This window comes from Ahaetulla prasina, chromosome 6 (genome assembly GCF_028640845.1).
Source record: "Ahaetulla prasina isolate Xishuangbanna chromosome 6, ASM2864084v1, whole genome shotgun sequence".
Classification (NCBI taxonomy): Eukaryota; Metazoa; Chordata; class Lepidosauria; order Squamata; family Colubridae; genus Ahaetulla; species Ahaetulla prasina.
The window spans coordinates 103,225,147-103,344,724 of NC_080544.1; the positions used below are offsets into that span (position 1 = coordinate 103,225,147).

General features: G+C 40.0%; 1 protein-coding gene and 1 long non-coding RNA gene across 6 annotated transcripts; one reads left to right on the forward strand and one right to left on the reverse strand.

The window, feature by feature from the left end:
• Nucleotides 1-8,349: 8,349 nt before the first annotated feature.
• ATP11B (ATPase phospholipid transporting 11B (putative)) lies at nucleotides 8,350-110,518 on the forward strand. 5 transcript variants are annotated; one of them, XM_058187408.1, is made up of 31 exons: nucleotides 8,350-8,761; nucleotides 33,847-33,963; nucleotides 36,127-36,216; nucleotides 44,163-44,243; nucleotides 47,611-47,718; nucleotides 51,205-51,333; nucleotides 52,746-52,849; nucleotides 53,926-53,973; nucleotides 55,920-55,984; nucleotides 56,929-57,010; nucleotides 58,067-58,217; nucleotides 60,513-60,710; nucleotides 61,691-61,849; nucleotides 63,653-63,828; nucleotides 65,157-65,225; nucleotides 66,510-66,583; nucleotides 66,738-66,841; nucleotides 68,367-68,548; nucleotides 72,030-72,233; nucleotides 73,106-73,259; nucleotides 75,113-75,215; nucleotides 76,756-76,901; nucleotides 78,445-78,504; nucleotides 80,623-80,750; nucleotides 83,031-83,169; nucleotides 85,199-85,264; nucleotides 86,677-86,780; nucleotides 89,673-89,838; nucleotides 95,446-95,531; nucleotides 102,610-102,743; nucleotides 110,266-110,518. In XM_058187408.1, exons 1-30 carry the CDS (start codon nucleotides 8,735-8,737, stop codon nucleotides 102,710-102,712), a joined length of 3,423 nt encoding a protein of 1,140 aa, XP_058043391.1. In that variant the 5' UTR covers nucleotides 8,350-8,734; the 3' UTR covers nucleotides 102,713-102,743; nucleotides 110,266-110,518. The 5 variants fall into 5 exon arrangements, with proteins under 5 accessions (XP_058043391.1, XP_058043390.1, XP_058043392.1 ...); XM_058187407.1 differs by lacking the exon at nucleotides 110,266-110,518 and adding an exon at nucleotides 108,181-109,122; XM_058187409.1 differs by lacking the exon at nucleotides 95,446-95,531 and having other exon boundaries at nucleotides 110,266-110,513.
• LOC131200533 (uncharacterized) lies at nucleotides 24,921-32,191 on the reverse strand. The gene is made up of 2 exons (XR_009155647.1): nucleotides 28,993-32,191; nucleotides 24,921-28,344 (listed from the first exon to the last, which is right to left on the reverse strand). It is a non-coding gene; the product is annotated as an uncharacterized LOC131200533 (long non-coding RNA).
• Nucleotides 110,519-119,578: the final 9,060 nt, after the last annotated feature.

The following is a 119,578-nucleotide window of genomic DNA, read 5'->3' on the forward strand; positions in this document are numbered from 1 at the left end:
AAGGACTGACCTTTCTTTATTCCAGCCTTAACCCTTTGACAAACATAATGGCAGCAGTGGTGGGATTGAAAAATTTTAGCAACCAGTTCACTGCCGGGTTGCTGGGTGGGCGTGGCCATGGGGCCGTGGCCTATTCGGCCTTCTGCATCACAGCAAAGGGGCATTTTCACTCTCCCCAGGCTCCAGAGGCGTTTCTTGAGCCTCCAGGTGAGTGAAAATAGCCTCCCCAGAGCTCCAGAGACCCTCCAGAAGCTGGAAACAAGCCCGTTTCCAGACTTCCGATACTTCTGGTAGGCCTGTTTTCATACTCCCCAGGCTCCAGATGCTTTCCTTGAGCCTCTGGGAGAGTGAAAACAGCCTCCCCCGGGCTCCTGATGCTGGAAATGAGTCTCTCTCTGGACTTCCGGTACGTCTGTTAGGCCCATTTTTTCGCCCTCCCAGAGCCTCCGTGCAGGCCCTGCACTTACCTGGCATCCAAAATGGGCCACATGGAGACTCCTGGGAGGGGAGGTGCAGGGTCAGACAGTCCTTGCAACTACCGGTTCGGCGAACCAGATTAAAATTAATATCCGATTCGCCCGAATCGGTCCGAATCGGCTGAATCCCCCTCTGGATGGCAGCAGAACAGAGATAGGAAGTAGGACACCAGGTCAACTCTCCTATATTCTGCACAAGGAGGGAAACAGTTCAGTGGATTAAATGGAGATGATGTATCCACCAACTAGGACCCCTGGCTAACCAACTTCACATGGCTGCTTTTGCCAAGATAAAATGAAGGAAGACCCCCCTGTATACACTGTCACTTTGAAGCTCTTCATAGTATCGCCTAGCCATTGTTCAAGTATTAAAAGGCTGTCGTTCTTATTGTTCTTTTGGCTCCAAAATGGCTGGACGATGCTATTATGTCTGTTTCGGGAAAGTGGCCATAAAGAGAAAATGGGATAGAAATATAATAATCAAAATATAGATCTCTTGGGTGGAGGGCTAACAACTAGGCTAAAGGCTAAGCCATATAGAGTGTCATTACCATCTATTTTGTTTGCTAATGTGCTCCTTGAAGCCTAAAATGGATTATTTGAAGCTAGAGTTAATAACAAACTGGAGGTGAGAAACTGCTGTGCTATCATTGCAACAGAAACTTGGTTTAAAGCATTCTATTCCGGATAGTGCTATTGGCTTGGGTGGACTCTCAACATTTTGGCTTGTTTTCTTTTGAGAGCAGGCATCAGAATGTCATTTTTTAATGTATGCCATGTGTTCACAGAAGAAAATGACAATAAAGGTTATCTTTATTTTATTTATTTTTATTTATTTTATTTGTCAAGCCTGCATTTTATGACAGTTACAAGTATAAAAATAATTATAAATACGTGAAAAGGATACAAATAAAAGAAAACATTAGGACAGGGACGGTAGGCACGCTGGTGCACTTATGCACGCCCTTACAGACCTCTTAGGAATGGGGTGAGGTCTACAGTAGACAGTCTAAGGTTAAAGTTTTGAGGATTTGGGGAAGAAACCACAGTCAGGTAGTACATTCCGGGCATTGACAACTCAGTTACTGAAGACGTATTTTCTGCAGTCTAGTTTGGATTGGTTTACCATGAGTTTGTATCTATTGTGTGCTCTTGTATTGTTTTGGTTGAAGCTGAAGTATTCATTGGCTGGCAGGACATTGTAGCAGATGATTTTATGTACTATGCTTAGGTCAGACCAAAGACGGCGAAGTTCTAAATTGTCTAAGCCCAAAATTACGAGTCTGGTGGCATAAGGTATTTTGTTGCGAGCAGAGTAGTGGAGGACTCTTCTTGTGAAATATCTCTGGACTCGTTCGATTGTATTAACGTCCGATATGCAGTGCGGGTTCCAGATAGATGAGCTGTATTCAAGAATTGGTCTGGCAAAAGTTTTGTCTGCCCTAGTTTGCAGTTCAATATTACCGGAGAAGAAGCTACGCAAGATTAGGTTAACAACTCTTAATGCCTTTTTAGCAATGCTGTTCCAGTGAGCTCTGGCACTTAGATCATTTGAGATGACTACTCCAAGGTCTTTGACAGAGTGAGGGTCGTCTTTTAGGTCATATCCGTCCAGCTTGTATTTTGTGTTCTGATTATTATTTTTTTGCCAATTTATTTTATTTTATTTTATTAATTAGATTTTTATACCACCCTTCTCCCGAAGACCAGTGTGTAAGACAGAGCATTTGTTGGTTGAGATTTGGAGTTGCCAACTGTTTGACCATTCTGACACATAGTCGAGGTCTCTTTGCAGAGTAGCAGCATTGTCAGTGGTGTTGAATAGTTTTACATCATCCGCAAAGAGAATGCAGTTGCTTATAATATGATCGCAAAGGTCATTTCTATAAAGTATAAAAAGTGTGGGTCCTAATATAATATATTAATCTTGAACTTCTATTAACCTTGAACATCTTATTAATTTGTTTGTTCATTATGCCAGTCATCTCACTGATCGAGCGATTCTTGGCAGCTTGCACTATGATAAAAAGTAAAAAAGTCAAACAAGACAGTTGAAATTAAGAGAAATTAAATAAAGATTAAAAACCAAGACAATGGGAGGTCTGAGGTGGAGAGCTTCTCTTCTCGGTCAACCAGCCCCAACATAGAAGGCCCCTATTGGAGCCTAAGGCCAAGCGGTAAAATTTTCAGATCCTTCCAGAAGGCCAGGCATAGAGTGACAGATCTCACGGGAGAATATTCCAGAATAGTGATTCCAATATCCAATATAATATTGGAATGTTCTGCAACCCGGGATAGCTCAGGCAGTAGAGAAGCCTGTTATTAGAACACAGAGCCTGCAATTACTGCAGGTTCGAGCCCGGCCCAAGGTTGACTCAGCCTTCCATCCTTTATAAGGTAGGTAAAATGAGGACCCAGATTGTTGGGGGGGGCAATAAGTTGACTTTGTAAAAAAAATATACAAATAGAATGAGACTATTGCCTTATACATTGTAAGCCGCCCTGAGTCTTCGGAGAAGGGCGGGGTATAAATGTAAACAAAAAAACAAAAACAAAAAAAACCCCAACAAGAAAAACACAGACTTCAGAGGATAATTAGAACTGCAGAAAAAATAATTGCTACCAACCTGCCTTCCATTGAGGACTTGTATACTGCACGAATCAAGAAGAGGGCCGTGAAAATATTTAGACTCCTCGCATCCAGGACATAAACTGTTTCAACTCCTACCCTCAAAACGACGCTATAGAGCATTGCACACCAGAACAACTAGACACAAGAATTGTTTTTTCCCAAAGGCCATCACTCTGCTAAACAAATAATTCCATCAACACTGTCAAACTATTTACTGAATCTGCACTACTATTAATCTTCTCATAGTTCCCATCACCAATCTCTTTCCACTTATGACTGTATGACTGTAACTTGTTGCTGGCAATCCTTATGATTTATATTGATATATTGACCATCAATTGTGTTGTAAATGTTGTACCTTGATGAACGTATCTTTTCTTTTATGTACACTGAGAGCATATGCACCAAGACAAATTCCTTGTGTGTCCAATCACACTTGGCCAATAAAAATTCTATTCTATTCTATTCTATAACAATTGAAAACAATATAGAACAAATCCATAGATTTAATACATGTAGTCCTCAAGTTACAGCCACAATGGAGCCTGAAATTTATGTTGCTAAGTGAGAAATTTGTTAAGTGAGTTTTGTCCCATTTTACGACATTTCTTGCCACATTTGTTAAGTGGCAAATTGTTAAGTTAGAAACACGGTTGTTAAGTGAATCTTGCTTCCTTACTGACATTGCTTGTCAAGAAAGTTGCAAAAGCGGATCGCATGACTCCAGAACACTGCATCCGTCATAAATGTGGGTTGGTTACCAAGATTCTAAATTTTGATCACGTGACCATGGGAATCACACAATGGTCGTTAAATGTGAAAAATGATCATGTCACTTTTTCAGTGCTGTTGTAACTTTGAACGATCACTAGATGAACTGTTGTAAGTTGAGGACTACCTGCATAACAAAATTGAGAGGCAAAAAAACCACCTTCGGGAAAAAAATATAGCCAAAACTTGGCTGGCAAAAAAAAATACAGATAGTCCTTGACTTATGACCACAATTGAGCCCAAAATTTCTGTTGCTGAATGAGAAAATTGTTCAGTTGAGTTTTGCTCCTTTTTAATGACCTTTTTTGGCCACCATTACGTGAATCACTATAGTTTGTTCAGTTAGTAATATTGAACAACTTTTTCACCCTTTCCCATTGACTTTGTTTGTTAGAAGGTTGCATGACCCTTATGCCAGTTACCAATTGTCCAAATTTTGATCATGTGACCATGGAGATGCTGCAACGGTCGTAAGTGTGAAAAACAGTCATGTCACTTTTTTCAGTGACAATGTCATTTCTGTCACTAAACGAACGGTTGTTAAATAGAGGACTACCTGTATATATTTACAGAATGCTATAGAGCAGACAATGGTTGATATTTATTTTTTTCTCCTCAGGCAGTTTTCTTTATAGCTGTTGTGACCCAGGCCCCAGTAGGTAGTAGGAAACTCAAGTCAGTGAAAAAACAAACTTCATTTGAACAGCTGAGAATTACTTCATTCTCAGCGTAGTCCAACTAAATTAAAGCAAATTCCTCCCAATCGCAAATTCCTCAGTCCTATCACCAACCTTGTTCTAATTAGGCAAACTTCCAAAGGCCTTTCTTGGCAAACGTTCAGAAGACACCAATACAAAAATAAATGCAAGAAGACAAAACTACCAATGTTGTTTTCCGGCAAAGCCCAAACGCCGTTGCTGGTCTGTTTTAAGCCTTATGGGAGGGGCCAATCATCTCTTGGCCCTACTCCTGAGTCGTCCCCTTTGCTTGAGCTGCTCTGGCCTTCTGGCAGCTCTTCTCATGCGTGCATTAGGAACAGGCTCCTCCTGTTCCTCTGCCTCACTACGATCAGTCTCTGGAGGCTCTGGAGTCTGCACCTCACTCCCCAATGGCCGTGGCCCCACCTCTACCTCCGATGCAGAGCCTTCATCCAGGCCTTCCCCAGCTTCCAGGACTGGCCCATGCTCTTCCTCCACCTCATCACTGTCCGACTCAGTTGCCAGTTCCGCAGGCTGCTGGTGGACCATAACAATAGCTAAGAATAAAACTGCTAGTTATGTCATTATCTGTTTCTTATATCCATTTGGATACTGACGGCAATTACTTGGGCTACAGTACAGCTTATGTTATGTCTAGAAAGGTCTTTAACTGCATATTATGCCGCCAAGACCATTTTCACTGGAAAAATAAGATGTAATATTGCTGGCTGATATACGGAAAGTTGGTCAGCCGATTATGTTACCTATCTTGAGTTTGTAACTTGCAAGTAAGTAAATCTATAGCTAATTTAACAAATATTTGCACTTTGCTTTGGAAGGTAGATAGTTTAACTATTTGAAATATGCAGACATACATGTATTTTCTCTCTGGTGTCAGGGATATCGCACTTCAGATTGTTGTTAAAGACAATAGTTGGGTGTTTTGTTTTTTTAAATCACACGAATGTTTTCCAAATCTAACAATTTTAAGATGTTTTCCAGTGTTGGAACATTTACAACTTCTGCAGGCAAGCCATTCCACTTATTAATTGTTCTAACTGTCAGGAAATTTCTCCTTAGTTTTAAGTTGCTTCTTTCCTTGATCAGTTTCCACCCATTGCTTCTTGTTCTACCCTCAGGTGCTTTGAAGAACAGCCCGACTCTCCCTCTTTGTGGCAACCCCTGAGATATTGGAACACTGCTTCAACTCCCAGAATCCTCCAGCCAGTGCAACAATCTGGAATATGAAGTTTCTGACCTCAGAAATTAAAACAGAAATTAATTAAAAATTAAAATGATCCCATGGAAAGTTACTAAGGGCTTCTCCTTCCTTCCACAAATGCAGGAAACTGAGTTTAGAGCAAGAGCCAAGCAAGTTGCATGGATGCAGCCAATAAAGACTTCAACTCCCCAGATTTCTTCAGCCGTCCACCCACCATTGTGAGCACTGCAGGTCTGCAGTCCTGGAGGGCGCCAGGTTGGGGAAAGGAGGAGGTAGTCCCAAAGGTGCTTTTTCAGGAGGCAGCTGGACTTCCTTGTTCATTTCCCATCTCATCCAAGAAGCTTCTTCAGCTTTTGAGAGGACAGTGGGAATGGAAGGATTTATACTCCTTGCAGACAGCTGGTCATTTGCATCCTTTTAGAGGGTCCTTGAAGCACTTGGAGGTTTATCTGTGTCCTCGGGGTCACCTGGTTCCTGTAGTCTGCAATTTTTCCTCTGGAAATCCATTCCTACCCCCACACCATTCAAAGGGTGTTCATCCCAAATTGTATAGCTAGAAGTCTGTAGAGATTCTCAATTATCCAGGTCATGGTTGTCCCAAAGGTGATTTTTCAGGAGATAACTGGACTTCTTTTTTTTTTTCAAAGACATTTCACTTCTCATCCAAGAAGCTTCTCATCCAAGAAGGGGCCTCTGGTGGCTCAGCAGACTAAGTCTGTCTGTTATTAACACAGCTGCTTGCAATTACTGCAAGTTCAAGTCCCACCAGGCCCAAGGTTGACTCAGCCTTCCATCCTTTATAAGGTAGGTAAAATGAGGATCCAGATTGTTGGGGGCAATAAAGTTGACTTTGTATATAATATACAAATGGATGAAGACTATTGCTTAACACAGTGTAAGCCGCCCTGAGTCTTCGGAGAAGGGCGGGATATAAATTCAAATTTTTTTTAAAAAAGGCTTCTTCAGCTCTGACAGGATAGTGGGGAATAGGAGGATTTATATTCCTGACAGACATTTGCATCCTTTTAGAGGGTTGTTGAAGCACTTGGAGGTTTATCTGTATCCTCAGGGTCACCTGAGTAAGTGCTCCTGGTTCCTGTAGTCTGCAGTTTTTCCTCTGGAAATCCATTCCTACTCCCACACCATTCAAAGGGTGCTCATTCAAAATTGCATAGCTAAAAGGATGCCCTCTAAAAGAATGCAAATAACCAGCTGTCTGCAAGGAGTATAAATCCTTCCATTCCCCACTGTCCTGTCAAAGCTTATGAAGCTTCTTGAATGAGAAGTGAAACGTCTTCCAAAGGAAAAAAAAAACATAAAGTCCAGTTGCCTTTTGAAGAAAAAGCACCTTTGGGACAACCGTGACCTAGATGACTGAGAATCTCTACAGACTTAAAGGAGGAGGTAAGCAGGAGTGAAATCCAAGCTGGTTCTGGAGAACAGGTAGCGGAAATTTTGAGCAGTTCGGAGAACTGGCAAATACAAATACCACATCTGACCGGCCCCCGAGTGGGGTGGGAATAGAGATTTTGCAATATCCTTCCCCCAGGAGTGGGGAGGGAATGGGGATTTTGCAGTATCCTTCCCCTGGAGTGGTGAGGGAATGGGGATTTTGCAATATCCTTCCCCCAGGAATGGGGATTTTGCAGTATCCTTCCCCCAGAAGTGGGGAGGGAATGGGGATTTTGCAGTATCCTTCCCCTGGAGTGGTGAGGGAATGGAGATTTTGCAATATCCTTCCCCCAGGAATGGGGGGGGGAATGGGGATTTTGCAGTATCCTTCCCCCAGAAGTGGGGAGGGAATGGGGATTTTGCAGTATCCTTCCCCACTCCTGGGGATTTTGCAGTATCCTTCCCCCAGGAGTGGAGGAGGAATGGAGATTTTGCAGTATCCTTCCGCCAGGAGTGAGGAAGGAACAGGGATTTTGCAGTATCCTTCCCCCAGGAGTGGGGAGGGAATGGAGATTTTGCAGTATCCAAGCCACTTCAAGCCACGCCCACAGAACCCGTAGCAAACAAAATTGGATTTCACCACTGGGGGTAAGAATTTCCCTAGCAGACCCACCCCCTTTTTTCCTCCCCATTACTTCAATCACCAGCGGGAAAGAGAAGCGCTGAAAGCGAGCAATCCTCCCCTTCCCCCCTCAGAAGGGCCGCCTAAAGTGGTACGTTCCACCACCCCCACCCCCGAAAGATTCTCCCACTTCCGCTCCCCCACCTCAAACTCCCCCCCCCCGCGCTTCTCGAAGGAAGGGGGAAAAAAAGAAAAACAACCCGAAGTTGTACAGCCTCCTTCCGCTCCTCAAAAAAAAACCACTCTCCCGCTCTGCCACGTGCCACTCCTCCCCCTCCCTCTTTTCTCACATCTCGCCCCACCCCTCGCCGGCTCCTCCCACTCATTTCCCGGGACATTTCTCATTGGTGGGTTGGAACGTTCCCTCTTCTTTTCCCCCCCCCTCCCCGTTATCTTCCCCGCCCTTCCGTCACTTCCTTCACGAGCCCGCGGGAGGAGGGGGGGAGGAAAGGGGCGGGGGGATGGATGGGGGGGGGAAAGGGGGCCGGCCCTCGGTGACAGGCCGGGTTGAGGCGAGGCGAGGCGGGCGCGAGGGCGGCAGGCTAGCTCGCATGATGGCGGGCGTCTGTCGGCCGCTCCGAGGTCTCTTGTGGTGGCGGCGGCCGTTGCAGTCGCCGCTAGCGGACGGGCTTCCGCGTCGCCGCTGAAGGGGAAAGAAGGAGCTCGGCCTCCGCGCGGATGGGGAGCGGCGGTTGCGAAAGAGGGCGGCGGCCTCCTCCTCTTCCTCCTCAGCAACAGCAGCAGCAGCGCCGGTCTTTCTGACGGGGCGTCTTTTCTTCTCGGGTCGGGCAGGAAAAAGAAGCTCGCCGCCGCCGCCGTCTCAGGCTTGGGAGCCGGCCGTCCCGCCCGCCGGACGAGGGGATGTTGCGCTGGATCCGGCAGCAGCTGGTAGGTGGAGACGGCCTTCCAGGAGCCGAGAAGGGAGGGAGGGTGGGGGAAAAAAAAAAGGTCCCTTCGCTCTTCCTCAACTTTCTTTCCTCCCCCCACCGCCTCCTCCCCCCGCCTGTCTTCGGCCCTCTGAGGGAGCCTCTCTGCCCCCCCCCCCACGAGGGTTTCTGACGGGGCAGTTTTGGACTCCCGCGCTTTTCTTCTCGGCAGCTGCTCTTTCCCCGCGAGTGTCAAAAAAACACGCCCCGAAGAAGAGTTTGAGAGGCTCTCTCTTTTTAATAATAATAATAATATAGTTAATTTATTTCGTCCCGACCCACGTGGCCCCGGTCTATAAGGAAAAGAAGAAGCTGCCTTTGGTCCCCTCCCCCCCCAAAAAAGGTCCCTGCTGGCAGGAGGATTTGGTGCTCCTGGCTGGGATATTTTTTATTATTATTATTATTATTATTATTATTATTATTATTATTATTATTATTATTATTATTATTATTATTATTATTATTATTATTATTATTATTATTAATAATAATAATAATACCATCATCTAGGATGCTGGCAGCAACCCGTATCAACCATTAGCACCAGTCAATGGTATTTGTGATGTGTTCTTTGAATGTTCAGTTGACTTGAGTTTTATGTTCAATGAATAAAGTAAATAATAATAATCAAATCTTTATTGTCAGTGCACAACATATGTACAACAAAATTGGTTGAGCTCCTTCAAGACATCCCTCCCCCAATGTAATACAACTTCACAGTGAAGGCAGAAAATCCCTAACCCAATAAATCATATTAACAAAACACCCAGTCTTTCAGTTGTAGCTGCCATGTACAAGGTAGTCCTCGATTTACAAGCGTTCGTTCAGTGACCATTTGAAGTTGCAACGGCACTGGGGTGGGGGGAAGTGACTTTATGACCGTTTTTTCAACCCTGATGATCGTGGCAACATGGCCAGGAGGTCACATGAGAGCAACGTTCATATGCTGGGCAACCGATTCGTATTTATGACGGTTGCAGCAGTGTCCAGGGGTTGTGTGTGATTCCCCTCCTGATCAGAAAAGTCAATGGGGAAATCCAGAGTCACTTAACAACTCTGTAACTAATTAACCCGTTGCTGTGATTCACATGACAGCTGTGGCAAGAAAGGTTGTAAAATGAGACAAAACTCACTTAAAACTGTCTCGGCAACAGAAATGTTGGGCTCTGTTGTGGTCGTAAGGCAAGGACTACCTGTAATCTTGGTACTGTTTAGAGGTGGCAGGTGAGTGAAAGAGGTTTGTGCTGATAATTACCAGAAAGTTAAGTTGGGAACAGCTGGGTTTCTGGGAGGAGAAGGAAGTTGCCAAGCTGTGGCCAACTGAGACCTTTGCTTGTTCAAGGTGTTTTTCCAAAGTGCAGTGGATTTGCAGTGCCATAATCTCAGAATGGGTGCTCTTCATTTTTCCACTCCTTTCATTGAGGTTAGCACTACATCTATGATTTCTGGGCTTTGTTGTGGTTTCTTTCCCCCCACAAAAATGTTAGAATTAAAATTAAGATCTGTTCTAGCCCCCTGCCTGTGATAATGAATGCTGGTGATTTACTTTAAAATCCTGAATGGTGTCTTTTCAAGGCATAGCAGAGCTACGGTCTGTTATGATAAAGCAGCACATCTTTTTTGGAATAAAAGTGGGTGGAACTGCTGGGAAAAATATAATCATTTCCTCTTGGCTGTATCTTTCTAAAGAGGCAGAATGTTATTTGCTTTATCTTTGGCTTTGACTCCCAGCTCCATCTCACTTCCTAACGCTTAGAAAACATTTAAACAAATAAGACGTGATTCAAAATTCAACCACATCCTTCCTGCGTTTTAGAACAATTTGGGGCAAGTTTTTTTAGATATTTGCACATCCAGGTAACAGTATTAAAAAAACCAAATACAGTAAATGAGAGCATAAATATGGACCTCACTTAAGTAAAAGTAAATATTCCTTGATGTTAATTGTCTTTTCCCCCCAAGACCATCTTGTGTCTGAAAATCAAAATTATTTGCCAGCTAATGGGGAAAAATATTAAAATCCCCTCAAGCATTCATAAGAAGCGGCAGTGATAGCAAATACATCAATTTAAATTGTTAGTATAGTAAATATCAAATATAACCAATATAAAACAAAGCTCTTGGGGAAGGGGTGGGCATGCTCTGTATTTTTTAAAAAGTGGGAAGAGGTCCTGAAAGAAAAAAGTTTTAAGAAACATTGTTTTAGATCATCCATAAAATGACAAATACAATTTAATAATGCATCAGAAAGGTATAAACCACTACAACAAAATGAAGAAAAATGCTTCAAATAACTCGAGATCCATCTAATCAGTTTTAATAGCTTGTTCATTGTCACCTGATTATACATTTACAACAGTATAGTATGTGGTTTGGCTTTCATAGCAGGATTAAACCTTATATAATCTGCTCAGAGAAGGTTCATTAGAGATAAATGAAAAATATAATAAACCTCTAAATGGCATTTAGTGATTCAACATCTCCTGGAATATTATTAGCAATAATTGAAGAGTCCTTTTTACAAATTGACTCTAGAGTATTTTGTTTGAAATGCCGCTAGCATTAATTTTTCTTGACAGCATATATTACTTTGATATTGAAGCAAACTGGTTTTGGTATAATACAGTTTATCATACCTAGGGGGCAAAGGCTTTCTTTCCCCATGGGGCTTGGTAATTCACTTCATACATTGTAGGAGACAGCCTTAGATTAAATTGTTTTCGCTGTTTGATTAGAATTGAGTAATGGTTGTGATTATTTGTATTTTGTCTTCCATATATGCTAATTACATTTGCTGATAGGATTTAACACTTGATAGCTCCCTAATACGATAATCCGAAAGTTTCCCAGAAGGGTCAGACAAAAATGACAAAATAGGAAATGTGCTGGGTGAACAGCTTCCTCAGTTAGCTGAGTGATCTGAACATTTGTAGCCCCATCATTTTTAAAAAGCCTGAGGAAGGCTGCTTGATCTAATCTTAGGTGTTTGTTATATCGCTACATTATTCACTGGGTTTTTGTTTTGTTTTTCTCATTAGTTGTGATCAGAACAATGATTCATGAAATGTAATTTTTATAAACTGCACTTTTCACTTTTTATAATGTATTCTAGGAAAGAAAATACTCTATTTTGATTACCAAAAAATAGACATTTGCATTCTTGCTGCATTTGTATGCTGTTAGATATGTTTAGCACTCTTTGTAGAAAGACTGTTTGTGTCTCATTAATGAGAAACTTTGTTCTAGAAGGGGCTATTAACCTACATAATTAACTTTTTTTGAAAAAAATGTAACATTACATTAGCCTAAGTATTAATTGTATATGCTCATTTATCAGTCATCTGTACAAAATTTTCAGTGTGTATGAAGGTAATGGACTTATGGTAAGGATTCATTGTGAACTAGATATCTCTGAGGAAGCAGAGATGGCATTGCAATGAGATCAGCTAGACAGCATTTTCTGGACAGCAAAACCTCTCCAGATAAAGGAGAGATCATGAGATCATCCATTTGTACTCCAGATAGCTGCTGCTTGTGAGTCAACTGTAGGAACTGAGGTTTCTGCAGTTGGCTCATGAAAGAAAAGGTTGAGAGAGTTTAGGGACTCCACAAGCACAAAGTAGCCTTATGGACATAAAGTTCTATCAAACCTAATTCTTAAATCACTTCTGGAAATTGCTTTTTAGCTGCTTTTCAACTATTAATCTTTGGATTGACAAGTCTGATAACATGAGTGAGTTCTCTTTAATCCTTAGTAAAAATATATTCTTAAAAAGTATAACTTTAGAAAATGTTTTTTGGAATAAGCTTGCAAAAGGGATTGGAATGTTGATTTTTGAAAGTTTTAAATAGACTAGGGTCCATATATATTTGAAATAAAGATTTTGAAATTGATTGTGGGAATCCTTTTCTTTGGGGAAAATGCCATGTTACATTCTTTAAAGAAAACATGATAGAATGAGAATTTGGATATTGGACACTAGAGGGAGTTAGAGGCAACTAAAGACTATAATTAAAGGAAAACGTTTAAATTTGACTTATTTACACAGAATGGAGCAAAATAACACTGAACATATGTGAGATTATTTGCAAACAATGGTTTCAGAAGTTAATCTTAGAAGTATCTACAATTATAGATAGATGGCTTTTGAGAGATGTTGTGGAAGAGGAACAAGTTTTGCCGGACAGGGCTGGGACTGATCTGAAAGTGGATTTGAACATACCAGCCTGCAAGACTGACATGGAAAAAGATGTTACCCTGGATATACAAATGAAACCAGCTGATGTCTTAATACCTGAAAGGAATGTACAAATTGCAAACCATAAGACTCTTCATAGTAGATCTATAAAAGAGATCTGTTAAAGGTCTGAAAGGTTAGTGAGAGGGGACAAAGAAAAAAAAATGAAAACAAGCTCCAATATATTTGAAGGGATTAAGGTTCAAATTTGTAAAAAGTAAAAGGAAGGAATATAAAGTGGATTTATTTGATCAAGGTTATATTGTTATTTCTGCCTTCCTTTGTGGACTTTTGCTGATTAGGACTGAATGATGAGATTATAAGAATCGGTTTTATAGATAAAAATGAAATATAGGATGAAGAGATTTTTGGTTGTGTTTTAAGATAAGATCATAAGTTAAAAAAATATATAACTGTGACAGAAGAGTAATTATATATTTTCTTTTATATATATTTTCTTTTATATATCTTCTATTTTTTTGTAGTTTCTACTAGTTTTTATATACCTATCATCAATAAAATTATTTTTTTAAAGAAGGTATGGTATTAAGATAGGTGTATTTAGAATGGTTAAATGCTATCCAGGGTGTTCTTTCTTTATAGCAACGTCACCATTGTATTGAAATTTTTTTCAAGGACTGGTTCATCTTTAATCTCTTTGTTTAATAGTAGGCAGGCTATCAAGCTGTAGTTCTAGTGTAATCACTATGAATCTAGATCAGCGGTTCTCAACTTGTGGGTCGCGACCCCGTTGGGGGTCGAATGACGATTTGCCAGGGGTCGCCTAAGACCATCGGAAATATGGGAAGTATACTTGCGAGTCGAAGAATTGCACTCCAATGGTTGACTCCACAAGCCAGCTGCAGGCTCTTCAAATCTCTAGCCAAATTCGGCTTCAGGCGCAATGAATTAAAAAAGAGAAATCTTTGCTCTGATGTCTCCCTCTCAAGCCAGCTGCAATCACTCCCAATCGCTAGCCTAATCTGGCTTCAGGCGCAATAAACTTAATAGGGGAGGAGTCTCCGCTTTAATGCCTCCGTCCTCAAGGCAATCGCAAGCAGTTCAGATCGCTAGCCAATACGGCTTCAGGCGCGATAAATTCAAAAAAACAGTTTGCCGCTTTTTCCCCCCTTCTGCGGCTGCTGAGGCGCGCTGAGATCGCTGCCTATCACCACGATGAAATAATTTTACGGTTGGGGTTGCCACATCGTGGGGAATTGTATTAAAGGGGTCGCAGCACTATAAAGGTTGAGAACCACTGATCTAGATTAAATTTACAACAATCAGTGTAACAGTTGAATTGATAGCTAATGGGACTTTACTCCCATCTAAGTATTAACCTAGATCAATCCTACTTAAGTTTTTTTTTTTCAAGATTAGCTAAGGTCAGCCAGATGTTAGCTGCTACTTAAAGCAAGTAAACCTTTTAGTTCTAGCAAATCCTAGCCATGTTTGGATACCAAATACTAAATGCCAAATAGTTTGTTATAACTGAATGGAAAGATAGCAAGTATTCTAGAAGTAACAGGCTATGATAACTCACTGCAGCCAAGATCTGTTCCATTGTCCCACCCCAGCCTACAGTTCTGGCACTAGTACTATTTCAATGACTTGGGTTTAATCTCAGGCCCTGTGAGTCTGCCAGAGAGAGGCTGTCTCAAAGGAAAGTATCAGCACTGTACATCCTCAAGCTGTGCCTTGTTTTATACTTTGCTGCTGGGTCACTGATTTATTTTATATTTCTATATTTCATTAGGAGAGGATATTTTTGTTTTTCATACTGTACACCCACTCTTTTTGAGTTGGGTGGCCTTATAAATCTTGTTAATAAATCCTACAATATTTTTTGTCAGCGCAATATAGTTCTATTTGGATTTTGCACACAGAGGATTAAATCCAAGATTTAACAAATGACAAGACTTGCTAAGAATATGGAAGTTTTGCATTTTCTATAATAAGTTGAATGAATAGCAAATGAGCAGGAAAGAACAAATGGTTTTATTATTAAATTTTATGCTGCCCATTTCACTGGCAAGTGACTTTATTCTCTAAACTAATCTTTGTTTCCTCCAAATTGTGTTATCCAGTACCTTTTTCAGTAGCAAAATCAGGTGGACCAAATGAACCCAAAGCTTGTTTATTCCTTTTTGCCTGTGTCCAAACCTGTTTTATTTTGTTTAGAATTGTTCCTTGACTGTATTACTGATATCATTTTCTCTATATACAAATCATTTGTCTGTCATCCATACTTTTGCAGCAGTCACCCTTACATATATTACATTTTTTTTTCTCCTTGTCACTCTAGTAAGTATCCTTTTCCATATTTCCCATTAGCGTAACTATGAACACTTGTGTGGTAACATAATTCTTTTCAATTTCTTCTAGATAGCTTTTACTTCCTGTTTCCGTATGTCCATTCATGCTGTTCTCAGATTAATCTATTAATACTTCCTCAAATGGGAATACTATTTACTTTTCCTCCAGTCTGTCTGCTTTTTCTCTCATTTCTTTTAATTTAATTTTTTTCTCTCATATCCACATTTATTGAAGAGTCACTCCTGACTGTACTAAATAATTATTTGTCAGGACTCTTCATCATTTTTATATCCTCTAATCCTAACAATCTGTCCTTACAAATAGTGAAAAAAATCATGGTTTCCTTGTTTAAATACAAATAAACCATATTTGAAACAGATTTTTCTTTAAACAGATGGTCACCACTTTCATTCATGCTTATTCCTGTAAATGGCCAAATAACTTAGTTTTGTTTTCAGTAATTCATACATATCACCTAATTTTTCCACAAATCTATCTAGTTCTTCCATTTTCACCATTCATTGGTGTGTAACATTTTCACCATTCATTGGATTGTAACAACAAATTGCAAATGCTTACTTTTATATATAACTGCAAAAATCTAGGTGTTGCCAAATGATATTTGTGTGATAAGCATTTTAATCTTTTCTTATTAACTGTTCACTTTGAACCCAACTCACCTCACAGGGTTATTGTGGTGGGAAAAACAGGGGAGGAAGGAGTATTATCTATATTCACTGCTTTGGGTTACTTATAAAAATAATGAAGGCAGAGCAAAAATAGATAAAATATGTTCAACTCCACATGATCAACTCACCTTCCTAGAGATATATTGCATTTTTTCTCTTATTATAATATATATGCAACATATCTGCTTGTGTTTCATTTTATTGGTTAATGTATGTGCTTTACTATTTACTCCTTCCACTCCATGGTTGTCATAAATAGACCCAGAGTTATTGATCTTTGTTGCCTGTCATGAATTTGATCAATAGATGTTTTCATCTACTCTTTATTAAGATTGAGAAGATGTAAGTCACAGTCATGCCACATTCAGCATTCCCTGCTGGAACAAAGATAAGCTTTGATTTAATCTTTCAGAGCACAGTGCGACTAGTTTCTTTTCAAATAAGAATATTCTGTTACAATATCCAAATACAATAACAAAGGCACTCTATTGAAATGACAAGATCTGCTAGCTATAATTCAGGTAGAAGGCAGCATTTTTTGTGTAGTAAGATTAATAAGACGATATTTAATTATTGTAAATATGTTTATTATGAATTAGATGGAACTGTTCTTTCTCCTTGTTACTGTTAATCTCTAGTAGATGCTTATGTTTGTGTACATGTGTATGTCAATAACATCCTTGGCGCTGGCAGAATTCCTTAGTATGTTTTCATTCTAAACTCCCGTAGTTATTTAATTGTTAACATGTACAATAAATAACTTTTTTCATTATTCTAGGATATTCATTCTGACAGAAGTAGTCTAACTTCCAATGTTGTAGAAAAGAACAGTGTAATAGTAGCAAGGGAATCCTCCCATTTTTCCCTCTGGAGTACAGCAGCAGCCCTGAGTGGCAGGAAGGATGGCATTCATTTCTGAATGAGAGCTCATTTTGTCTATTGATTAAGGCACCAGGCTAGAAACTGGGAGACTGTGAGTTCTAGTCTTACCTTAGGCATGAAAGCTAATCACACAAATACTCTCAGCCCAACCCACCTTTTACAGAATCATTGATTGTGGGGAAGACAGGAGGAAAGAGAGTATTAGATATATATATCACCTTGAGTTGCTTGTAAAGTAATAAAAGCAATATAAAAATTAATAAATAGATGAAAAGTGTGGTGATAACATTAAGGCTGATTCAACTATTCCCCAGTGTGGGAATTTGCAATATAGTAGGATTATGGGGGAAGGTTTAATGATCCCTTTTTGAGAATGCCAGGAAGCTACCCAATGACATCCCTGTATGCATATGTGCAGGCCTCTGCTTTATTACAGTATAATATCACTGCCATATGATCCTACAAGTCTCCCACAAAAATTTTTTTGATTAAAGGATTTTTCCTATCTGTATTGGGCCAAAATTGCAATCTGTGTAGTAATCTGAAGTAAAATAACAAAAAGCAAATGCACCCTCCAATCTATTCTTCCTTTCTCAATTTGAAATGCCAACTGTTACCTTAAATAATCCCAATATTCCCCAGAGCAAAATACATACATATGCCTTTAATGAAATTAAAAGTTATTCTTTTTAATGCAGTGCATAAGGCCAGCCAGAGGGGATTTACGAGTTAATATCGTAATGGAGTCATAAAATAAACATGAAGAATAAATTGGAAAAGAGATCTGATATGATTTTGAGCACTTCTGCTCCTAAAACATTAATAGGCTGGGAAGGAGGAAGTTAGATTGTTTCAAAATCCAGTGGAAGAAAGTTTGCATTTCTTCATGTTTTGTTCTTAGTAGATTGAGTTATGATATCTGGATGAGCATAAGTTTTATATATAACATTTTATAATCTATATAATAAGATTATATATCATCCCTTTTTATAACAATAGGGTTCACACAACAGACTAAGCCAGAATCTATATATGCAAACCAGCCTCTACATTGCCATTGAGTTCCTCTGGAATGCTAATAGGCATATACTGTTCAGATTCTTAGTCCCAAATGCAGTCTTATCTGTAAGCATAAATAAGAAACATTAAGTCATACAGTACTTCACCTTTCCTCCCTTGGAAGGGAGAATGCTACCTTGTACCATTGAGTGGTTACCACTGAGAGAGATAAGGGAGTGCTGTGTAATTGAAATCACGTGTTGCTTATCAGTAGTGAAGGAGCCAATTTATTCCTCTCTCCAATGTGGGAGTTTCATAATGTGCCATAGGAGCAGAAAAAACTTACAGGTTATATTGAAGCTGTTTGTAAGTCAACTTCCTGATGTAATATTATTAAGACTAGTAAAACAGGTTTGAAATGTATAGTATTATCATTATCCTCCCTTCCTCTACAAAAGTTCAGCTAACAGAGTTTGGATTATCCTGTTTTTCTTCAATACAGAAAAACAACATGGATATGATCAGGTTATGGTCAGAGTTGAGCTCAACTGGAGGGAAACTTTATTTACAGTAATCCCTGTGGAATAGTTTGAGAGCGACTGCCCAAGGCAATTTTGTTAGCTTTATAGTCTAAGATTTGAAATATTGGAAATTCAGACACTTATAGAATTAGCTTGTATGTTTGCCTTCGGAACCCCTCCCCCCACAAATTTACTTTACTATAAAGTACTTGAGATATACATAGTAGATAGCCAATGATTCAGATAAAATTCCACAGTAGTCCAGATTCCTGGAATTTTCGGGTTATCACCTTTTATATCAGCATGCTACAGCTTGTCTCTTTTCTGGGTGGGAGTACTTAAATTATTAGTGGCTTGTGACTGTATGTAAATAGATTTTGATTTGTTGCTTTGCAAACAATCAGATTGGGTTCACAGAATAATTTCAATTGTAATTGCCTTGTTTATTGATAAACTGATTTCAATTTTATTGTAGTGTAGCATAAAGCCATCTATTTGTGACTTCACTGTTTATAGTTCAAATTTATTTATTTATTTATTTATTTATTTTGTCACAACAATATATGTAGGAATCATAGAAATCATAGGAACTCAGCCATTTTTTTAAATCAGTAAGAAAATATGGCTATATGGCTAATGATTCTGGTCAGCTTGAATTGTAACACCCAAAAAGAGTCTGTTTTATCTTCATCAAAAGACCAGAGGGGCTTCTGGAGACAAGAGCATTCTCATATCAGAATCTAAAATTAATTTCCATAGCTATTAGCAGTTAAAGAGCAGACATACTAAAATATATCAGATTGAGTCAGAGACAGATTATTTATTGCCAGTATTCCTATTTTCAATAGTTACACCTTAGATGTTTGCTTCTGAAAAAATTATGAATGGGAAGGCTTAGTATTTCATCTCTTGCACAGACTGGAGACTGTTATTTTTTCTTGAAGCTGAACAATAAAGTGAAGCCTGTCACCAAAGCAATAGATCTCTTTGTCATACACAGAAGATTAGTGCTGATGGTGGTAGGGGGGGTCATAAGCAAGATAAGCTTAAGATAAACAAGCAAAATAAGACATATATTCAAGCCACCTGAGAACTGTAAAAGTGATAGCAAAGAAGCAAAACTGGTTTTCTGTCTTGCTGCATTCCTTTAATAAGTTAATAGACATTTGCATGTTCAGTAAACAAATGGCTAGTTTGGACTCTTAGTCAAAGTCACTAATGGATAATGAAGTGAAACTACCCACATCCATATTTATTAGCAAACGTGTCATACAGCAACTGTCATTTCTTAAAAATAATACAAAGTGTTTATTGAGTAATAATGCATTATGACTACTTATTATAAAATGCACTCTTGAGAAGCAATTTGTAGAATCTAGGAACATAATTCAAATATTTGTTCAAATAATTCAATATAAATATATATATTTGTTCAAATATAAATTCAATAATTCAAATAAAGTCCATAAACTATTTCTTGGATAACAAAAGAGAGATTCACTGACTTATTTGCACCTCACGGCAAGCCAACATACCATTAGAGAGCATTTCACCGAGGCAGCCTTCGTCGGCGCATCAAACAATGCCCACTAGTTTATCATATGACTGGCTGTAGATAACAGATCTTGGATTGCTTGGTCCATAATGTGTGCATGTTTTCATCTGAAGACCACGATTTTGTGTTCAGTGGCACTATTTAATACAGTTAATTTAATAGACAGAAGTGGGCTGCAGGGGCAAGGAAAAATATTTTTTTAATGTAATTAAATTAATGAATTAAATATGTAAATGCCTAATGTATTTGCAGATTTCAAATTCACAGGGACATATAGTTTGGGGGGCAAGTAACTTGTGCAACTTCTCTAAAGCATCCATCCTGAGAGGAATAAGCCAGCGTCTGTCAGCTAAAGAAATTTAAGATTAAACTTAAGATCAACAGTTAGATATTCATCTCTTTGTGAAAACTGACCCAGTTAGTCAGGAGTATTTATATAATTGGAAGCTAAGTCTTATATGTGAGTCATTTAGAAGGGAGTCATAGCAAACAAGATAAGACATATATTCAAGCATCTAAAATCTTACAGAATTTAGATGTGGTTATTACTGGATTTTCTAGGTAATCCTAGAATATGTAGGATGGTGTATCTTGGTTTCTCCAGCTATTATTTGGTGATTCCTCAATCTATTGCGAAGGGCATGTAATAACACACAGCCTACTGTGCTATTTAAAGAATGTTTGTTTTAAATGATAAGGTGTGATCATTTGTCTAGAAAAGTAGTTGCTCTTTCTATGAGGATAACATATTTAAATGTGACTTGTTCACTCTGGACCTGCATCCCAATTTCAATATTGATGAGTGTCTGTTTGAGCAGATTTTTTTCCTCCATTTTTTCAAACTGTAAGCAGAACTAGAAGAGGACAACTTAATGTTGCCTAAAGAAAGAGAAAGTTTGAAGGAAAACAGATTGTTGGATCAAAAGCATTCTCATTTGATCTTGTTTGCAAAAGAGATCTATCACATATGTTCAGTTGTCTTGGTTGGTAGAACTCTCCGTGTTCCATAAGGGAGCAATTAGTAACTTTGTTGGATAGCTGGAAAAATCAAAGATCTTTCATCACCTCCACCTTTTGGGAACAGTTTCTGCCTCTACTTTAGTTTAAAATTCACACATGGTATTGGCTGCATTTCTGACTTACTTTCTAGAATATTCTGTTCTGTGATGTAGCTATTGTGTTATGGTTTTCCTGTTTTCTCCTCCAGAATGTCATGTGACATTCAAACCTTCATATAGTGGTTTTTCTAAAGACATATTTTCTGTGGTATTCTTACATCAGTCTTAGTTTTCTTTCACGGGTATTTAAACGTAAAACTGTCCTGGAGTTTAGTTTTGAAATTTCTAGTGACTTCCTAAGATTTTCCTGTTAATGTCTGGCAGTCTACAGATGGCAGTGTTTTTCTCAGTTGGAGTTTCTAGCATTGTTGCATCATTTATGTGGAACAGATGGCTAGTTTCTGAGTATGGATGATGAACAGCTAGGCCTGGCTTGGCTCCATCAATTGCAATGGCCTCTGATCCTTGGAGCTGCAGAGTAACATGTAATTGGAACATTACAGCTACCAGAATCTTTCGAGAATCAAGCAGTTTATATCAGCTACTTGAAACGCACATTTCAAATTGTCATGTGTTTGAACCAATGTGTGATGTGGGCCTAAAGGGAAATTATTTTTGTATCCAACTACACAACCTTATGACCCATTGGGACCTTCTTTGAGAGAATGAAGTAATGCCGTTCAATGTGAACAGAATGAACATTACATTTTAAGCCGAACATATATTTTTTTTATCCTGGTACTGGATGGTTGTGTGGTCATCGTAAGAAGAGCATGTATCAAATAGAAAAATAATTGCAGTTGCAAAGGAACTTTAATAAGTCAGTATTTACTTAAGTAACAAACAGAATGATCAAGGGTGAGCAAAAAAGCAGCTGAGAGCAAGAAGTGACTTCCAACTTCCTGCCGGCTTCCCCATTGACTTTGCTTGTGGGAAACTGCTTGGCAGGGAAGATCGTAATCACAATCACACGTCCATGAGGACGCTCAATGGCTGCAATCTTGTGAATGAAACTGCTCTGGATATTGTGGACATAGGACTAATGGACCCCAGATTCTTTTTATGTGTTCTTTAACTTAGTGGATTTCAGGGACCTTGATTCAAAAATAGTTGTGATACAATGCACTGTTTGGGTACCAATAGACAGATAAGGTTTTAGTATCATATTGTTATTGATATAATAAGATTTCTTTTTATCTGGTGGTCAACATTATCCTTTCTCCCATGAGATAGGATAATAAAGAATGATATAAGTCACCCAGTGAGCTGCTGTGGCTGAGAGTATTCCCGAGTCTGGGAATCCCTTGTCTTTTTCAAATACCATCACCATTATGCCACACTGACACAAAAGTGGAGCCTTTGTTCCAGACATTCAGTCTCGAATCTATTTTCATGTTATTTGCCACCTTCTTACGCCTACCAGCTGCTGTAGTGGACATTATTTTGGAAAATTTTGCCTATTGCCACCGTTCTAGATAGTCCAGAACTAGATTCTTTAATACAGCAGAGATAGCAATATTAGATATTAGATATATTTTGGTTCACACAACAAGGCAAAGATGTATATTTTAAAAAATGAAAATATCTTGAAAACAATGACCTTACAACAATGTCCAGCTACCCCTTCAGCTCTGCAGTCCCAGGATAGTTAAAACTAAGTGCCAGTTTTACAATGAAAAAAAAAAGTTCATAATGGACCTGTGAAACCAAATCATTAATTAGGAATTTGCAGCCTAGATAAAATCAATTATTTACAGGATTTATTTGATGAGTTTCAGTATAAAAATGCACACCTAGTAATTTATCCAGAAGCATTCTCAGTGGATTTGGCTCCATCTGGGCTTTGGGAATGTGTCCAGGAGGATGTCCTCTGTTATATTACTTATACTCTGTAATGTGAAGCTGAAACTAAAGCTGCTATTCCACCTGGTGCTAACTTTTGGACTGTAAGTAAATTTATCAAGATCATCAATTTTCTAGACATCCCAAAATTTAGCACCTAAATACTGCAACTGAAGATGTACACTTTCAGCTATAATATTTTCTAGATTTTGGGTGACTTCCAGTTGTTGATCCTGTGCGCCTTCAAAATATCATTTAGAGCTATCCCGATACCTGGGTGTGGTACAGTTTATTATCTTACCAAAAGCATGCTTTGCATTTTATTTCAGTCAAGTTTAAAGGCAAAGTGTTTGTTTAGAGCTTTGCAGAGTACTATCATCTTGTGAGTCAGAAAGTTTGCATCTTAAATTTTCTCATATGCAAACTTTCCGATGTGATCCAGCTCAAGTTTCAGAATAAGCTCTTTGGAAGTTTAGAATTTTTTTTATATCAGAATAAATATAACTTTTAAAAATTAAGCACTAACATATTATGTTTCCATTAATATTTCTATCATCTCTCAGTGTTATTTACAGCTTCTAACAATAACATCTCAATTGAAATAACATTAGAATTTCAAACAGTACATTAACGTTAAAGATTAAAATAATGTGTTTTATTTATTCTTAATAATGCCAATAGAATCGTAGGCTGCATTCACAGAGAAATAGAATCAAGATCATGTGAAGTGTTAATACCACTTTGTAATGGCTTGGTAATATTGCATCCAGTTTTGGTTGCTACAATATTAAAAAGATGTTGAGAGTCTCTAGAAAGAGTGCAGAGAAGAACAAAAACTGTGATTAGGGGATTGGAGGCTAAAACATATAAAGAACAGTTGCTGCAATTGGGTACGTCTAGTTTTATGAAAAGAACATGATAGCAGTCTTCCAATATCTCAGGGGCTGCCACAAAGAAGAGGGAGTCAGGCTGTTCTCCAAAGCACCTGAAGGCAGAACAAGAAGCAATAGGTGGAAATTAATCAAGGAGAAATTTCCTCACAATTTACAATTTAGAACAATTAATCGTTGTTTGCCTCCAGAAGTTGTAGATGCTCCAACACTGGAGGTTTTAAAGAAGAGATTGGACATCATTTGTCTGAAATTGTAGAGTTTCCTGCTTGAGCAGGGCGTTGGACTAGAAAGACTTCCAAGGTCCCCCAACTCTGTTATTCTGTTACTCTTTAAAAAATTGTAAAAATCTTTAAAGTAAAATTTAATACGGCATTCCTGTTTCAGGAAATGCCGAAGTAAATAAACATGTCTTTAGTTTGTTTTCTAAAAGCCTGCAATGCAAACTCATTGCATCACTTCTCCAAACTGGGGTCCAACTGAACTGTCACACCTACACTAGCTAGATTCTTACAGTAAGTACTCAAAGGAGCTCTGGTTCATTGAGGACATGAGTGGAGGCAAAAAAAAAAAAGCCCTTTTCTTTTGAAATTGCCACATCTTGGCACCCAGCATTTTATTTTCCTGTGCTGCTTGGTAAATCAATGCAAGTGGAGAGAGCTCAGGTATAAACCTGTTCCATGGCAAGGCTAGAGTTTCAATAGGAGCAATCAAGAAAATCCTCAAAGCATTCAGTGACTGGTCTAGTTCCATAAATTTCAGGAAACAACCTTTCTTTAGTCTCCTACTCCTCTAAAAGGGAGGGGCAGTCAAGCCAAAATGTTGAAGGACATGATCCAGCCATTACCTCCCTACTCTGGATATCATTTCATTGTCCTGCCTTTAGGAAAAACAACCCCTAGCTCTTTATCTGGCCTGAGCTTTGAGATTCTTAGGAACTGTTAACAATCCCATGGCTAACGTAATCATGAAATCTTGAAATAATCGATTTCCGTGGTCTCCCAGAAACAAACTCCAAAGCTGCTTAATACTGAGGGAACTTTGGTGCTCTCTGAGCTTGGTTTTCTTAAAGACATTTCATTCCCAAAGTAAGTAAGATCAACAGTGCTGATGTATGTGGTTTTATTAGAATAGAATAGAATAGAATAGAATAGAATAGAATAGAATAGAATAGAATAGAATAGAATAGAATTTTTATTGGCCAAGTGTGATTGGACACACAAGGAATTTGTTTTGGTGCATATGTTCTCAGTGTACATAAAAGAAAAGATACGTTCATCAAGGTACAACATTTACAACACAATTGATGGTCAATATATCAATATAAATCATAAGGATTGCCAGCAACAAAGTTACAGTAGATGACTATATGACAGTTAGAACAATTAATCAGTGGAACAACTTGCCTGCAGAAGTTGTAAATGCTCCAACACTGGAAATTTTTAAGAAAATGTTGGATAACCATTTGTCTGAAATAGTGTAGGGTTTCCTGCCTGGGCAGGGGGTTAGACTAGAAGACCTCCAAGGTCCTCCAACTCTGTTATTATTATTATTATATTCCCTCTCCCACTTTCATCAGGGCTCTGCAATCTACCTTAATCCTATCAAAGCAAGGGTCTCCAAATTTGGCAACTTTAAAACTTGTGGACTTCCAACTACCAGAATTGCTCAGCCAGCCATTCTGGGGAATTCTGGGAGTTGAAGTCCACAAGTCTTAAAGTTGCCAATCTTGGAGACTCCTGCTATAAAGCATACCTAATGGGCAATAATCAGGTTAAATCTGGGACTGTCCATTTCTTCTGCTCACAATTCAGTGTTATAAGCCAACCCATGTTCTCAATGAGGTGATCGATGTAAGGCATTCAGCAACAGCATCGAGTGGACAAACTGGTAAAACTACCTGGGTCTGTGCCAGAATCATGAGGTAACCCAGTTTTTAGGAGCTGCCCCAGATCCTGTATCTCCTGTTTCTGGAACATGTATACAAACCTCTTCTCTCATTTATCCTGGCACACTTTCATGCTTTCTTAAGAATCTTGAATCCTTTTCCTCAGGGTCAAGAGAGATGGCCCTGCCCTCTCATTAGGGCACCCCTTCATTGGCAACCCCATTGCCACCCATCTATCTTTGCAGATGGAATAGAGAAGGGCTACTTGATTGATTCCTCCAAGCAAAGCAAGTGAAAGGTCGTTCTGGCTGGTTTGTCAGGGCTGCAATTTGACAAATCCAGAAGAAAACACAAATGAGGTTATGTGTAAAGCATGTCACAACATTTCAGTTGTTGTAACAAAGCAACGTTTCACTTTTTTTGTCCAAATGCACACCAATAATAATAATAATAATAATAATAATAATAATAATAATAATAATAATAATAATAATAATAATAATAATAATAATAATAATAATAATAATATCAGAGGTGGAAGGGACCTTGGAGGTCTTCTAGTCCAACCCCCTGCCCAGGCAGGAAACCCTACACCATGAGAAAGATGGATTGTTGTTGTTTTTTCTGTAACATGAAGAAGCAAGCTTTTATTTTCAGGAGTTCCTTTTTTACAGTTTTCATTGTATTTACAAATACATTTCTTTATAAATGTTAATAGCCTCTCTAAAACAAAATAGGGGATTAGTGAATTCGAAAGTGCTGAGGAGAGTTTCTCATTTAACATTGTCCTTTGTTCTTTTCATTAGCTATGCCTACGGGTAGAAATCAGTTTTGCTCAATAACATTCTACTTGGTTTTTATGGCAGGATGGTAATAGTGAGACTGCAAGTATGGATACTTGGTGAGACTAACAGATTAGTAAGGATAACAAGTCTTGAGTTCTAGTAAAAAGGGCTTTTGGAACATTTGAAAAGGACTGAGCATCTCATCAATATCTTCAGTTAATAAATAACCTGTTATCTACTTTTGGCCCTTATATCTGATTTTGAATTTGTACCTCTGATTAACTTTCTTTAACTGTGCCTTTTTAACTGCATGTATAGAAGGCCTTTGAGGGCCTGCAAATAACACTGACTTGAATTGATTTGACAAAGCATTTGGGGGAATATAAGGTCAATTTAAGGGGCGTGCATAAGAGCACCATAAGAGCACCAACGTGCCTACCGTTTCTGTCCTAATGTTCCCTTTGATTGTATTCAAATTTGATATAGTTATTACATACTTATGCTTATATATATGCCTATATATCTTATAGTTATTTCATGCTTATGCTTATATATACTGTTGTGACAAAATAAAAAAAATAAATAAAAATTTTGTCTTTTTTCCACTAAAATTGTTTTTGAGAGCTGCCATTTTAAAAAAATAAAGAGCATTTATGATTGAAAGGGGGGTTGATTGATATATGACCGTAGCCTAATTATAATTAAATTCTCTTCCCTCCACCCAGTGATTTCTTTCACTTTGCTTAATTTCTGGTTTATTTGACAGAAGGATCTCTTTGAGTAAAACAAAAGAATGAGATCATGTTTTTCTGCTGAAAGTGAGGAAGACAAATAAAGATCCCTTTCCTTATGTCCTTGAGGCTGAAATATGAAGCCCAGCAGATTTTAGGCAGAACTGTACTTGTAGAGTAAGCATCTTACTGCTTGCTGTCTGCAGTCTGTTGTCTCTCACTTACTTAGAAGCTTTAAAAACTTTTTAAAAGAAAGCTGTCTCTCAGAAAAGACACAAAATTCCTGTTTTAATGACTAGATTATATGAAAACTAATTGTGGCATCTGATTATAGCAGTCATTTCTGCTACCACCAGATTTCCCCAAATCCCTATCACGTTATGAACTTATAAAGATCAGAAGAGAAAAAGATGTTAATTATGCTCTACTTATGTATGAACATATGCCAATTAGACTAATAGTTGCTTTCTTTATTAGAGTAATCCAGGTTATGCCAGTCAACATCCGCATAGCTTATTTGTATTACATCTGTAGGTAGACTCGATCCTGTTTACTAGATGTTCTCTTGTTGACCAGGCAAAACCAATTCCCAGACTGTGCTGTTCTTTAGATTAATGGTTTCCAGAACTAATGCCTCTGAAGCAGAGCTGGAATCAGTACAGATTTTGTTACATTCAGTATGTGAGGTCAGCTCATGAAATATTACCACCTGCGTAACATTGTCATTGACTATTTTCATACATAGCAAACTATCATTAGCTAAGCTTATTTAAGATTTTTTTAAGAACAATGAAACAAAAAAAAAGAACAACCAATGAATTAGTGCACTATGAGAATTCAGCCAATAAAGATTAGATTAGATTTAGATTTAGATTTAGATTTATTAGATTTTTATACCGCCCTTCTCCCGAAGGACTCAGGGCGGTTCACAGCCAAAATAAAACAATAATTATGTGCACAATAAAAACAATAATTAAAAAACTTATTAAATATAAGGCCAAAATTAAAAACATTTAAAACCATAAAAACCCCATAAAATTTGCATCCAAATATTAAAAGCTACTAAAATTTCTATGCCAGTCCTGCGCGAATAAATAGGTATGTCTTCAACTCGCGGCGGAAGGTCCGAAGGTCAGGCAGTTGATGGAGTCCTGGGGGAAGATAATAATGGCATACATTTTCCAGTTAATGCTAGTTTTATTATCAGTTCTATTTGTCTGATGGGCCAAGAATGTTTGAATCTCTGGTAGTCTAGATTGGAAAAATAAATTCAGTTTTCTTCAATTCTTTTCCCTGCAGTTTTCTTTGCACTGATTGTGTTGTTGATCATTTTATACTCCTAGCAATCATATAGACAGATTATCTCTGAAATAATCTACAAGTAGTCCTTGATTTATAGCCATTTGTTTAGCAACTGTTAGAATTTACAACACTTTTGCTGAAAAAAGTGACTTGTGAACTGTCCTCACACTTATCAACTATCACAGCATCCCCATGCTCACGCCATCAAAATTCAGACACTTTACAACAGTTGCATGTCATGTGATCATTATTTGCGATCTTCCCAATCAGCTTCAGACACGCCAAGACAAAATCAGATTCCTTTAATTTGCTTAATAATTGCAGACTGTGGCAAATGGTCATAAAATTAGGTGTGGTTCAATTAACCACCTTGCATAGCCCCAAAATTCTGTTCTTCATTGTGGCTGTAAATTGAGGACTATCTGTATCCCTAACTTGGGGTGGTTGTTTCTTTACAATCTCCCAATAATGCACAGATTGTAATTGAATCCATCCACCTTGCTCCTGGTTGTAGTCTTCTCTTTTCATCCGCCTTTCCCAGCATCAGAACCTTTTCCAAAGAGCTGGGTCTTTGCATAATGTGTCTAAAATAGGATAATAGAAGTAATTTGTGCCTCATTATGTGTTCAATTTATTCATTACTCAGTTACAGAAAGTTTAGAGAAGTTATTACAGTCTGTGCTGTTCAGCACTTGGATCCCAAATACTCTGTACCTGACTATAAATCTAAGGAAACTTTAACTTGTTTCAGTTCACCATGTAACAATTACATTACCATTAATTACAAATGAATTAAAAGCTCATTTGTAATTAATGTGTTAATTTGGATTGCAGCACTTAGGGGGAAGGTTGGACTCGATGGCGTCAGTGCAGACTTCTGATTTTATCAATGTCTGTGTATTCTTGGCTTTTACCCCACTGAAGAAGTCTTCTCCAATTGTAATTTAGATGTCATTGGGTCAGATTATACAGAAGACAGTGAGTGCTTAATTCTGCAAAAAGTATCATCGCATTGGGGAAATATGCAGGGTTTGGAAAGAGGAAAATTTGATCCTTTTCTGGCACTTCTTCCTACTTTCACTTCAGCTAGATTTTCATTGCTACTTTCCACTTTGGAGTGGGAGGGGGGAGGCAGCTTCCTTAGTATTACTGCCTATAAATCCCTACCTTACATATTCCGTTTAGCATTGTGCAAAGGTAGGGACAGTAGACTTTTGGGGGTTGGTGGCAGTATCTACTGATCCTGTTGCTAAGCATGTAATTTGCTGGAGAGGGACAAATTTGCTTCAAGCCTGCATTAATGTTCTTTAGGACTAGCACTATTGCTGGTGAAACAATCAAGAGTTGTCCATTGCAAAAGTTCTGTAAAATAATATGGGCAGAATTCTGTATGAGAATTATGTTGCACAAGGCTGTACAAGCAGTGAGCTCTTGGTCAGATGAGTGAAGTTATTTTGATATTTGGCTCTATGTTGTAAGAAAGTTGGAAATCATGAGATCTTGAAGCATAGTGAAAATATGACTTTCTTTATTTTTTGGCTGTTTGGGAGGTGTTTCTCTGCCAAATCCAATTCTTCCTTGGAGAACTTGAGGAAAAGAAGAACTTGGATTGCAGTCAGCATCTTTTAAGTGTTGGTTGTTAACCCAGTATGAAGCCTAAGTGCTGGGCTAGAGTGAATCTGGGGCTTATAAAGTGGAATGCTAGTTTTGTGGTAGCCTATTACCTTTAGGGCACTGGAAGTTGTTTTGGTTTTATGTTTTTTCATTATTTTGGGAGCAACTCAGGTTATGGTAGGAAGAGGGAGCCATAGAAGTTTACTTATAAAAGGAAAGAGTATAAAAGCTGTTTGATGTGAAGAACCGTTCTTGGACTTCACTTTGGTCTTTAAATTGTCACTAGATGACAATTCCCCATTTCATTTATTTTTGTACATTCAGCTTGGGAAACACCAAGGGGGAGATATTTACAGTCACATTGGTAACCTTATCCATATAGTTTGGGGTCCTAGCAATAGAAGATCCCGAGCCAGTTGGTCACAGTTTCTTCTTTTCTGTGCATTGCAAGGAGAAAGAATAGTTTGGTACTTACGTACAATATATTGACAAAAAGAAGCACGAGGAAGAGAGATTGCCTTTTTTGGACGGTTTTCTCCTACCTCCTTCCTTATACTATCAGATACCAAAAGTTGTTTTGAAAAACACAGAACCGGAAAATTCTATGGTGTGAGCAGCTTGGTGGTATTTTCTCATAAGTGTCAGGTTTGAGCAAGAGATCTGAAAGTCCTGTTTTTAGTTCCTTTTATGTACTCTGCATTAGACAAACTATCACTCCACCTGTTAATTTCAATCTTACACAAGTATTTTCCTTCTTCCATTTAGCTTCCCTTTTATCACCACCACCACCTGCACCATTTCCCATAGTTCCTACCTTTCATGAGCTTTGAGGGGAAACCAGCAGTTTTGTTTCAAGATGAGCTGTTTGCAAGGGACTAATTTCACCTTACCTTATCTTACCTTACCTTATCTTCCACCAAGTATCCCCGGCTATTAAACGCCAAGAGGTCTCAGAGTAAGGCTCCTCTCATCCGAGATCTGGATGACCTCAGATGTGAGTGTTCCTCTCTCTGAGATATGCTATGAGGAAAAAAGGAGTGTAGCTGCACCTTGGAAAATACTGATGGGAGTAATCCTGGCAGGTAGAAACACATTCCAAGGCTAGATTCAACTCATCCCTCCTGCCCATATCAAAAGAGTTATGAGGGTCTGGCTCTACCAGGAAACCCGGGGGAGAAGCACTTAATCCAAACCTCCCCACCAGCCTGCTTAGTGAGGCAGACTGACCAGCAGAGATTTTCCCCTACGAACTCCCACAGTGGTATTTCAGCTAGTCCGTTGGCCACACCAAGCTGTTTGACTGGCACAACAGCCTCCATAGCTGGCTGATTGAGTGACACTCTGACCTTTTCAAAGACCTGCTGATGTCCATAGGTAGCCAAGTTAGCCTACCTTACTCCACTCGGGCCCTCAGCCCAGAAAAGGGGAATCTACCCAGAGAGTATGTGACGAGCGGAAGAAGAGGAAGATGCATCACATAGATGAGGAAATGGGAAGTGACATCTGGGCAACAGCTACAGGTTATAAACAGGGCTGCTATCCAACTGCCAGGAAGACCAGGGCCATGGAAAGCAGTCAACCCTGCTTGATCTCTGCCTGGAGCTCAACTTGGATGCTCAACAACAACATTTCTTAGAACAGAGCTTGAAACCTAGCCAGGAACTTGGCAGCGACTTTGCTATGCGACTGTATTTACAAAAGGTGTAGCCACGCTGAGGCAGCATATCCAATGAATGCAAGAATTTTTGGATGGAGAGACGAGGACTATCTGACACTTCAGGAACAGTAAGGATTGATCTCCAAAGGCTTGCTTATGTGGCTAAGCCAAGTCCTAAGGACCAGGAGGAAAAATGCACGGTCACTCACGGTCAAAAATGACCCTATGCACGGTCACTCATGCTCTCGTGACATCTCGTCTGGATTACTGCAATGCTCTCTACATGGGGCTCCCCTTGAGGAGCACCCAGAGACTCCAGGTAGTTCAAAATGCGGCTGCGCGGGTGATAGAGGGAGCCCCTCGTGGCTCCCACGTAACACCTCTCCTGCGCAGACTGCACTGGCTGCCTGTGGCCTTCCGGGTGCGCTTCAGGATTTTGGTAATGATCTTCAAAGCACTCCATGGCATAGGGCCGGGCTACTTACGGGACCGTCTGCTGCCACCGAATGCCTCTCACCGACCCGTGCGCTTTCACAGAGAGGGACTCCTCAGGGTGTCGTCGGCCAGGCAGGCGACACCCAGGGAAGGGCCTTTTCTGTGGAGGCCCCCACTCTCTGGAACGAGCTTCCCCCAGGTCTTCGCCAACTTCCTGACCTTCGAACCTTCCACCGCGAGCTTAAGACACATCTATTTATCTGCGCAGGACTGGACTAGAATTTTAAATTTTAAATGTTTAAATTTTAAATTTGGTTTTAAATGGGTTTTATTATTTATATCTCTATTTTAAATATTCGGCCTATGTAATAAGTTTTTTAAATTAATGTTTTACCCTGTATATATATATGTTTTTTTTTATATGGCTGTAGGCCACCCTGAGTCCCTAGGGAGATAGGGCGGTATAAAAGTACGAATAATAAATAAATAAATAAATAAATAAATAAATAAATAAATAAATAAATAAATAAATAAATAAAAAGTTAACCCTGTTCAGCCAAGGCAATAACTTCACTGGGGCGGGTGTGTGTGTGTGTGTTTGAGGATATAATAAAGTGCTGTGTAAAGTTTTCATCCAAGCTCCAACTTGACGTATGTTTACTGGGTATTTAGTTTGTCACCAATTATCACAGTTTTAGGGCAGATGTAAGACTGAGGATCTGCATTGCAGATGTTGGACCGTCTACCGTGAAGTTGGGTTCTAGAGGCCATTTGGATTTTTAGCTGTTATACCAAATTTCCTGCTGTACAGCGATATCCCTAACGGGGTTACTCGTCTCAATTGCAGTGGGGTCTTAAGATACAGCAGCTCTGGGAGACTTCAATTTGTCCTTCATGTGGCATAGACTCTGGGGTGGCTCAGGAGGTTATGACATACTGGTTTTTCTCTCAGGGCATTTGTAACATAATAGGAGGTTGAGGACATTAACCTCAGTCCAAGTCAGAACATTTTATGGTTGATTTTCAATATGCTGGTGCTGCCTCTGCTTTACCTCGCACGGATGTCGTACCGATTTGATCAGTCCACCCCAGGTGACCAATGCTCCCAGTGGGTTTCAGAGGGAGCCTTTATTTTCCGAGAATCTAGTAGGCAGTTTGAGTGAAGGGCATAATTTCCAGCTGCAATGGATGGCCCTGCTGGGTGAGATGGATGGATGCATGGATGGCTGGATGGGTAGGTGGATGGATAATCAGTTTGGTCTAGTGGTTAAAAGCACCAGACTAGAAAGCAAGAGTCCATGAGGTCAAGCCCTGCTTTAGCCGTGAAAACCAGCTAGGAGACTTTGGGCCACTTATTCTCTCAGTCAACCCACCTCACAGGATTGGTGTTACGGGGAAAATAGGAGGAGGAAAGTGTGTTGGATATGATAATCACCTTAAGTTATTTCTAAAAATAATAAAGGCAGGATAAAAAATAAAAAACTAATTTTTTTTTTTTAGGTATTTGTTTTTCATCTGTTTCCCCAAGAACATAATGAGACATTATTTTTCAGAATTATTGTGAGAATATCAAGATTTAAAATGTATTATAAATATTGAGATCCAACTATCAATAATGTAATGTTCTTGGGGTTTTTTTTTCCAGGGTTTTGACCCACCACATCAGAGTGATAATCGAACTATTTATATTGCAAATCGTTTTCCCCAGCATGGCCATTATGTTCCTCAGAAGTTTGCAGAAAACAGAATAATCTCTTCTAAGGTATGGGGAATTTTAACATCTATACACATGCTTTATAAAGTGTAATATTTCAAGATAAATTTTAGTGTGATATATCAGCATTTTAAAAAAGTAACTCTCAGATGTGTATCTGAATAGGATTAGGGCATTTTATAAACCATACTGTTAAACAAATTCATTTATATATCATTATAGATTTTGTTTTTGTGATGCATAATATTTCAAAAGCTTAACGAAAAAAAGTTCTAAAAACTGTATCAGGTGAGTATATTTTTAATCTTTATAAGCAACTTGCACAAAAACAATGTGATGATTCCCATTTTCAGTTCTAAGTATGGTTTGAATCAATGTTACACTCCAAAAATTTTATGTGATCCAAAGTGATCATCACTTATCAAGAATTCATAGGTCTGTGTGGTGATTTTTATTTTGATTAGAAACAAAGTCAAATTAAGCAAATGGCTTAATTATATACAGGGAGTCCTCAGCTTTATTACTAGAATTGGGACTGGAATTTTGGTCACTATGTGATGTGGTTATTAAGTGAGTCATCACCTGAAGAACTCAATTTTACAACCATTTTTACCAAAATTGTTAAGCAAATCACATGGTACCTACTAGGTGAATCTCACAGATATTAAGTGAATCTGTCTTCCCCAATTGACTTTGCTTGTCAGCAGAAAGACTGGGAAGGTCGCAAATTGCCATCACATTGACCGCAAGATGCTGCAGCTGTCAAAGACAGCCCAGTTAGACAGCCCAGTTGCTAAGCACTCAGATTGTGATCATGTGACCGCAGGATGATGCAGCGGTTATAATTTTGATGGCTAGTCCTGAGTCACTTTTTCTAAGGCTGTCATAACTTTAAATCGTCAATGAATGGTCTCTTGTTTATTGAGGATTACCTAGAGGTGTTTGCGTTAACCTCCCCATTCATATAAACAAAGTTTATTTATTTATTTATTTGCATTGTTAAATGCCACCAATTCCACAAAGACACTTAGCTGTTTATAAAAATTGAACATGACAATGTTAAAGCAATTAAAATTAGTAATGCAAGTTCACAAATTAATCTCAGTAAAGCTCAACATTAGTGTTCACCAGCATTTTCCTCTCTGGCTCTAGCAAACACCAGTATTTTGAAAGGCTCAGAACACTGGCATTTGCTGACATTTTTGCCAGATTGAAGTCTATTTCACTGAAGGATTTCCAGTAGCCAGAGTTCTTACAGTTGTTCTCCATGGTGGGGGCAAGGAGAAGGCTCGGGACTCTTAGGTATAGTGAGAGGCCCAGGCATTCTTTCCACCCCACCACATCTGGAAAGCCAGGGCTCTCCCTCTCCAGTGCTCCGCTTAATGACCATAAATGGGAGAGTTGGGATTGCAGTCATTGATTGAAATGGTTGCGCGGCACCTCACATAAAGACCACTTGGTTCAAACAATATTTCATACTCTGCTTGTAGCGGAGGAATACTCTTGAAGGCAGTTGCAGTGTATTTAAGGCAAGCAATTTCATAGACGTTTCACTTTACGGGTAGTCCGTTGGCTTAATGACTGCTCAACGTTATTAAAAAACTTGAAAAAAAGTGACTTATAACCACTTACGATTGTTACGGCATCCCCACAGTCATGCAATCAAACTTTGGGTGCTTTGCAACCAGCGTGTTTTTACAGTGGATGCAGCATTTTGGGGGGTTCTGGTATTGTCATTTGCAACCTTCCTAAGGAGTGTCTGACCAGCAAAGTCAATGGGGGAAGCCAGGTTCGCCTAATGACTGCACGATTCACTTAACTTCAGTGATTATTTAACAACCATGGCAAAAATGGTCAAAGTGTATGACTTTCTTAACAACTGCCTTGCTTAGCAATTTTGGACTCAATTGTGGTTGTAAGCTGAGGATAACCTATATTAAAATCAAAATGAATATAACTTCTCCTACACTGTAGGAAACCCATGATCAGATTTCAGTTAATTCATTTTTTAAATGAATTTCAATATTGTATTGCAAATTTAACACGTAAAGGTAAAAGTGGAACTTAATTGGCTGATATGAATGTTCAAAAAGGGGCTTTGCTAACATTTGTAGAAACTTAAATGCAGAATATATAGTTCTAAAAAGATGATTGAAGTTGAAATGAATTACTTCAGCAGTTTTTAAATGTAACTTTTTTTTTCTCTTGCAGTACACTGTGTGGAATTTTGTGCCCAAAAATCTATTTGAACAGTTCAGAAGAGTAGCCAATTTTTATTTTCTTATAATATTTTTGGTTCAGGTAAGTTGGATAATTTAACAGCCCTTAAACATGTGCAATTGAAATGAGGGATTTGAAAAAGAAATCATGTTGAATATAACCGAGCATAAAGCTTGGTTTTTCTGACTTTTGAAACAAATAGTGGCTTACTCTCAAGAGATAGAATTCATTTATATCCAGTGACATGCCACACTGCCGTTATCTAGACATGTTCAACCATGTTTTTCTGTGATTTCATAAGACATCAGCTGATCTGCTTCATGAGGTTTATTCCTAGTGACTAACATGTTTTCTTCACTCTAAAAGAGAGATGTTAAAAATGTTGATGCAGTTTAGCTATTATACATAATATATTTTGAAAACTGGTTTCCCATAAATTGGCATTTCATCTGATTTAATACCTCTCTTAATCCTTCCCATGTATGATTACAAATTAAGTAAAGATAGGGATAAAATCAGGGGTGCTATTCAGCAGGTTCTGACAGGTCCTTGAGAACTGCTAGCGGAAATTTTAAGTAGTTCAGAGAACCAGCAAATATCACCTCTGGCTGGCCCCAGAGTGGAGTGGGAATGGAGATTTTGCAATATCCTTCCCCTGGAATGGGGAGGGAATGGGGATTTTGCAATATTCTTCCCCTGCCACGCCCACAAGCCACCCCCATATATATATATATATATATATATATATATATATATATATATATATATATATATATATATATATATATATATATAGGTCTTTGGTTATTCGGTTTTCTCCCGTAAAATTGGAAGTGTCTTGACGCTTCGACAAGTCTCATTCGTCATCTTCAGGCTTCAGCTTCGTGCTTCTGGGAGCAATGTGTGACTGCAGCTGTTTCTTCCTTTTAACTGCTAGTGGGGTTTGAACTGATTGGGTGGGAGCTTGGCTGTGCTCTGATTGGATGGGGTTTTTGTGCTCTGATTGGCTGGGGTGTGTCCTGTTTGGGTGGGGGCTTGGTTGTGCTCAGATTAGTCTGAGCTGCAGGGGATTTGAGCTGGTGAGCTGCACAGCTGTTGTCCAGCTCGTGTTGTGGTCGTGCTACATCTTCATAGTGGGTGTCAGTCTGCTGCATGTATGGATTGGAGGGTTTGAAATGGCCAATGTTGCAGCTGCGGTCTGGCTTCTGGTCCTTAATCATGCTTCATGATCAGTGTGGGTTTGGGTCTGCTTTCTGGGTGGATGTGGTGGTGACATCCTGTGTGGACCTCGTGAGTGTGGGTCTGGTGTCATTCCTCGTGTTAGGGACACGTTTGTCAATAAGGGCAGGTTTCCAAATGGCTGGTAGGCGGGAGGTATCATCTCGTTTGTTCATGCTGTGTGGGCGTGTTTCTATCTCGATGGCTTCTCTGATTATTCTGTTGTTAAAGTGTTCAGTTTTGGCGATAGTTCTGGTCTTTTTAAAGTCAATATCGTGTCCTGTGGCTTTAAGGTGTTGGACCAGGGAAGAAGTTGGTTCCTCTTTTTTGACTGAGTTCTTGTGTTCTTCAATGCGTGCACTTATTCTTCTGTTGGTTTGTCCAATGTATGTGGTGGGGCAGGCGGTGCATGGGATTTCATATACCCCTTGTTTTCTAACTCAACTTTGTCTTTGGGGTTTCTTAAGATGGTGGATATTTTTTGGTTTGTGCAGAATGTTGTCTTGATGTTGTGTTTGTGGAGGATCTTGCTGATTCTGTCTGTGGTGCCTTTTATATATGGGAGGAGGGCTGAAGAGGGCTGAAGAGCTGAAGCCTGAAGATGACGAATGAGACTTGTCAACGTAAGACACTTCAATTTCGGGAGAAAACCCGAATAACAGATCTACATACAAACACCGAAAACCTCAGAAAACAAATATATATATTTGTTCTGAGGTTTTCACAGTGATCTTCAATTATTGAGTTTTCTCAATAATATATATGTGATCATATATATATATATATAGAGAGAGAGAGTCCATAATGTCTTAATGACACATAATCAATCAATAGCATTGTAATAGCAGGTGGGACGCATAGGGTTGACCCATGGACTTGATTGTCATCCAAAGCTAACAAGATGGAAGAGAGATTTATTTATATACCCTGTCGAAAGAACAGGCTCTCAAAAAAATCCCTCTAGAAATATGAAATTATGATATTCATGGGGAAATCTGTCTTAAATCTCTGCATGTGGCAAGATTGCAGTTCTCAAATCCTTCTAAATGTGATACAAATGTCATACAAAACTTTGTTCTGAGGAATGGACTGAACAATGTATTCTTCAGGTGTGTTTGTGGAGGATCTTGCTGATTCTGTCTGTGGTGCCTTTTATATATGGGAGGAGAGCTGAAGAGGGCTGAAGAGCTGAAGCCTGAAGATGACGAATGAGACTTAAATCGAAGCGTCGTAAGACACTTCAATTTCGGGAGAAAACCCGAATAACCAAGATCTACATACAAACACCATGAAAACCTCAGAAAACAAATATATATATTTGTTCTGAGGTTTTTCAGCAGTGTTATGATCTTTTCTCCCAATATATATATATATAGGTCTTTGGTTATTCGGTTTTCTCCCGTAAAATTGGAAGTGTCTTGGCGACGTTTACGAAGTCTCATTCGTCATCTTCAGGCTTCAGCTTCGTGCTTCTGGGAGCAATGTGTGACTGCAGCTGTTTCTTCCTTTTTAACTGCTAGTGGGGGTTTGAACTGATTGGGTGGGAGCTTGGCTGTGCTCTGATTGGCTGGGGTTTTTTGTGCTCTGATTGGCTGGGGGTGTGTCCGGTTTGGGTGGGGGCTTGGTTGTGCTCAGATTAGTCTGAGTTGCAGGGGGATTTGAGCTGGTGAGCTACATTGCTATTGTTTGGCTTCGTGTTCGTGGTTGTGCTACGTCTTCATAGTGGGTGTCAGTCTGCTGCATGTATGGATTGGAGGGGTTTGAAATGACTAATGTTGCAGCTGGGGTCTGGCTTCTGGTCCTTGCTTGTGCTTCATCATCAGTGTGGGTTTGGGTTTGTTTTCTGGGTGGATGTGTGGCGGTGACATCTTGTGTGGACCTTGTGAGTGTGGGACTGGTGTCATTCCTCGTGTTAGGGACTCGTTTGTCAATAAGGGCGGGTTTCCAAATGGCTGGTAGGCGGGAGGTATCATCTCGTTTGTTCATGCTGTGTGGGCGTTTTTCTATCTCGATGGCTTCTCTGATTATTCTGTTGTTAAAGTGTTCAGTTTTGGCGATAGTTCTGGTCTTTTTAAAGTCAATATCGTGTCCTGTGGCTTTAAGGTGTTGGACCAGGGAAGAAGTTGGTTCCTCTTTTTTGACTGAGTTCTTGTGTTCTTCAATGCGTGCACTTATTCTTCTGTTGGTTTGTCCAATGTATGTGGTGGGGCAGGCGGTGCAAGGGATTTCATATACCCCTTGATTTTCTAACTCAATTTTGTCTTTGGGGTTTCTTAAGATGGTGGATATTTTTTGGTTTGTGCAGAATGTTGTCTTGATGTTGTGTTTGTGGAGGATCTTGCTGATTCTGTCTGTGGTGCCTTTTATATATGGGAGGAGAGCTGAAGAGGGCTGAAGAGCTGAAGCCTGAAGATGACGAATGAGACTTCGTCGAAACGTCGCCAAGACACTTCCAATTTTACGCGGGAGAAAACCCGAATAACCAAAGATCTACATACAAACACCCGCGAAAACCTCAGAAAACAAATATATATATTTGTTTTCTGAGGTTTTCACAGTGATCTTCAATTATTGAGTTTTCTCAATAATATATATGTATGATCATATATATATATATATGATCACTGAGAGTCCATAATGCCTTAATGACACATAATCAATCAATAGCATTGTAATAGCAGGTGGGACACATAGGGTTGACCCATGGACTTGATTGTCATCCAAAGCTAACAAGATGGAAGAGAGATTTATTTATATACCCTGTCGAAAGAACAGGCTCTCAAAAAAATCCCTCTAGAAATATGAAATTATGATATTCATGGGGAAATCTGTCTTAAATCTCTGCATGTGGATAGATTGCAGTTCTCAAATCCTTCTAAATGTGATACAAATGTCATACAAAACTTTGTTCTGAGGAATGGACTGAACAATGTATTCTTCAGGTGTGTTTTGTGTATCCTGTATATGCTATGCACAAACCATTGCACAAACCATTGTAGTATTTGATTCCATTTATGTATTACATTTTATATCTTTTGCAAATGCTGCCTCAGGCCTAAGTTGCAATGAAATCCATGTTGTAGCTGTTGCAATAAAACTGTTTAAAATCACCTGACTCTCACCTATTGCATGTAAAGCACGCTTTTTTCCCCTTTCATTATTTAGTGTTCCCGTACATACAATGATGTAATCAGAAAATAGTTGTTACTCATTTTTGCTTAGTATTTTTTCTCTATTTTCACTTACGTATTTCACAAGCCGTGCTAAAGTTTCTTTTGTCTAAAAGCTTTAATGGAAAGAATTCTAAATTTAGCAAAAAAAAGTTCTATGGTTTAAGCAGTGTTTAAATGTTAACTGTTAAGCACCAAGCTCAATTACTCAGTAAGGCTTGTATGTGTTTTAGCTTGGTTTTTTCCTTAACATCCAGCTTCATCACTATTTTGGCTGACCTATATTTGAACTCTATACATTTCTGCTATGAAATAAATTCAGAAAAGCAGCTTAATTTGCAAGGTGAATAAGAGAGCCATAAATAGTGATAGAATGGTCATAGGAGACATTTCCTCATGAAATGGTTTAGAATTTCTGCATTTCACTATACCTCTTTTTTTCCTTCAGTGAAATTAGAGTGGAATTATTTGTATCGTTTTTACAACAGAAGCATTTCTCAAATGTTTAAGAAACAAAGAACAACTTACTAATGACTGTGCAGCCTTCATAGTCAATATTTCATAAATAACCGAACTTTCAAAGGATAATGAATAGATTAAAAAATGAAGACACAGATACAGATTAACAGAGTTGGAAGGGACCTTATAGGTCATCTAGTCCAAGCCCCCACTCAAGCAGGAGACCCTACATCATTTCTGAAAAATGGCAGTCCAATCTCTTCTTAAAAGTCTCAAGTGATGAAGCTCTCACAACCTCCGAAGGCAAGCTGTTCCACTGGTTGATTGTTCTCACTGTCAGAAAATTTCTCCTTATTTCTAGGTTAAATCTCCCTTTGTTCAGTTTCCATCCATTATTCCTTGTCTGGCCTTCAGTTGCTTTAGAAAATAGCTTGACCCCTTTCTCTCTGTGGTAGCCTCTCAAGATATTGGAAGGCTGCTATCATATCTCCCCTGGTCCTTCTCTTCACTAGACCAACCATTCTAGTTCCTGTAAGCGTTCTTCATATGTTTTAGTCTCCAGTCCCCTAATCATCTTGGTTGTTCTTTTCTGCACTTTTTCTAGAGTCTCAACATCTTTTTTATAGTGTGGTGACCAAAACCAAGATATGTTGCCCTTTAACAACTTAAAATACTCCTCTTGCTTCCAACACCATTTGCTATGCTTTCTGTCTTTTCCTCTTTCTGTTGACAAATAGTGTTTCTTTACTGTGTCACCAGTGCACATACCCTGTGGGTTAGTTTATACAGTTCACAGCATTGATTGATTATGTGCCATTAGGTCAATGCCATTTCTTAGCAACAACATGGACAAACCACCTCCGTGACACACTACCCCTAATCTGGTCTTTTAGGTCTTCCAATGCGCGCCTATTGCCACTGTAACTGAATCCATCCATTTCAGTATTCCTCTTTCTCTCTTTCCTTTTACCTTTTGCAGCATTATAGTCTTCTTTAGTGAGCTAGGTCTTTCACAAAATGTGCTCAGAGTCTAATCATTTGAGCCTGATCAGTTGCGTCTTGAGTGAGAACTCTGGGTTGATTTATTTGATGATCTATTTTGTTTCCTTGGTTATACGTGGTACTCTCAAAAGATTTTTCCAACACCGGTGTTCAAACTTTTGCTTCCATAGAATGTCACAGGAAATGACATTGCCTACACAATTCTGATTTTTTTTTTCTGATTACAATTCTGCCACATCTCAGCATCTTAAGATTGCTTGCGCTTGAAATACAATGCATGCATCCCCTTCAAAATCCTTATCCTGTTTATACTGAGAAGGAAAACCTCATCACTTCTGAGCTTTCAAAGGTCCCTCAAGACCTGATTATGTCAGCAGCCCTTGGGACCCCAAGGAACGGGTGAACTCATCAGCTGGCTCCATTATTATTGACATCCCTCTATTATTTTCTTCTTCTGTTTTAGTTTTCGCTTTATGGTTTTTTAAAAAATAATTTTTAAATTATTATAATGATTTGAGGTAATGATTGTTTTATACATCTACTCTCTTATTGACTATTGTATACCACCCAGAATCATTTTCTGTAAGATAGATTGCCATATAAATTTGATTGATTGACTGATTGATTGGCGAGACTGGGCTTTAGAGCTGCTGCCTAATAGAATACCTTCCCCCTCCCCCACTTTAGGATTGGTCCAGGTGCAAGAGGTCTGTTTTTTGTCACAGTTCACCCAGTCTTCTTCCATTTCTACTTTGAGTGGAATGCTGTGTTCACACACTGCGTGTTTAACCAAGATCTTGCAGCTGAACTTCCACCTCATGCTATCCTGCAACAACTCTTAGCACAGTCTGTATTTTAAATTATTGACAACACATTGATGCGATTGCCCAAAAGCATCTTTTAATCTGGCAAGTATAGAAGGGAAATTTTTGCCAAGTTCATTTTCAGTTTTGGGCCATTTTAAAATCGGTGAGAATCTGGCTGCTTTCCAAATGCCATTAAAGTCCTTTATGGGTAGTCCTTGACTTATGACTCTTAGCAACCATTGAAGTTATAACAGGGCCCCCAAAAAGGTACTTACGATCAGTTTCAAAGTTCCATTGCCCCCCACCACCACACACACAGACACACACACACACTGAAGTCAGTTAATGCATTTTGGGTGCTTGGCAACCAGCCCCCAATTAGGACACTTTGCAGTGTCATATGATTGTGATTTATATTTATTGCCAGATAATCCAATTTCCAGCTCAAATGGGTTCACTTAACAACTGTTTAAAAAATGGTAACATTGGGCACAGTCATGTGGTGATGACCCACTTAATGAACGGCATGACTTACAGCAGTGATGGCAAACCATTTATACACCAAGTGCCCAAACTGCACACACTTTTCCACTGAAAGGTGAGCGTGAGGGAATGCAGACATGTATGGACATGCACAGATGTGCAAACATGCACAGATGTGTGGACATGCAAGCACAGAGATGCGTGCAGAGATGCGCATGCGCGTGGACATGTGTGCATGCGCAGCAGAGACCCAAAGACCAGTTGTCCGGCAGGAGGTGGGGCATCCCAACACCAGCAGCGTGGCAAGAGCTAAGATCTGTTTCTTTTGTGAGCTTCTGTTTCGTTGTTTGCAGGGAAACAGAAGCTCATGAAAGAAACGCCATGGAGATCTGACCTGGGGCGACAGCACGCGTGCCAGCAGACAGGGCTCTGCATGCCACCTCTGGCACGCATGCCATAGGTTCGCCATCACAGATTTACAGTCATAGTTCTGGGCTCAGGTTTGGTCATAAGTTGAGGACTCCCTCTGTGCAATCAGCAACAGGCCTCGTCACATCACAAGGCAGCCAGTATACATTCTAGCTGCTGAACCTCACATCGCCCAGCAAGAAGAAGCAGCCTGAGTACCGAAAATAAATAGCTAAGGCTGTATTCTGTTACACCATAGAATATAAATAAACAACATCAAAAGTCTATCCACTAATATTTGATTGGCTTTGGTAATTTTTGGAAGCAGCAAAACACTTCCAAAGAGTAATAAAATATTGTAGTATATACCGTGTGCAGTGTTACAATAGCAACCACAAACCAATATAACGTTCAAATGCAAACATAGATTTTCCAAAATTTGACTCATATGCATATTCTTTCTGTCTGCTTTCTCTTCCAGCTTATGATAGATACTCCTACTAGTCCAATTACTAGTGGATTGCCATTGTTTTTTGTTATAACTGTGACAGCCATAAAGCAGGTAAGAAAATGTGCCCCCCTTTTTTTCCCCTGTAAGTTGCTTAGCACAGACATACACATTATGTTCCATACAGAACTGCAATTAAAAGTGGGCCATCAATGTCAACTCACAATGTGCTAATGTGTTTAGCGATATCAGCACAGTGTGTTTCTTCAGAAGCCAAGCCAGCGAAGGCAAGGCATGGTTCCAAAACACTAAATATGCAGTCTGAAATATTGTACAGAAAAAGGGACCTTGATGGGAGAATGTGTTTTTAGTGGGATCATCTTGTACAAAACAATGTCTGATGCTACCGTTCTGCATTTTAAACATGAATATTTATATATTAATGGGTTAAGAATCATATGGACACTGGGTGGAACTTTTCACCTTTTTGGTCCAACTGTGATATGAAGGAGGTAACTTAAATTATTTTGTCCCTAAAGATACCTTGTACCTTAAATCATTATTATTCCATTTTCCTTGCATTGAAATGTAACAGTATTCTGTAAGGTTTGAGCATCAATTGAAATAAGAAAATGCATTTTGGTGTTAGGAGTCAAAACACAAAACGTGTTTTTGCCTGGGATTGCTTTTATATGTTTTCGTGATCCACAATCAAAGCCTTCAGAGGTTAGTAATGACACATAATAGTTGTGGAGGTTGGTATCTCAGTTTGTATTATGAATACCATTTTTCCTGCTGTCTTAAAGGAATGAGGTTTTGCAAAGGAGTCTTCTAAAAATTGATTTACATAATGAGAGATGTTGCATTATTCAATTGTTTCTAGAGATTCCTCACAGTATTCTGGCTCCTGGACGTTGATGGGTCCTGATTTTCCCCCTGTGGATAAAACAGATTTATTCACTTATTTATTTAAAGAACATTTCAGCAATTCAAAACTAGTCTGCATAATACATTGAAGTAGCACAGGCTGGCTCTTATTTACTACAGAACCTCCACTGTCTGCTTTAAATGAAATTACCTTCATCCAGCATTCAGTTTTACCTCATTTTTTATAGCTGATGAAATTCTGTTTTGTTACTTTTGTCAAGACTGTGTCCTATATAAATGTAACATTCTACAAACATGACCTTGGGAAGGACCAATAAGTAGACAAAAATGCTAAATCCAGTCTAAACATCTGGCTGACTACCTGACCAACCATAATTTATATGTTGAGTAGCAGACATTTATCTGTTTGCATTCTAAAGGCTCAAAGCTCTTTAGTTCTTCATTTTCTATTACTTAGCCCACTAGCAAGAATGGGTGGGACCACAAAATAGACAAAGTGATCAAAAATGAAGAAGCTAAAGTGCTCTGGGACTTAAGAATTCAAGCATCTGCCATACAATGCCCCAGACTTAACAATTGTTGATGAGAAAGATAATAAAGTCTGGCAAGTAAACGTTACAAGGCCTGAAGGTAGCAGAAGAGAAGAGAAAGAACTGGAGAAAAATCATAAAATATAAAGATCTGCATATAAAGAAACTGTGGCAAAAGAAAGCAAAGGTAGTACCAGTAGTAATATGTGCCCTGGGTACAATTCCAAAATATCTGGAGCATCGCTTGGACACCATCAACATTGACAAAAATCACTCAGTCAATTGCAAAAGACGACTTTACTTGGAACAGCTTATATCCTATAACAATACCTTTAATGTTATCAAACAACATCTACCTGTCTCAGGTCATTGGGAAAGACTTAATAGGTGAACAAAAATGCCATATCCAGTCTTAAACATCTGGCTGACTGTGCAACCAATCATACTTTATTAAATGTATATGCCTCCCAACTCGCATCTGAGTAGGAATAACCACGCAGTTGCATTTTTCCCCTCATTTCTCATGACTTCTTGAGATATGCGTGCAAGACTTCTCAGGCAACCTTTATCTATTTTGGAAACCTTTCTGTGATATAAACCCCAATCACACAGCATAATTGCCTTTAGCAGGCTTGCTTGAATTTATCACTCTTACTATATATGCTTTCAAAATAGACATACAGTGTCGTGTCCCACTCCTCTGCTGACGGCCGGGTCAGGGAAATCCGAATCAGGCTTGCCTCTGCAGCTCTGCCCAAAGTCCTAGCAAAGTCCTCAGAGCAGGCAGGAGACCAGTAAGTGACTTCAGCAAGATAAGTTCGACTTTGCCTGACTCAGAGACTGCCAGAAAGCAGATCCTTTATATAGGCCATGGGGTGTGGCTCCATGACTCAGCACTCATTAAGGCCTGCCCCTCCCTTCCTTCTGTTGCCTCCGCCTATCCAATCTTCTGATGCGAGGGTCACTCCAATCAGCTGTTGGTAATAAACCCTCCTCAGGCTCACATGCTGTGGAGGAGGGGGGGGGGTCTAGCTGCTCCATTTGCCTGGGCATGGAGTCAGGGCTGGGGCCGAGAGGTGCTCCTTCTTCTGCAGTTTGTCTGGGCATGGAGCCAGGACTGGGGCCGGGAGGCATACATTCCTCCGTGTTCGGGAGCAGATAAGAAGGCCCCGGCTGCTCTGAGGGCGGGCAAGACACAACATACAGGTTGTCATCTCCTTCACCTAAAGTGGCACAAATACCATCTTAGAAGCCGATTGTCTGCTTCGGCTTGGCTCCATCTCCCCCCACCTGATCCCTTCCAAGTTTTCGGAGCTGATAAGAGTTGTTGTTTCAATCAGTATGGGCCATTAGGGAATACTGAGACTGTAGTCCAAAGCTTTTCTGTTCTGACTTAGGCTTCCCGATAAACCCCTTTTATTTAATTTACAGTGAATTCCTCTCCAGCAAAGTCTTTCCTCTCCCACAGTCTTTCAAAATAGTTCACAATTACCAACCTTTATCAGGCTTGGAGAGTGGCTAGGCTGATATCTTTCAGACAGGGCAATGCTTGGCAAGACTGCAGTAATGAACTAATTGTCTCCTACAAAGTCCACTTCCTTTTCTCTCCTCTTTTATTCCCTCTGGGAAGGGCCATTCATCATCCACCTGTAGCCTTACTCCCAAGTCGACCCTTGTTCTTTAGCTGTTCCCTTCGTATGGCAACTCTGCACATGCACACACTGGGAACAGGCTCCAGTTGTTTGTCTGCCTCACTGATATCTGACTCCGAAGGCAGCTGATAACTGGCATGAAGCCCTGGCCCCCTCTCTGCCTCCGATGCAGAGCCCTCATCGGAGCCTTTCCCAGACTCCAGGACTGGCCCATGTTCCTCCCCAATCTCCTCACTGTCCGAATCTGCTGCCAGCTCTGCTGGCCCACAACATTTTCAAGGGCAAGGAGTTAGGAAATATGAACCATATGGATTCCATTTTTTTAGGCCCTTGTTTGATCCTCTGATAAAATTTGAGATGGCAGCCATGTAGCAGGCAAGATATATTAGTGACTTCCTTTGATCTTTTCAGGGTTATGAAGATTGGCTACGGCACAAAGCAGACAATGAAGTGAATGGAGCTCCAGTGTATGTTGTTCGTAGTGGTGGCCTTGTAAAAACAAGATCAAAGAACATCCGGGTATGTGTCTTACTCATGGTAAAATGAAGGTCTGTCTTCTGTAATTGTGGGGTTGAAACAAAACAGTTACGGCTATGTATTCAGTTTATGCGAGGAAGAAGAATTTGTGGGGTTTTTTAAACCGTTTTTTAAATAAGGGTTTTTTAAGGGGGGGGAGGGATTCGACGGGTGGGGGTGAAAACCCGTCGGGGAGGGATCCAGCCCCTGTGCTAGTTCGCGACACTATTCCATCTTGTCTGAAGGCAGGGGGGGAGGACGTTCCAGGTTTAGAGGGATGTTCGATCTGTACGGTAAGTGGGAGAGGCAGATATGGCGGGGGGAGGGGCCGTACCGAGTTGTGGGAGCACGCGTTCGATGTCTGAAAGCGATCGCGTGCTCCGGCCCCTCAGTCCCTACCCGTTCCTCGGGTGGTCGTGATCCTCAGAGCTTGGATCTTCGGCTGATGTTATGTAATGCCCGGTCCGTGGTTAATAAGGCTCCTCTGATTTGCGACCTTATTCAGGGGGAGTCCGCGGACCTCATGGGTATTACGGAAACCTGGTTGGGCCCAGAGGGGGGGGTCCCCCTGGTTGAGATGTGCCCTCCAGGTTTCCGAGCATTTCATCAGCCGAGGGTCCAAGGTAGGGGTGGGGGGGTGGCGGTTGTTATCAAGGAGGATCTAGAGCCGAGGCCACTATTCCTCAGATTGCTGGTTGTGAATCCCTTTATGTGCGGTGGGGCTATAGGAATCAGTTGGGCTTGGTGATCGCGTACCTGGCTCCTTGCTGCGTGACCACAGCCCTGCCTGAGCTGTTGGAGGTACTTGCTGCTGTGGCGGTTGAGACCCCCAGACTTATTGTCATGGGGGATTTCAACCTGCCATCAGCTGGCTCGTCATCGACGGCAGCTCGGGAGTTCTTGGCTTCCATGACGGCCTTGGACCTGATTCGAGTAAATGATGGCCCTACGCACACGGGGGGAGGCACACTGGATCTGCTTTATATCTCTGGACAGTGGTTAAATGATCTGGTATTAGATGATTTAGTAACGGAACCAATGTCATGGTCGGATCATTTCTCCTTCGCCTAGACTTCGAACCGCCATTCACCACCGCGGGAGGCGGAACCTATCGGTGGTTCCGTCCCAGGCGCCTGATGGACCCGAGAGGTCCCGGACGGAGCTTGGGCCTTTCCCTGAGGAACTGGCCCACGGCACGACTGAGGAACTGGTCGTGGCCTGGGAACAGGCCGGGGCCTTGGACCGTGTCGCGCCTTTGCGGCCTCTGACCCGGCGAGATCTCGACCGGCCCTTGGTTCTCCGAGGGGCTGAGGGAGATGAAACGCCGGAGAAGACGCCTGGAGAGCACCTGGAGGTCCAGTCGCTCCGAAGCTGATCGGACACTAGTTGGGTCCTATTCTAGGACCTACCTGGTGGCAATGAGAAGCGAGGCGTTCCTCGCCTCCACCCTCATTGCGTCGGCAGATAACCGCCCGGCCGCCCTGTTTCGGGTCACCCGCTCTCTCCTACATCAGGAGGTGCGGGATGACCCTTTGCAGGGACGTGCCGAGGAGTTTAGCGGTTATCTATACGATAAAATCGCTCAGCTGAGGGACGGTCTGGGTCGCATTTGGGATGATCAAGCGAGGAGAGGAGGCACGTCTTGTTGAGTCCATTTGGGATGAGTTCGACCCTGTGGCTCCCGAGGACGTGGACAGGTTGTTGGGGAGGCTTCACGGCACGACATGTTTACTGGACCCGTGCCCTTCCTGGCTGGTACTGGCCACTCAGGAGGTGACACGAGGCTGGCTTCAGAGGATTATCAACGCTTCTTTGTTGGAAGGGGTTTTCCCTGCCGCCTTGAAAGAGGCGGTGGTGAGACCCCTCCTTAAGAAGCCTTCCCTGGACCCAGCTGTTTTGGGTAATTATCGTCCAGTCTCCAACCTTCGCTTTGTTGCGAAGGTTGTAGAGAGTGCCGTGGCGCGACAGCTACCTCAATACCTGGATGAAGATGTCTATCTAGACCCGTTCCAGTCCGGCTTCCGACCCGGATACAGCACGGAGACAGCTTTGGTCGCATTGGTGGATGATCTCTGGAGGGCTCGGGACAGGGGTTATTCCTCTGCCCTGGTCCTATGAGACCTCTCAGCGGCGTTCGATACCATCGACCATGGTATCTTGCTGCGCCGGTTGGGGGGATTGGGAGGCACCGTTTATCGGTGGTTCTCCTCCTATCTCTCTGACCGGTCGCAGACGGTGTTGACAGGGGGGCAGAGGTCGACCGCGAGGGGCCTCACTTGTGGGGTCCCTCAGGGGTCGATTCTCTCGCCCCTTCTGTTCAACATCTACATGAAGCCGTTGGGTGAGATCATCAGTGGTTTCGGGGTGAGATACCAGCAGTACGCGGATGACACCCAGCTGTACTTTCACCCGGACCACCCCAATGAAGTTGTTGAAGTGCTGTCCCGGTGTTTGGAAGCCGACGGTCTGGATGGGGAGAAACAGGCTCAAGCTTAATCCCTCCAAGGCGGAGTGGCTGTGGATGCCGGCACCCGATTCAGTCAGCTGCAGCCGCGGCTGGCTGTTGGTGGCAGTTATTGGCCCCAAAGGATAGGGTGCGCAACTTGGGTGTCCTCCTGGATGATCGGCTGTCGTTTGAAGATCATTTGACGGCCGTCTCCAGGGGGCCTTCCACCAGGTTCGCCTGGTCCGCAGTTGCGCCTTCCTTGATCGGGATGCCTTATGCACGGTCACTCATCGCTCGTTACCTCTCGCTTGGATTACTGTAATGCTCTCTACATGGGGCTCCCTTGAAGTGCGCTCGGAGGCTTCAGTTAGTCAGAATGCAGCTGCGCGGGTTATAGAGGAGCTACACGTAGCTCCCATGTAACACCGATCCTGCGCAGGCTGCACTGGCTGCCTGTGGCTTTCCGAGTGCACTTTAAGGTGTTGGTTATGACCTTTAAAGCGCTCCATGGCTTAGGACCTGGGTACTTACGGGACCGCCTGCTGCTACCACCTGCCTCCCACCGACCAGACGCCCCATAGAGAGGGACTTCTCAGGGTGCCGTCCGCCAAACAATGCCGGCTGGCGGCCCCAGGAAGGGCCTTCTCTGTGGGGCGCCCACACTCTGGAATGAGCTTCCCCGGGTTTCGTCAAATACCTGACCTCCGGACATTTCGCCGCGAACTAAAACACATCTTTTATCCGCTGGGCTGGCTTAAATTAGTTTTAAGGGGAAATTTTATTAATTTTAAATGGGGTTTTTAGTATGGATAATTTTTTAATCTCAGGCTAATTTAATAAGTTTTTAAATGGTATTTTAATCTGTATATTGTGTTGTTTTACTTTTGCCTGTACACCGCCCTGAGTCCTTCGGGAGAAGGGCGGTATAAAAATTAAATAAAATAAATTAAATAAAATAATTAGACCGAACAACCTTTCGTTGGACTGTTTTAATCGAATAATTTTGCAAACCAGTTTTTCCGTGTCTCCTTCTGTCTCCCCAGGTAGGAGATATTGTGAGAGTAGCCAAAGATGAAACTTTCCCTGCTGATCTCGTACTTCTGTCCTCTGATAGAGAACATGGCTGTTGCTATGTTACGACTGCAAGTTTGGATGGAGAAACTAATCTTAAGGTCTGCGTTCATACTGTTAAAATGGATTAATATTTTTTTGTTTTTGGAAATTGTGGATAGGGTATTTTATTACATTTATGTAGAAAAGAGTGTTACGTTTCTTTTGAATTGTGTTGGGTTCATGTCAAAGCTTTAGGAGGTTGTTTTTTTTTTATAGCCAAAGGCCGTATTATTATGGCTGTATTCATTGTTATGAATTTAAGGAAAAATATTAGAGCAAATTTCTTAGGCATAGTTAATATCATTCATTGGAATTCTGTAGACATTCTGTCATCCAGGTCATGGTTGTCCCAAAGGTGCTTTTTCAGGAGGCAACTGGACTTTCTTGTTTTTTCTTTTGAAGATGTTCAGGAGGCAACCGGACTTTCTTTTGAAAGAAAGTCCAGTTGCCTCCTGAAAAAACACCTTTGGGATTCATTGGAATGTAATGTAGTTACTTCTGATTATAAGGAAGTGACTAGCAAATGTAAACAAAAAGGATACGGATATGCTAGAAAGCACTTTAAGGACAAATACTTTCTGTTTTATATGTTATTTTCTTCTTTTTTGTCCAATTTTTGTCTTATTTTGTCAACTGGTATAACAAGGGAGTCAGGTATGCAAAATGTTTCAAATTTAAGATATTTGAGCTTGAAACACCTATTTAAGTAAGCAAATGTTTCTATTTAAATGTTTCATTTAAGTAAACAAATGTTGAGTCCAAAATGGGACATTATAGTTCAAGATATTTTGAATCTGAAAGGTTTATATACCAGTCCAAAATAGCCAGCAGTAGGAGCTTTCTTTTTTCCTTTCCTGTTAAAGCCATTCATGTTTCCTTTCTTTATTTGTCTTGGCATTTAATGCTCATTAATTCTTTCTAGGTGACCAAATCCCCACCTCAATATATTTCTTTCTCATTGGTTATTTACTTTCAACTATTTGTTTCTTGTTTCAGACCACATACTTCCCACAATCTTTTTTTTAGTCACTTTTGTATATCTTAATATTTCTCCAACTATTTCCCCCTTTTTAGTAAATATTCTACAAGAATATAGAGCTCCATCCAATTTATGATCTGGGTTTTCTCCCCCTACTATTTGTCAAGTGATAATCATCATGTGAGGGAATCTTGCACTCATTAGGATGAACAAAGACCCATCACACATCATTTTGTCAGGAGTGAAATTTATGAATACAACACCAAATGGAAGAAATGTATCATTTTCCTTATTGACAGATGACCAGTTTACCAAATTGTGGCTTGTTTTTACTCAGCATTTGACACTGACAATTTACTGGCAAATTAGGAATACAGTTTTAAGAGCTCACAAGGTTGTTGTTTTTTTAAAAAAAACTGGGATTTGTGCCTTTAGTGAAATACATTAACCAAGACTTGTCAAATCATTGCTTTTTTCTCCTTTTTCTTTTAGACACACATTGCAGTCCCAGAAACTGCTGTGTTGCAGTCAGTTGCCAATCTGGACAAACTTGTAGCTGTTATTGAATGCCAGCAACCAGAAGCAGATCTTTACAGGTTTCTATTTTTTATTACTGTCCTTTTTTTTTTAAAGAACTTGGGAAAAGCAAGTTATGCCTATTAAAAATTAGGTCGAAACTGCTCTAGAAATTCTTGTGATGGAGTCTGAATTTAAATGCATATGTGCCTTAGAGAAAACAAGGGCATGACTTACTGGGAATGCTCTGTTAATTTCATTTGGGAGCTTCCCTGAGTTTGGAAAATTCTCCCAATGTTCAAACTCCCCACTTCTTAGTTAAAAAAACAGGATGAAGCATTTGATTCTCCTGTCATCCTAACACTGAGAGTTCTGCCAACAGCTTTCCAAGACAATGCAGATTTGCTATAGAAAAATTGTTACAGGTAGTCTTCGACTTGCAGCCTTTCACTTAGTGACTGTTTGAAGTTACAATGACACTGAAAAAAGTGACTTAGGACCATTTTTCAAACTTACAACCACTGCAGCATCCCCATGATCACGTGATCAAAATTTGGATGCTGAGATTTATGACAGTTGCAGTGTCTCTTGGTCACATTGATCCTCTTTTGCGACCTTTTGGCAAGCCAAGTCAATGGGGAAGCCAGATTCATTTCACAGCTGTGTTACTAATTTAACAACTGCAGTGATTCGCTTAGCAACTGTGGCAAGAAAGGTCGTTAAAAATGGGCAAAACTCATTTAGCAACTGTCTTGCTTAGCAGCAGAAATTTTGGGCACAATCGAGAGACTGCCTGTATTATTTTATAGCTAAACATAAGGAAAAGTCCTGTGTTAAACTGTTGTATTTAAGTGGAAGAAAGTTAAAGAATGTGGCTTTGAATTAAGCTAACCAGGAAGCCTCCACCTGTGGTTTGTTTAGCACTATGTCTGAACTGGGATTTCTGATTGTTGCTTCCTGGTTTGTTCTTGGCTTCAGATTCCTGGCTTTGTTGATCATGGCATGCCAGGAATTGGGCTTACCATTACATGCAAACCAGGTCAGTTTCTTTAACTCATTTCCTACGCTGTTATGGTCAGGGTTTAATGGCATATTGAAAAATTAACGGTTCCATTTATTTATTTTTGAATCATAACACATTCGTATTGTTTTGCAGATTTGTTGGGCGAATAACCATAAGTCATCAAATTGAGGAAATAGTACGGTAAGCCTTCACTCTCAGTGAATGTGATTTGTGACCAATTCTATATCCAGGCAATCTTAACTGCTGTAAATAAAATGAAATAAAATGCATTTGTATGCATCAGGCACAGGGAAGATTAAGCACACTGACCAGATGTTCCTACGCTCCTTTTGTGATCCTTCTGCTTCCTTGTATTTTTTGTTGACCTGTTCTAGGTTTTGTTTTGTTATTTGCTAAAATGAAGAATTACTACTGCATCAGTAACATGTTGTAGTGGAAATATCTTAAAATGTGACTATTGCAGGCTATTCTAATTTATGGTTACAAGCTATTATTCCTTCCTGGTTTGGGTGATGCTGTGAACTGCCGGTTACTAGTTTGACCAGTTTGGACTAATTAATACAGCTAGTTGTTGTTATATCAAAATAACAGTAAAAACTAGTTTTCTTTCTAACAGTACGTTCTGGATTGGTATAGACCAGTTCAGCCCCTATGTACCTGTTAAGCTTGCTAGTCCTTCTAATAATTATATAGACATTTCAAGCCAGAATAGATAAATAGTGCCCAAAAGGTTTGTCTTAAAATTGAACATTCGGTCAGCATGGTGGACAATTTTATTTGATTCAGCATCTTTTCTCACTGACCCTCATGACACTTTGTAAACATCTGTATAAATATTGTCAGAATTGTTGCTGGTCAGAGATTCTAGTCATGGCAGAAAACCTTAAGAGAAACAGGTGGAGTTGAAATTATCACCAAGAACAACAAAGCATTTCATAAATCAAGTATCTTCTTGGTAAGGGGGAATTGAAATATTGTTTGCTTTGGGATGAGGGAGTTGTTCTTAAGTGGCACATTCAGATGAATCCAGAACTCCTTGAAGAAGGAGTTGTGGAGAAAAACAGCCAAGTAAACAGTAGCTGAGCAGCATGAATAACAAACAATATCAAATGTCCTGAAATACTAAAATAATTTTTGAATTGCGTGTAAAATATTTAACTTTGGTTGTGGTTGTTTAGTTTCATTGTATACTTCTTAGGTAGCACAACAGAATTAAAAAACAACAACCTTGAGAGCCTTACTGAACTGAAGAGAAAGGACTTGTATAGCATCTGTTGTGTCTTATGACCAGGTGATTCTCCCATGAAGTTCACAAATAGAATGAGATGGTCATTACATGATATGCTGTTTGTGGTGTCTCTGGACTATACGTGTAGATTAATTAGGTGTCAGTGACACCATTCTATGAATTTATCTTTTCCTTTTTAGGGAGTTGCTTACTGATAGGCCCAATAAAATTGCTACATTCTAGGGAATTGAGGTGTAGTTAGATCAAAACTATTTTGATTCCCAAATACAAAATTATTCACTCTTTATTTTAGAGCAGAGCTGGGGTACTATGGCCCCTCTATGATTTGTGGACTTCAACTCCCAGAATTCCTAGGCCACCATGGCTATTTCAAACTGCCCTGCTCAGGGGTTTTTTTTTTTTTGTTTTTTTTTTTGCATTTATATCCCGCCCTTCTCCGAAGACTCAGGGCGGCTTACACTATGTCAAGCAATAGTCTTCATCCATTTGTATACTATATACAAAGTCAACTTATTGCCCCCCAACAATCTGGGTCCTCATTTTACCTACCTTATAAAGGATGGAAGGCTGAGTCAACCTTGGGCCTGGTGGGACTTGAACCTGCAATATTGCAAGCAGTTGCTGTTAATAATAGGCTGCATTAGCCTGTTGTGCCACCAGAGGCCCTTTTGTGTTTGTGTGTGTGTGTGTGTGTGTGTGTGTGTGCGCGCCTTTAAGTCAGTTTTTGATGCCTGTTGAATTGCCTGGACTAGTCCCTGCAGTTTTTTTGGCCAGACTTTCAGAAGTGATTTGCCATTGCCTTTTTTCCAGGGCTGAGAAAGAGGGACTGGCTCACTTTAACCAACAATGTGAACAAACAATGATCTTTCTTTTGCAGACCACTGGGGCCCGAAAGTCTTCTACTTCGTGGAGCCAGGTTGAAAAACACTAAAGAAATTTTTGGTGTGTGACCTAAAAGTTTCACTAACGTGGTTAATATTTCTTGAATGGATGAAATTGCATAGCATCCTGTTAGAGTAACTATCGCTAGCAGATCATCTGGTTAGGACACTTTTCCTAATTATGAGGAAGAGTGTCCTGCTGATTGTAATAACTTGCACCAAGAAATGCAGGTAGTCTTCAACTTGCAACTGTTCGTTTAGTGACCGCTCAAAGTTACAACGGCATTGAAAAAAGTGACTTATGACTGTTTTTCACCTTTACGACCATTGAAGCATCCCCATGGTCACATGATCAAATTTAGACACTTGGCAACTGATTCATTTTTTATGACAGTTGCAGTATCGCAGGGTCACATGATCCCCCTGTTGCGACCATTTGACAAGCAGGGTCAATGGGGAAGCCAGACTTGCTTAACAACTGCAGTAATTCACTTAACAAATGTGGCAAGAAAAGTTGTAAAATGGGGTAAAACTCACTTAACAAATTTCTCACTTAGCAACATAAAATTTGGGCTCAATTGTGGTCGTAAGTGGAGGACTAACTGTAGTTGATTCTGGTGCAACCAGAAAAACCTGGATTCTATATCTTTCTTTCACCTTTGTAAGTCCCATTAGTGCTTTCAGTCCCTCTGTTCCAGGAACCTCGACCACTTAAGCTTTCTACTGTAAGGGTTTTTAATCTGTTGCCTCCTGGGTCCATTTGATTTCATTAGAATATCATTCCAATTTAAAAATCTGGGGGGGGGAAAACTAATCGCTTTAAAAAAATCACAGCGTGAATTAAAAAAAACCCTGTCACTGCAATCATAGAGGGGATTTGGAAACCCAACTGAGCGGCCAGCCAGAAATTGAAGGAAGCCATGTGTGCCTGGCTCCTCAAAAGAAAGGGAAGAGGACGCCTCAGGTATTACAGCCATGATGAACGTTCTTTTACCTTTTTTATAGGTGTTGCTGTGTATACAGGAATGGAGACAAAGATGGCATTGAATTATAAGAGCAAATCACAGAAACGATCGGCAGTAGAGAAGTACGTGGTTGGCAGCATTTTACTCCGTTAAAAATTAATGTATTAATTTAAACTGTAAAACAAGAGGAATTCAGAGTAAGGGGTAGTGTAGGACGCAAGGGAATAGTTCAGATATTTATTATGGTCATAGACTAGCAGGGTAGAATACAAACAATGATTTTAAAAACTAAAAAAAACAAAATACACTAGGTTAAAAAAACAAAGGAACATGTTTTGAAGATATTTTTTGAATGTCTCTGTTGCTTGAACCATTTGATAAGTATTTATTTTTAGACTAATAAATATTCACATGTTCTAGTTTCACTAAATTAATATTCGCTTTTGGAATATTCAAACATATTGAGTGTGGACTTTGTTCTTCAAGAGAACTGGGAAATAAATCATGTGAAACGGGATGTAGTCAAACTAAAGCCCCTTCTGATAGGGGTTTTTTGTTGTTGTTATTTTTTGAGAAATACTGATAGGTCATCAGTGTGTGACAAAAGCACAGCCCTGGTGATACTGAATCCATTCTGCATATCTGTTTGCCCTTGAGTGTTTTATTTTGCTTCACTTCTAATGAACCAGCCTGTATCTTTCCCCCAAATCTTGTCCCACCATGCCTTGAATCAAGAAACATCTTGTGATTTTCCATCTTCTGCCTTTATTAGAGAAGAACTTTTTTTTCTTCTTTTTGCAACCCAGGGGATTAGATAGAAAAAGCAGAGCTGGTGGTTTTCAAGAAAAGACTGAACAACTATTGGCCCAGGATAGTAGGACGACTCCTACACCGGGCAGGGGTTTGAACTCAATGACCTCTAATGTCATCTCCAACCATATGATTCTACGAAACATTTCCTTTTTGGATCTCCATCCTCTCTCATGTATAAAGTTCAAATTAGCTGACACAAAGATTGTTAGAATTATTGTTGCTGTAGTTTTTTGAAGTAATGTGCAAATACCTTTGAATTGTCCAGAGCTCCCTTTGTCTTCAATGCTCATCTATTTTTCCCCCATAGGACAATTTTAATTCAGTGACATTTAGGTATTAAATTGTCTCTCACTTTTTCTCCCCAGGTCTATGAATTCTTTTTTGATTATCTATCTAATAATCCTCCTTGGTGAAGCTGTCTTAAGTACAATACTGAAGTATGCCTGGCAGTCTGAAGAGAAGTGGAATGAACCTTGGTATAACCAGCAAACTGATCATGAAAGAAACAGCAGTAAGGTAAAATGTAAATGATATGCCTGATTTAGGTGTTTTTCCCTGTTTTGATAGCATGATGTGAAAGTTTCGATTTGAGTAATATAAACAACTAAAGGGAAACAAGGATTAGCTTCGGTTAATTTCTTGCTCCATTATCGTAGCTATTGATATATTGATAGTTGTGACTTGCTCATCTACTGAAACGGATGTTGTTAAAAAACACCTCACAGGCTTAGAAGTTGTTTCGTACTTTCTCGTGCCAAGCAAGAAGAAGAAATAATACTTCTACGCAGCAAAGAAAACCCATCTTTATATAGTAACCAGCAGTCTTAAAAGAGAAAGTAGATTCCTTCCCATGTCACATTAGGTCAAACTGAGATTAGATTTAGTATGTTATCTAAATCCAGTCTCAGACTGATACTATGATTAAGGCCTCTGTCTTCCTTCACCTATAACACAATTTGCCAACAAAGGCCAATAGAAGGAATGGTTTTTATATACAGGTAGTGCTCGATTTATGACCACATTGACCCAAAAAGTTCTGTTGCTAAGTGACACATTGGTTAAGTGAATTTTGCCTCATTTTACAACTTTCCTTGTCACAGTTGTTAAGGGTCACTTAACAATTAGTAACATGGTTGTTAAATAAATCTGGCTTCCTCATTAGCTTTGCTTGTCAGAAGGTTACAAAAGGTGATCACATGACCCCAGGACACTACAACCATCAGTTGCCAAGTGTCTGCTATGATTATAAGTGTGAAAAACAGTCATAAGTCACTTTTTCCAGTGCCATTATAACTTTGAAAGGTCACTAAATGAACTGCTGTAAATCAAGGACTACCTGTAGTAATTTGAGCTCAGTGGAAAAGGGATGAGACAGAAGTATAACAAATAAGATCCCCGTTCTTATTTGATCACAAACAGAAAAGTCACTATTTTTGGAAGAAACATAACTTTGGTTTGGTAGTCCTTAGATCAGGGGTAGTCAACCTTTTTATACCTACTGCCCACTTTTTGTATCTCTGTTAGTAGTAAAATTTTCTAACCGCCCACTAGTTCCACAGTAATGCGCCATGTATCATTGTCTGCGCATGCCTCTCGCACATCGTGGATTGGGTTGGGGGGGTGCACCAGCTACCAGCTCTGCTTGTCCGTTACAGCTGGGTGGTTGGGGGGAGATGCGTGAGCTATTCTGGGACGAGGCTCTTTTGTTTGCGGTCGCACTGTAGCGCCATTTAGTTTTACTTACGTAACGCGAACTAAATTTATGCATGGGCGATACAAATAGTATATTTTCAAAAGTTTAAATTGTCATGGGGAATTTTATGAAAACCTAACGAAAATGTTTTTAAATAATGCTATGAAATTTTTTTAAAAAGTCAATTAAATTTAAAAAAAAAGGAAAGTGCTTCAGTATCGGACAAAACCCCTACCGCCCATACCATGAAAGCTGGAGCACCCACTAGTGGGCGGTAGGGACCAGGTTGACTACCGCTGCCTTAGATGACATACAGATAGTCCTTGACTTAAGACCAAGCATTTAGCACGTTTCAAAGTTACAACAGACCCAAAAGTACGTACGATCCGGATTTGAAATTTTGGTAGCCATCCCTTCCCCCATAATCACATGATTGCATTTTGGGCGTTGGGCAAACCAGCCCACATTTATGTCAGTTTGTAGTATCCCAAAGATACATGATTGCGATGTATGGTCTTTGCCATAATCAGCATTTACTTCCAATTTAACAACCATGACATTTGCGTAATGACTTGATTTGTTTAACAACCATTGTGACTTGTTTAATTGCCACAAAAAGTCATAAATTGGGTCAGTCACAGGATGACCTACTTAATGACCACCACAACAATTTTTTTTTAATTTGCATTTATATCCCGCCCTTCTCCGAAGACTCAGGGCGGCTTACACTATGTCAAGCAATAGTCTTCATCCATTTGTCTATTATATACAAAGTCAACTTATTGCCCCCAACAATCTGGGTCCTCATTTTACCTACCTTATAAAGGATGGAAAGCTGAGTCAACCTTGGGCCTGGTGGGACTTGAACTTGCAGTAATTGCAAGCAGCTGTATTAATAACAGACTGTCTTACCAGTCTGAGCCACAGAGGCTCATTTTTGGCTCAATTATGGTTGTAAGTCAAGGACTACCTTTAGTTGGGCTATTATAGAATATGCCCTCACTATATCAATATTACTGTTCTACATAATTGTATTTTGGTGGTATCTGCTACAATCTTGTCTCAAATGCTTTCTGTCTTATTTTTTAAAATAATACTGTTTCATTTTCTTCTTTTAGATCTTGAGATTCATTTCAGATTTTCTTGCTTTCCTGGTACTTTACAACTTCATTATACCCATTTCACTTTATGTGACTGTGGAGATGCAGAAATTTCTTGGGTCTTTTTTTATTGGTTGGGACCTTGATCTCTATCATGAAGAAACAAATGAAAAAGCTCAAGTAAATACATCAGACCTGAATGAAGAACTGGGACAGGTATAAAATAATTCAGAATAGTGTTTGAAACAAAAGGAACTAGATTTGATTTAATTAATCAAAAGTGATTAAATTCATAGTTGTTCTTTTACACAATTAATATTCTCTATGTATTTTATAAATTTTTTGGTCTCCCTAAAATTGTAATTTGGAAGTGGTCCAGCAGTGGACCTCAATCTGAGATTTTAAATGAGCACTGCTGCCCTGTAGGGCAGTGGTCACCAACCAGTGATCCGTGGACCACTGGTGGTCCGCAGAAAAGTTATTTGCATTTTTTATATTGCACTAAATCCTATTTATCTTTTTTAAAAATTCATATTATTCATCCACGGGATTTAAAATTATGAATTTAGTGGTCCCTGAGGTCCGAAAGGTTGGTTACCCGTGCTGTAGGGTACATTGTGTAATTATTAGAAAAGATCATTTAATACTTATTTTCCATGTATGTATAAACAAACACATTACACCTATTTCAGATAAGCACAATAAATGTTCACAAGTCTTAACTGAGTGCAGCATTCAGCATCTGTAGACCATATGAATGCCCCACTAGTGCAGGGGTGTCAAACTCAATTACATTGAGGGCCACATCAGGATTGTGTTTGACCTTGGGGTGGGCGCGGTGGGCATGGCCAGCTCGACGTGTCAGAGGCACCTGTGGTGGCCCAGCGCTCTGCCAGTGAAAACTGGCTCCTGAGGTCCATTTTCAGCTGCAGTGGCCTCCTGCAACCCTCTGCCACCAAAAACGGAGCTTGGGAGAGCAGTGTGCAGCCCTCCCGAGCTCCATTTTCTCTGGCAGAGGGCCGGTCCTTCATTGTTTTCAGGGTGGCCCCGCGGGCCAGATCTAAGCACCCCATTGGCTGGATCCAACCCCCAGGCCTTGAGTTTGACACCCCTGCACTAGCGGGTGTGAAGGAGACTTGCTGTTTTTTTTAAAGCTTAAATTTATTTGACTGACGTAACTTCTTAACTTAATGTAGGTGGAGTATGTATTTACAGATAAAACTGGCACATTGACAGAAAATGTGATGCAGTTTCGGGAATGTTCCATTAATGGTCTCAAATACCAAGAAATCAATGGCAGATTAATTCCCGAGGGATTGATAGAAGACTTTCCAGATGGAGTACAGCCCAGTCTTGTAAGTTATTTCTAAAATTAATTTCTTGAAATTAATTTTGAGCTTTCTGTAGTCTAAAGTTTGGATCCTTCTTGAATCTGTTTTTATGAGTGTTTTTCAGAAGTAACTTCTAAACTTTCCATTGTATGAAATTCCTTTAATTCTGACTGCAACTAAGATCTGTTAACATTTAGGTTCTTTAAAAAAATAGTATGTTCTCTGCAAAGAGATCAATTACATTATGCTCCATTTTTTGTGTGTGTTAATCTTATTTTTTCCTAATGTTTTGTGCTAATTGTGAGATAGCATCCATGTTTGGAATCCTATATTTAAAAACCTTGCATTCAATCCATTGATCCTTATTACTGCTTGAGTATAATGTATCAATTATCCAAAAGAACTACTTTCAAATCCCATCTCCAACAGTTATTTTTTAAAAATGTGTTTTTACTCTGTCAAACTCAGAATGTAATGGCAGCAGGGCTAAGCAGTTTTAGTACAGCTGGTGTGATACATTATTAATACTCTTCTAACAGAAGCCTCTATATTTTGAGGGAAAGAAATTCAGACTGATCTTGAAGTAGGAGAACTATTTAATCTTTTGACCAGCAGGTGGGAGAATTATGTACGCTGCTTTAAAATGCACAAAATAAAGGCAGGATATGAATTTAATAATTTAAAAAAAAATTATCTTGCTTGGCTGAATGTAATACCTTTTAACAGAATAAAAATAAAACATATTCAAAATTTAAACTTGTTACATAAAAACTCCTATGGCTGGGAAGATTATGTGTGATTGGGTACTCCTAATTCTCTCTCTTGGATTATAAAATGAAGAAGAAAGAGGTTTGACAAACTAGACTTCCTACATACATAATATCTATATGTACAATAACATGTTCATTATAAAATGCCCATGTTTAGATTCTGCATGAAATAATAGAAAACTCCTGGTAGCTTGTCTGTATACAAGTAGTCTTGACTCATCAGCAAAGTTATAACAGACCCTAAAAAGGGAATTTACAAACTGAATCTGAAGTTATTTATTTATTTATTTATTTAATTTATTTATTAAATTTTTATACCGCCCTTCTCCCGAAGGACTCAGGGCAGTGTACAGTTCCACCCTCCACCTGCCTCCCACCTTCCCATTGTCAAATGAGCACATTTGGGACATTTAGTAACCAACCCACATTTATAGCCATTTGCAGCGTCCCACAGTTTACAATATTTTTCCAAAAACTGGCATTTATTTCCCAAATTCTCTATTGCAAACAGTGGGTTCACTTTACAACTGTTACATTTGCTTTACAACTACTGCATTTGCTTAATGACTGCGACACCCCCCTGCCCAAATCCAGCTTTAAAATCGGGCACAGTCATGCAATGACCTGCTTTATGACCATCACAATTTATGACTGAAGTTGCGGGCTCAGTTACCTTCATAAAACTTAAAGACTATCTGTAGACTTTTAATTGTTAATAAAAAAGTAACTACTTTAATAAACTTGTAGATAGGACCATTCGTGAAAAATGTAAAAATCTTGTCCAGAGTTTTTATAAAACACTGTAATAGACCTTGCTCAGTGCTTTGGACAGTATTATGTGCTGTTTTTCTCTTAACAAAAAAAAACAACAACACACAATACTGTCCAAAGCACTAAACAGTCCTCCAGCTACGAAAGGTCAGATGTTCACTATGGAAATACACGGACTTACATTTTTGTGGGTAATCGTAACTCGTAGACGTTTGCTTCATAGGAGAAAGATAAAATTAATAAGTCAGATTCATCACAGTGTTTTGTCTTCATTTTTTTTTAACAGATACATGAGGAAGAACTCTTCCTGAAAGCTCTTTGTCTCTGTCATACAGTGCAGATTAATAATGACCAAACTGATGGCATTTGTGACAGCCCGTGGCATAGCAATGGCCTACCATCTGAACTGGAGTACTATGCCTCGTCCCCAGATGAAAAAGCTTTAGTTGAAGCTGCTCGCAGGTAAGGATTATAAGGCCAGGCTCTGCATTATAAATGGATATGTCTTTGTCTGGAGTCCAGTTGGGGCAGCAAGCAAGAAGTCCAAGTGCTGTCCAGCCTTTCTTTTAACTCTTACCAGATGTGCTCTTGTATGACTTTGAGAATACCAAGGAGGAAAGTATTCATTGGTGTTTGTAACATGAACACCATGATTGGTTAGTAAAGTAAAAGCCATGAATACCAAACTGATTATCTCTGGGCCCTCTGCTAGAGTTACCCTACCTTGCTCTTCCATTTAATAAATTCAGCTGATAAGTTTCAACAGAACTGCAGCCAAAGTATTGCGGAATTAACCCTAACCCTAACGTAACTAAATCTATATTGGATACATTTTATTTTTTATTTTTTTAAATAATTTTTATTAAACATTTGACTTTTAAAAACAAAATAGAGAAAAATACGACAAAAAACAAAAACAATTAAAAACATGTAACAAACATAACATTACATCATATTTTACAGCTTATTGTATCGACATAGATATATATTCTCTGTTCTTATTCAATTGTTCCTCTGCATGCTTATATTTACATTGGTGTCTATTTACAGAACTGTCATTATCCGGTTAACACTATTCAGCAAATTACATTTCCTAGTTTTAACTTAATTAGATTAACATTCCGATTTATTATTTTTATTTCTTTCTTCTAACCAATCATATCATTTATTCCACACTTTATAAAGTGTGTAAAGTACAGCATACATTTTAATTTTTGTTCTTTAATCTAGCTGCATAGAGATTAGCAAATATTGGAGTCTAGAAACTAATTTTTTTTTTTATTTACATTTATATCCCGCCCTTCTCCGAAGACTCAGGGCGGCTTACAGTGTGTAAGGCAATAGTCTCATTCTATTTGTATATTTATAAAGTCAACTTATTGCCCCCCCAACAATCTGGGTCCTCATTTTACCTACCTTATAAAGGATGGAAGGCTGAGTCAACCTTGGGCCTGGTGGGACTCGAGCCTGCAGTAATTGCAGGCTGCTGTGTTTTAATAACAGGCTATCTTACAGCCTGAGCCACCACGGCCCTGGTAAATTTTGAAATTTATTTAATTTTTGATTAAATTAACTGGCTTTAATACAGCTTGTTACTGTTCAATCATTCTTAAACAGGAGTCTTATGAATTCTAAAATCACATTCATGAAACATTTATTTAGGTTTCTTTCTAAAAGTATTTAAAAACTATGCATGGGTAATGGTGAGCAATGTTAATATTCTATCTAAGACATTGTTTTTAATTTCCATAAGGCTATCCCCCTTCGTTCACTTTCTTTTGAATTTTTAGGGTTGGTGTTGTGTTTACTGGGGCAAATGCAGAAAGCATGGAGCTTAAAAGCTGTGGAAAGCCAGAAAGGTAAAACAGCAAAGAATATGTTTCCTTGTTGTTGTTGTTTTTAAAAATAGTTGACATTCAGTAGGGCAGGAGTGAAAAACTACGGTTCTAGAGATGTTGCTGAATGCAACTTCCATCAGCCTCAGCCAAAGGGGATTAAGAAGGTCCTAATTTCTGAATCTTAACTCATTTTGAGCTTTCATCAGAATCTTCATCTCATTCCCCATTGTGTAGAAAGAAGCAATATAAAAGGAAATAATAACTAAGGAACATATTTTTTTTTCTATAAAGTGTTTCTTCAGATCTTGGGATCACTTTGCTTTGTAGAGGTTGTAAACATTCATCCTCAAAACACTTATAATGCAGCCTCAACAAACCCCTCTGGTTCAGCATCTTTCTTGGTTTACTCTTTTAGTAGCTTCTTAAACATTGTATCTTCCACGAATTTGCCCTTAGAATAATGTTACTCCGCCTAAGGTACAAACCTGAAACTCCTCTCCTTAAGTGTCACTTGAACAGTTAATGATATGTCAGCTTAAAAAACCTGCTTGCTATGAGCACTTAGTTTTCCTAAGTACAGATTGTGTTCGGTTACATTGAAGAAATAGAAGACTACTTAAAATGAATCCTTATAAGTAAGCCACTTAGTGAAACGAGATGTGAAGATCAAGTAAACGGCAAACGGCTTTGGGGGAAATGGTGCATTCAGGAGTGCCTTCACCTTTGTTCCTTCCTTTCTTCCCTCCCTCCATCAATTACAGAAATGAATATAATCAGCCACTCGGTTGAGAGGAGTCCTCTTCTCTTCTCCAGGGCCTGCATGCTCATCAAATATAACTATGTGTGCAATTGCAGGCATGCAGTTTTCATAGAGAGATGCAGTGGCTTAGTGGCTAAGATGCTGAGCTTGTTGATCGAAAGGTCGGCAGTTCAGCAGTTTGAATCCCTAGTGCCGCATAATGGGGTGAGCTCCCATTACTTGTCCCAGCTTCTGCCAACCTAGCAGTTCGAAAGCACGTAAAAAATGCAAGTACAAAAATAGGGACCACCTTTGGTAATAGGGTTCCGTGCGCCTTTGGCATTTCGTCATGCCAGCCACATGACCACGGAGACGTCTTCGGACAGCGCTGGCTCTTCGGCTTTGAAACAGAGATGAACAACAGAGATGATTATTTCAGAGATGAAATCAGAGATGAGCGAATAGCACATATATGTGAGGGGAACCTTTACCTTTACCTTTTAGTTTTCATAATTTTCTGCATTTCACAAATCCAAACTAAACATGAGCCTCTTCTCTTTTTAAAGGTACAAATTACTACACGTACTAGACTTCGATGCCAACCGTAGGAGAATGAGTGTGATTGTAGAAAGTCCATCAGGTAAGATAAAATATGTGATGTTTTTTGACGTTAACGTATTCGCCAACGCCCTAAGCCAGCTGTATAAAAGGAACATTAATAATTTAATGTTCCATTAAAAAAGGAACATTCTGAGAAGCGCTACTAATTTGCACTTTTTTGTTTTCTTGGGTAGGTGAAAAACTCTTATTTACCAAAGGAGCAGAATCTGTTATTCTTCCTTCCAGTAAAAATGGTGAGATAGAAAAAACAAGACTCCATGTGGATGAATTTGCATTGGTATGTTAAGAGCACAGTTTTCAAACTTTCTGGTAGATAATGGTAGAGGTGCTGCTAAATCAGGGGTGGGGAACTATGGCCCCTATATGACCTGTGGACTTCAACTCCCAGAATTCCTGAGCCAGTCATGCTGGCTTAGGAATTCTGGGAGTTAAAGTCCATAGGTCATACACATACAGGGGCCATAGTTCCCCACCCCTGTGCTAAATTAAGAAGCAATTATCACTGCAACAAATACAATGATACTATAATAAGCCATATAATATATAATATTTCAGGTCCGTTAAGTGTTTGGGCTAAGAGCTGATTTAAGTATTTGTTGGGCATCACTAGGGAATTTTATTCAGAGTGCATTGGCTTGAGATCCTGGGACAGCTACCTGATGCTGACTCCATTTATGGATTTTGTTTATAAGGCTGGGGCTGGAGGGACCATCTGATTTTACCACATTCTTTCCCATCATCCCCAGCTTTGATGTTCAGAGACTAAGAATTGTAGTCAAAACATGAGAGAATGGTATTTGGAAAAATAAACCATTTCCGACCGTGCGCCTTTCTCTACTTCCCTCTCTTCCTTCTACTTCTCCCCATATCCAGTTGCCTCTGATTTAAGTGGCCCAGAGAGAAGAATCTCTTCATCGCCTTCCAAAATTAGCATCGCTTGGCAGTCTGCAGACCGCAGACCACATGTTCTGTCCCCCCTCCCACTTCATGGAGAAACGCGAGTTTCACAGTCCTTTTATTGACACAGACCTGATTCTTCTGTAGGAAGCACAAGACTTGGTAGCGACCGTGCAGAGGCCTGCCAAGTTCTGAAGTCTTTATCTCAGACAGAGATAAAAGCACTCGTGTCCAAGTCCCGTTGCCAAGCTTACAGGAAAGAAAGGCCTTTAACTCCCAAGTGACCGAGCTGCAACACACGCTGGGTAGTTTTTTGTCCGTCACGAAGCCCAATGGTAGTTCCACCCGCTTTTATCCCCTGTGGGGTGTGGCTCCGTGACTCAGCATTCTCTGAGCCTGCCACACCTCTTCCTCTGCTGCAGACGCTTATCTCTTCGTCGCTGCCTTGGGTCGATCCAGGATTGATCGACCCAGCAGCTGGGTCAGCAGCTGGAACTTGGGGCGTTGCCATGGAGGAGGAGGAGGGTCCGGTAGAGGGAGGCCTTGTCAGCTCCTCCGCCTCCTGGCCTGCAGCTGGAACCTGGGGCGGAGCCAGAGAGGAGGGTCCTGGAGAGGGAGGCCTTGTCGGCTCTTCCCCCTCACTCTCAGAGTCATCCTGCTCCATGAGGACAGGCTCGGGGGCCCGGAGCCACAACACCACATTTGTCCTTGAACTTTGATCTGTTGTGCTTGGTTTCATTCTCTTCCATTACTGGGAGCAAAAGTGAAGACGCCATGTCAAAAAAAGGCACTTTTTGGAAGACCTAAACTATTAGGGCTTTCATTTAATGAAGCAGCGCACTCCACCAGTAAGCAAACCTTTTTGTCAGTGTCTTATCTAAATAAACCACTCTCTCTTTTCACAGAAAGGGCTGAGGACTCTTTGTGTAGCTTACAGAAAGTTCACAGAGGAGGAATATAAAGAAGTGGAGCAGCGTCTCTTTGAAGCAAAAACTGCCTTGCAGCAACGAGAAGAGCGATTGGCAGAGGCATATAACTTTATTGAGAAAGACTTGGAATTACTTGGAGCTACAGGCGTCGAAGACAAGTACTTACTTCCTGTTTATTTGGGAAAAGAAAGTCTGGCAGAGGCAGGATAGCTTGATGCTCATTCATCTCTCCGTAAATAGCATTATCTGATCCGTATGATTTTTCCCAACAGCTTTAAAGAGGGAAGATGGCACTTGGAATCACAGTACCCAGCCTTGTGTGAACAAGCAGAGATAGCCCTCGACTTAACAACCATTCATTTAATGACCATTAAAGTTACAACAGCACTGAAAAACAAAGGAGACTTATTACCATTTTTCACACTCGACCATTGCAGCATCTCCACGATCACATGATCAAAATTCAGATGCTTTGAAAACTGCTTATATTTATGACAGTTGCAGTGTCCCAGGAGTCATGTGGTCACTTTTGGCAACCTTCTGACGAGCAAAATCAATGAGGAAGCCAGATTCAAGTAACAACCAAAGTTTCAGTTAGTTAGAACGCTGACAACTAACTGAACAGCTGTGGTGATTCACGTAACAACTAGGGCAAGAAAGGTTGTAAAATGGGGCAAAACTCACTTAACAACTGTTTCGCTTAGCAACAGAAATTTTGGGCTCAATTATGGTCCTAAGTCAAGGGCTACTTGTATCCTGTTGAGCATGTTGCACTTCAAAGAGGGAAAGCTTTGTAGCTGCCACCCCACAAACATAAGATGAATTAGGAAGGCGGCAATTGGTATTTAACAGACCTAGTACACGATCACTGTTAACAAGCATCAGTGTAGTAAGATGGGAATTGATAACCAAAAGAAGATAATATTTGTAGCCCAGGATTGAACTGTGGAGTCCTTGTTGCTCTCTGAACTTAGTTGTCTGAATGAAATCTCTGCAAGAAAACAGCCAAGCTCAGACAGCAACATGGACTCTACTGGGAATTAACATTATTAAGGTATAGCTTGTGCTAACCAGCATGTTCTCTATGACATGAAATCTGACCTGTAGTGGGTTGACCAGCCTATTGATGGCCTAAATGCGTTTTATGCTGCGTAAAGGTGCAAGTAAAATTCAGTTATTGGTGACATGGGGAAGTAGTTTGCCCCAGCATTCTTTGGGACTACTTGTTTGTTTGTAACTTCCTTGTTGTGTCTCGCTCGCTTTCCCCGCAGCCGGGTCCCTCTTATCTCCTGCCGAACGCTGAGGAATGTCCTGGCATGCCTCCAGGCCCCAGCCCTGACACCATGCCCAGACAGGCTGAACAAGACGAAGGGCCTGACGTGCCTCCAGTCCCCAGCCCTGGCTCCTTGCCCAGGCAAACGGAGCAACTAGACCCCTCCCGCTCCCCCACAGCATGTGAGCCTGAGGAATGTGAATTGCCAACAGCTGGAGCCTGGAGAGATCCTCGCTTCAGGAGAATTGATAGGCGGCATCAGCAAAAGGAAGGGAGGGACAGGCCTGGATAACTGCTGAGTCATGGAGCCACACCCCATGGCCTATATAAAGGATCTGCTTTCTGGCATTCTCTGAGTCAGGCAAAGTCTACCTTGGATTGCTGAAGTCACTTCCTGGTCTCCTGCCTGCCTTGAGAACTTTGCTAGGACTTTGGCAGAGCTGCAGAGGCACGCCTGATACGGACTTCCCCAACCCGGCCGTCAGTGGAGGAGTGGGACACGACATTCCTAGTCTATCTTACATTGTAGGGTTTCCTGGTGATCTCCTAGGTCCTTCCCACTTAGCTTTCTCCCCCCGCCCCAAGATCAACCAAAGTCACTAAATGCTATTTCCCACTGTTGAGCCTGTTAAAAATGAATACAGTTTCTGGAGTTGTTGCTTCTTGGAATAAGCCTGAATATGGAAATAGCTTGATGTAATCACCCAAGTTCGATGAATGCATTGGATGCTTAGGCATGAAATATCCAAAGTGTTTAAATATAAAATATCCAGTGGTTGGAAGGCAAACATTTCAATCTTCTCCATTAATAGTGAAAACGGATAATCTCAACAAAATAAAAAAATCAGCAGGAGTCCCTTTTCAGACAAAATTTGTTAAAAGGCATAAGCCAGTGATGGCTAACCTTTTACATCACCACGTGCCGGGCTGCATGCCAGAAATGGCACGCGAAACCATCCCACCTGGACCGCGCGGCCTCGCTGGCTGTCAAGCATGTGAGCGACATAAATCCAGAAGTTTAGGTGCCAGCTCGCACATGCATGATGGAATGCTGCTCTTCTGAGTTTTGGTGATCCCACATGCAAAGGCCAGCTGACCGGCACACGTGTGTGCACAGGAACACATATGAGGGGCCAGCGAGGCCATGCATCCCTCACGGGATGGTTCTGTGTGCCGCTTCCGGCATGCGTTCCAGAGGTTCGCCAACCCGGACATAAGCTTTCCTGAACTGCAATTCACTTCATCACATCCATCTTCAACAGAGCTGTACAAATAGTACAGCTCTAATTACGGCCACAATTGAGTTACGACCACTAGTGAAATATTTGTTACGTGAGTTTGGCTTCATTTTACAACCTTTCTTGCAACCGTTGTTAAATGAATTGTTGCAGTTGTTAAGTTAGTAACATGGTTTTATGTGACTCTGGCTTCCCCATTGACTTTGTTTGTCGGAAGGTTGCAAAAGGTGGTCACATGATCCTGGGACACAGCGGCCATCATAAATACATTCCAGTTGCCAAGGGTCTGAATTTTGATCATGTGACCATGGGGATGCTGCAATGGTCATAAGGGTAAAAAATGGTCGCAAGTCACTTTTTTCAATGCCATTATAATTTTGAACAGTCACTAAATGAACTGCTGAAAGTTGAGCACTACCTGTAGTCATCTTTGAATAAAATTTGTTAGTGTTGTGGTCCGTCAACAGCCTACGGAGCTGGCAATGGAACCGGACAGTGATGAGGCTGAGGTGAGGCCAGGGCCATCGGGAAGTGAGGTGTGGATTCCAGAGCCTCCAGACACTGATTGTAGTGAGACAGAGGAACAGGAGGAGCCTGTTCCTAATGCACGCATGAGAAGAGCTGCCCGAAGGCAAGAGCGGCTCAAGCAGAGAGGACGACTCGGGAGTAGGGCCAAGAGATGATTGGCCCCTCCCATAAAGCTTAAAACAGACCAGCACTGGTGTTTCAGGTTTGCTGGAAAATGATGTTGTAGCTGCGTCCTCTGCTTCGTGTACGTCTTTGTTTTTGTGGCTTCTGGACATTTGCCAGGAAGGGCCTTTGGCAGTTTGCCTAATTGGACTAAGGTTTGTGAGATAACCGATGAATTTGTGTTGGGAGGCATTTGTTTTACTTTGAGTTGAACGATGCTGGGAATGAAGTAATAAAGTTTCTTTTTTCACGGACTAAGTTTATTACTACCTACTTGGGCCTGGGTCACAACAGTTAATCTGAAAAGACCCTATCAGAATCTTTCTGATTTTGGACTAACAGATTATCACAGCTATGCTACAATGTCTGAGCAGAGACGTTGTGATCCTGACCAGTCAGTTCTGATCTTGTTCACCATTGCAATTTGCTTACTTTTAGGCTTCAAGATAAAGTCCAGGAAACCATAGAAGCTCTTCGATTGGCAGGGATTAAAGTGTGGGTGCTCACTGGAGACAAGCACGAAACGGCAGTAAGCGTTAGCTTATCATGCGGACACTTCCACAGAACCATGAACATCCTGGAACTAGTGCAGCACAAATCAGACAGTACGTGTGCGGAGCAATTGAGACAGCTCGCCAAGAGGTAAAACCTTGCACACTTCTGAACTGATGTTGACAGCCTCCGATGGGGGAACCGACGTTTCTAAAATAGTTCTTGTTAAATGTGGTCCGAGATCCCCTGAGGGTCCCCCAAGACACTGTCAGGGGTTCTCAAAATCAAAATTATTTTGCCAGCCTATGTTTAAAAATAATATTAAAATCCTATCAAGCAGCTGTGAGAAATGGCAGCAGCAGGGAATGCATCAATTTTAATTTTTAATATGGCAAACATCGATAAATATAACCCATAATATGAAAAGCCCTTTTGGGGTCCTCCATAACTTTTATGTTGTTCAAAATATTCCAAAATAACCAATACAGTTCTAGTATACAAGTCCTGAGAGGGGGAAAAAAACCCAGTTAAGAAACACTGTTCTAAAAGATTCCACCTTTTTTTTAAAATAAACACCTGATTTTAAGCTAGAAAAACTTGGTTTTGAACAACGAATAGGTTGTATCGTCATTACCAGCAATAGTCTAGTCTCAAAATGGCCCTATTTTGAACTCGGAGCACTTCTAGAATGGTTGTAAACAACATGAGGGGCACTTTAAATCAGCTCAGAATAACTAAAATAGCATCTTTCCAACTTGAAATGTTTTTTTTTTCACATTACAAACACAGAACTTTCCAATATGAAAACAAAGCGATCTATATGACATCATCATCTTCGCTACAAAATGAGCATATCGTATGCTAATGAGCCTGCTGCTTAGCAGGTGGGAAGGGCTCCTAGTTCAGCCTGTTCTCATTGTCTGTAGTTGATCATAAAGCATTTGATGGGTCTGACTGGTGTCCTTCGTGAAACAATGATGGATTTGTTTGTCCCGTGTTTTTTTTCCTCCTTCCTTTGTTAGAATAAAGGACGACCACGTAATCCAGCACGGGCTGGTAGTGGATGGGACCAGCCTCTCCCTCGCCCTCAGGCAACACGAGAAACTCTTCATGGAGCTCTGCCGAAATTGCTCTGCTGTGCTGTGCTGTCGCATGGCTCCGCTGCAGAAGGCAAAGGTGAGTTATCAGGAGCTGATGGAGGTTGAGCATCACCCATGATTGGCTGCTGTAACACCTGCCGCAGCCTCTCTCAAACTTCTGAGCTTAGAAGGATTGAGTGTTCTGCCTAATAACCCCCTGCCCACCTGTCTACAAAATAGAGAGGCAGTTGGGCTTGCTATTGTCTTGCACTACACACTGCACACCAGAACAACTAGACACAAGAAGAGTTTTTTCCCGAAGGCCATCACTCTGCTAAACAAATAATTCCCTCAACACTGTCAAACTATTTACTAAATCTGCACTACTATTAATCTTCTCATCGTTCCCATCACCAATTTCTTTCCACTTATGACTGTATGACTGTAACTTTGTTGCTGGCAATCCTTATGATTTATATTGATATATTGACCATCATTTGTGTTGTAAATGTTGTACCTTGATGAAGGTATCTTTTCTTTTATGTACACTGAGAGCATATGCACCAAGACAAATTCCTTGTGTCTCCAATCACACTTGGCCAATAAAAAATTCGATTCGATTCGATTCGATTTGCACATGCTCTTAGGTGTACAAGTAGTTCTCAACTTTGAACGGTTTAGTGACAGTTCAAAGTTGCAACGGCACTGGGAAAAGGGACTTACGACCGTTTTTCACAACCCCATGGTCGCCTGCTCAAATATCAGACGCTTTGGCAACTGACTCATATTGATGAACTGACTCATATTGATGAAGATTGCGATGTCCCGGGGTCATGTGATCACCTTTTGTGAAATTCTGACAAGCAAAGTTGGTGGGGACGTCAGATTCACTTAACAACCATGTTACGAACTTAACAGCTGCAGTGATTTAGCAACTGTGGCAAGAAAGATCGTAAAATGCGGCAAAACTCACTTATCAACTGTCTCAGCAACAGAAATTTTGGGTTCAGTTGTCATAAGTCAAGAACTACCGATACTACCCAAAATACGCCAACATTTCCCAGCCTGTCAGCGTCAAAAGTCTTGGTGTAGCAATTCCTTTTAGCAGTATGTACTGTTTATTAAACACTGCAGTAAGCCTTGATTATTTGCTTTGGGTCCTGCATTTGATTCCATATATTGAGCAAATGAGGAATGCTGGGAATTATAGTTAAGCAGAGGGGGAGAAACTCGCTATCTCTGATGCAGAATGTGTTCCTTTTTTCTCTAAAATAGCTTTCCTAAGATTTTAAGAGACAAAGCCTATTAAACTATTTCTGAGACATTTTAGTTATATGCCATATTTGCTTTGAGAAAAAAAAATCTAGCTGTATTTGGATTTACATTGTATTAAATAATAGATCAGGAGATCCTAACTCTAGATCACACCCAACGTTCTGTCAATTAATTTTCAGTGGAAGTAGATTGCCTTTGAATAATTAGGAAGTTATTTTATGTAATGGGGAGGGGGTTGGGAGATGAAAAGATTTGGATGAGGTTAATTGGATTGGAAGGGAAAATTTTATTCTATGTTTGGTTTATGTATAACAATACCTTGTGATTGACCCGGGAAGCGGCAGAGGGGGGGGAAGGGAGTGGGGAAGGGGGTTTTCTGGGAGGGAGGGGGGAAAAAAGGGGGGGAAATGTTTTTGTTTTTTAAAACTTTTTCAATTAAAAAAAAAAAATTCAGTGGAAGTAAATTCTTGAATTTTTGAAAGCACATCGGATTGATATAGCTCCAAGAAAGATAGTCTTAATCTCTGAATTATTTTCTATTAGAAAATGTTTTGGTTAAAATCTTGAATTTTAAGTATTGCTCTCTCAAGTTTGTTGAGAAACATCAATATCTCAAACCACTGGTTCCCAAATAATGTCAATTTTTTTTAAAAGAAGTCTGTCTTTCCTTTACAGGTGGTACGGCTGCTGAAAACATCTCCAGAGAAGCCTATCACATTAGCTATCGGTGATGGAGCTAATGATGTGAGCATGATACAAGAAGCTCATGTTGGCATAGGTAATATTTAGGTGATGGTCAAAGTCTCACTGTATTTAAACTGTATTTAAACAGGTATCATCTCCATAGATAAAAAAGTACTAAACTAGATTTTACGTACAGTACATAGGAGTCTTTCAGCTAAATAAACTAATAAGTAAAACATATTTAAATAAACAAAGCATCCTTACATCCAGCTTGTCAGCCAGGAATGTCTTCTGAAAAGGTCTTCAATTTAAAAGTATCATCCCAAATTCGGAATCAGTCCCAAGCTTCAGGAAATCTGTTAAAACTTGGCTTTGTAAGAAAAGCATAAGTAATGATCCTGTGATGGGTTTATGATTGCATCTTCTCAGTTGCAAACATTTTCTTTGAAATTTAGTTGCAGTGGTTAATTTTTAGACTATAATTTTGTTTTCGTTTTAATTAGAATATTAGAATTTTTTATTGACCAAGTGTGATTAGACACACAAGGAATTTGTCCCTGGTGCATAAGCTCTCAGTGTACATACAACAATAGTGATAGATCATTATCATAGTAATTATTATCTAATTATTATCATAATTGTCTTAATGTAAGATGGAAATGCAGACCACTTAAAAGAAATTCAGATTGCAGTAGAATTATAAGTAAATAAATTAATAACATCCCATACCTTATGCAACCTGAGGTCCACCAAATGTGCTGTAAGTGTTAATGCCGGCTGGGTATATAGTCCTAGCATATTTGAGGGAACCTAAATTAGTAAAAAAGGTAGAAGACTGTTGTTATTTTTTTTATGGGAATTGATGGCTTGCCACTGCTTCTAAGCAGTTTCCTTTAGTCTAGAGCAGAGAGTGTCAAAGTAGTTGAGACCCTTTCAAGGGTCTGCAAAGTCAAAATATGCCAACATTTCTCAGTTCTAATTTGTAATACAATATATATTGGTAGACATAATCCACTTAAACCGAAGCTCTCTGTGATCCTCATTTCTAATAATGAAAATTAGTTTTGAGACCAAAATATTTGAGAACCACTAGTCTGGAGCAGGATAATAGATGGTGAGAATGCTATTGGTAGAAGTATCTCTCCCCCCCATCCCCCCCAAAAAAATATTTCTGGGTCCTTCCATGAAAAAAAGCTTGCTTGTGTAACTGAGCAATAGAAAATACCTATACATATATGCAACCTTTTCTCTTTCAGTTGTGGAATAAAAGGTGTGCTCTTATCTGGTCAGGCCTCTTTTAAAACTCCAAACATCACCCTAAAAGGCTGCATCTTCCATTATTGTTGCATATGTTGTTTCACTTTGACTTACATCGGGTGAAATCCAGCATGTTCTGACAGGTTTTAGAGAACTGGTAGCACAAATTTTGAGTAGTTCGGAGAACCGGCAAATACCACCTCTGGCTGGCCCTAGAGTGGGGTGGAAATGGAGATTTTGCAGTATCCTTTCCCTGCTACGCCCACCAAGCCACGCCCACAGAACCAGTAGTAAAAAGTTTTGAATTCCACCACTGACGTGTCATAATACTTAGGAAGACAAGTTAATTTTGTTCTTTTTGCTTACCCAAATTGCAGGTATCATGGGCAAAGAAGGCAGACAAGCTGTAAGAAACAGCGACTATGCAATAGCAAGATTTAAATTCCTCTCCAAGTTACTTTTTGTCCATGGCCACCTTTATTATATTAGGATAGCAACCCTTGTACAGTACTTTTTTTACAAGGTAAGTGTCTGTAGCATATAATTGGGGATTCTTTTAGCTCGGAAGTTTTTCTTTTAAATAGTGGGTTTGCTTGCAAAAGTGGGGTAGTACATAAACTCTGATGCTCAATTATCGTTACGATTATGCTTGGAACTTGTAAAGTTTAGTAGGGTGATGTTAAGAAAAGAGTATTGTAGAAACTGAGTACTACTACAGGTAGTACTCAACTTACAACGGTTTAGTTAGTGACCGTTCTAAGTTACAAGGGCACTGGAAAAAGTGACTTATGACCGTTTTTCAGAGTTATGACCTTTGCAGCATCCCCATGATCATGTGATCAAAAGTCAGATTGTTGCCAACTAGTTCATACTTATGACCGTTGCAACATCCTGGGGTCATGTGATCCCCATTTGCAACCTTCTAACAACCAAAGTCAAGGAGGAAACCAGGAAACCAGGAAATTCACTTAACCACCAGTTTACTAACTTATCAAATGCAGTGATTCACTTAACAGCTTGGGCAAGAAATGTCGTAAAATGATGGGGGGGGGAACCTCACTTAACAAATGTCTCACTTAACAACAGAAATTTTGGGCTCAGTTGTGGTTGTAAGCTGAGGGCTACCTGTACTTCTATTTCATTGTTGACACTAGCATTTTCCCAAATTGTGTTTCAAGCGCCAGTGTAACAATGACAGCATATTAACCATGATAAGACAATGCAGGGTAGCCCATCGTTCTATGCATCTGCTTATGCAGGAATGCATGCATAAATGTCTCCATCCTTTTCGTCCCCGTCCCCCCCCAATCCTTCTGATTCCCTTAATTTCATTCAGTGTAGGCTGACCCAAACAAAGCAATCCAACCAGAGTTCTGTACCTATTTCACCCCATCTTTCCTCATTGCTGTAGAGCAGGGGTCTCCAACCTTGGTCCCTTGGTCCCAGAGTTCCTCAGCCAGCTTTGCTGTTGAAGTCCACAAGTCTTAAAGGAGCCAAGTTTGCAGACCCCTGGTCTAGATTATAAACAGGCTGTTATCTCACATCAGGCAGATCACAGTTAAAAGGCAAAGTGAGATAAGAGCATTCTGGCTAGGTATCAGGACAGAGTTCATGCTTTCTGTTTCAAACAAGGAGTTTGAATATGGAGTTTATGGAGTTTCTAAGTCTGAAGTGGATTAGAGTGATGGTATTAGTGAAGACTGCTTCATGGAATGGAGCTAGCAGAATGTTTTAATGGCCAGATGCCCCTGTGGAGTTTTGTTCAGCAGATATATTCTCAGTGCGCCCAGAGAGAGAAATATCTGCCTCTACCTAGGATTGAACTCCCAGCCTCCTGATTGTGAGGTGAGAGTGCCACCTCTAGGCTACCGCACCATATTTCCACCACTTCCTTCAATGAGTAGTTGAATTCCAGTCAGTGATATCATTATCCATCTGGATGATGAATCTCAGAAAATGAGTAGTAATTTTTAAAACTTCTTTTGATATTCAAGGTATGTTTGGATGTGGTGATAGAATTTGGTGTTTTATGTCTCTCATTGGTTGCATCTCATCTTGTTTTCCAGAATGTGTGTTTTATTACACCACAGTTTTTATATCAATTCTTCTGCTTATTTTCACAACAAGTGAGTAGCCAACTGTATTTTTTTTATTCTTCTCCTCTTTCTGTCTTCACATTCTGATTTTTAAGCAGCCACCAAGAAGTAAGCAGAGCTAAAATTGAATACTTACTAACAGCTAGATGATGTTTCATTAGCATCTGTTCCTCCATTGCTATATTTACTTTAAATTTTCTGTCCGTAAAAATGTATCCAAGAACAATCCCATTTCTTGTCAGGAACCATTTTATTGTAAGTTGTGTTAAAGAGTTCCATACAGAATAACAGTTTAGTCAAAGTAATATTTATCTTTGGATAGTGCTGATTAGTTCTGCTAATTCTTTTTCTATGTTAGAAAACCAAAAGCACTTTTAAAAAACGGATTTCATTTTATATCTGGGAGACAAGTGACAGTTATAGCCAGATCAAGAAGGGATTTTCTTATTAATCAGGTTTAGCTCATTTAAATGTATACCGTTTTAAATTTAAGATTTAAATTTAAGATGTGCTGTATTGTAACCCAGATTATCCGCAGCCAGTAATGTTTGTCCTTTCTTGCATTTCTGAAATTAATTGCTCTTACTTTATTATGAGTTCTAGCAAATTCTAATTTATCTTAATACACATATCTATAAATAACCTAGTAACGACTATAGGTAATCCTGATTGGCCCCATTTAAGAATGATTAGTAATGGAGTCTTATCGCAGGCTGATTTTCCTACCTCCAAATTCCATATTTTAAGTATTATTCTAAACAGGCAATAATATGAAATTAAAAAGTGGGTTGACTAAAAAGAAACCGGGTGACACTTAAGCAGAAAGAGTTTCTGTCTGAAGTGAAGAATAAGATGATAGCAAACACCCACCCCACCCCACTCCTCCTGCCTTTCCTTCTAAGCTGCTCCAGTTCTTAACTTTTCTTTTACATGGATTGTAGGATAGTCTGCATTGAATTTGGTGACAAACCACTTTCTGCTTCAATAAGGGGGAGGGGGGGAAAACAAACTCACAGGCCTTTTCTTGACCACCCAGCATCTATCATCTAAAACAGGGGTAGTCAACCTTTTTATACCTACCGCCCACTTTTGTATCTCTGTTAGTAGTAAAATTTTCTAACCGCCCACCGGTTCCACAGTAATGCGCCGTGTATCGTCATCTGCGCATGCCTCTCACGCATCGTGGATTGGATTTGGGGGGGGAGTGCACCAGTTACCAGCTCTGCTTGTCTGTTACAGCTGGGTGGTGTGGGGGGGAGATGCACAAGCTATTCTGGGACGAGGCTCTTTTGTTTGCGGTCGCACTTTAGCACCATTTAGTTTCACTTACGTAACATGAACTAAACGTATGCGCGGGTGATACAAATAGTATATTTTCAGAAGTTTAAATTGTCACGGGGAATTTTATGAAAACCTAATGAAAATGTTTTTAAATAATGCTATGATTTTTTTTAAAAAAGTCAATTAAATTTAAAAAAAAAAAGGAAAGTGCTTCAGTATCGGACAAAACCCCTACCGCCGACCATGAAAGCTGGAACGCCCACTAGTGGGTGGTAGGGACCAGGTTGACTACCACTGATCTAAAAGCAGCGTTTCTCAATTGGGCAGCTTTAAGATGTGGGGACTTCATTTCCCTGCATTCCTCAGCTAGCAATGCTAGGAGTTGAAGTCCCCACACCTTTAAATTGCCCAGATTGAGAAACACTAACATAAAGTGACTATTAGCTTTGTCCAATTTAAAGCCTTTTCTGTTCCCTGAAACACACACACACACGCACACGCACAGCATTTTCCATGTTGATGTTCTTTTTTTATACCGTTTTGGATGCTGCACCAAAGAAATTCTGTTAACCCATACTTACCTAGAATTAAATGCAATATTTCCTGTTCTTGCAAGACTTCGCTACACTGATATTTTTTTTAGAAAGAGTGTTAAGACGATTTGTGTTCGAGAGGGAGAAGAAGAAATTGAAGTACGGTATGGAAGGAGTATAGCTTCAAGTCACAGAAACTGGCTTTATTGCATTCCTTCTTTGATAATGTTAATATAATAAAACAGACATTCAGATTTTTGTTGTTGATGTTATTGGCTTTTCTATATATGGCTTTTAAAACAATCACCAACTCTCCACTTTTCTCACCTTTCAGACTCTGTATGACAGTGTGTACCTGACTTTGTACAACATTTGTTTCACTTCCCTGCCGGTCCTCATGTATAGTCTTTTTGAACAGCACGTGCATCCTCATGTATTGCACAGCAAGCCAACTCTCTACCGGTAAGCATGGTCTTTTGAGGAGAGGGTTTTGCTTGGTAAGAGACAAGCCGTACGGCTCCTCCTACTCAAAAACCACATGTCAGAGACCCAAAGGGGGCTGGGTTTTAAAGTCTAGGGTAGGTTGTTTAAAGTCTAGGGTAGGAGCTGATACTCATTTGAAATATTAGAGGAATTCCTAGGGCAGGGGTCTGCAAACTTGGCTCTTTTAAGACTTTGCTGGCTGAGGAACTCTGGGAGTTCCACAAGTCTTAAAAGATCCAAGTTTGCAGACCCCTGCCCTAGGCTGTTAGGCCATGATGGAACCTATTCTTTATATCTTAAGATTCAACATAGAGTCAGTTCTGCCATCTTCAGTTAAGGAGTTTGTTTGTTTATTGAATTTATTTGCCTTCTCCCCCCATCTCGTAGTAAAACGACTATGGGTGGCTTCCAGAATTAAAACAGTAAAATCTATTCCCTGCAAGGAATATAAATCCTTCCATTCCACACCATCCGGTCAGAGCTGAAGGAGTTTCTTGGATGAGAAGCGAAACATCTTCAAAGAAAAAACAGAAAGTCCAGCTGCCTCTTGAAAAAGCACCTTTGGGACAGAGAGCCATGAGTTGGATGTCTGAGAATCTCCATAGACATTCAGTGTAATCCTAACAAGTGTCTTGAAAGAATAAAAGTAGAGATCCCAATCAAGATAAAACATAGTGGAGGAGGGAAGAGCGCGCAAAGGGAGGGGGTAGAGGTGGGATTGCCTCTTGATTCAGTAACCACCCCCAGTGTGATGCTCCCCCATTAGGGCTCCAAGCCATCTGGCAGAGCCAGGTCTTCAGGCCCCTGCAGAAGGATAGAAGAGGCAATCTTACCTCAGGAGGCAAGATTTTCCAAAGAGTTTCTGGAAGCAAAGCCAGAAATAGCTCTGGCTGAGATGTGGATAACCCTGACAAGCCAGAGAGGATCTAAGGATCAGAGTATAGAAAGCAGGGGATGTGGCTCTTAGCATAATTTTAGATTCCCTGTGCAAGCGGTTAGCTGAACACTCTGAGGAAAGATGTCTGTTTGATGATTCTCAGTCATCCAAGTCATAGTTGTCTCAAAGGTGCTTTTTCAAAAAGCTACTGGACTGTTTTTTCCTTGAGGAAGAAGAAAATGTTTCGTTTCCCTTGCAAAATCTTCATCGGTTATGATGGGGGGGGGGAGGAGGATGGAGGGATAGGTACTAACAGTTAGGACCGGGATGGTAGGGGGATGGAAGGATAGGTTCTGACCGGATGGTGGGAGGGGGAGATGGAAGGATTGAGGAAAGGAGACATGTACCTCACAAATAGTTTTTTGGGAAGAAAAGAGAGAGAAAATGCTCGCGTTCAGTGTTCAGCTGCAGCCCCACCTACCACTGTCCTCAATCTCAACCTTCATTTATAAATTTATCTATATGTTTGTTTGATTTATAACTCAGCTTTTATGTACAGGTGCTCAAGAGGCATTGTGCTTCTTCCTGCTATTTTTCCTAATAAATCTGTCAGATAGGACTCTGCATTCCCCAGTCCTACCTAGCTCAGTGTCTTAGCCACTGCCCCCACTGCCTCTCAGTAGCATGATACCTCTGACTGATTTGAGTTCAGAAGAATCCCTCAAATCTAAACCCTCTTCTCTTTATTGCGGTGTCGAAATGCAGCCATTATGTGCAGACACTTGAATTGTAGGTTTTATTTATATTTAGTCTTATTTATTAGCTTATGTGTTGCCCATCTCATTTAGAGGTGCTAAATGACGCTATGTAATTAATTTGAGGTCCTCCTCCTATTCCTCCTGAAAGAGTCTAAATGATAAAGAGATTTCTGATTTCAATTACACCATTTTTTCCCTTATTAAAAATAATGTATCTGTTTATACGAACTTATTCAGAAATGTGGCCATATTTTGGTCATTTATAAGCTGGCTCATTGACTAAAGATTGTAATTGAGTGGGATGGGGAAAGCAAATAGGGAGTTTGCATCATCCTTTCTCCCAAAATATATTAGTCTTTGGTACCAAGTGGCCGTGAAACATCTCAAGGTCAGTACTTCACAATAGGAAGTACGATATTTGGTTCCTTTCAGCTTTTGAAGAGCATTTATAGCAATTTCTCAGAACAGGTAAAAAAGTGGAGAGATGAATTTTAGGAGTGTTCCTATAATATTAAAGATGATCTTATGTAAATTGACATCATCATGCATCAAAGTAGTTTTTGTTCCTTTGAAAATGGCTGCCAGAGCATTATACCTTTTTTTTCCCCCCATCTCTTTCTACAGAGACATTAGTAAAAATGCCCACTTGGGCTTTAAGCCTTTCCTCTACTGGACCTTCTTGGGATTTTTTCATGCATTTGCTTTCTTCTTTGGCTCCTATCTTCTGATGGGAAAAGACACTTCATTGTTAGGGAACGGCCAGGTAAAGTAGAAGGCTAACCTATTATGAAAACCGTATTGTGGGATATGTAATGTTGTGCTATGTAAACTGAATCATTGTAAAACATATATCGGCCAGAAATGTTTGTGCTTCTGAGCTATTGAGATACAAATCGTAGCTATTGAGATACAAATTTTCTTGAAAAAGGGTGAAACTATAATTGCCTGGAGATAAACTAAGAGTTCTGTAAATAATACATAGATTGAGTTGGGTGGATATTAATTCTGGGATTTCAGGAGCTGACTGAACTGCTGATATTTCTGTTTTATATTCTGTGTGGTGTATTTCCACTGGATTGCTCCACACAAATTTGCAACCAGAGGATTGGGTGCCCAAGGTATTTACTGACAGCTTGTGAATAAGCATCTTTGAAAAGGAACAGAGCTGAGCAAAAACCTCTTTCCCAGATCTTCCTCAACTGCCATATTTGTGAACTGTTATATTTTTGTAACACAACTATCTAACATACCTTGGGTGAACTTGGTTTCTGACTCATTCTGTGGGCACCATCAGGAATCTAGGATAGCCTAACCGCTGTCTGCTATTTTTAGCTGGAATACAGAAGTACACCATGGGTTAGCTCTTAATTTCGGCATAGCTGACGTAGTTGTTAGGTGTGAATTCTGAGAGGTTGGTTTAGCTTTGCACTGTAACAGCTGTACGCTACAATTTTGCACTTTTAGCTTCCTTCTAACCTGCCCCTTTTTTTCATGCTGTGCATGTCGCCAGGTATTCAAACCTAAGAGGCAAATGGTAAGATTTTATGTTAGGATAAAAGACGTGCAAACGCTAAATGCAGTACCTTTGTAGTGGTATTCAAGAATGCATCACTCATTCTCCTTGAACACATTAAAAGAAACTGATTGGAAGAGCTTTCCCGTCCTTCTCATTCTAAGTGGACAACTAGTTGTGTTCAAGGAAAGGTTCTTGTGCATTGGTGAAATGTTGCCAAGTGACATGCTTTTTTGTCTTCCGCCTCCCCACCCCCTGTCTTGCAAACTGTTTGGGGTGTTTACCAAAATTCTCTTCCTCCTCTAACAGTCTCCATGGCAAACATCTACTAATTAATAGTAATTGCTTTCTGCAAGCTTAAAGAAAGCTGCTTGTAGGCAAACCATCTTTAGATGAAGGGGACTTGCATCCTCAGCTTTTTACCAAGCCTAGATTTTTCTCAGTTCTCAGGACTTTCAATCGCCTGGTTACAGATAGCAATCCAAGAAAAAGAGAATAAAAAAACATGCTGTTAGTAGGTACAAAGTGAGAGGGCAGCACTGCTATTGATTATGGCATTTGCTTCTTCCTAATGGGCTGGGCTTGGCTCTTTTGCAGGGAATCTTGGATAATCTCCCTGTTGAGCTGGGTACCAAAATCCCTTTTTTGGCTCTGGAATAATTTCAGTTTTAAAATGTCTTTAGAATGTAGTGGAATAAATGAGTGTGATACACTCAGTGGATGTGCTTTCCTCCACAACCGTACTTACACTGGATTTTTTTTTTCTGTACGGATCTGTGTTTACCAAGTTAAGGCTTCCTATAGCATTGCAACACAAACAAGCAGAACAACTGCATTTTAACAACCCATTAACTAAAAATAGTTCATGAAATGAAGAGAAACAGTATTTAACACAATCTAGCTCTTTCAAGAAACAAGTACATAAGCCTAGATTTTTCATGAAACGGGCAAAGGAAATATCAGATTTTTGTGGGTGAGACTAAACTGGATGGGGTAACCGGTACTCTAGAATTAGATTCAAAATAATCCCGATTCTTTAGAGACATGAGCTGAAAATTTGTACAGAAATCTAACAGGGACAACTACATTTTTTTTTCACTAAAGAAATATAAATTTATTTTTTTGGCTTGTTTTGTCTTTTACCCTGCTGCTTTTACTAAGCTGTTCTAAATGGGGAAGGGTTCATTTGAGCATTTGATAGGACTAGCTTGTTAGCATAAGGGCGGTGTTGCCTCTTAAGTATCTTTCATCTAATTAAATTTCTTGTTTTCCTTTTTAGATGTTTGGGAATTGGACCTTTGGTACTCTGGTCTTCACAGTTATGGTTATAACAGTTACAATGAAGGTACTGTAGTGCATTTGTGATTTTCCTCTTTAAGTTCCTTTTAATTGTCCTTAATAACAGTCTGAGATCAGTGCTGGGTGTGATTTGACTAAATTTAACTGGAAGAATTAAGTTAAATTAATATTGAAAACTGTTAGTTTGTTTTGCTTTGGAATTTTTCTAACTGAAAAGTCCCAATGTCAGTGAGGTTGTATTCTTCCACTGGAAAAAGCAACCACTCCTATAAATTCGGTTTTCTGAGGCCAAATTATTTATTCAAGTGATGTCAAAATATGTATCTTTGTCTTTAAACCCAGCTATAAAGAACTCCTCAGCTGGAAAAAAACTATAGGCTCAAGAAAGTCCAAATTTAGTGCAAGGAGAATTCTTTGATACCTGAACAGATGCCTTATTGTTTTAATGCTTTTTGCTGATTTTATTGCTCCAAATATTTTAATTGAATATATATTTTGAGTTGTGAACCACCCAGAATCATTTGCTGAGTTGGGCAGTTATAGAAATCAAATAAATAAATAAAACCAGCCAGATGTTTAAACTGAATTTTGCATTTTTATCAACCTACCTAGTCTTTCCCAAGGACGGAATCAGCTATATTCTGCCATGATTGTTTGATCAAGAACTGGCCTTTTTTTTCAGTTGACCAGTGTAAAAGTCAACCAAAGGGAAGGAGCCACTGACGTGCAGAGCCAATGTTGTGTTAGGGCAGGGGTCTGCAAACTTGGCTCTTTTAAGACTTGTGGACTTCAACTCCCAGAGTTCCTGAGCCAGCTGGCTCAGGAACTCTGGGAGTTGAAGTCCACAAGTCTTAAAAGAGCCAAGTTTGCAGACCCCTGTGTTAGGGGTTTCAGAACCAAGGTTGTGCACACCTTGGATTTAGAATACCAGTTCCCAATAAAACACATGGCAGCCAATTCGGTGTAGCAGTTAAGACATCAGGCTGGAAACCAGGAGACGGTGAGTTTTAGTCTCACCTTAGGCACCAACCCAGCTGTGTAATCTTGGGGCAGTCCTTCTTTCTCAGCCCTGGGAAGCAGTCAGTGGCAAACCACTGCTGAAATTGACCATCAATTGACCATCAATTGTGTTGTAAATGTTGTACCTTGATGAACGTATCTTTTCTTTTATGTACACTGAGAGCATCTGCACCAAGACAAATTTCTTGTGTGTCCAATCACACTTGGCCAATAAAAAATTCTATTCTATTCTAAAAAAAAATCTTACCCAAAAAACTGTGAGATTTGTCCAGACAGTTGCCAGGAGGCAACACTAACTTAAAGGTACACACACACAAAAATAATAATAATAAAACATGCAATGTTTTCACAGGCTTTAACTTTGTAATTACCTGTTTATTAAGAGATACAATTTTCTTTTTTCTTTTTCTTTTTTCTTTTTTGTTGTTGTGTGTTTAGATGGCAATAGAGACTCACTTTTGGACTTGGATAAATCATTTTGTTACTTGGGGGTCCATTGGGTTTTACTTCATCTTTTCCTTATTCTATGGCGGAATAATCTGGTAAGTAGTTAACTATATGCAAACAGAAGAGAAGTAAAATATTGCTACCTTAACTTCTTGCCATCAACAAAACCATGTTATGTTATGTTATGTTATGTTTGGATCTGTAAGCAGGCTGTGACCAGTGATGCATGTGTTTGCGTGTACAAACAGTGCACGCATATGTATACACAAACAGAACTTGTATTGCTGCATTTCTCTGAGCAGCTAAACCAACAATCTGGCACACAAGATGAAAAGATTAATAAAAAATAGAAATGCTGTCGTATTATCCATCTGTCCACTATCCATTTAGGAGGGTTTTGTTGTTCTATAATGGCCCTCCTTTGTTGCCCAAACCTGATTTTTTTTTTAAATTTTACTTTGAAACTAGAATTTGACATAGTATCTGAGATGAATTGTCACACCAATCAGTGCTAGTTTTTACACAGGCAAGCTACTGTTTATAAAGAGGGAATTAAACTCCACACTCACTACGGCTGATGATGTTACCTAGTTGGCAGGGGTGAAATCTAAAAATTTTCCCTACCGGTTCTGTGGGCGTGGCTTGGTGGTCAGGTGACTGAATGGGCATGGCCAATAATAAAAATAATAAAGTATACAAAACTTGGGAGGCACCGGTCTACCTTCTTTAAAAATAGAGGCCCCGGTCTACCAAGTGCTTTTTTTTGGCAGGCACCGGTCTAATTTGTTTAAAAAAAGAGGCACTGGTCTACTAGCTGCCTACAGCGCTGATCAGCTGTAGTGCGTCCCTTTGAAGTGCCGCGGCAATCATTTAAGGCCGTTTGCAGCTATATCGCCACCGAGAGCTTCAGGGACAGAGAAGAGGAACAGCGAGGCGTGGGCAGTGGGGGGGGGGCAGGGATTTTTGCTACCGGTTCTCCGAACTACCCACCCCCATCGCTATTGGATCACACGATCCGGTCCGAACTGGGAGCATTTCACCCCTGCTAGTTGGGTAATGAAACATCTACAAGCAAACAACCAAGTCAGACCATACCAAACACCCCAGAACTCAACCCTGAGTTAATGTATTCTCTTTTTGGAGGAAAGGCAGGAAATATATCTAAGGAACAAATAAATAATTGATTATTTCAGCTTCCCATTTTTCAAATATATGAAAGCCAAAACATCTGCCCCATTAATTTTTAGAGAAATGGATAAAAAGCTGATACTCCAGAATTTTAGGCCTTAACTGTGCACGTTGACATAGCCTTTCAAAATTTTGCCTCATTCAATTCTAAATCACAGTCAGCCGTTTAAACTTCAAAAGGACTGGAGCTACATTCATTGACTGATTACTTAGGATTGCAAACTTATGTCTCTCGAGTTCAAAAAGTTATATGCCACTGCCTGCATCGGAGACGCTGACTGCTGATTTTTTTATTATAATCACTATCCATATCTTTAAGTTTCCTCATTATCTCCCTTCAGTGTTCAAAGGCAGGGGTGTCAAACTCGATTTCATTGAGGGCTGCATCAGGGTTGTGTTTGATGTTGGGGGCTGGGGTGGGCGTGGCCAGCTTAACGTCATTCGTGTCGGGGGTGCCTGTGGTGGCCCGAGTGCTCTGCCAGTGAAAACAGGCTCCCGATCCCCATTTTCGGCTGCAACAGTCTCCTGCAACCCTCTGCCAGTGAAAGCGGAGTTCAGGAGGGCTCTGTGGACCAATCCTTCGCTATTTCCAGAGCAGCCCTGTGGGTCAGCTCTAAGCACCCTGAGGGCCAGATCTGGCCCACAGGTCTTGAGTTTGACACCCCTGTTCTAAGGAGTCTGTCTCTCTGCACAGATTCTGCGCAGTTTCACATGACCAGCCAAAGTTGAATATTTGCTGCTATGAACCTGCAACAACCTTCAGTGTGTACATTGATCTCAATGTTAGAAGTGACATTTTCTAGCTCCAAAGCCATGAGGCTGGTGGATACTAGAAACGGGGGTTTCTGTATTATGGGTTTTATATTTTTGGAATTCATTCCCTGGGAGATACAGCAGGGGTGAAATGCTCCCGGTTCAGACTGGATCTCCCAATCCGGTAGCGATGGCAGCGAGTGGTTCGGAGAACCGGTAGCAAAAATCCCTGCCCCCTCCCCGCCCCCCATGTCCAGCTGAGCAGCATGATCATCAGAGGTTGTTTCTTTTACTTTTAAAAGCATTTTTTCTTTGGTCAAAAAAATGCTTTTAAAAGTAAAAAAAAAAAGCCTCTGATGATCGTGCAGCTCAGCTGGGATCGTCAGAGGCTTTTACAACCTCTTCAGCCGAAAAGGTTGTAGAAAAAATGCTTTCAAAAGTATTAAAAAAAAAAAATTGGGCACGGCCACCCAGTCACATTATCCCCCCACCAAGCCACGCCCACAGAACTGGTAGTAACAAATTTTACATTTCACTCCTGAGATACCTCGACTTAACGGCCACAGTTAAGCCAGAATTTCCATTGCTAAGTGTGACAGTTGTTAAGTGAGTTTTGGCCCATTTTACGACCTTTCTTGCCACAGTTGTTAAGTGAACCATTGCTGTTGTTAAGTCAATAACACAGCAGTAAAATGAATCCAGTTTCCCCGTTGACTTTGCTTGCTAGAAGGTCACAAAAGGTGATCATGTGACCCCGGGACATTGCAACCATCATAAATATGAACTAGTTGCCAAGCGGCCGAATTTTGATCATGGGGAATGCTGCATTCGTCATAAGTGTAAAAAACAGCCATAAGTCACTTTGTAAAGTGCCATTGTAACAACCACTAAATGATTGGTTGTAAGTTGAGGACTCCCTGTACTTATATTTTCATTACTTTTCAATACTAAATATTTCCTACTGTTCTTAAGAATGTCATCTAATTCTAAAGGTTTTCCTTTGCTGCTTGTTAATTTCCCTTTTTTTGTGTCCTTCATCCCTCCAGGCCGTTTTTGCACACCCAAGACATGTACTTCGTATTTGTTCAGTTGCTGTCCAGCGGCTCTGCTTGGTTTGCCATAATCATCATAGTTGTCACTTGTTTATTCCTTGACGTTGTGAAAAAAGTGTTGTACAGACACCTGCAGCCCACAAGTACAGAAAAAGTCCAGGTAACTTTTGCTTATAAGTGGTTTTATTAATATTTAAGTTATTGGGAAGATTACATTTTTGAGCCTTTCTCTGGATCTTTTTTGCTATTTTGCCTGCAATTTTTAATTTACTGTGATCTTATGGTATTTTTTTAAAAAAAACAAACCTACTTTCCAGTATATTTAAAATTTTAAATGTAAATTTTTTGTTTTCCTCTTGGTCATATTGCAATGTCATGAAAAAAGAATAGGATAGGATAGGATAGGATAGGATAGGATAGGATAGAATAGAATAGAATAGAATAGAATAGAATAGAATAGAATAGAATAGAATAGAATAGAATAGAATAGAATTTTTTAATTGGCCAAGTGTGATTGAACACACAAGGAATTTGTCTTGGTGCATATGCTCTCAGTGTACATAAAAGAAAAGATACTTCCATCAAGGTACAACACTTACAACACTTAATGATAGTCATAGGCTACATATAAGCAATCAGGAAACAAGTATTAATAAAGCTAAGGGAGTAAGATGTCTAAAAATTCTTAACTGAGCCAATGATTCAGTTGTGAACTAGTTCCATTCTTGCCAGCTCAATTGCTTATTATTGGTTATGAGTAAATACTGACTTAGCATCTATCAGAATGATTTAGTAATACATATAATTAGTGTTATCAAACAATTTGAGGTAGCTACTTTTTCCCAAGATACATAGATTTCTTGCATGGAGAATATTTAAAATATACTGTAGCACAACCTATAGAATAGCCTTCCCCAACTTAGACTCCCAACAGATGGATGAAGTATAATTCCCCAAATTCCCAGCTGGTTGTGGAACTCCAGAAAAGGTCCACACATCTGGAGGACAGGTACCAGATCAGATACCATTCCCAACATTTCTTTGCTTTTGGCAATTGCTTAGAAAAAGGGCAGGTAAATGTTTGGAAACCCAGCAGGTAAAAATACTGTGAGGAATGGCAGGATTAATAAATGTATTTTGAAAGAGATCAGATGCTGCTGACTGTATGCTCTTTTTTTAAACTTTGAGGAATAGAAAGTATCTTAAAAATCCACTCTGTAGTTCTGCTTTCCCATATTTGAGTTTATCTTATGATCACTTATTGGTCATCTCTGGTTTGGAGAAAAACACGTTTCCACAGTTTTGTTGAGCTACTCTGTAGTGTAATTTCCGGGAGGTGTTGCAAGAGTGCTGGTGGCCATTTGGTTTCCATTCCAGAATCATTTCCAATGATTCCAGTAGAATCTGGCATTTCTGAAGTGAGAGATGTCAACTTTCTCTGTGGTTCACCTCAGAGAATAATCTTTGCAATGCATCCTATAGGTTTTCAGCTATGTTTCATGAAAGCAAAGGATTCTTCATCAGTTTGCCACTTAATGAAAAATTACCCCTGTACATTGTTCTTACATGCTTGTTAGAACCATATGCTTACTTACAGGCTACTAAAATTAAGGTAATATTGACCATCCCATAGTTGAACATGCAGTAATCATAAATTCACTCAGCGGAATAAATATGTGTCAGGGTTTGTTGCAGAAAGCACACACAGATAACTGATTCAGGAGGATTCATTAACTTCTCTTTATGTATAAAATAACACATACAATACCAACAGCGGATTTTTCCAATGTGGTAGTAGTTGCAGGCAAAAAACACAGGCAGAGGAGAGACCAGTTTTCAGTTTCATTTCAGCAGACTAATTTAGCTTCTGCACAGACTCAGATCTCAGCATAACATGCTTAAGTTTCTGTTTCCAAGCAATCCCCATTGGCTGATCTGTTGCCTTGCCTGTTCATTGGCTGATCTTGTTACTATGCCTTATTCCAGTTCATGAATATTCTGACAATATGCTAGATCGGGGGGGGGGGGGGGGGTCTCCAAACTTGACAAATTCAAGACTTGTGGATTTCAACATGCCGGCTGGGGAATTCTGGGAGTTGAAGTCCACAAGTCTCTTAAAGTTGCCAAATTCGAAGATCCCTGCGCTAGATCATTCTTCCTTTTTTCACATTAGTTAACGTGTGAATGTGAAGTGCCTCTTATTTTTTAAATGGCAGTTGATTTTTCCTTTGAAATCCATTTATTAGGAGAGCCAGTGCAGTATGTTGAATGTCCTCGGATCCGTATAGGATGCTGTCAGTTGGTCTTGAAACTTCCTAGCAACATTAGGCTGTTGCTGTACACAGTATTATTCCCACAGACAATTGACGTGGTGTGTGCTTTGCTTATCTTGACCAAAACCACAGCGGCTCATATTAAGCAGAGAGTTATAAAGAGACAAACACGAACACAAATAAAAGGCCAAGGTTAAATTACCTTTTCGTTATCGCCCATTCCTAATTTTTTTAATGTAGTTATTTAAATAACATGGCAGTCCTAATCTCTGTTTAAAATCTCATTCCCAATCAACCCTATGCAATTAATACCTTTTTAAAAAAAAAATTGGGAAATTTCTGTAACATTGAACATCCTTCCCCAACAAAAATGAAATTAATAGATGAGCGGGGAGAGAGTGCAAGTGTGAACGCATTTAGAGGGTGCCAGATTGAACATCACTGGTATGGAATAACCGTATTGCTTTAGAGCAGGGGTCTCCAACCTTGACAACTTTAAGACCTGTGGACTTCAACTCCCAGAATTCCTCAGCCAGCAAAGTTGGCTGAGGAATTCTGGGAGTTGAAGTCCACAGGTCTTAAAATTGCCAAAGTTGGAGACCCCTGCTTTAGAGAATGAGGCCCATAATGGTATCCTTAATCTCTTGAAAGCATGGCTCTGAACAGAACACTTGCACTTAGAGATAAAGCAAGACTGTTTTTCCTGTTTCTTTCTGGAAGGTGTTTCTGTATACTTGTAAGCATTTTATTTTCTTCCTCCTCTCTCTGATGTTCAACTGATTAACCTTGTCCACACGGCAAGACTGGATCATATTGGAAAGTTAATCAAATACATGTGCAATAATGGAATAAATCGATTACTCTGTATCAGAAAGTTTCTGTCTTCTTATTTGACTGAACAGGTTGTAGGTTCCTAAATGTTGCTGAACTAGAATGTCCTCCTCATTGGCCGACCCGGGGCTGTTGCAAGTTGTACTTCAGCAAAATGTTATGTTATGTTATGTTATGTTATGTTAAAATCTGGAAGATTCCATGTTCTCCATTCATTCCTTATTTGACAGGTGTTGGCTGAACTGAAATCAATCCCTGCTTCTAGTTACCCTGAATCAAATCCGATGAAAGTCCCCAAGTTACGTCTGCTGTCCTATATACTTGTTTGCAGCCACTGAACATAGCTTCATTTTTAAGGAGAAAGGAATGGACCCTTATTATTTAAGACTAACGTTTCTGCTTCTTTAAGCAGAAATACTTTATTATGTATATTTTATAGTCCTGCTCGACAAACAGCTTCTACATTTCACTCACCTTTTATTGGAATTTTATTTTTAAATTATAAGAACTCTCTTTCTGCTAAGGTTGTCCAAAGATGATAAGCATGAAAAGAGCAATTTTGATAATAAAGGGCTAGTTGAAGTGAAAAACCCATGTAGAAAAAAAATGCTAGATTATTTATAGTTGAGAAAGTGATACAAGAAAAGTCCAGGTCCATATAACTCTTCTGACTGGTATCTTGAGAAAAAGCAAGGTCAAAATCTTTCTTTTTGACATACTACCTTAAACACTTCTTGCAAACTGATTTCAGTACGTATACAATAGGTGAGAGAACCTGCTTATGATCTCAAGCAGAATAGGATAGATATAAGAATTTTACCATTCGTATTGACAAATGCCCTTAACCAGGTCAGTGTTGAAACCTTCAGCTGCATTTATATAAGTAATCCTCAATTTACAACCACGATTGAACCCAAAATATCTGTTGTTGAGTGAGACAGTTGTTAAGTGAGTTTTGCCCAACTTTATGTTTTCCTTATTACAGCTGTTAAGTGAATTGTGAATTAGCTGTTAAGTTAATCTGGCTTCCCAATTGACTGCTTGTCAGCATCTGAATTTTGATCATGTGACTATGTTGATGCTGCCATGGTCATAAATGTGAAATAAGTCACCTTTTTTCCCCAGTGCTCTTTTAACTCCAAACGATCACTAAATGAACTGTTGTAAGTCGACGACTACTTGTGCAACCTTCTAAAGGGGCAGGGTGTGATGGTGGAATAACCCAATCTATTGTGTGAACTCAACTGATTTAATTATTAATCACCTTAAACATCTTGCATGTTCCCAGCTAATAATTGCTATTCTCAAGATCTGATGAGAAGTTTCTTTGCTAATGTTCAGCTCATTGAAGGTGATAAGACAAAGTTCCTATTGATTAAGCCTGTTATATCGATCTTCAAATTATTTTTATGTAATTAACTTGACCTTCATGGTGGACTAGGAGTCTGGCATTATCGCTTGATTTAGAAAGCCATGACATTTCTTGTGGAAATTGAGACTGAAAGTCTGAGTGGGGATGAAATGTACTGTTCAGAAGTAGTTGTAGTCCTTTTAAAAATTAGCTATATGTAAACGCCTAATTTGTAACTTTAGAGCAAGAGAAAGAATTGACTGCCTAATTAAATTACATTCAAACAGCAAATCTGAGATCATCTGATTATACTACTACTTCATCTGGAAGGAATAAGATTGGAAAAAGCCAAGTTAGAATCATGTAGTCACATAAAGATCTAGATTTTTTTAAAGTGTTTTAAGAAATAACAAGATTTGGTTTATTTATTTTGCTAAGAAATCCCAGTTAGTAAATGGAAGTCCAATTCTATTGACATAAAAGCTGTGTTTTCAAGACAATCTTCTACAGAGATAAACTACTTCTTTGCATTGTAAATATAACATTGTTTTGAACTCTGATCACACAAACATTTAAGAAGCCCTTGAAAGCCAAATTTATTTGCATCCAGTATCTATTTTAAATTGGTACTTAATTGTGGGGAAGTTCCTGAAAGCCTGTTTTGTTTACCGTGTGATATTTGCATATGCCAAAATGGCTGTTTTTCAAATTGGAAGTGGAAATGCAGTTTTGATTTGACTCTACTGTTTTGTATCTTCTTGCTGTCATCTTCTATGCCATTATGTAGTTCATAGGAGGAGGGAAAAATACCTCTAAGGGAAAACATCTCACTACGAAATCCTCCCCCCTTTTCCTTTTTTAAATAAGATGTGGTTTATCCAACTCTAAATCTCTAAATCTAAATGCAACAGTAGCTTTAAAATACAGCAGCTAAGACTGAATGACGTAGATGGTTTTAGAAAATGGCCTGCTTATATTAAGTCTCCTATGTGTAAGGAACACTGGTTTGCAACTCCGATAACAAAAATTAAAAGGAATCGTAACCAGGAAGTGAATTTAGCACAAATTCCTCTTAAACAATGCAGATGGGTATAAATACTTCCTGTATTAAACTGCCAATTAAAATTCTTCTCTGCATCGATCAAGTTATTCCCCGCCCTTAATCCTTCAGAAACCAGTGTCTCTGCACATACCTGCTTTGCAAATGAAAGTTGTACCTTTTTGAGAATTTTGTCCTCTGTCTGCCTTTTTGAACAAATGTGACTACTTCTCACTGATCTATGTGTTCCATCCCTTCTTTGTCCACTTGTAGATGTACTCCAGCAGAGTTGCTTTAAGTGAGGAATGCATCGCACTACAGCCATTGTCCAGGGCAACGAGTCAGCTGAGCAAAATTAGGTAGAGTAGGAGGGGCAGTTCTCCATCCAATTTTATGCATGATGAAGGTCAGCTAACCAGCACTTAAGAGAAGGGGGAAAGGCATGTTGGACTCTAGTGTGAACTAAGAGGGCAGTCACAGCTGCACAAGTTGGTACCTTTCTGACTTCCCCTTAGCTTTGCTACGTATGTATGTTCGCAGGCCCAATAATAGCATGTATTTCATTTCTTCCCTAATACTTCTTGGGAGGGAGGGGCAAGGGGAAAATTGCAAGCATGATGATCGGGTGAAGAATCCCAGTCTACTCCACGATAAAGATAACATTTAAAAAAAAAAAACAAGCATGGTCTAAGCGCTTCTGCCTAACTCAACCACCCACGATGTTAACGGTGCATGTGGCATGCACTGTCAAATAGGAACAGCTGCGGCAAGAGTCTGTCCTTTGTAGATCATTGGGCCGTTTGCTAACTGGATTTTTTCTCCTCTTACTGTTTGCGTAGCTTTCTGTTTACGGTTTGCGTCTAAGTGTATTACAGATATTGTCTACTTAACAAGACAGTTGATGGAAAGGGAGTGGGCTGGGTGAGGACTTTTGCAGTTGAAACCTATAGCTGGTTTATTGGGTCAGGAGATTAAATTGCCCAGAGATGGGATGCTAGAGACTAAGCATCCCATCTCTCGGCAATTAAGATTGAGCTGTGATGGGGCAGTGTTTAGAAGGCATATTGCAAGCTAATTCTGCTGACTGCCAGCCTGACCGGCTCAAGGTTGACTCAGCCTTTCATCCTTCCGAGGTTGGTAAAATGAGGACCCAGATTGTTTGAGGGAAATATGCTGACTCTGTAAACCACTTAAGAGAGAGCTGTCAAACACTATGAAGCGGTATATAAATCTAAGTGCTATCGCTAAGTATAGGAGTAATTTGCCCCAATATGAAAGACCTTGTTCTCAATTCCCAGATTTATTGTTTATCAGTGTATAGTATAAACCAATTTTTACCAATCAGGGAAATATCCAGTTATGTGGACTTCAACTCCCAGAATTTTTATCTGTGGATGCCTGGAAAGTTTGGAAGTTGAAGTGTCTCTTACCTTGCAGGTGCCCAAGTTAGGGAGAGATGGTGTAAAAGACATGTGCCTCTTTAAGACATAAGACTGACATTGGGCATGGTCTAGTTTTCTTTAGCCAGCCAAATTTACCTGGTCCTTCTGCATGTGCATCTTAACTTGTCTCATCCCCTCTTTCCTTCCATCAGCACCAAATGATGGTTTAACTATGGTAACAGCTCTAGAAGAAATAACAAAACAATGGTGATTCTGTGCATCGAAAGAAGACTCGGTGAATAAGAGCATTAAGACATCCAGAATTAATGTGTCCCTCCAAATTTGGCCAATCTATTGGTGGCAAGAGTAAATCCTTAAGGAGTCTGTCTAAAGCATACCTTTTACATCAGTCTCTTTCCAATGGTCCGTCCTCTTACCTGTCTAATAGGTTGAAGGCCAATAGGTAAAGGTAAAGGTTCCCCTCGCACATATGTGCTAGTCGTTGCTGACTCTAGGGGGCGGTGCTCATCTCCGTTTCAAAGCCGAAGAGCCAGCGCTGTCCGAAGACATCTCCGTGGTCATGTGGCCGGCATGACTCAATTCCAAAGGCGCACGGAACGCTGTTACCTTCCCACCAAAGGTGGTCTCTATTTTTTCTACTTGCATTTTTACGTGCTTTCGAAACTGCGAGGCTGGCAGAAGCTGGGACTAGTAACGGGAGCTCACCCCGTTACACGGCAGCACTAGGGATTCGAACCGCCAAACTGCCGACCTTTCGGTCGACAAAGCTTAACTGTCTTAGCCCCTGAGCCACCGCGTCCCTTTGAAGGCCAATGCAGACTAATAAATATTGGCAGTGGCTTTGTTATTACAAGCACGAAATATATTAAATAGTAGAGGTTAACCATATACCTTTAGACAGTATGTTGATGCGCAAGATACTTAGACCGCCTCTTTGCTCCTGAATAATTTGAACACTAAAAATACCCTGTGATTTTTAATGTTTTAATGTTATTCATTTAATGGGAAAGTCAATAATAATAACATGGAATCAAAAACAGAGCCCAAAGCAAATAATTGAGGTTCACTGCAGTGTTTATTAAACAATGCGTATAGGAGGGGGTCTTTTCAAAAAGAATAGTGGGAGACACCCCTGAAGACAAAGAGATGCACTCATTCATACATTTCAGAAAGGAGGAGAAAGGGATGCAGGTGTACAAATGCAGAGTGATATAAACATACATATTCATAATCAGTAGATCTCAGATTATCTCCTGCCCTTCTACTGTTGCTACCTTCAAGAATAGAACGATTGTCTTAAAAAACATGACAGTGGGTTGCCAGTAACAGAATGACAACGGCGGTACACTGGAATATCTGCAAGAAATATCATTTGCCTACAAGGAATAACAGAGTTGGAAGGGACCTTGGAGGTCTTCTAGTCCAACCCCCTGCTCAAGCAGGAAACCCTATGCCATTTCAAACAAATGGTTGTCCAGTCTCTTCTTAAAAACCTCCAGTGTTGGAGCATTCACAGCTTCTGGAGCCAAGTGCTTTCACTGTTTAATTGTACTAACTATCAGGAAGTACTGGTGAGAACACAAAATAGACAAAACAATGGAAAATAAAGATGCTAAAGTGTTCTGTGACTTAAGAATTCAAAAAGACAAGCACCTGTCACATAACACCCAGATTTAATAATTGTTGATAAGAAAGACAAAGTTTGGATAGTGGACGTAGCAGCACCTGGAGAGAGCAGAATAAAAGAGAAGGATTTTTTATAATAAAATAAAATAATAAAATAATAAAACAAAATAAAAATAAAATAAAAATAATAAAATATAATAAAATAAAATAAAAGAGAGGGATCTTGGAGTCCTTGTAGACAACCATTTAGATATGAGCCAGCAGTGTGCAGCAGCTGCTAAAAAAGCCAACACAGTTCTGGGCTGCATAAACAGAGGGATAAAATCAAGATCACGTGAAGTGTTAGTGCCACTTTATAATGCCTTGGTAAGGCCACACTTGGAATACTGCATTCAGTTTTGGTCGCCACGATGTAAAAAAGATGTTGAGACTCTAGAAAGAGTGCAGAGAGGAGCAACAAAGATGATTAGGGGACTGGAGGCTAAAACATATGAAGAAAGGTTGCAGGAACTGGGTATGTCTAGTTTATAAAAAGACGGACAAGAGGAGACAGGATAGCAATGTTCCAATATCTCAGGGGCTGCCACAAAGAAGAGGGAGTCGGGCTGTTCTCCAAAGCACCTGAGGGTAGAACAAGAAGCAATGGGTGGAAACTAATCAAGGAGAGAAGCAACTTAGAACTAAGGAGAAATTTCCTGACAGAACAATTAATAAGTGGAATGACTTGCCTGCAGAAGTTGTAAATGCTCCAACACTGGAAATTTTTAAGAAGATGTTGGACAACCTCTGTCTGAAATGGTGTAGGGTTTCCTGCCTGGGCAGGGGGTTGGACTAGAAGGCCTCCAACTCTGTTGTTATTATTATTATTAGAAAGAACTAAAGAAAGATCACAAAATACAAAGACCTACAAATAGGAGTAAAACAACTATGACAAAAGAAAACAAAGATACTCTCAATAGTAATAGGCTCCTTGGGTGCAATCCTAAAACATCTGGAGCAGCCGTTGAAGACCACCAGCATTGACAAAATACCCATTGGTCAATAGCAAAAAGCAACTTTACTTGGAACAACTTAAATCTTGCGACGATACCTTTAATACCATGGAACAACACTTGTTTATCTCAAATCCTTGGGAAGGACTATATTGGTGGATATAAATGCCAAATTTAGTCTTAAACATCTGACTGACCGACCAATCAGAAGGAGGAGGAAGAAAGGAACTGTGGTAGCAGCTAGTTACTACTTTTACTAAGGAATAGTCTATATTTATTTATTTAAGTAGATTTTCCATAATTAATAAATTATGGCATTTCCCAAGACAGTAATGAATTTCCATATCACATAATCATAAATCATAGAGCTGGAAGGGACCTCATAGGTCTTCCAGTCCAAATTCGTAATCAAATTCATTTTGACATTCCCTAGTAAATTGCCCATTTTCTCTTACTTTTAAGGGCTTTGCAAGATGCAGTTTGTCTCCTGTGAAATTAACAACAAAAAAACTAAGATTAATCATAGATCGTTTCATTTATAATTAATAGGCCCTTGGATATCAAAGGTGTCTTTGGTTAATAATTCTGAAACTGTGATCTTCATTAATTCAAATATTTTTGAATAAGAGCAGTAAAGATTGCTGGGGATGTTTGGCGATCAAATCAATACCTCATAATTGTCAATCTTTCCCAAGTGTCTTGGTAGGTAGAATATTAAAATGTTGAGGGAGTATTTTCAAAGATGTTGTAGGCTTTCTAATAAACATCCCTATGTTTCCTTTTTTTTTTTTTTTGTCTCACACAACTTTATAAATTTTACCCTTTGCTATCACTGCCAAAAATTCAGTTCCACTTGAATCTATATGTACTGTTTTCATTTGAAAACACTTGTGACTTCTACTGCAGTCAAGAAACACCCCAGAGAAAAGGCCAAATTTCTGTTCTTGGTTACAGCAGTATATCCCAACCTTGGCCAATTGACCATTTGTGGACTTCAGCTTCCAGAGTTTCCCAGCCAATAATATTCTGACTGGGGAATTCCTGGAATTGAAGGCCAGACATTTTCAACCATGCTAAAGGACATGGAGAACAGGCACTGCCATGGATCCATAATGTTGTTTTTTTTAAAAGCAATAGTATCCTGTACTATTTGTACTATTATTCCTCAGTTCATCAGAAGACGGGGGCGGGGGGGGGGAACCTCTTGAAAGATTTCCGATCCTCTTTTTGGGATTAAGAACAAGATCATCCAGGTCATTTTCTTAAATTTAGCAACATGGATGTTAACATACATTCTGGTTTATGAAATTTATGAAATACCAATATTAGAATAAGCATCTTATAGATCAGGGGTCTCCAACCTTGGTCCCTTTAAGACTTGTGGACTTCAACTCCCAGAGTTCCTCAGCCAGCTTTTCAATTTGGTTGAAATTTTGTAGAGGTATTTTGGTTTATGTTGAAGAACTTGATTGCCATCAGTAGTCACAATGTCAAGTTCCTTGCACATCAGCTTTTTTTTTTTTAAAAAAAAAGGGCAGTCCAGAGCTTTTGGGGCCACAGAGTGAAACCTGCATTACATTGATATTTTAACCTTCCAGCATGGTGAGGAAGCTGTTATTCACAAGCGAGGTACCCATCCACGCAGTCCTCGTTTTGTGTCAGGCTGTAGTAATATGTAGTGCTATCTTCTATTGGGTTTGAGCAGGAGATTGAATTTTCCTCCAATTTGCTTCTTCCTGAAAATCTCCAAGCAGGTGTGCATTTCAGGAAAGGGCTGTATAATAAATCTTTCTCGGTAGTCCTCTGGGCAATCTTAAATGTTACAGTGGGAAGGTTTTGGGACTCTCGGGCATAGAGGGTGGAGGATGATGGGCACATAGTGGGTGTAAACGGACAATTTGTAATTGCTTGTTTGTGAGTCGAGGATCCAGTTTGGGTCTTCTGTTGGAAAGACACTGTAAAAGAACAGAATCTGGTTTGGTTTGGTTTTTTGGGGGGGGGTTGATAACTTTATTCAAAACTGGGATAGAGGGTAATTGGGTCAAACAGTTTAAAGAGCTACAGATTTACTAGCATCTGTCTTTTCCTCAAATTCCATTCATGGTTAGCTGCAAGTAAATATTTGAAAGCGAGAATCATCTGGTCTCTTTTTATTATTTTATTCTACAATGTCTGTGAGTCCAAAGCTGGATTTTCCAGCTTTAAATCTGACCAGATGACAAATTATCCCACTTCTGCGTGGGATATACAACAGAAAACTGGCAATTAATTGTTAGTCAACCTTTTAAGTTCAAGCTCTAATGAAACAGGCAAATATTTTCATTTGAGAAAAGAGAATTTTCCAAGTATTTCTGAGCAGTATTTGGGATATTTCTGACATGGATTTTAAAACTAATTTCTAATTTAGCTACGTAAACAATTGCTGCCTCTTGTTGTTAGTCCTCAGTGCTTCACTAACTTATTTTTAAATCCTCAGTGCCTTTTTTCCTAATAACCAGTTTCACACTAATTTTAAATCATTCTGATGATGAAGCATCTTTTTTCAGTTTCAGCTGAATATTCTGCTTTTCCTTGTTTTTCCGTAATGACATTGATTCTTGTCTCAGATAAATAAATTGTTTTGTTTTGCTTTGTTCTGTCTTTAGAGTTCTTATGGCCCACTTGTGCAAGATGAAAATTATTTCCAACTCTTTTAATAGCTGCTGTCAGCACGTTCCTCTATCTTTGATTATATACCCCAGGCCATTTTATATGGAAGGAGAAAAATGGGTATGAATAGAGAGAAAAATAGATAGCAGCACAGTGGCCTAGAGGTGAAGACACTCACCTCCCACTCGGAAGGCTGAGTGTTCGATCCTAGGCGGCGGCAAATGTTTCTTTCTCAGGGCATATCTGCTGCAAACTCCACATAGGCGTCAGGAAGGGCATATGGCCAGTAAACGCTCAGCTCCATTCAATTGCCCCAACCCCATTAAAAGGGTCCTAGAAAGAAAAAAGAGAGAGAGAGAAAAATAGGGTATGAATAGATTTTCTACTAGAATTTCTGTCCATTGACTTCCTTTAGAGTCAAATAAGTTTCTGAGCGCTAGTTGTGGATGTGTGAAATGACAGTGGTAGAGAGAGAAAGAGTCAGGTGATTAATAGACTGAAGCCTAGTTCTCATATCTTCTGGCCTTCAATTGTCAAATAGGCAAATGAAACATTACTACTATCATATAATTCTCAGAATATTTATAGAATTAAGCTTTCCAACGCTTACATGAAAAACACAGAAGATGCATGCAAGCTAAATCGGAACGGCATCTGTGCTTCTAAAATGTCTATAACTGTACCCAAAAAAACCAAAGATCCTGGTGAGGGTTTGCTAATTTCTCTCACGCTTGGTTTCCCTGTTTTTTTCTTCTTCTCCCCCACAGCTTACTAAGACAGGTCCAGGTGTCAACTGCCTGGAGTCCATGTGTTGCTTCTCCGATGGGGAGCCAGCCTGCACATCTTTTAGAAGAATGCTGGAGCGAATAATGGGACGATGCAGCCCCACCCGAGTCAACAGGTGTGGATTTTCTCTGAAATGCCTTTGCTGCAGACAGTTCTCCTATAAACTGGAACACGATGAACCGACAACGATAGATGTCTAGTTTCCTAGATGGGAAACCCATCTTCCTAGGTTCAGTCTGGGATCTTCAGAGGAGATCCAAGTTTGTGCTTTGAATGTGGGGGAATGAGAGATCGTGGCGTTTAACTGGTTGCTGTTGAAAAAAACAGTTGAATGTTGTTGTTTTTTTATTTTTGTTTGTTTTTGTTTTTTAATGATGCCGTTTTTTCCCTCTGATCCTGCAACTGCTGTTGTGCCTTTAGTGGCTTTGGCGTTATACGCTATCTCAGGCTCCCCTGTTCTTTTCGAGCACCGGCCAGTGATTCACAAGTGTGCTTTTTCTTGGCTCTCGAGCTCTCTGTGTGCATCCTTTTTGCCTTTCTACTTAACGTGTGCATTTCAGTCTGGTTTCTCCCGTTCCCTTATACCAGGGGTCTCCAACCTTGGTCCCTTTAAGACTTGTGGACTTCAACTCCCAGAGTTCCTCAGCCAGCTTTGCTTTGCTGGCTGAGGGACTCTGGGAGTTGAAGTCCACAAGTCTTAAAGGGACCAAGGTTGGAGACCCCTGCTTATACTGTATGTCTTTTTTCCCCCTGAAAGTCATTTCCCTTCCCTTTAGCTGCTTTGCCTTTTGAATCGGAAGGCTTGTCCTGTCTTTGATCACTATGTGTCGCCCCTTCTAGACAGGCAACCAAGCTTCCTTCTAGCTCCCAAGGTTTGCGTTCTCTCCCCTGAAATTTTCACTTCACGGGGGAGGGGGGAGGAAAGTTTGGTAGGTTTCCTCTTTTTCTTGTCCATCGACTGAAAATCAATTACTTTTAACAAAATGAAGCTCACATCTGAGTAAAGATAATAATCTAAAGCCACTCCAAATTATGATTAAAGGTAGACCTTTAAAAAAAAAAACCTAACACAAAGCCATTCAGAAATAAATGCTAAGCCTATTTATATGTTTGCTAATTTATACAGGTCTTTTTTTTAAAAAAATGTTGAAAAGATCCTCAACAGGAAGATCAATGAGAACCATTTCTTAATTTACAGAAGGTTCTATCTTAAAAAGAACACGTGAAAACTCTACGGAGATGTTGTAGAAAGAGAAGGTTAGGAAATCAAGTTTTTGGCCCAGTGTTTCTGTACGCTTGTTTAAATGCCAGGTTACGATTGTTTTCTTCTTTCCTCGATGATATTAGCCACCATCTTCATCAGCTGAGAGCACATTGTTCCATCTTGGTCACAGCTAAACAGCAGTTTGAGTTGAGATAAGATGAGATCAAGCGAATGATTAGGGTGAGATTCCCGGTTTGTGTGAGACAGACGTAAACAAAGAAAAGGCGTGGATGTCCTGCAGTCCTCTTTGGATTGCAAAGAAAAGGAAGATACCGCTTTCAAAAGATCAAGAGAAACATCTGAAGATCCTACAGAAGTCCCACACAAGTTGGAAGTACGGCTACCAAGTCTCTATGGCAACAAAGCCAGACAACCATTGGATGGCATAAAGAATTAGTTTTCTATATTTGTTTGCTGCTATCTATTGGTCAGCTGGATGTTTGCAGTCCTCATTGAAGGATGCAGTAGCTTTTTACTAGTAGCTAGTTACTTTTTTAAAAATGGTGGAAAACTTACTGTGGTGACTTCTAAATTGTAATTTTCAGTGCTCTGCTCTTCTGGATGTTTCCTTCTCTTATTGAAATTTTTTTTAAAAAAAACAACAACAACCCAATATCCTCAAGTGTGTTAATCCCTCTGCAAACCCCTTTTAAGTTTTTACTAAAGTGATTATTTTTTTCCTTCATAAAATGGGAACTGTTACAAGCCGGGTTTAAACAAAAAAATAGTCACCTGTCTCTCTTTGGAAAGAAAGAAGGCAAGATGTTTAAAATAAAATATTTCCTAGAGATTTTTAAAACAGGAGCAGTATCCGATTGATGTAACATTAGCCTTTTCTCTCCCCTGGGGTAATGATTTCTGATAAAAGTGTATTTGCACTTCTGGGATATTCTCTACCAATAAAATGCCTACCTGCCACTATTATGTTGGAGTTCATATGGAATGAGGCCTTGTCAGTGTCAGGGCTGCCTGGCAGGAGACTATACAGTGTGTCTCTGTAATTCACTATGCAGAGACATTTTGAACTCCTTCCTCTGCAAGTGTTAGGATGACTTCAACCCAGAGGCGTCCACGTTGCACGCCAAACACAGAGCCTTGATCAAACCATCATGGTTGCTGCCTGTTCTGACCTAGGCTTCCCAAGAGCATGAAGCAGACTCCTTCTCTCGACAAAAACCCCTTTTTATTAAGTTACTGTGAATTCCTCATTCACATCCAGCAAAGTCTTTCAAGGGAGAATTTACAATCGCAGACTTTATCTGGCTTAGAGGGCTGCCAGGCCGATATCTTCAAAACTTGGCAAGAAGTCGCTGAGAGTCATGAACCAATTAAGCAAACTAATTGTCTCCTGCAAACTCCACTCCCCTTTTGCTCTTCTTTATTCCCTATGGAATTCACCATCCACCTGTGGCTTTACTCCTGAGTTGACCCTTCTTCCTTAGCTGTTCCCTTCTCCTGGCAGCTCTGCGCATGTGCACACTGGGAACTGGCTCCAGCTGTTCTTCTGCCCCACTTATCTCCGACTCCGAAGGTAGCTGATAACTGTCAGACGGCCCTGGCCCCATCTCTTGCCTCTGACGTAGAGCATTCATCAGAGCCTTCCCCAGATTCCAGGACTGGCCCATGTTCCTCCCCAACCTCCTCACTGTCTGTCACCAGCTTCACTGGCCGCTGGCGGGCCACAACATTGTCTTTACTTTTTAACCAGCCTCTGTGGATATTCCTGTTTCATCCCCATGGTCAAAGAGAGCAACCTTGATTGCACCAGAATTTTCATATCAAGCTCTTTCATGTCCACCTTTTAAAATGATTGTCATCCACCTTACATGGGAGAGAGTTATGTTTGTCATCACCATTGGGTTGTATGCATGCCACACATGTATCCCATTCAGACAAAAACACAGCAGATTCATCCTCATTATATGCTAAGTTTGGTTAGAGTAACCCCAGCTAGCCTTTTTCTCTGGTTTAAGCATAGCGTGCTAAAGACTGTGATGGGACATGAGATAGTGCAAATCCGCAAAAAAAGCATTTTAATTAGTTAATGATGGTAAACGTGCAGTCTGAACGCAGCCTTGGGTTGAAAATTGATGTTAATTTGGAGAGGTTTACTCCTATCTCATTAGCCCCATCTTCAGTCGTATGACAATGTGATGCTACATTGTTGGAAATGAAACAAGTGTTATATTCAGAGGTCTGTGTTATCTTGTACGTTGAGGGTTTAATATAAAATGTCACTGAGAGAGAAGCTCACAAGTCCTAGCTATGGTTCTGGCAAAAGGTAGGTATCGCCAGCTTCAAAATCAACCGTGAATAAATACATCTTGTGATTATTATTTTTTTTTAATGTTTTTCTGTTTTCTGTATCTTAACAAATACAAGGATATGATTTGACTCTCATGTTTGATAGAAGATGAAGTACTCCTCCCTCATCCAATCTGCATGCTGATATGTGGAAGACAGATTGCCAAAATAGTACTTTGAAATTCTGCCGGGTTTTCTCCCAATTGGAACAAGCTCCTAAATTGTCGTTAATTTATATTTTAAAATACAAGATTTAAAACTGTACTGCCTTCCAGGCACTTTGAATGGGATCTAAACTAAACTGATTCATTTCATAAGGCAACAATTGATCTTACTTGAATAGAACTTGATTCATTAAAATCAAGGATTTAACAGTAGTGACAATCTGGGATAGTACAGTCATTTCACAGATTTGGTCGGGACCAAAATTATTCGGACATACGACCCTTCCGTATTTAGTTTCCTACCTAAGCAAAATGCTAAGAAATGCACGTTTTCAAGGTACAAAACTCTCACACACTTCGTAACCATTCCTTATGAGCAGGCAGAGTTACAAAGTGAACTTAGCCTTGTTTTTTGACTTGAGAATGTATTAGTCACATTTCTTGCAATAGCAGCTGACCTTAAAAATATTTCCACAGTGGCTTACAGAAATGATCCATGATGCTTTACAGAAATGACCCAAATAAAATGTGATAATTAGTAGTATAGGTGGAACAAGGTTTACTTCATCTGTGCGGCATTAGACAACCCTCCACATCTGGCTTTGTGGAGATGATGGACCTCAGTTGAAGCCCATTAACATACCCTCCACGTCTCAGGTAAAGAGTCCAAGACTCATAGCCAGTTGGCAGGTGTACCATACCCCAATACCCTACACATCTAAACTGATTTCTGTGGTCTTTAACCAACTATTAGGGAAAGTTGCGTTACCAACCAAATCATCTTTGTACTTAATATTCTGTCAAATATGAGGATCAGAGTATGAAATCAAATCTATTGAATAATTTGGATGAGTGATCTCATATTTCATCTAATTGTGTGCTTAAATGCTTGGAGTATAAAGGAAAGAGATACGGTACCTAATCTCTTGAACAGAATGAATATTTTAATTAAATCAATTAACAGAGCCTTAGAGCCATTTCTTGTTTTCGTTGTGCACAGTTTTCTTCAAATCATCAAAAACCTGTTCTTCATTTCTCTTCCATTCAACTGTTGCTTGCATTGATTGCTCCAAATCCAATGTTGTGTTATTAAACATATCCACTTGCAGTGTTTTGCTCAACTGATTTTGGGTGGCTGGGGTAGATACTTACATGTTTACGTTTGGGGTGGTGGGGGTTGCACACCAATTATAGGATTCCTTTAGCTTCTTAATAGCTCTGTTTATGTGCATAATCAGCATTCTGGATGCACAATCCTGCTTGAATACAGTGGCATGGCCCTGTCTTCTAGGAGAGGAAAAGGCTTTAGAGTAGAGGTGGGGAACTATGGCTCCTGCTGGCTCAGGAATTCTGGGACTTGAAGTCCAAAAGTCATAAAGGGCCCATGGTTCCCCACCTCTGCCTTAGAGCAGGGGTCTCCAAGCTTGACAACTTTAAGACTTGTGAACTTCAACTCCCAGAATTCTGGGACTTGAAGTCCACAAGTCTTAAAGTTGCCAAGGTTGGAGACCCCTGCCTTACAGCAAGCCTGTGTTTACATAAAACCTTACACACCTACGGAACTCTGGATTAGAGTAACTATATAAAAGCGAGTCATATTATAACTCTGCTCTAATAATATGTGTCTTCCCAAGAACTCATGCAACCCTACCATTTCTGATCTTGGTTCTGGGAAATTTTCTGCATCTCTGCATCACTTTGTCATCAGAGCTTTGGATTCATATCTTAAGTCGTTTGGGATATATGTTTCTGAAAACGCCTCTGGGACCAAAACTCAGGTTTCCCCATCAGCAAATGTTTCTTTCTCGTTATTACTTTAGATCATGGAGCTCTACGGAACCTTTCTGTACCACCGACCGAAGCTTCTTGACGTTATCCACAATGGAATCCATTACTTGAGACTTTTCTCAATGCCTTGTGGAAAACCATGACTTCTTGGTTGTAATCAAACTACCAACTACCCTTGTAGCATCCTTTTTAAATGTCATGGCCGGGTTCAGATATTAGGAGTGGCGGGGAAAAAAAAGATTTAAGCCTGGTATTTGGAACAAAAACTGCTGAAAAACTGTACATTCCAGTGGAAACATTAGCATTGTTTAGATGGATGCTATTAATTTTCCATCGTCACATTAATAATAATAATAATATGCTAGAAACCCTTCAGAAAAGCAACTGCTTTGGCTCCCAATTATCCACAACTGATTATCAAAATATGAGTGGCTTTGCTAAATTGGGAAACTGGTATTCTTCTATTCTTCTCCACAAACTGAATAGCTCCTCCTTCATAAATTGCCTTCGCTAATTCTGAAAGATTTTGAGCATCAAGGGGAAAAATGCATGCTCTGTGGAGAGAAGTCCTCCGAGGATGGACTCCAAAGCTTGGAAGGATAAACCTCTGGTCCCAGTGACCATCTCAGATTGGATCCTGCAACATTATCTTGGGACACTTATATTTACTTTTATTTGGGGGGCGGGAAGGAAGCTGTTAAAATAGCTTTATTTCTGGACATTCTTGATTCAAATTTGGGGGAAGGGATGCTTTTTGAGGCATTGCTTTTCTCCTTTTTCACTCCTCCCTCCCCAACATTAAATAACATTATTTAGTCCTGTTATACTCTTGTTGAGAGCACTTAAGAATTCTCCCTGATTTTGCAGGGGCGGCAACAAAAAAAAAATGCAGCCGTACTTGTACATAGTTTATATCAAATGAAGCGCATGCTGTTCGGGACAATAAAGCAGATAATGGCCTTAGCCAACAAAAATTGCGTCTGAATTCTTGATTTCAATCAAACGGCTTGGTGGTCCAAAATGCCACAAAAGGACCATTGAAAACATTAGCTCCCACATTTTTCACCAGATTAAAAAGTCTGGCTTTTTCTTTTTCTTTGTGTCAACAATGAATTCCACAATTTGAGAATGCTTCTCTGGATCCCTGCAGATAGGTTATAAGGTTATCTTCCCCTCCCCATGTTTTAGGGTGCGGTTGCCCCAAATGGCAAGCCTCTTGCTTCCAAAATTAAGCAATTATCAGAAACCCCCCACTATGTAAACACTCTGGCACTTGCATACCTTTTAGGACAGGAGTCTCCAACCTTGGCAACTTTTAAGACTTGTGGACTTCTGGCTGAGGAACTCTGGGAGTTGAAGTCCACAAGTCTTAAAATTGTCAAGGTTAGAGACCCCCTGCTTTAGGAAGGTCAGTTCCTTTTATTTATATTTTTATGCTGATTTTTCCCCCCCTGTTAAGAGCCAAGAGAGTGATTGCATACAGCAGTGGTTTTCAAACCAGAGAACTTTTAAGATGTGTGGGCTTCAACTCCCAGAATTCCCTGGCTGGCTGGGGAATTCTGGGAGTTGAAGTCCACGCATCTTAAAAGTTCCCAAGCTTGAGAAACACTGCCATATCTTAGTAGCGTTCTGGCCGAGTGCCATTCATTTCAAGGGAGTAGACCAAGCAGAGCTTTTCGGGGAAATGCCCCTCACAATCAGCAGCCTGCACTGACTTCAACATGTTTAATGTGTCCCCCTTATTTCAAACATCATTTACTCATTTTATTTCTATCTTATCTTTCTACCCGGAGTGCTTATTTAAAGGAGCATCATTTCATCACCATCATAGATCCATAGATCACTCATAGCCATCCTTTCCATTCTGGTTTGTCTCCCCCACCCACCACAAACACACACCCCCAAAAAAACAACCCAACTAAAGGATACAAAATTTAAAAAATCAAATCTCCAAGCATTTATTTAAATCCACATCATTGTGCGATTCATGCTTCTGCTTTGGTTTTGTATGACATTAGTATTTAACTTTTTTTCTTCGCAGATGTTACAATTCTTACTGGAACTGACTTCCGTGTGTTTTTTTTTTAAATTCCCATTTCTTTCTTGTCCCTCCTCAGTGTGTGTAAGGGTGCAGAAGAAGCATGCATTTAAACAAATTCAGGAAGAGTTTAAGACTCCGTCTGTCCAAGCCGGGTATCAGTTTCTAACTAAGGGGCAAAAGTAACAACCGAGTGAAGACCTGTTTCCTTCTCCTCTTGTTTGTTCTATGACCAGCAATTCGGGGTCAAAATAGAAGGAAAGCAAATGTATTTTTACGTCGGATCACAATTAAGTTTCGTCCTTTCTTTCTCTGAATGTTTGTGTCTTTCAGTAAACTCATGTTTACTTCTAGGTTGAGGATTAGGCCAAAAATACATTACAGAACAACAAAAAAATGCAGCCGTACTTGTACATAGTTTATATCAAATGAAGCGCATGCTGTTCGGGACAATAAAGCAGATAATGGCCTTAGCCAACAAAAATTGCGTCTGAATTCTTGATTTCAATCAAACGGCTTGGTGGTCCAAAATGCCACAAAAGGACCATTGAAAACATTAGCTCCCACATTTTTCACCAGATTAAAAAGTCTGGCTTTTTCTTTTTCTTTGTGTCAACAATGAATTCCACAATTTGAGAATGCTTCTCTGGATCCCTGCAGATAGGTTATAAGGTTATCTTCCCCTCCCCATGTTTTAGGGTGCGGTTGCCCCAAATGGCAAGCCTCTTGCTTCCAAAATTAAGCAATTATCAGAAACCCCCCACTATGTAAACACTCTGGCACTTGCATACCTTTTAGGACAGGAGTCTCCAACCTTGGCAACTTTTAAGACTTGTGGACTTCTGGCTGAGGAACTCTGGGAGTTGAAGTCCACAAGTCTTAAAATTGTCAAGGTTAGAGACCCCCTGCTTTAGGAAGGTCAGTTCCTTTTATTTATATTTTTATGCTGATTTTTCCCCCCCTGTTAAGAGCCAAGAGAGTGATTGCATACAGCAGTGGTTTTCAAACCAGAGAACTTTTAAGATGTGTGGACTTCAACTCCCAGAATTCCCCGCTGGCTGGGGAATTCTGGGAGTTGAAGTCCACACCTCTTAAAAGTTCCCAAGCTTGAGAAACACTGCCATATCTTAGTAGCGTTCTGGCCGAGTGCCATTCATTTCAAGGGAGTAGACCAAGCAGAGCTTTTCGGGGAAATGCCCCTCACAATCAGCAGCCTGCACTGACTTCAACATGTTTAATGTGTCCCCCTTATTTCAAACATCATTTACTCATTTTATTTCTATCTTATCTTTCTACCCGGAGTGCTTATTTAAAGGAGCATCATTTCATCACCGTCATAGATCCATAGATCACTCATAGCCATCCTTTCCATTCTGGTTTGTCTCCCCCACCCACCACAAACACACCCAAAAAAAAAACAACCCCCAACTAAAGGATACAAAATTTAAAAAATCAAAACTCCAAGCATTTATTTAAATCCACATCATTGTGCGATTCATGCTTCCGCTTTGGTTTTGTATGACATTAGTATTTAACTTTTTTTCTTCGCAGATGTTACAATTCTTACTGGAACTGACTTCCGTGTGTTTTTTTTTTAAATTCCCATTTCTTTCTTGTCCCTCCTCAGTGTGTGTAAGGGTGCAGAAGAAGCATGCATTTAAACAAATTCAGGAAGAGTTTAAGACTCCGTCTGTCCAAGCCGGGTATCAGTTTCTAACTAAGGGGCAAAAGTAACAACCGAGTGAAGACCTGTTTCCTTCTCCTCTTGTTTGTTCTATGACCAGCAATTCGGGGTCAAAATAGAAGGAAAGCAAATGTATTTTTACGTCGGATCACAATTAAGTTTCGTCCTTTCTTTCTCTGAATGTTTGTGTCTTTCAGTAAACTCATGTTTACTTCTAGGTTGAGGATTAGGCCAAAAATACATTACAGAACAACAAAAAGGAAATGCAGGAAATTCCTGTGAAATGAATGAATTGCCGCAGATTAAGCAATAACATTTGAGATAAGCCAAGGAAGGAAGATGATTTTTCTTCATTATATTTTTTTGGGGACGATGGGAAAAGTCTTTTACGGATCTGCAGGACACGAAAACAAAGCCATTTCCCCCCCCCCCCATCAAGACCAATAACTTCATGAACATGTAATTTTTCTTGGCAGCTATACCGAAATGGATTGTCACATTTTGTGGAATAGTTTTCAACTTCCCAGTTGAAGCTACTGCTCTGTCAACAACCCGCTTTAGTATTTTTCTCCACTGCTTTCCACCGGGTTGCAGAATTCCCTATTTCCAAACAAAGACACCATGGATGTTGCGTTCGGTCTTTGTCCTGGCGGGCAGAGTGGAGCATCTCGCCCATAACGCACAGTGGGGTAAAGGATTCGGGACAGAAGGATCTGTGAAATGACATCGAAAAACTCGGAAAGCGCGTCGGATCTGGGTTGGTCTCAGGAATTTCTACGTCAGTTGCAGGATGAGGTGTGAAGGGGCATGGAAAGCCAGTCTTCTCCATGCTCACTGAAAATGAAGCAAGTGCCATTTTTCTCTCTGCCGTAGGATGGCCCAGGTTTAATTCCCCCCAATTTCCAGTGAGGCATGGTATCGTTTTACATGACGCATACAAAAAGTTGGCAATCGTTGGGGGACCGACCATCCCTCAGAATATGGCTGTTTAAAAGAAATAACGTAGGTTGACATCCGTCCTCACATTCAGCCACCATAGGTACACAAAACCCACATCACAAATTCACTTATTTAATCTCTTACTTCTTGATCTTATAGAGCAGGGGTCTCCAACCTTGGCAACTTTAAGACGTGCGGACTTCAACTCCCAGTGTTCCTCAGCCAGTTTAGCTGGCTGAGGAACTCTGGGAGTTGAAGTCCGCACGTCTTAAAGTTGCCATGGTTGGAGACTCCTGCTATAAAGATAGATGCCTCCTCAAATTCAGCCCATTGTCTTTGCAACAAAAATAAATAAATAAATTCTACTTTCTCACCTGTGAAATGGGTACCAGATTGGTTTTTTTTCTCCCCCATATGAACTTAAAACTTAAGGAGATTCCTAGTGGAGGAATTTCCTGATGGTAAGAACTGCTAACTGGCTCCCCCAAATGCTTTAGCAGGGTTCCTGCACCAGACAAGGGGCTGAATTAAATGATCTTGGAGATCCAAAGCACCTGAGGGTAGAACAAGAAGCAATGGGTGGAAACTGATCAAGGAAAGAAGCAACTTAGAACTAAGGAGAAATTTCCTGACAGTTAGAACAATTAATAAGTGGAACGACTTGCCTGCAGAAGTTATTATTGTTATCCCTTCCAACTCTATAGTTCTATTCTTTTATTCCAGTATGTCCTATTAAGAAAGGTGGGGGGGCTGTTATATATTTTGATTAGTTTGGGGCTTTAAGACAGGTATGGAAGTGCAGCTGAACTTGTATAAACTCAGTAAATCAATCACACTCAGGGAAAAAAAAAGACGCATTTTAGATTGCTAAACATTGCCCAGCATTCCAAAGAACATAAATGTACACACACACACCATTGTTGTTTTTTCCCCAGTTTGAACTTTTCTCAGGATAAAAAGAATTGGCATTTGTTTGAAAACGATGTCTGGATTTTCTGTGTTTTTAACAAGTGATCGGAGACTTGAGCGTAAAACTTCAGTGTTCATAATTAGTCATTCCAATACTGGGTTTCTATGTACGGAAAATAGGAGGAGGAAGGGGTATTATGCAGTGGTGAAATCCAAATTTTTTTTTTACTACCGGTTCTGTGGGCGTGGCTTGGTGGGCGTGGTAGGGAAGGATACTGCAAAATCCCCATTCCTTCCCCACTCCCGGGAAGGATTTTGCAAAATCTCCATTCCCACCTTACTCTGGGACCAGCCAGAGGTGGCATTTGCTGGTTCTCCGAACTGATCAAAATTTCCGCTACCGGTTCTCCAGAACCTGCTGGATTTCACCCCTGGTATTATGTATGTTCCCTGCTATGAATTACTTACAAAATTAATAAAGGCAGGTTAAAAATGTATCAGAAATGGAGTTACAACCAATGATGGGGGAGATGTGATACATCGACATCAAACATACAGCTAGTCCTTGACTTGCGATGATGGTTGAGCCCAAAATTTCTGTTGTTAAGCGAGACATTTGAAGTGAGTTTTGTCCCACTTATGACCTTTCTTGCCAGTTCTCAAGCGAATCATTACAGTTGCTAAGTTACTAACGTGGTTGTTAAGTGAATCTGGCTTCCCCATTGAGTTTGCTGATCAAAAGGTCACCAGAGGTAAAACACATGACCTTGGGACAGCAATGGTCATAAGTACGAACCAGCTGCCGAGCGTCTGAATTTTCATCACATGGTCATGGGGATGCTGCAGCGTTTGTAACTCTGAAAAATGATCGTAAGTCATTTTTTTTTAGTAATTTTGAACCGTCACTAAATGAACGGTTTGTAAGCCAAGGACTACCTGTACATATATTTTGTTTTTAAGTATTGTGTTTTTTTATTCAATTTTGTGCATAGGGTTATTGTCAAGATTGCTTTCTTGGATTGTTGAGAATTGTGTTTATTTCAGTGATTAATGTTAGCTAAATCTGTCTGAAAAAATGGATTAGTTCAACCGGATGAACTGTCTACCAGCGATCTTGAGTATTGCCTCAAACTAAGCCACAACATGCTATTTTTGCTGAACAAGACACAATTGTAGCCATCAAGCTGTGTACTTAGTTTAGTTTAGTTTAGTTTTATTAAATTTTTATACCGCCCTTCTCCCGAAGGACTCAGGGCGGTGTACAGCCAAAAGGTAAAAAACATGGAAAAATACAGTTAAGACAACAATTTAAAACCGAGCAAATTAGAAGAAATGGCCAGTATTAAAAAATTTAAAATTTAAAATTTCAAACCCTAAAATGATAAAACCCCAATTAAAAAATTTAAAAAATATTAGGCCAGTCCCACTTGAATAAATAAGTGTGTTTTCAGCTCACGGCGGAAGGTCCGAAGATCAGGCACAGGGGGAAGTTCGTTCCAGAGCGTAGGAGCTCCCACAGAGAAGGCCCTGTGCCTGGGGGCCGCCAGCCGACATTGTTTGGCGGACGGCACCCTGAGAAGACCCTCTCTGTGTGAGCGTACGGGTCGGTGGGAGGCATACGGTAACAGCAGGCGGTCCCGTAAGTACCCGGGCCCTAAGCCCTAATGCTCTAAATCAGGAATATCCAGCTTTGGCTATTTTTAAGACCTGGTGGACTACAACGCCCAGAATTCCCTAGCCAGCCATTATGGATGGGGAATTCTGGGAGCTGAAGTCCACAAATCTTAAAGATGTCAAGGTTGGACACACCTACTCTAAGCCATGCCAGTGTCCGGTTGTTGTTTTTCCAGAATTCTTCCTATGCCATTGACTTAATGTGGGAGTCTGTAGATATTTGTCTACAAATAAATTGATTTAGGACTGGAGTTAAGTAGGTGATCCAAAATATATATGTTGCATGGAGAAATACTCTGTTTCAATACCGGGAATGTTGAAGTAGATTCTGTTGAAACCTAGGAATTCAACTGCTGGTTGAATGTTATGCTACAGGTCATCCTCGCCAAACAATCACAATTGGGACTGGCAACGCCATTTCTAAGAGAGGCAGTCGTTAAATGAATCACCCAGGGTCATGAAGTGAGACTTTGTGACTTGTGATTTCAGTGCACGCCTTGCTTGTCCATTGACTTTGCTTGTCCGAGGTCAGGAATGGTAATCCTGTGATAGCAGGACATGAGATCATAAATCCCCACCAGCTGCAGTGTGACCCAGAGAGGCTGCAAATAGCGTTAAGTTTGAGAACTGGTTATAAAGTCAGTTTTTCAGCGCCATCATAACTGGTTGCAAAACAGGACGGTTGTTAACTGAGGACTATTGAGATTTGATATATTACAGGACAGTTTCTTTTAATACGTATTGTCATTGTAGTAAATCTACTAATGAAACTCTCGTTGTTGCAATATGGAGATTGCAGGTTCTTCAAAGTACCATAACTAAACATTTACTAAAGATCACCAGCCATCCTAGGACAGATCCGCTACAGCAGCTGAAGTAGAAGGTATAATTGTAAAAGCTGCTTTTAGTTCTTAGTGGTGGATGGAATTAAAGGTAGATCCTAGCTCTAGAAAAAAAAAACCTACTGCCTAAATTGGTGGTGTCACAATTTAAAAAAAAATTGCTAGCAGTTAATGTAAAGAATGCAGCTACTTCGCACATTTGGTCCTTTGTCTTGTTCTGTATTTTAGAGATTCTCGAGATAAATTCTGATGTTCTGAAAGTTAAAAATGTTTTTAAAGCTTCATCCTCTATAAACAATAACACATTTAAGTTTGTGGTCCTATGTGTATTTAATCTGGGAGGAGCTTCCATTGAACATAATCCTGCTTAATTGTGGAGGAGGGGGGAACATAAAGGAATATGCTTTGATTAATAAATTGATTTCACCAGATTAGAGCCGAATGCCTGGTTTTAAAGAAACCCAACATAATCGACAGTACTATTTTTTGTACTTTCCCGATGACTGGCCATTGTTTAAGAGAAACCCGTCCTTGTTTTATTTTAGTAGTAGATGGAGATTTGTACGCTCCCCTTTGTTTGTAAAAATGCTATATTTTTGAATTTTAGATTGCAAAAATAACATCATTCCCACTATGCCAAAGATGGCGTCCTTAAATGTACTTAATTGACTCTGCCCTTATGCTCTTGAAGAATGAACCTGAGGGATGATCTGTTTTTAAACAAGCATGATTGGGTTTATCAGCCTTAAATTTTGGAAAGGGAAAGCTGAATATTCCAGCTGGGAGGATAGAACTCATTTTGAGTTGCTTCAGTCGTGTGCAGCAGACGGCGTGGAACAACTGGAAGCTGGAGCAATCAATCCCTGGTCCAAAGGACTCGTGACTTCAGACACTGTGGCCACCCCGCCATCATATTAAGATGCTTTGTGGCAAAACAGTCAAATGCAGCTTCCTGTACTGCTATATTACATTGTTATACCAAAAAAAAATTATGGCAATTATATTTATTGAATAAAATCTTATGACTTTTTAACTGCCTTGATTTTATTTCTGAGCAATTCAGGGATGAAGAATTGCAAGTTGAACGCAGCGCGTCTTATAAAAAAGGCTGCCCACGGACGGACGGACTTAAAGAAAGGAACCAGAGTTTTTGGACAAAACGCAAACCTTGATTCCTGGCTAAAGAATGTTTAAACTTTCATCCAGCTTTTTGTTTTCAAACTCTTTACATATTTGAATGCCTGTTGCTCCCGCAAACGTGTATCATTTTCCTTCCATTAACCCTCCCAAAAATTCCAGGTCCATTTACCGACACTGAATCTAATTCAACCCACATTTGAATGGCATGCGAATGATATGATACGAGGTTTGAAATGTTTCTTTCTCAGACTTGCCTCAGAGCAAATGCCTTCACTACGTTGTCCCTCCACACACACAGTCTGATCAGATGAAGATTTGGCAGATACATTTGTGCTACTCTTTTCAAGAGTTGACTCACCTGGAGTACCAATATTTTGAGCCATACATTAGCCAATGTTATTTGAACTCAGAAAATGAAATCCAATGAACTGGTTAATCAGGTTTTATGAATGCAGCCATAGTGTAAAGAAAGGTCCTTTGCCTGTTGTTTCTCTTAATGATGGAGATTATTTTGACACCTGGCTTTAATTGGTGGCATCAATCTTTGTTGACTCAGCGTTATATATATATAAAAAAAGCAAAACCCCAGCAATGCACCTGTCTAGGATAGACTGCCAAGAAAATTGCATCCTTCTAATCAGGCATTGAGCTAGACTCTAAATCAGTGGCTCTCAACCTTTATAGTGCTGCGACCCCTTTAATGCAATTCCCCACGATGTGGCGACCCCTTTAATAGGATTCCCCACAATGTGGCGACCCCAACCCCAAAATTATTTTCGTTTTGGATTTATCGCGCCTGAAGCCGTATTGGCTAGCGGTCTGAACTGCTTGCGATTGCCTTGAGGACGGAGGCTTTAAAGCGGAGACTCCTCCCCTATTAAGTTTATTGCGCCTGAAGCCAGATTAGGCTAGCGATTGGGAGTGATTGCAGCTGGCTTGAGGGAGACATCAGAGCAAAGATTTCTCTCTTTTTTAATTCATCGCGCCTGAAGCTGAATTCGGCTAGCGATTTGAAGAGCCTGCAGCTGGCTTGTGGACTCAACCATTGGAGCGCGATTCTTCGACTCGCAAGTATACTTTCCATATTTTCAATGGTCTTAGGCGACCCCTGGCAAATCGTCATTCGACCCCCAACGGGGTCCCGACCCACAGGTTGAGAACCCGCTGCTCTAAAGTCATTTTTACTCTGCTTTTTAGATCCGAGGATGAACATTTCATAGCACTTGAAATACCTGTTCCTTTTTTTTTTATTGTAGTAATAGATTTGGCACTCTCTCAGAATCCATTACCTGCTGCAGGTTAATACTCCCTGCCTTTTCCTAATGACGAATAGCTGTTTTATTTCTGCAATGGGCTGACAGGGGCTTTTTTTAAAACCACTGGATCCCTAAAAACCACAGGCCTAGCATCTGAGGTACATGATGTGCAGGCAATGTTTAAGTTGAGACTCAAAGGTGCCTTTCCAAAAGGCAACTGGACTTTGTTGTTTTTCCCGCCAAAGACGTTTTGCTTCTCATCCAAGAAGCTTCTTCAGTTCTGGTTAGAATTCTTCAGTTCTTCAAGCAGCTTCTTGAATGAGGAGTGAAACGTCAAGGCAAAAAAAAAACAAAAAAACAAAGGAAGTTCAGTTGTCTTTTGGAAAATCCTTTTGGGACAACCATGACTCGGATGACTAAGAATCTCCACAGACGCTCAGTTGAGAATTCCCGGCAGCTGTCCTTATGCTGGGCTTGAAAGATGTGGCCATTCCTCCTTGCAATGGTCAAAATGCAGGTAGTCCTCAACAGGTATTTGATCACCATTCATTTAGTGACTTTTATAAAGGCTGCAGCATCCCAGGATCATGTGATCAGCAGGTGTGACCTGCCCAGCCCTCTTCCCCGTAAACCAAGTCAATAAGTGAAGCTGATTGGTTTAACAACTGCAGTGATTCGCTTAACATTGTGGCAAAAATGGTCATAAAATTGGATGCAAACCACTTGCTTAAGCAATGGAAAGTCTGGTCCCAATTGTGATTGTCGAGTCAAGGACTCAAAATACATTAAGGTCAACCTGGCATGGGTTGTGAAACACGGTGATGTGCAGCGAGACCTTGACAGGGTTTGTGGTCTTCTAGTGTAGCTCCTCCTTACCAACCGTATCAAATAATGCTCTTTCCAAACAAAATCTGAATTTTCTTCCCACTAGAGAAAAGACGAAAGATT

Coding starts and splice junctions, on each gene's coding strand:
- ATP11B (XM_058187405.1), top strand. CDS start 8,735: ATGTTGCGCTGGATCCGGCAGCAGCTG. Junction 63,829..65,156: donor TTAGTTGAAGCTGCTCGCAG/GTAAGGATTATA, acceptor TTGAATTTTTAG/GGTTGGTGTTGTGTTTACTG. Junction 66,584..66,737: donor GATTGTAGAAAGTCCATCAG/GTAAGATAAAAT, acceptor TTTCTTGGGTAG/GTGAAAAACTCTTATTTACC.